The sequence below is a fragment of the Aphelocoma coerulescens genome, unplaced genomic scaffold (genome assembly GCF_041296385.1).
Source record: "Aphelocoma coerulescens isolate FSJ_1873_10779 unplaced genomic scaffold, UR_Acoe_1.0 HiC_scaffold_97, whole genome shotgun sequence".
Taxonomy (NCBI): domain Eukaryota; kingdom Metazoa; phylum Chordata; class Aves; order Passeriformes; family Corvidae; genus Aphelocoma; species Aphelocoma coerulescens.
This window is the reverse complement of record NW_027184078.1, coordinates 607,785-739,532: the sequence shown is the minus strand read 5'-3', so window position 1 is coordinate 739,532 and position 131,748 is coordinate 607,785. Positions and strand designations below refer to the sequence as shown.

Here is a 131,748-nt window from a genome sequence, read left to right as displayed (position 1 = left end):
ATCCCAGTCACTTTCACATACCTTCGGTATCCCTGAGTCCAAGCAGCTAAAGCTCACAGAGACAGAAGTGTCAGGAAGGAAAACGTTCCAAAAGCACCCCTTCTCTTATCAGCATATAAATTGTGCACAACAGGCTGCAGGCACCGAACCTTCCTTCTCAGATAGACATGCCATCACACTTTTCACTCTTTGCAGCTCGGTTGAAAAGCTCCAGCAGCTGCTCCCGCAATAGCAAAAGGTTCTAGAAGTGAAAGCCAGTTTGGGGCTGCACCTTCTCCTTGCCGCATGTAAGCCACACCAAACTCCCTGATGCACTCTGTCCTCCCCTTCTCAAAGGAGTAGACGGTGGCATCAGGACACACCTGTGTCCCAGCAGCTGGGTGCCCAGCCGGGAGCAGGAGCAGGGCTGGGGCTGCTCCCAAAGTTGCCCGCCCCAATGCCAGAGCCGGACATATGCTGAGGGGGGGCTGGATCAGGCTTTATTGTCCAGCTGCATGCCAGGAGTGAGCACAAAATCTACCTGCATTCTCTGCAGCATGCATCCTGGAGCAGAGCCATTGCCAAAGGAAGCCGTGAGCCCGTGCCAAGCCAGTGCCGGAGTGGGATCCTAGCAGCACCTGTGGAAGCCGGGAGAGAGGAGCCCACCTGGAGCAGGTTCGTGCAGGATTAATCATCCCGTGGCTTCCCACAGGGTCCTGTTGCTTCCAAAAGGCCCCACAGTGTCACTGTGGCCCCTCGGTTCCACCAGGTTCCATAGCGTCACTGTGGTGCCCAGGGTTCCGTCAGCTTCGCCAGCATCCCACGGTCTGCAGAGCTCCCCGAGCTTCTGTGGTGTCACAGTGGAGGCAGGGTTGCATCAGGTTCCATAGCATCAGCACGGTCTCCAGGGCTCCAGAGGTTCTGTGGTGTCACAGTGGAGGCAGGGTTGCATCAGGTTCCATAGCATCACCACAGTCTCCAGGGCTCCCTGAGCTTCTGTGGTGTCACAGTGGAGGCAGGGTTTGCATCAGGTTCCATAGCATCAGCACGGTCTCCAGGGCTCCCAGAGGTTCTGTGGTGTCACAGAGGAGGCAGGGTTGCATCAGGTTCCATAGCATCAGCACGGTCTCCAGGGCTCCAAGAGCTTCTGTGGTGTCACAGAGGAGGCAGGGTTGCATCAGGTTCAATAGCATCAGCACGGTCTCCAGGGCTCCCCTGAGCTTCTGTGGTGGTGTCACAGAGGAGCCAGGCTTCCTTGTAGTTTCCCCAGCATCACAAAGGCTCTCCTGGGAGCCACGGGTCACAAAGCAACCGTGGGCTCTGTGCAGCCCCGCTGTGTCACAATGGCCGCTGGCTTCCAACGAGCCCCGCAGTGTCCAGTGGGCCCCCGTGGCTTTAGGAGTGGGTGGCTGGGAGTTGGTGCCAGCGGCTGGGGGAGCAGCAGCAGGGACTGTGTGTGGACAGTGCCATGGCCACTTGTGTGGCCACTGGTGTCTCTGTGCCAGGCACAGCCGTGGTGTGTAACACGGCTCTGGGTCCTTTGCTTGTGCAGGGTGGCAGTCACGGCCTGGAGCAGGGCTGCTCCGGGGGACAGCCTGGGGCAGGAGGCCTGCTGGAGATTCATTCCCCACACTCCTTGTCATGAGGTGCTCAAGAGTGATTGGAAAGGCTGTTGGCAGCAGGCAGTTCTCTGGGTTCAAGCTGTGGAGCTGTCAGCGGGGAATGCAACGGCCAAGCTGGTGAGCCTTTTGTCCTGGTGCCTTTAGTGTGTGAGCAGTCCCTGGTGCCGTTGTCTTTGGATCCTGAGTGTGGGAGAGGCAAGGCTTAGGATGGTGCGTAGAGCTGAGAAGGAAAGTGCTGAGAGCAGCGTGTGTGCTGCTGCTTTGAGGGGTGCAAGTTGAAGTTGTAGGCAGCAAGAGCTTTCTCAGCTGGCCCTTTTGTGAGCTCTGCTTTTGCCAGATGACTTCCATCTTACCCTCTTACCATCTTAGCCTCTCATTTTTGCATATCCCAAACCCCCTTCCAAACATCCAGCAGCTGCTTGTAAAGAAGAAGTCCTAGAACAAAAAGCCAGGTGCTGCCTTTCATAGCCCCTTTGCTGTCTATGAAGTAGAGGAAAAGAAGCTAGTGAGACGCACTTTCTTTCTCAACTCCCATAGAGCGCATCCTTCTCTCAAGGTGCAGAGTCCCTTGGCGGAAGTGAAGCATCTGCAGCTGCAGTTCAGACTGAGAGATGTGCCAGGACAGGAAACATTTGCTGACCTTCCCTGTTCCTGTGCAACATGATTCTCGCATCCCAGTCACTTTCACATACCTTCGGTATCCCTGAGTCCAAGCAGCTAAAGCTCACAGAGACAGAGTGTCAGAAGGAAAACGTTCCAAAAGCACCCCCTTCTCTTATCAGCATATAAATTGTGGCACAACAGGCTGCGGCACCGAACCTTCCTTCTCAGATAGACATGCCATCACACTTTTCACTCTTGCAGCTCGGTTGAAAAGCTCCAGCAGCTGCTCCCGCAATAGCAAAAGGTTCTAGAAGTGAAAGCCAGTTTGGGGCTGCACCTTCTCCTTGCCGCATGTAAGCCACACCAAACTCCCTGATGCACTCTGTCCTCCCCTTCTCAAAGGGAGTAGGACGGTGGCATCAGGACACACCTGTGTCCCAGCAGCTGGGTGCCCAGCCGGGAGCAGGAGCAGGGCTGGGGCTGCTCCCAAAGTTGCCCCGCCCCAATGCCAGAGCCGGACATATGCTGAGGGGGGGCTGGATCAGGCTTTATGTCCAGCTGCATGCCAGGAGTGAGCACAAAATCTACCTGCATTCTCTGCAGCATGCCATCCCTGGAGCAGAGCCATTGCCAAAGGAAGCCGTGAGCCCGTGCCAAGCCAGTGCCCGGAGTGGGATCCTAGCAGCACCTGTGGAAGCCGGGAGAGAGGAGCCCACCTGGAGCAGGTTCGTGCAGGATTAATCATCCCGTGGCTTCCCACCAGGGTCCTGTTGCTTCCAAAAGGCCCCACAGTGTCCCTGTGGCCCCTCGGTTCCACCAGGTTCCATAGCGTCACTGTGGTGCCCAGGGTTCCGTCAGCTTCGCCAGCATCCCCACGGTCTGCAGAGCTCCCCGAGCTTCTGTGGTGTCACAGTGTGGAGGCAGGGTTGCATCAGGTTCCATAGCATCAGCACGGTCCTCCAGGGCTCCCAGAGGTTCTGTGGTGTCACAGTGGAGGCAGGGTTGCATCAGGTTCCATAGCATCACCACAGTCTCCAGGGCTCCCTGAGCTTCTGTGGTGTCACAGTGGAGGCAGGGTTGCATCAGGTTCCATAGCATCAGCACGGTCTCCAGGGCTCCCAGAGGTTCTGTGGTGTCACAGAGGAGGCAGGGTTGCATCAGGTTCCATAGCATCACCACGGTCTCCAGGGCTCCAAGAGCTTCTGTGGTGTCACAGAGGAGGCAGGGTTGCATCAGGTTCAATAGCATCAGCACGGTCTCCAGGGCTCCCCCTGAGCTTCTGTGGTGGTGTCACAGAGGAGCCAGGCTTCCTTGTAGTTCCCCAGCATCACAAAGGCTCTCCTGGGAGCCACGGGTCACAAAGCACCGTGGGCTCTGTGCAGCCCCGCTGTGTCACAATGGCCGCTGGCTTCCACGAGCCCCCGCAGTGTCCCAGTGGGCCCCGTGGCTTTAGGAGTGGGTGGCTGGGAGTTGGTGCCAGCGGCTGGGGGGAGCAGCAGCAGGGACTGTGTGTGGACAGTGCCATGGCCACTTGTGTGGCCACTGGTGTCTCTGTGCCAGGCACAGCCGTGGTGTGTAACACCGGCTCTGGGTCCTTTGGCTGTGCAGGTGGCAGTCACGGCCTGGAGCAGGGCCTGCTCCCGGGGGACAGCCTGGGGGCAGGAGGCTGCTGGAGATTCATTCCCCACACTCCTTGTCATGAGGTGCTCAGAGTGATTGGAAAGGCTGTTGGCAGCAGGCAGTTCTCTGGGTTCAAGCTGTGGAGCTGTCAGCGGAATGCAAAGGCCAAGCTGGTGAGCCTTTTGTCCTGGTGCCTTAGTGTGTGAGCAGTCCCTGGTGCCGTTGTCTTTGGATCCTGAGTGTGGGAGAGGCAAGGCTTAGGATGGTGCGTAGAGCTGAGAAGGAAAGTGCCGAGAGCAGCGTGTGTGCTGCTGCTTTGAGGGGCTGCAGTTGAAGTTGTAGGCAGCAAGAGCTTTCTCAGCTGGCCCTTTTGTGAGCTCTGCTTTTGCCAGATGACTCCATCTTACCCTCTACCATCTTAGCCTCTCATTTTGCATATCCCAAACCCCCTTCCAAACATCCAGCAGCTGCTTGTAAAGAAGAAGTCCCTAGAACAAAAAGCACAGTGCTGCCTTTCATACGCCCTTTGCTGTCTATGAAGTAGAGGAAAGAAGCTAGTGAGACGCACTTTCTTTCTCAACTCCATAGAGCGCATCCTTCTCTCAAGGTGGCAGAGTCCTTGGCGGAAGTGAAGCATCTGCAGCTGCAGTTCAGACTGAGAGATGTGCCAGGACAGGAAACATTTGCTGACCTTCCCTGTTCCCTGTGCAACATGATTCTCGCATCCAAGTCACTTTCACATACCTTCGGTATCCCTGAGTCCAAGCAGCTAAAGCTCACAGAGACAGAAGTGTCAGGAAGGAAAACGTTCCAAAAGCACCCCCTTCTCTTATCAGCATATAAATTGTGCACAACAGGCTGCGGCACCGAACCTTCCTTCTCAGATAGACATGCCATCACACTTTTCACTCTTGCAGCTCGGTTGAAAAGCTCCAGCAGCTGCTCCCGCAATAGCAAAAGGTTCTAGAAGTGAAAGCCAGTTTGGGGCTGCACCTTCTCCTTGCCGCATGTAAGCCACACCAAACTCCCTGATGCACTCTGTCCTCCCCTTCTCAAAGGAGTAGACGGTGGCATCAGGACACACCTGTGTCCCAGCAGCTGGGTGCCCAGCCGGGAGCAGGAGCAGGGCTGGGGCTGCTCCCAAAGTTTGCCCCGCCCCAATGCCAGAGCCGGACATATGCTGAGGGGGGGCTGGATCAGCTTTATTGTCCAGCTGCATGCCAGGAGTGAGCACAAAATCTACCTGCATTCTCTGCAGCATGCCATCCTGGAGCAGAGCCATTGCCAAAGGAAGCCGTGAGCCCGTGCCAAGCCAGTGCCGGAGTGGGATCCTAGCAGCACCTGTGGAAGCCGGGAGAGAGGAGCCCACCTGGAGCAGGTTCGTGCAGGATTAATCATCCGTGGCTTCCCACCAGGGTCCTGTTGCTTCCAAAAGGCCCCACAGTGTCACTGTGGCCCCTCGGTTCCACCAGGTTCCATAGCGTCACTGTGGTGCCCAGGGTTCCGTCAGCTTCGCCAGCATCCCCACGGTCTGCAGAGCTCCCCGAGCTTCTGTGGTGTCACAGTGGAGGCAGGGTTGCATCAGGTTCCATAGCTCAGCACGGTCCTCCAGGGCTCCAGAGGTTCTGTGGTGTCACAGTGGAGGCAGGGTTGCCATCAGGTTCCATAGCATCACCACAGTCTCCAGGGCTCCCTGAGCTTCTGTGGTGTCACAGTGGAGGCAGGGGTTGCATCAGGTTCCATAGCATCAGCACGGTCTCCAGGGCTCCAGAGGTTCTGTGGTGTCACAGAGGAGGCAGGGTTGCATCAGGTTCCATAGCATCACCACGGTCTCCAGGGCTCCAAGAGCTTCTGTGGTGTCACAGAGGAGCAGGGTTGCATCAGGTTCAATAGCATCAGCACGGTCTCCAGGGCTCCCCTGAGCTTCTGTGGTGGTGTCACAGAGGAGCCAGGCTTCCTTGTAGTTCCCCAGCATCACAAAGGCTCTCCTGGGAGCCACGGGTCACAAAGCACCGTGGGCTCTGTGCAGCCCCGCTGTGTCACAATGGCCGCTGGCTTCCACGAGCCCCCGCAGTGTCCCAGTGGGCCCCGTGGCTTTAGGAGTGGGTGGCTGGGAGTTGGTGCCAGCGGCTGGGGGAGCAGCAGCAGGGACTGTGTGTGGACAGTGCCATGGCCACTTGTGTGGCCACTGGTGTCTCTGTGCCAGGCACAGCCGTGGTGTGTAACACCGGCTCTGGGTCCTTTGGCTGTGCAGGTGGCAGTCACGGCCTGGAGCAGGGCTGCTCCCGGGGGACAGCCTGGGGCAGGAGGCTGCTGGAGATTCATTCCCCACACTCCTTGTCATGAGGTGCTCAGAGTGATTGGAAAGGCTGTTGGCAGCAGGCAGTTCTCTGGGTTCAAGCTGTGGAGCTGTCAGCGGGAATGCAAAGGCCAAGCTGGTGAGCCTTTTGTCCTGGTGCCTTTAGTGTGTGAGCAGTCCCTGGTGCCGTTGTCTTTGGATCCTGAGTGTGGGAGAGGCAAGGCTTAGGATGGTGCGTAGAGCTGAGAAGGAAAGTGCCGAGAGCAGCGTGTGTGCTGCTGCTTTGAGGGGTGCAGTTGAAGTTGTAGGCAGCAAGAGCTTTCTCAGCTGGCCCTTTTGTGAGCTCTGCTTTTGCCAGATGACTTCCATCTTACCCTCTTACCATCTTAGCCTCTCATTTTTGCATATCCCAAACCCCCTTCCAAACATCCAGCAGCTGCTTGTAAAGAAGAAGTCCTAGAACAAAAAGCCAGTGCTGCCTTTCATAGCCCCTTTGCTGTCTATGAAGTAGAGGAAAGAAGCTAGTGAGACGCACTTTCTTTCTCAACTCCATAGAGCGCATCCTTCTCTCAAGGTGGCAGAGTCCTTGGCGGAAGTGAAGCATCTGCAGCTGCAGTTCAGACTGAGAGATGTGCCAGGACAGGAAACATTTGCTGACCTTCCCTGTTCCCTGTGCAACATGATTCTCGCATCCCAGTCACTTTCACATACCTTCGGTATCCCTGAGTCCAAGCAGCTAAAGCTCACAGAGACAGAAGTGTCAGGAAGGAAAACGTTCCAAAAGCACCCCCTTCTCTTATCAGCATATAAATTGTGCACAACAGGCTGCGGCACCGAACCTTCCTTCTCAGATAGACATGCCATCACACTTTTCACTCTTGCAGCTCGGTTGAAAAGCTCCAGCAGCTGCTCCCGCAATAGCAAAAGGTTCTAGAAGTGAAAGCCAGTTTGGGGCTGCACCTTCTCCTTGCCGCATGTAAGCCACACCAAACTCCCTGATGCACTCTGTCCTCCCCTTCTCAAAGGAGTAGACGGTGGCATCAGGACACACCTGTGTCCCAGCAGCTGGGTGCCCAGCCGGGAGCAGGAGCAGGGCTGGGGCTGCTCCCAAAGTTGCCCCGCCCCAATGCCAGAGCCGGACATATGCTGAGGGGGGGCTGGATCAGGCTTTATTGTCCAGCTGCATGCCAGGAGTGAGCACAAAATCTACCTGCATTCTCTGCAGCATGCCATCCTGGAGCAGAGCCATTGCCAAAGGAAGCCGTGAGCCCGTGCCAAGCCAGTGCCGGAGTGGGATCCTAGCAGCACCTGTGGAAGCCGGGAGAGAGGAGCCCACCTGGAGCAGGTTCGTGCAGGATTAATCATCCCGTGGCTTCCCACCAGGGTCCTGTTGCTTCCAAAAGGCCCCACAGTGTCACTGTGGCCCCTCGGTTCCACCAGGTTCCATAGCGTCACTGTGGTGCCCAGGGTTCCGTCAGCTCCGCCAGCATCCCCACGGTCTGCAGAGCTCCCCGAGCTTCTGTGGTGTCACAGTGGAGGCAGGGTTGCATCAGGTTCCATAGCATCAGCACGGTCTCCAGGGCTCCCAGAGGTTCTGTGGTGTCACAGTGGAGGCAGGGTTGCATCAGGTTCCATAGCATCACCACAGTCTCCAGGGCTCCCTGAGCTTCTGTGGTGTCACAGTGGAGGCAGGGTTGCATCAGGTTCCATAGCATCAGCACGGTCTCCAGGGCTCCCAGAGGTTCTGTGGTGTCACAGAGGAGGCAGGGTTGCATCAGGTTCCATAGCATCAGCACGGTCTCCAGGGCTCCAAGAGCTTCTGTGGTGTCCCAGAGGAGGCAGGGTTGCATCAGGTTCCATAGCATCAGCACGGTCTCCAGGGCTCCCCTGAGCTTCTGTGGTGGTGTCACAGAGGAGCCAGGCTTCCTTGTAGTTCCCCAGCATCACAAAGGCTCTCCTGGGAGCCACGGGTCACAAAGCACCGTGGGCTCTGTGCAGCCCCGCTGTGTCACAATGGCCGCTGGCTTCCACGAGCCCCCGCAGTGTCCCAGTGGGCCCCGTGGCTTTAGGAGTGGGTGGCTGGGAGTTGGTGCCAGCGGCTGGGGGAGCAGCAGCAGGGACTGTGTGTGGACAGTGCCATGGCCACTTGTGTGGCCACTGGTGTCTCTGTGCCAGGCACAGCCGTGGTGTGTAACACCGGCTCTGGGTCCTTTGGCTGTGCAGGTGGCAGTCACGGCCTGGAGCAGGGCTGCTCCCGGGGGACAGCCTGGGGCAGGAGGCTGCTGGAGATTCATTCCCCACACTCCTTGTCATGAGGTGCTCAGAGTGATTGGAAAGGCTGTTGGCAGCAGGCAGTTCTCTGGGTTCAAGCTGTGGAGCTGTCAGCGGGAATGCAAAGGCCAAGCTGGTGAGCCTTTTGTCCTGGTGCCTTTAGTGTGTGAGCAGTCCCTGGTGCCGTTGTCTTTGGATCCTGAGTGTGGGAGAGGCAAGGCTTAGGATGGTGCGTAGAGCTGAGAAGGAAAGTGCCGAGAGCAGCGTGTGTGCTGCTGCTTTGAGGGGTGCAGTTGAAGTTGTAGGCAGCAAGAGCTTTCTCAGCTGGCCCTTTTGTGAGCTCTGCTTTTGCCAGATGACTTCCATCTTACCCTCTTACCATCTTAGCCTCTCATTTTTGCATATCCCAAACCCCCTTCCAAACATCCAGCAGCTGCTTGTAAAGAAGAAGTCCTAGAACAAAAAGCCAGTGCTGCCTTTCATAGCCCCTTTGCTGTCTATGAAGTAGAGGAAAGAAGCTAGTGAGACGCACTTTCTTTCTCAACTCCATAGAGCGCATCCTTCTCTCAAGGTGGCAGAGTCCTTGGCGGAAGTGAAGCATCTGCAGCTGCAGTTCAGACTGAGAGATGTGCCAGGACAGGAAACATTTGCTGACCTTCCCTGTTCCCTGTGCAACATGATTCTCGCATCCCAGTCACTTTCACATACCTTCGGTATCCCTGAGTCCAAGCAGCTAAAGCTCACAGAGACAGAAGTGTCAGGAAGGAAAACGTTGCAAAAGCACCCCCTTCTCTTATCAGCATATAAATTGTGCACAACAGGCTGCGGCACCGAACCTTCCTTCTCAGATAGACATGCCATCACACTTTTCACTCTTGCAGCTCGGTTGAAAAGCTCCAGCAGCTGCTCCCGCAAGAGCAAAAGGTTCTAGAAGTGAAAGCCAGTTTGGGGCTGCACCTTCTCCTTGCCGCATGTAAGCCACACCAAACTCCCTGATGCACTCTGTCCTCCCCTTCTCAAAGGAGTAGACGGTGGCATCAGGACACACCTGTGTCCCAGCAGCTGGGTGCCCAGCCGGGAGCAGGAGCAGGGCTGGGGCTGCTCCCAAAGTTGCCCCGCCCCAATGCCAGAGCCGGACATATGCTGAGGGGGGGCTGGATCAGGCTTTATTGTCCAGCTGCATGCCAGGAGTGAGCACAAAATCTACCTGCATTCTCTGCAGCATGCCATCCTGGAGCAGAGCCATTGCCAAAGGAAGCCGTGAGCCCGTGCCAAGCCAGTGCCGGAGTGGGATCCTAGCAGCACCTGTGGAAGCCGGGAGAGAGGAGCCCACCTGGAGCAGGTTCGTGCAGGATTAATCATCCCGTGGCTTCCCACCAGGGTCCTGTTGCTTCCAAAAGGCCCCACAGTGTCACTGTGGCCCCTCGGTTCCACCAGGTTCCATAGCGTCACTGTGGTGCCCAGGGTTCCGTCAGCTCCGCCAGCATCCCCACGGTCTGCAGAGCTCCCCGAGCTTCTGTGGTGTCACAGTGGAGGCAGGGTTGCATCAGGTTCCATAGCATCAGCACGGTCTCCAGGGCTCCCAGAGGTTCTGTGGTGTCACAGTGGAGGCAGGGTTGCATCAGGTTCCATAGCATCACCACAGTCTCCAGGGCTCCCTGAGCTTCTGTGGTGTCACAGTGGAGGCAGGGTTGCATCAGGTTCCATAGCATCAGCACGGTCTCCAGGGCTCCCAGAGGTTCTGTGGTGTCACAGAGGAGGCAGGGTTGCATCAGGTTCAATAGCATCAGCACGGTCTCCAGGGCTCCCCTGAGCTTCTGTGGTGGTGTCACAGAGGAGCCAGGCTTCCTTGTAGTTCCCCAGCATCACAAAGGCTCTCCTGGGAGCCACGGGTCACAAAGCACCGTGGGCTCTGTGCAGCCCCGCTGTGTCACAATGGCCGCTGGCTTCCACGAGCCCCCGCAGTGTCCCAGTGGGCCCCGTGGCTTTAGGAGTGGGTGGCTGGGAGTTGGTGCCAGCGGCTGGGGGAGCAGCAGCAGGGACTGTGTGTGGACAGTGCCATGGCCACTTGTGTGGCCACTGGTGTCTCTGTGCCAGGCACAGCCGTGGTGTGTAACACCGGCTCTGGGTCCTTTGGCTGTGCAGGTGGCAGTCACGGCCTGGAGCAGGGCTGCTCCCGGGGGACAGCCTGGGGCAGGAGGCTGCTGGAGATTCATTCCCCACACTCCTTGTCATGAGGTGCTCAGAGTGATTGGAAAGGCTGTTGGCAGCAGGCAGTTCTCTGGGTTCAAGCTGTGGAGCTGTCAGCGGGAATGCAAAGGCCAAGCTGGTGAGCCTTTTGTCCTGGTGCCTTTAGTGTGTGAGCAGTCCCTGGTGCCGTTGTCTTTGGATCCTGAGTGTGGGAGAGGCAAGGCTTAGGATGGTGCGTAGAGCTGAGAAGGAAAGTGCCGAGAGCAGCGTGTGTGCTGCTGCTTTGAGGGGTGCAGTTGAAGTTGTAGGCAGCAAGAGCTTTCTCAGCTGGCCCTTTTGTGAGCTCTGCTTTTGCCAGATGACTTCCATCTTACCCTCTTACCATCTTAGCCTCTCATTTTTGCATATCCCAAACCCCCTTCCAAACATCCAGCAGCTGCTTGTAAAGAAGAAGTCCTAGAACAAAAAGCCAGTGCTGCCTTTCATAGCCCCTTTGCTGTCTATGAAGTAGAGGAAAGAAGCTAGTGAGACGCACTTTCTTTCTCAACTCCATAGAGCGCATCCTTCTCTCAAGGTGGCAGAGTCCTTGGCGGAAGTGAAGCATCTGCAGCTGCAGTTCAGACTGAGAGATGTGCCAGGACAGGAAACATTTGCTGACCTTCCCTGTTCCCTGTGCAACATGATTCTCGCATCCCAGTCACTTTCACATACCTTCGGTATCCCTGAGTCCAAGCAGCTAAAGCTCACAGAGACAGAAGTGTCAGGAAGGAAAACGTTCCAAAAGCACCCCCTTCTCTTATCAGCATATAAATTGTGCACAACAGGCTGCGGCACCGAACCTTCCTTCTCAGATAGACATGCCATCACACTTTTCACTCTTGCAGCTCGGTTGAAAAGCTCCAGCAGCTGCTCCCGCAATAGCAAAAGGTTCTAGAAGTGAAAGCCAGTTTGGGGCTGCACCTTCTCCTTGCCGCATGTAAGCCACACCAAACTCCCTGATGCACTCTGTCCTCCCCTTCTCAAAGGAGTAGACGGTGGCATCAGGACACACCTGTGTCCCAGCAGCTGGGTGCCCAGCCGGGAGCAGGAGCAGGGCTGGGGCTGCTCCCAAAGTTGCCCCGCCCCAATGCCAGAGCCGGACATATGCTGAGGGGGGGCTGGATCAGGCTTTATTGTCCAGCTGCATGCCAGGAGTGAGCACAAAATCTACCTGCATTCTCTGCAGCATGCCATCCTGGAGCAGAGCCATTGCCAAAGGAAGCCGTGAGCCCGTGCCAAGCCAGTGCCGGAGTGGGATCCTAGCAGCACCTGTGGAAGCCGGGAGAGAGGAGCCCACCTGGAGCAGGTTCGTGCAGGATTAATCATCCCGTGGCTTCCCACCAGGGTCCTGTTGCTTCCAAAAGGCCCCACAGTGTCACTGTGGCCCCTCGGTTCCACCAGGTTCCAGAGCGTCACTGTGGTGCCCAGGGTTCCGTCAGCTTCGCCAGCATCCCCACGGTCTGCAGAGCTCCCCGAGCTTCTGTGGTGTCACAGTGGAGGCAGGGTTGCATCAGGTTCCATAGCATCACCACAGTCTCCAGGGCTCCCTGAGCTTCTGTGGTGTCACAGTGGAGGCAGGGTTGCATCAGGTTCCATAGCATCAGCACGGTCTCCAGGGCTCCCAGAGGTTCTGTGGTGTCACAGAGGAGGCAGGGTTGCATCAGGTTCCATAGCATCACCACGGTCTCCAGGGCTCCCAGAGGTTCTGTGGTGTCACAGAGGAGGCAGGGTTGCATCAGGTTCCATAGCATCAGCACGGTCTCCAGGGCTCCCCTGAGCTTCTGTGGTGGTGTCACAGAGGAGCCAGGCTTCCTTGTAGTTCCCCAGCATCACAAAGGCTCTCCTGGGAGCCACGGGTCACAAAGCACCGTGGGCTCTGTGCAGCCCCGCTGTGTCACAATGGCCGCTGGCTTCCACGAGCCCCCGCAGTGTCCCAGTGGGCCCCGTGGCTTTAGGAGTGGGTGGCTGGGAGTTGGTGCCAGCGGCTGGGGGAGCAGCAGCAGGGACTGTGTGTGGACAGTGCCATGGCCACTTGTGTGGCCACTGGTGTCTCTGTGCCAGGCACAGCCGTGGTGTGTAACACCGGCTCTGGGTCCTTTGGCTGTGCAGGTGGCAGTCACGGCCTGGAGCAGGGCTGCTCCCGGGGGACAGCCTGGGGCAGGAGGCTGCTGGAGATTCATTCCCCACACTCCTTGTCATGAGGTGCTCAGAGTGATTGGAAAGGCTGTTGGCAGCAGGCAGTTCTCTGGGTTCAAGCTGTGGAGCTGTCAGCGGGAATGCAACGGCCAAGCTGGTGAGCCTTTTGTCCTGGTGCCTTTAGTGTGTGAGCAGTCCCTGGTGCCGTTGTCTTTGGATCCTGAGTGTGGGAGAGGCAAGGCTTAGGATGGTGCGTAGAGCTGAGAAGGAAAGTGCCGAGAGCAGCGTGTGTGCTGCTGCTTTGAGGGGTGCAGTTGAAGTTGTAGGCAGCAAGAGCTTTCTCAGCTGGCCCTTTTGTGAGCTCTGCTTTTGCCAGATGACTTCCATCTTACCCTCTTACCATCTTAGCCTCTCATTTTTGCATATCCCAAACCCCCTTCCAAACATCCAGCAGCTGCTTGTAAAGAAGAAGTCCTAGAACAAAAAGCCAGTGCTGCCTTTCATAGCCCCTTTGCTGTCTATGAAGTAGAGGAAAGAAGCTAGTGAGACGCACTTTCTTTCTCAACTCCATAGAGCGCATCCTTCTCTCAAGGTGGCAGAGTCCTTGGCGGAAGTGAAGCATCTGCAGCTGCAGTTCAGACTGAGAGATGTGCCAGGACAGGAAACATTTGCTGACCTTCCCTGTTCCCTGTGCAACATGATTCTCGCATCCCAGTCACTTTCACATACCTTCGGTATCCCTGAGTCCAAGCAGCTAAAGCTCACAGAGACAGAAGTGTCAGGAAGGAAAACGTTCCAAAAGCACCCCCTTCTCTTATCAGCATATAAATTGTGCACAACAGGCTGCGGCACCGAACCTTCCTTCTCAGATAGACATGCCATCACACTTTTCACTCTTGCAGCTCGGTTGAAAAGCTCCAGCAGCTGCTCCCGCAATAGCAAAAGGTTCTAGAAGTGAAAGCCAGTTTGGGGCTGCACCTTCTCCTTGCCGCATGTAAGCCACACCAAACTCCCTGATGCACTCTGTCCTCCCCTTCTCAAAGGAGTAGACGGTGGCATCAGGACACACCTGTGTCCCAGCAGCTGGGTGCCCAGCCGGGAGCAGGAGCAGGGCTGGGGCTGCTCCCAAAGTTGCCCCGCCCCAATGCCAGAGCCGGACATATGCTGAGGGGGGGCTGGATCAGGCTTTATTGTCCAGCTGCATGCCAGGAGTGAGCACAAAATCTACCTGCATTCTCTGCAGCATGCCATCCTGGAGCAGAGCCATTGCCAAAGGAAGCCGTGAGCCCGTGCCAAGCCAGTGCCGGAGTGGGATCCTAGCAGCACCTGTGGAAGCCGGGAGAGAGGAGCCCACCTGGAGCAGGTTCGTGCAGGATTAATCATCCCGTGGCTTCCCACCAGGGTCCTGTTGCTTCCAAAAGGCCCCACAGTGTCACTGTGGCCCCTCGGTTCCACCAGGTTCCATAGCGTCACTGTGGTGCCCAGGGTTCCGTCAGCTCCGCCAGCATCCCCACGGTCTGCAGAGCTCCCCGAGCTTCTGTGGTGTCACAGTGGAGGCAGGGTTGCATCAGGTTCCATAGCATCAGCACGGTCTCCAGGGCTCCCAGAGGTTCTGTGGTGTCACAGTGGAGGCAGGGTTGCATCAGGTTCCATAGCATCACCACAGTCTCCAGGGCTCCCTGAGCTTCTGTGGTGTCACAGTGGAGGCAGGGTTGCATCAGGTTCCATAGCATCAGCACGGTCTCCAGGGCTCCCAGAGGTTCTGTGGTGTCACAGAGGAGGCAGGGTTGCATCAGGTTCCATAGCATCAGCACGGTCTCCAGGGCTCCAAGAGCTTCTGTGGTGTCCCAGAGGAGGCAGGGTTGCATCAGGTTCCATAGCATCAGCACGGTCTCCAGGGCTCCCCTGAGCTTCTGTGGTGGTGTCACAGAGGAGCCAGGCTTCCTTGTAGTTCCCCAGCATCACAAAGGCTCTCCTGGGAGCCACGGGTCACAAAGCACCGTGGGCTCTGTGCAGCCCCGCTGTGTCACAATGGCCGCTGGCTTCCACGAGCCCCCGCAGTGTCCCAGTGGGCCCCGTGGCTTTAGGAGTGGGTGGCTGGGAGTTGGTGCCAGCGGCTGGGGGAGCAGCAGCAGGGACTGTGTGTGGACAGTGCCATGGCCACTTGTGTGGCCACTGGTGTCTCTGTGCCAGGCACAGCCGTGGTGTGTAACACCGGCTCTGGGTCCTTTGGCTGTGCAGGTGGCAGTCACGGCCTGGAGCAGGGCTGCTCCCGGGGGACAGCCTGGGGCAGGAGGCTGCTGGAGATTCATTCCCCACACTCCTTGTCATGAGGTGCTCAGAGTGATTGGAAAGGCTGTTGGCAGCAGGCAGTTCTCTGGGTTCAAGCTGTGGAGCTGTCAGCGGGAATGCAAAGGCCAAGCTGGTGAGCCTTTTGTCCTGGTGCCTTTAGTGTGTGAGCAGTCCCTGGTGCCGTTGTCTTTGGATCCTGAGTGTGGGAGAGGCAAGGCTTAGGATGGTGCGTAGAGCTGAGAAGGAAAGTGCCGAGAGCAGCGTGTGTGCTGCTGCTTTGAGGGGTGCAGTTGAAGTTGTAGGCAGCAAGAGCTTTCTCAGCTGGCCCTTTTGTGAGCTCTGCTTTTGCCAGATGACTTCCATCTTACCCTCTTACCATCTTAGCCTCTCATTTTTGCATATCCCAAACCCCCTTCCAAACATCCAGCAGCTGCTTGTAAAGAAGAAGTCCTAGAACAAAAAGCCAGTGCTGCCTTTCATAGCCCCTTTGCTGTCTATGAAGTAGAGGAAAGAAGCTAGTGAGACGCACTTTCTTTCTCAACTCCATAGAGCGCATCCTTCTCTCAAGGTGGCAGAGTCCTTGGCGGAAGTGAAGCATCTGCAGCTGCAGTTCAGACTGAGAGATGTGCCAGGACAGGAAACATTTGCTGACCTTCCCTGTTCCCTGTGCAACATGATTCTCGCATCCCAGTCACTTTCACATACCTTCGGTATCCCTGAGTCCAAGCAGCTAAAGCTCACAGAGACAGAAGTGTCAGGAAGGAAAACGTTGCAAAAGCACCCCCTTCTCTTATCAGCATATAAATTGTGCACAACAGGCTGCGGCACCGAACCTTCCTTCTCAGATAGACATGCCATCACACTTTTCACTCTTGCAGCTCGGTTGAAAAGCTCCAGCAGCTGCTCCCGCAAGAGCAAAAGGTTCTAGAAGTGAAAGCCAGTTTGGGGCTGCACCTTCTCCTTGCCGCATGTAAGCCACACCAAACTCCCTGATGCACTCTGTCCTCCCCTTCTCAAAGGAGTAGACGGTGGCATCAGGACACACCTGTGTCCCAGCAGCTGGGTGCCCAGCCGGGAGCAGGAGCAGGGCTGGGGCTGCTCCCAAAGTTGCCCCGCCCCAATGCCAGAGCCGGACATATGCTGAGGGGGGGCTGGATCAGGCTTTATTGTCCAGCTGCATGCCAGGAGTGAGCACAAAATCTACCTGCATTCTCTGCAGCATGCCATCCTGGAGCAGAGCCATTGCCAAAGGAAGCCGTGAGCCCGTGCCAAGCCAGTGCCGGAGTGGGATCCTAGCAGCACCTGTGGAAGCCGGGAGAGAGGAGCCCACCTGGAGCAGGTTCGTGCAGGATTAATCATCCCGTGGCTTCCCACCAGGGTCCTGTTGCTTCCAAAAGGCCCCACAGTGTCACTGTGGCCCCTCGGTTCCACCAGGTTCCATAGCGTCACTGTGGTGCCCAGGGTTCCGTCAGCTTCGCCAGCATCCCCACGGTCTGCAGAGCTCCCCGAGCTTCTGTGGTGTCACAGTGGAGGCAGGGTTGCATCAGGTTCCATAGCATCAGCACGGTCTCCAGGGCTCCCAGAGGTTCTGTGGTGTCACAGTGGAGGCAGGGTTGCATCAGGTTCCATAGCATCACCACAGTCTCCAGGGCTCCCTGAGCTTCTGTGGTGTCACAGTGGAGGCAGGGTTGCATCAGGTTCCATAGCATCAGCACGGTCTCCAGGGCTCCCAGAGGTTCTGTGGTGTCACAGAGGAGGCAGGGTTGCATCAGGTTCCATAGCATCACCACGGTCTCCAGGGCTCCCAGAGGTTCTGTGGTGTCACAGAGGAGGCAGGGTTGCATCAGGTTCAATAGCATCAGCACGGTCTCCAGGGCTCCCCTGAGCTTCTGTGGTGGTGTCACAGAGGAGCCAGGCTTCCTTGTAGTTCCCCAGCATCACAAAGGCTCTCCTGGGAGCCACGGGTCACAAAGCACCGTGGGCTCTGTGCAGCCCCACTGTGTCACAATGGCCGCTGGCTTCCACGAGCCCCCGCAGTGTCCCAGTGGGCCCCGTGGCTTTAGGAGTGGGTGGCTGGGAGTTGGTGCCAGCGGCTGGGGGAGCAGCAGCAGGGACTGTGTGTGGACAGTGCCATGGCCACTTGTGTGGCCACTGGTGTCTCTGTGCCAGGCACAGCCGTGGTGTGTAACACCGGCTCTGGGTCCTTTGGCTGTGCAGGTGGCAGTCACGGCCTGGAGCAGGGCTGCTCCCGGGGGACAGCCTGGGGCAGGAGGCTGCTGGAGATTCATTCCCCACACTCCTTGTCATGAGGTGCTCGGAGTGATTGGAAAGGCTGTTGGCAGCAGGCAGTTCTCTGGGTTCAAGCTGTGGAGCTGTCAGCGGGAATGCAAAGGCCAAGCTGGTGAGCCTTTTGTCCTGGTGCCTTTAGTGTGTGAGCAGTCCCTGGTGCCGTTGTCTTTGGATCCTGAGTGTGGGAGAGGCAAGGCTTAGGATGGTGCGTAGAGCTGAGAAGGAAAGTGCTGAGAGCAGCGTGTGTGCTGCTGCTTTGAGGGGTGCAGTTGAAGTTGTAGGCAGCAAGAGCTTTCTCAGCTGGCCCTTTTGTGAGCTCTGCTTTTGCCAGATGACTTCCATCTTACCCTCTTACCATCTTAGCCTCTCATTTTTGCATATCCCAAACCCCCTTCCAAACATCCAGCAGCTGCTTGTAAAGAAGAAGTCCTAGAACAAAAAGCCAGTGCTGCCTTTCATAGCCCCTTTGCTGTCTATGAAGTAGAGGAAAGAAGCTAGTGAGACGCACTTTCTTTCTCAACTCCATAGAGCGCATCCTTCTCTCAAGGTGGCAGAGTCCTTGGCGGAAGTGAAGCATCTGCAGCTGCAGTTCAGACTGAGAGATGTGCCAGGACAGGAAACATTTGCTGACCTTCCCTGTTCCCTGTGCAACATGATTCTCGCATCCCAGTCACTTTCACATACCTTCGGTATCCCTGAGTCCAAGCAGCTAAAGCTCACAGAGACAGAAGTGTCAGGAAGGAAAACGTTGCAAAAGCACCCCCTTCTCTTATCAGCATATAAATTGTGCACAACAGGCTGCGGCACCGAACCTTCCTTCTCAGATAGACATGCCATCACACTTTTCACTCTTGCAGCTCGGTTGAAAAGCTCCAGCAGCTGCTCCCGCAATAGCAAAAGGTTCTAGAAGTGAAAGCCAGTTTGGGGCTGCACCTTCTCCTTGCCGCATGTAAGCCACACCAAACTCCCTGATGCACTCTGTCCTCCCCTTCTCAAAGGAGTAGACGGTGGCATCAGGACACACCTGTGTCCCAGCAGCTGGGTGCCCAGCCGGGAGCAGGAGCAGGGCTGGGGCTGCTCCCAAAGTTGCCCCGCCCCAATGCCAGAGCCGGACATATGCTGAGGGGGGGCTGGATCAGGCTTTATTGTCCAGCTGCATGCCAGGAGTGAGCACAAAATCTACCTGCATTCTCTGCAGCATGCCATCCTGGAGCAGAGCCATTGCCAAAGGAAGCCGTGAGCCCGTGCCAAGCCAGTGCCGGAGTGGGATCCTAGCAGCACCTGTGGAAGCCGGGAGAGAGGAGCCCACCTGGAGCAGGTTCGTGCAGGATTAATCATCCCGTGGCTTCCCACCAGGGTCCTGTTGCTTCCAAAAGGCCCCACAGTGTCACTGTGGCCCCTCGGTTCCACCAGGTTCCATAGCGTCACTGTGGTGCCCAGGGTTCCGTCAGCTTCGCCAGCATCCCCACGGTCTGCAGAGCTCCCCGAGCTTCTGTGGTGTCACAGTGGAGGCAGGGTTGCATCAGGTTCCATAGCATCAGCACGGTCTCCAGGGCTCCCAGAGGTTCTGTGGTGTCACAGTGGAGGCAGGGTTGCATCAGGTTCCATAGCATCACCACAGTCTCCAGGGCTCCCTGAGCTTCTGTGGTGTCACAGTGGAGGCAGGGTTGCATCAGGTTCCATAGCATCAGCACGGTCTCCAGGGCTCCCAGAGGTTCTGTGGTGTCACAGAGGAGGCAGGGTTGCATCAGGTTCCATAGCATCAGCACGGTCTCCAGGGCTCCAAGAGCTTCTGTGGTGTCACAGAGGAGGCAGGGTTGCATCAGGTTCAATAGCATCAGCACGGTCTCCAGGGCTCCCCTGAGCTTCTGTGGTGGTGTCACAGAGGAGCCAGGCTTCCTTGTAGTTCCCCAGCATCACAAAGGCTCTCCTGGGAGCCACGGGTCACAAAGCACCGTGGGCTCTGTGCAGCCCCGCTGTGTCACAATGGCCGCTGGCTTCCACGAGCCCCCGCAGTGTCCCAGTGGGCCCCGTGGCTTTAGGAGTGGGTGGCTGGGAGTTGGTGCCAGCGGCTGGGGGAGCAGCAGCAGGGACTGTGTGTGGACAGTGCCATGGCCACTTGTGTGGCCACTGGTGTCTCTGTGCCAGGCACAGCCGTGGTGTGTAACACCGGCTCTGGGTCCTTTGGCTGTGCAGGTGGCAGTCACGGCCTGGAGCAGGGCTGCTCCCGGGGGACAGCCTGGGGCAGGAGGCTGCTGGAGATTCATTCCCCACACTCCTTGTCATGAGGTGCTCAGAGTGATTGGAAAGGCTGTTGGCAGCAGGCAGTTCTCTGGGTTCAAGCTGTGGAGCTGTCAGCGGGAATGCAAAGGCCAAGCTGGTGAGCCTTTTGTCCTGGTGCCTTTAGTGTGTGAGCAGTCCCTGGTGCCGTTGTCTTTGGATCCTGAGTGTGGGAGAGGCAAGGCTTAGGATGGTGCGTAGAGCTGAGAAGGAAAGTGCCGAGAGCAGCGTGTGTGCTGCTGCTTTGAGGGGTGCAGTTGAAGTTGTAGGCAGCAAGAGCTTTCTCAGCTGGCCCTTTTGTGAGCTCTGCTTTTGCCAGATGACTTCCATCTTACCCTCTTACCATCTTAGCCTCTCATTTTTGCATATCCCAAACCCCCTTCCAAACATCCAGCAGCTGCTTGTAAAGAAGAAGTCCTAGAACAAAAAGCCAGTGCTGCCTTTCATAGCCCCTTTGCTGTCTATGAAGTAGAGGAAAGAAGCTAGTGAGACGCACTTTCTTTCTCAACTCCATAGAGCGCATCCTTCTCTCAAGGTGGCAGAGTCCTTGGCGGAAGTGAAGCATCTGCAGCTGCAGTTCAGACTGAGAGATGTGCCAGGACAGGAAACATTTGCTGACCTTCCCTGTTCCCTGTGCAACATGATTCTCGCATCCCAGTCACTTTCACATACCTTCGGTATCCCTGAGTCCAAGCAGCTAAAGCTCACAGAGACAGAAGTGTCAGGAAGGAAAACGTTGCAAAAGCACCCCCTTCTCTTATCAGCATATAAATTGTGCACAACAGGCTGCGGCACCGAACCTTCCTTCTCAGATAGACATGCCATCACACTTTTCACTCTTGCAGCTCGGTTGAAAAGCTCCAGCAGCTGCTCCCGCAATAGCAAAAGGTTCTAGAAGTGAAAGCCAGTTTGGGGCTGCACCTTCTCCTTGCCGCATGTAAGCCACACCAAACTCCCTGATGCACTCTGTCCTCCCCTTCTCAAAGGAGTAGACGGTGGCATCAGGACACACCTGTGTCCCAGCAGCTGGGTGCCCAGCCGGGAGCAGGAGCAGGGCTGGGGCTGCTCCCAAAGTTGCCCCGCCCCAATGCCAGAGCCGGACATATGCTGAGGGGGGGCTGGATCAGGCTTTATTGTCCAGCTGCATGCCAGGAGTGAGCACAAAATCTACCTGCATTCTCTGCAGCATGCCATCCTGGAGCAGAGCCATTGCCAAAGGAAGCCGTGAGCCCGTGCCAAGCCAGTGCCGGAGTGGGATCCTAGCAGCACCTGTGGAAGCCGGGAGAGAGGAGCCCACCTGGAGCAGGTTCGTGCAGGATTAATCATCCCGTGGCTTCCCACCAGGGTCCTGTTGCTTCCAAAAGGCCCCACAGTGTCACTGTGGCCCCTCGGTTCCACCAGGTTCCATAGCGTCACTGTGGTGCCCAGGGTTCCGTCAGCTTCGCCAGCATCCCCACGGTCTGCAGAGCTCCCCGAGCTTCTGTGGTGTCACAGTGGAGGCAGGGTTGCATCAGGTTCCATAGCATCAGCACGGTCTCCAGGGCTCCCAGAGGTTCTGTGGTGTCACAGTGGAGGCAGGGTTGCATCAGGTTCCATAGCATCACCACAGTCTCCAGGGCTCCCTGAGCTTCTGTGGTGTCACAGTGGAGGCAGGGTTGCATCAGGTTCCATAGCATCAGCACGGTCTCCAGGGCTCCCAGAGGTTCTGTGGTGTCACAGAGGAGGCAGGGTTGCATCAGGTTCCATAGCATCACCACGGTCTCCAGGGCTCCAAGAGCTTCTGTGGTGTCACAGAGGAGGCAGGGTTGCATCAGGTTCAATAGCATCAGCACGGTCTCCAGGGCTCCCCTGAGCTTCTGTGGTGGTGTCACAGAGGAGCCAGGCTTCCTTGTAGTTCCCCAGCATCACAAAGGCTCTCCTGGGAGCCACGGGTCACAAAGCACCGTGGGCTCTGTGCAGCCCCGCTGTGTCACAATGGCCGCTGGCTTCCACGAGCCCCCGCAGTGTCCCAGTGGGCCCCGTGGCTTTAGGAGTGGGTGGCTGGGAGTTGGTGCCAGCGGCTGGGGGAGCAGCAGCAGGGACTGTGTGTGGACAGTGCCATGGCCACTTGTGTGGCCACTGGTGTCTCTGTGCCAGGCACAGCCGTGGTGTGTAACACCGGCTCTGGGTCCTTTGGCTGTGCAGGTGGCAGTCACGGCCTGGAGCAGGGCTGCTCCCGGGGGACAGCCTGGGGCAGGAGGCTGCTGGAGATTCATTCCCCACACTCCTTGTCATGAGGTGCTCAGAGTGATTGGAAAGGCTGTTGGCAGCAGGCAGTTCTCTGGGTTCAAGCTGTGGAGCTGTCAGCGGGAATGCAAAGGCCAAGCTGGTGAGCCTTTTGTCCTGGTGCCTTTAGTGTGTGAGCAGTCCCTGGTGCCGTTGTCTTTGGATCCTGAGTGTGGGAGAGGCAAGGCTTAGGATGGTGCGTAGAGCTGAGAAGGAAAGTGCCGAGAGCAGCGTGTGTGCTGCTGCTTTGAGGGGTGCAGTTGAAGTTGTAGGCAGCAAGAGCTTTCTCAGCTGGCCCTTTTGTGAGCTCTGCTTTTGCCAGATGACTTCCATCTTACCCTCTTACCATCTTAGCCTCTCATTTTTGCATATCCCAAACCCCCTTCCAAACATCCAGCAGCTGCTTGTAAAGAAGAAGTCCTAGAACAAAAAGCCAGTGCTGCCTTTCATAGCCCCTTTGCTGTCTATGAAGTAGAGGAAAGAAGCTAGTGAGACGCACTTTCTTTCTCAACTCCATAGAGCGCATCCTTCTCTCAAGGTGGCAGAGTCCTTGGCGGAAGTGAAGCATCTGCAGCTGCAGTTCAGACTGAGAGATGTGCCAGGACAGGAAACATTTGCTGACCTTCCCTGTTCCCTGTGCAACATGATTCTCGCATCCCAGTCACTTTCACATACCTTCGGTATCCCTGAGTCCAAGCAGCTAAAGCTCACAGAGACAGAAGTGTCAGGAAGGAAAACGTTCCAAAAGCACCCCCTTCTCTTATCAGCATATAAATTGTGCACAACAGGCTGCGGCACCGAACCTTCCTTCTCAGATAGACATGCCATCACACTTTTCACTCTTGCAGCTCGGTTGAAAAGCTCCAGCAGCTGCTCCCGCAATAGCAAAAGGTTCTAGAAGTGAAAGCCAGTTTGGGGCTGCACCTTCTCCTTGCCGCATGTAAGCCACACCAAACTCCCTGATGCACTCTGTCCTCCCCTTCTCAAAGGAGTAGACGGTGGCATCAGGACACACCTGTGTCCCAGCAGCTGGGTGCCCAGCCGGGAGCAGGAGCAGGGCTGGGGCTGCTCCCAAAGTTGCCCCGCCCCAATGCCAGAGCCGGACATATGCTGAGGGGGGGCTGGATCAGGCTTTATTGTCCAGCTGCATGCCAGGAGTGAGCACAAAATCTACCTGCATTCTCTGCAGCATGCCATCCTGGAGCAGAGCCATTGCCAAAGGAAGCCGTGAGCCCGTGCCAAGCCAGTGCCGGAGTGGGATCCTAGCAGCACCTGTGGAAGCCGGGAGAGAGGAGCCCACCTGGAGCAGGTTCGTGCAGGATTAATCATCCCGTGGCTTCCCACCAGGGTCCTGTTGCTTCCAAAAGGCCCCACAGTGTCACTGTGGCCCCTCGGTTCCACCAGGTTCCATAGCGTCACTGTGGTGCCCAGGGTTCCGTCAGCTTCGCCAGCATCCCCACGGTCTGCAGAGCTCCCCGAGCTTCTGTGGTGTCACAGTGGAGGCAGGGTTGCATCAGGTTCCATAGCATCAGCACGGTCTCCAGGGCTCCCAGAGGTTCTGTGGTGTCACAGTGGAGGCAGGGTTGCATCAGGTTCCATAGCATCACCACAGTCTCCAGGGCTCCCAGAGGTTCTGTGGTGTCACAGTGGAGGCAGGGTTGCATCAGGTTCCATAGCATCAGCACGGTCTCCAGGGCTCCCAGAGGTTCTGTGGTGTCACAGAGGAGGCAGGGTTGCATCAGGTTCCATAGCATCACCACGGTCTCCAGGGCTCCAAGAGCTTCTGTGGTGTCACAGAGGAGGCAGGGTTGCATCAGGTTCAATAGCATCAGCACGGTCTCCAGGGCTCCCCTGAGCTTCTGTGGTGGTGTCACAGAGGAGCCAGGCTTCCTTGTAGTTCCCCAGCATCACAAAGGCTCTCCTGGGAGCCACGGGTCACAAAGCACCGTGGGCTCTGTGCAGCCCCGCTGTGTCACAATGGCCGCTGGCTTCCACGAGCCCCCGCAGTGTCCCAGTGGGCCCCGTGGCTTTAGGAGTGGGTGGCTGGGAGTTGGTGCCAGCGGCTGGGGGAGCAGCAGCAGGGACTGTGTGTGGACAGTGCCATGGCCACTTGTGTGGCCACTGGTGTCTCTGTGCCAGGCACAGCCGTGGTGTGTAACACCGGCTCTGGGTCCTTTGGCTGTGCAGGTGGCAGTCACGGCCTGGAGCAGGGCTGCTCCCGGGGGACAGCCTGGGGCAGGAGGCTGCTGGAGATTCATTCCCCACACTCCTTGTCATGAGGTGCTCAGAGTGATTGGAAAGGCTGTTGGCAGCAGGCAGTTCTCTGGGTTCAAGCTGTGGAGCTGTCAGCGGGAATGCAAAGGCCAAGCTGGTGAGCCTTTTGTCCTGGTGCCTTTAGTGTGTGAGCAGTCCCTGGTGCCGTTGTCTTTGGATCCTGAGTGTGGGAGAGGCAAGGCTTAGGATGGTGCGTAGAGCTGAGAAGGAAAGTGCCGAGAGCAGCGTGTGTGCTGCTGCTTTGAGGGGTGCAGTTGAAGTTGTAGGCAGCAAGAGCTTTCTCAGCTGGCCCTTTTGTGAGCTCTGCTTTTGCCAGATGACTTCCATCTTACCCTCTTACCATCTTAGCCTCTCATTTTTGCATATCCCAAACCCCCTTCCAAACATCCAGCAGCTGCTTGTAAAGAAGAAGTCCTAGAACAAAAAGCCAGTGCTGCCTTTCATAGCCCCTTTGCTGTCTATGAAGTAGAGGAAAGAAGCTAGTGAGACGCACTTTCTTTCTCAACTCCATAGAGCGCATCCTTCTCTCAAGGTGGCAGAGTCCTTGGCGGAAGTGAAGCATCTGCAGCTGCAGTTCAGACTGAGAGATGTGCCAGGACAGGAAACATTTGCTGACCTTCCCTGTTCCCTGTGCAACATGATTCTCGCATCCCAGTCACTTTCACATACCTTCGGTATCCCTGAGTCCAAGCAGCTAAAGCTCACAGAGACAGAAGTGTCAGGAAGGAAAACGTTCCAAAAGCACCCCCTTCTCTTATCAGCATATAAATTGTGCACAACAGGCTGCGGCACCGAACCTTCCTTCTCAGATAGACATGCCATCACACTTTTCACTCTTGCAGCTCGGTTGAAAAGCTCCAGCAGCTGCTCCCGCAATAGCAAAAGGTTCTAGAAGTGAAAGCCAGTTTGGGGCTGCACCTTCTCCTTGCCGCATGTAAGCCACACCAAACTCCCTGATGCACTCTGTCCTCCCCTTCTCAAAGGAGTAGACGGTGGCATCAGGACACACCTGTGTCCCAGCAGCTGGGTGCCCAGCCGGGAGCAGGAGCAGGGCTGGGGCTGCTCCCAAAGTTGCCCCGCCCCAATGCCAGAGCCGGACATATGCTGAGGGGGGGCTGGATCAGGCTTTATTGTCCAGCTGCATGCCAGGAGTGAGCACAAAATCTACCTGCATTCTCTGCAGCATGCCATCCTGGAGCAGAGCCATTGCCAAAGGAAGCCGTGAGCCCGTGCCAAGCCAGTGCCGGAGTGGGATCCTAGCAGCACCTGTGGAAGCCGGGAGAGAGGAGCCCACCTGGAGCAGGTTCGTGCAGGATTAATCATCCCGTGGCTTCCCACCAGGGTCCTGTTGCTTCCAAAAGGCCCCACAGTGTCACTGTGGCCCCTCGGTTCCACCAGGTTCCATAGCGTCACTGTGGTGCCCAGGGTTCCGTCAGCTTCGCCAGCATCCCCACGGTCTGCAGAGCTCCCCGAGCTTCTGTGGTGTCACAGTGGAGGCAGGGTTGCATCAGGTTCCATAGCATCAGCACGGTCTCCAGGGCTCCCTGAGCTTCTGTGGTGTCACAGTGGAGGCAGGGTTGCATCAGGTTCCATAGCATCACCACAGTCTCCAGGGCTCCCTGAGCTTCTGTGGTGTCACAGTGGAGGCAGGGTTGCATCAGGTTCCATAGCATCAGCACGGTCTCCAGGGCTCCCAGAGGTTCTGTGGTGTCACAGAGGAGGCAGGGTTGCATCAGGTTCCATAGCATCACCACGGTCTCCAGGGCTCCAAGAGCTTCTGTGGTGTCACAGAGGAGGCAGGGTTGCATCAGGTTCCATAGCATCAGCACGGTCTCCAGGGCTCCCCTGAGCTTCTGTGGTGGTGTCACAGAGGAGCCAGGCTTCCTTGTAGTTCCCCAGCATCACAAAGGCTCTCCTGGGAGCCACGGGTCACAAAGCACCGTGGGCTCTGTGCAGCCCCGCTGTGTCACAATGGCCGCTGGCTTCCACGAGCCCCCGCAGTGTCCCAGTGGGCCCCGTGGCTTTAGGAGTGGGTGGCTGGGAGTTGGTGCCAGCGGCTGGGGGAGCAGCAGCAGGGACTGTGTGTGGACAGTGCCATGGCCACTTGTGTGGCCACTGGTGTCTCTGTGCCAGGCACAGCCGTGGTGTGTAACACCGGCTCTGGGTCCTTTGGCTGTGCAGGTGGCAGTCACGGCCTGGAGCAGGGCTGCTCCCGGGGGACAGCCTGGGGCAGGAGGCTGCTGGAGATTCATTCCCCACACTCCTTGTCATGAGGTGCTCAGAGTGATTGGAAAGGCTGTTGGCAGCAGGCAGTTCTCTGGGTTCAAGCTGTGGAGCTGTCAGCGGGAATGCAAAGGCCAAGCTGGTGAGCCTTTTGTCCTGGTGCCTTTAGTGTGTGAGCAGTCCCTGGTGCCGTTGTCTTTGGATCCTGAGTGTGGGAGAGGCAAGGCTTAGGATGGTGCGTAGAGCTGAGAAGGAAAGTGCCGAGAGCAGCGTGTGTGCTGCTGCTTTGAGGGGTGCAGTTGAAGTTGTAGGCAGCAAGAGCTTTCTCAGCTGGCCCTTTTGTGAGCTCTGCTTTTGCCAGATGACTTCCATCTTACCCTCTTACCATCTTAGCCTCTCATTTTTGCATATCCCAAACCCCCTTCCAAACATCCAGCAGCTGCTTGTAAAGAAGAAGTCCTAGAACAAAAAGCCAGTGCTGCCTTTCATAGCCCCTTTGCTGTCTATGAAGTAGAGGAAAGAAGCTAGTGAGACGCACTTTCTTTCTCAACTCCATAGAGCGCATCCTTCTCTCAAGGTGGCAGAGTCCTTGGCGGAAGTGAAGCATCTGCAGCTGCAGTTCAGACTGAGAGATGTGCCAGGACAGGAAACATTTGCTGACCTTCCCTGTTCCCTGTGCAACATGATTCTCGCATCCCAGTCACTTTCACATACCTTCGGTATCCCTGAGTCCAAGCAGCTAAAGCTCACAGAGACAGAAGTGTCAGGAAGGAAAACGTTCCAAAAGCACCCCCTTCTCTTATCAGCATATAAATTGTGCACAACAGGCTGCGGCACCGAACCTTCCTTCTCAGATAGACATGCCATCACACTTTTCACTCTTGCAGCTCGGTTGAAAAGCTCCAGCAGCTGCTCCCGCAATAGCAAAAGGTTCTAGAAGTGAAAGCCAGTTTGGGGCTGCACCTTCTCCTTGCCGCATGTAAGCCACACCAAACTCCCTGATGCACTCTGTCCTCCCCTTCTCAAAGGAGTAGACGGTGGCATCAGGACACACCTGTGTCCCAGCAGCTGGGTGCCCAGCCGGGAGCAGGAGCAGGGCTGGGGCTGCTCCCAAAGTTGCCCCGCCCCAATGCCAGAGCCGGACATATGCTGAGGGGGGGCTGGATCAGGCTTTATTGTCCAGCTGCATGCCAGGAGTGAGCACAAAATCTACCTGCATTCTCTGCAGCATGCCATCCTGGAGCAGAGCCATTGCCAAAGGAAGCCGTGAGCCCGTGCCAAGCCAGTGCCGGAGTGGGATCCTAGCAGCACCTGTGGAAGCCGGGAGAGAGGAGCCCACCTGGAGCAGGTTCGTGCAGGATTAATCATCCCGTGGCTTCCCACCAGGGTCCTGTTGCTTCCAAAAGGCCCCACAGTGTCACTGTGGCCCCTCGGTTCCACCAGGTTCCATAGCGTCACTGTGGTGCCCAGGGTTCCGTCAGCTCCGCCAGCATCCCCACGGTCTGCAGAGCTCCCCGAGCTTCTGTGGTGTCACTGTGGAGGCAGGGTTGCATCAGGTTCCATAGCATCAGCACGGTCTCCAGGGCTCCCAGAGGTTCTGTGGTGTCACAGTGGAGGCAGGGTTGCATCAGGTTCCATAGCATCACCACAGTCTCCAGGGCTCCCAGAGGTTCTGTGGTGTCACAGTGGAGGCAGGGTTGCATCAGGTTCCATAGCATCAGCACGGTCTCCAGGGCTCCCAGAGGTTCTGTGGTGTCACAGAGGAGGCAGGGTTGCATCAGGTTCCATAGCATCACCACGGTCTCCAGGGCTCCAAGAGCTTCTGTGGTGTCACAGAGGAGGCAGGGTTGCATCAGGTTCCATAGCATCAGCACGGTCTCCAGGGCTCCCCTGAGCTTCTGTGGTGGTGTCACAGAGGAGCCAGGCTTCCTTGTAGTTCCCCAGCATCACAAAGGCTCTCCTGGGAGCCACGGGTCACAAAGCACCGTGGGCTCTGTGCAGCCCCGCTGTGTCACAATGGCCACTGGCTTCCACGAGCCCCCGCAGTGTCCCAGTGGGCCCCGTGGCTTTAGGAGTGGGTGGCTGGGAGTTGGTGCCAGCGGCTGGGGGAGCAGCAGCAGGGACTGTGTGTGGACAGTGCCATGGCCACTTGTGTGGCCACTGGTGTCTCTGTGCCAGGCACAGCCGTGGTGTGTAACACCGGCTCTGGGTCCTTTGGCTGTGCAGGTGGCAGTCACGGCCTGGAGCAGGGCTGCTCCCGGGGGACAGCCTGGGGCAGGAGGCTGCTGGAGATTCATTCCCCACACTCCTTGTCATGAGGTGCTCACAGTGATTGGAAAGGCTGTTGGCAGCAGGCAGTTCTCTGGGTTCAAGCTGTGGAGCTGTCAGCGGGAATGCAAAGGCCAAGCTGGTGAGCCTTTTGTCCTGGTGCCTTTAGTGTGTGAGCAGTCCCTGGTGCCGTTGTCTTTGGATCCTGAGTGTGGGAGAGGCAAGGCTTAGGATGGTGCGTAGAGCTGAGAAGGAAAGTGCCGAGAGCAGCGTGTGTGCTGCTGCTTTGAGGGGTGCAGTTGAAGTTGTAGGCAGCAAGAGCTTTCTCAGCTGGCCCTTTTGTGAGCTCTGCTTTTGCCAGATGACTTCCATCTTACCCTCTTACCATCTTAGCCTCTCATTTTTGCATATCCCAAACCCCCTTCCAAACATCCAGCAGCTGCTTGTAAAGAAGAAGTCCTAGAACAAAAAGCCAGTGCTGCCTTTCATAGCCCCTTTGCTGTCTATGAAGTAGAGGAAAGAAGCTAGTGAGACGCACTTTCTTTCTCAACTCCATAGAGCGCATCCTTCTCTCAAGGTGGCAGAGTCCTTGGCGGAAGTGAAGCATCTGCAGCTGCAGTTCAGACTGAGAGATGTGCCAGGACAGGAAACATTTGCTGACCTTCCCTGTTCCCTGTGCAACATGATTCTCGCATCCCAGTCACTTTCACATACCTTCGGTATCCCTGAGTCCAAGCAGCTAAAGCTCACAGAGACAGAAGTGTCAGGAAGGAAAACGTTCCAAAAGCACCCCCTTCTCTTATCAGCATATAAATTGTGCACAACAGGCTGCGGCACCGAACCTTCCTTCTCAGATAGACATGCCATCACACTTTTCACTCTTGCAGCTCGGTTGAAAAGCTCCAGCAGCTGCTCCCGCAATAGCAAAAGGTTCTAGAAGTGAAAGCCAGTTTGGGGCTGCACCTTCTCCTTGCCGCATGTAAGCCACACCAAACTCCCTGATGCACTCTGTCCTCCCCTTCTCAAAGGAGTAGACGGTGGCATCAGGACACACCTGTGTCCCAGCAGCTGGGTGCCCAGCCGGGAGCAGGAGCAGGGCTGGGGCTGCTCCCAAAGTTGCCCCGCCCCAATGCCAGAGCCGGACATATGCTGAGGGGGGGCTGGATCAGGCTTTATTGTCCAGCTGCATGCCAGGAGTGAGCACAAAATCTACCTGCATTCTCTGCAGCATGCCATCCTGGAGCAGAGCCATTGCCAAAGGAAGCCGTGAGCCCGTGCCAAGCCAGTGCCGGAGTGGGATCCTAGCAGCACCTGTGGAAGCCGGGAGAGAGGAGCCCACCTGGAGCAGGTTCGTGCAGGATTAATCATCCCGTGGCTTCCCACCAGGGTCCTGTTGCTTCCAAAAGGCCCCACAGTGTCACTGTGGCCCCTCGGTTCCACCAGGTTCCATAGCGTCACTGTGGTGCCCAGGGTTCCGTCAGCTTCGCCAGCATCCCCACGGTCTGCAGAGCTCCCCGAGCTTCTGTGGTGTCACAGTGGAGGCAGGGTTGCATCAGGTTCCATAGCATCAGCACGGTCTCCAGGGCTCCCTGAGCTTCTGTGGTGTCACAGTGGAGGCAGGGTTGCATCAGGTTCCATAGCATCACCACAGTCTCCAGGGCTCCCTGAGCTTCTGTGGTGTCACAGTGGAGGCAGGGTTGCATCAGGTTCCATAGCATCAGCACGGTCTCCAGGGCTCCCAGAGGTTCTGTGGTGTCACAGAGGAGGCAGGGTTGCATCAGGTTCCATAGCATCAGCACGGTCTCCAGGGCTCCAAGAGCTTCTGTGGTGTCACAGAGGAGGCAGGGTTGCATCAGGTTCCATAGCATCAGCACGGTCTCCAGGGCTCCCCTGAGCTTCTGTGGTGGTGTCACAGAGGAGCCAGGCTTCCTTGTAGTTCCCCAGCATCACAAAGGCTCTCCTGGGAGCCACGGGTCACAAAGCACCGTGGGCTCTGTGCAGCCCCGCTGTGTCACAATGGCCGCTGGCTTCCACGAGCCCCCGCAGTGTCCCAGTGGGCCCCGTGGCTTTAGGAGTGGGTGGCTGGGAGTTGGTGCCAGCGGCTGGGGGAGCAGCAGCAGGGACTGTGTGTGGACAGTGCCATGGCCACTTGTGTGGCCACTGGTGTCTCTGTGCCAGGCACAGCCGTGGTGTGTAACACCGGCTCTGGGTCCTTTGGCTGTGCAGGTGGCAGTCACGGCCTGGAGCAGGGCTGCTCCCGGGGGACAGCCTGGGGCAGGAGGCTGCTGGAGATTCATTCCCCACACTCCTTGTCATGAGGTGCTCAGAGTGATTGGAAAGGCTGTTGGCAGCAGGCAGTTCTCTGGGTTCGAGCTGTGGAGCTGTCAGCGGGAATGCAAAGGCCAAGCTGGTGAGCCTTTTGTCCTGGTGCCTTTAGTGTGTGAGCAGTCCCTGGTGCCGTTGTCTTTGGATCCTGAGTGTGGGAGAGGCAAGGCTTAGGATGGTGCGTAGAGCTGAGAAGGAAAGTGCCGAGAGCAGCGTGTGTGCTGCTGCTTTGAGGGGTGCAGTTGAAGTTGTAGGCAGCAAGAGCTTTCTCAGCTGGCCCTTTTGTGAGCTCTGCTTTTGCCAGATGACTTCCATCTTACCCTCTTACCATCTTAGCCTCTCATTTTTGCATATCCCAAACCCCCTTCCAAACATCCAGCAGCTGCTTGTAAAGAAGAAGTCCTAGAACAAAAAGCCAGTGCTGCCTTTCATAGCCCCTTTGCTGTCTATGAAGTAGAGGAAAGAAGCTAGTGAGACGCACTTTCTTTCTCAACTCCATAGAGCGCATCCTTCTCTCAAGGTGGCAGAGTCCTTGGCGGAAGTGAAGCATCTGCAGCTGCAGTTCAGACTGAGAGATGTGCCAGGACAGGAAACATTTGCTGACCTTCCCTGTTCCCTGTGCAACATGATTCTCGCATCCCAGTCACTTTCACACACCTTCGGTACCCCTGAGTCCAAGCAGCTAAAGCTCACAGAGACAGAAGTGTCAGGAAGGAAAACGTTCCAAAAGCACCCCCTTCTCTTATCAGCATATAAATTGTGCACAACAGGCTGCGGCACCGAACCTTCCTTCTCAGATAGACATGCCATCACACTTTTCACTCTTGCAGCTCGGTTGAAAAGCTCCAGCAGCTGCTCCCGCAATAGCAAAAGGTTCTAGAAGTGAAAGCCAGTTCGGGGCTGCACCTTCTCCTTGCCGCATGTAAGCCACACCAAACTCCCTGATGCACTCTGTCCTCCCCTTCTCAAAGGAGTAGACGGTGGCATCAGGACACACCTGTGTCCCAGCAGCTGGGTGCCCAGCCGGGAGCAGGAGCAGGGCTGGGGCTGCTCCCAAAGTTGCCCCGCCCCAATGCCAGAGCCGGACATATGCTGAGGGGGGGCTGGATCAGGCTTTATTGTCCAGCTGCATGCCAGGAGTGAGCACAAAATCTACCTGCATTCTCTGCAGCATGCCATCCTGGAGCAGAGCCATTCCCAAATGAGGCTGCTGGGATGTGGGGGAATGCTGAGGGCAGGACAGGGTGCTGACAGTGCCCAGACTTTCTGGGGCTATTCCCAGGAGGCCCCAGGGCCTGAGGACAAGGTGTGTCCTCTAAGCCCTTGGTGGAAGAGACGCTGCCATGACCCTGGGCACCAAGTCTTGGCTTCTCCTGGACACTGCCAGCCCTGCCAGGGCCCTTGGCCATGTCCAGCACAGCTTGTCCTGCGCTGTCCCACCGCTGCTGCTGTGTCCCTGCAGGCTGCACACTCCCATCTCACTGCCCCACCACCAGCTCTGCCCTGCCACCTCCAGCCCTGGCCTGAGCTGTGCCCAGCCTCACCCTCTGTGCCTTGGGCACACACACATGCCCTGAGCTCATCCTCCCTCTGGGTGCTTCTGCCCCCACGCTGCCCTGGGAGGGACATTTCCTCCTCCTCATGCCCAGTGTCCCCCTGCCCAGCTGCTCTGTGGGGAAGTGCGTGTCTCTCCTGCTGTTCCCTGCCTCCCAGGAAAGCTGTACCATGTGGGGCACGGCCCTTCCAGCAGCCTCCCAGCCCCTCAGCCTTGTTGGACCCTTTCCCCTGAGCAGACAGCAGCAGCATCTCCGTGCTCTGCCCAGCGTGCTCCTTTCGTCACCAAACTGCGGGAAAATAGAAACTGTCCTACACCATCTCTGAAGTGTTAGAGAATCAGGCCCTGTGGAACCAACGAGCCCTTGGGACACAGGAGGATCTCGTGTAACCAAGGGTCAGTTCTGACACTGTAGATCCAAGGAGATCCTTGTGACACTCTGGGACCTTGTGGAACCCTTCTGCCCTGGTCTCTGCACCAAGGAGACCCTTGTGCCACTACGGGACCTTGTGCAGCCAAGGAGAGCATTGTGAGAGTGCGGGGCCATGGAACCAAGGGACCATTGTGACCTTGTGGGGCCTCATGGACTCAAGGGACCATTGCCACACTGTGGGGCCTCATGGAATGAAGGGTCCATTGTGACACTGCAGAACCAAGGACACCATGGTTACACTGTGGGGCCCATGGAACCAAGGCACCATTGGGACACCCCGTGGCCTCATCCTCTTGAATTTCAACAGATCTGAGGGATGGCAGGACCTGCAGGCAGCACTGAAGGATTCTGGGAAGAACCCTTGATCCCTGCTCCAAAGGAAATCAGAGAAAGACCCCTGGTAAGATAAAGGCACCTTTTCCTTTCCCAGTGTAAACTGTTGACCTGCCTGTAAGGTGCAGCAAAAGCTTTGCAGGGTTTGGTTCAAGGTACCCAAGGTTGGAACAGGGAAGTGTTCGAGTCCCTTCTAAGAGAAGGGTTGGAATCTTTGTGCTATGGCTGCCTGGGATCCATGGAACAAGTGTGTTCTGGCAGACTCTGGGACCTCGAGAGCAATCCCATCCAGGAGCCAGCACTGGACCTGCACCCTGGTGGGAGCAGCATGGTACAGATGGAAAACGGGCAGCTGGGTGTGCAGTGGGAACCTCAACCCAGGTCATAGAAGCCCAGGCTTTAGCTTTGAACACATCAGCACAAAAAGCAGAATGAATGACCTTTCCTAGAAATCACTGAAGGAAAAAAGGTGAACATATGGACTGATTTGAACTCTGGGTTTGGAATAATAGACGCCCAGGGAGCCACATGGAAGGAAAGGGCACAGAGGTCTCCAGTGAGTACAAAAAGAAATCAGTCACCTACTGCAGAGTGTGCCAAAACCAAAAGAAGTGGCCCTGATGCCCTTGTAAAGCCCATGGGTTTGGAGACTCCCCAGTTAATCCAGGGACTCCATTGGCTGACCAAACAGCTCAAGAGGGTGCTGAAAAAGCTCTCCTTGCACTAATACCTAGCAAAAACTTGAATGTTCTGCAACAAAAGCCAGATTCCAGTGATCAGGACAGGCAGTCAGCCCCATCAGCAGCAGCTACGGAAAATCCCAGCAGGTGATTGGTAACCCCGTGTGGGCAGGTAATTGGAGCTCCACAATTAATGTATAATGGAACTAAAACATCAGGAAACACATTAGGAAATGGAGAATATGGTGGCCAGTTTACAAAGGCATCTAGTAAGCACAAAAATGGCAAAAAATAATAGATCAGTTGTTGAGAAAGATGGGATTGGTTTTGAAGGAAGAAGGCTGCCTCCAGGGCTCGTTACATGGGAATCACCAGGTGATTTTGGCCAACTGATTTTGCAGAACTGCCCAGACAGAAGGGGGACTGGCACATTTTGGTATTGGTGGATCCTTTTTCTGGATGGCCAGAAGCTTTCCCATGTGGCACCAACAAGACAAGGGAAGTCTCAGAAGTTTTGCTGCAATGAATATTTAATAGCACTGGGACTAACTCTTGTAAGCCTTAAAAGGTGCATGGTTCTCAACAGATCATTGGGGCTGGACTCGCCTGTACATCCTTTCCAACCAGGAGATGCGGTGTACATCAGAACCTGGAATTTTGGAACAATCCAGCCAAAGTGGAAGGGACCATCTCAAGTCCTCCTGGTAACCTACCCTGCACTCAAGGTAGAAGGAATCAAACTCAGGGTTCATCACATGCGGGTAAAACCAGCAAGCACACATCAAACACAGCAGAAACAAGACTGTCTGACACCATGGAGTTTGGGGTTTTACATCAATCCTATTGTTTTAGGTATTGAATAGGATTTTCTAAGGGGATACTCTTTATTGGATCTAGATGATCAATTATTGTGTAACTATAATAAAAATAGAAACGATGTTCCTGACTTCTGGGAAGGGAAATGCGGTTTTCAAAGTCAGTGCAAGATGTTGGCAGATGACAGAATGTGACCCCTGTAACAGCTTGTTTGCCAACACCAACCTGTGCAGAAAATCCAGTTCCGTGGGGAGCTTCAGTCAGCAATTTGACAAAAATCTGGGAACACTTGTGGAAGGAAATAGCACCCAGGGCACCTGGACAGGGATGGAAGGAGAATATTCCTTACCATGGACACATAAGAACGATACTGCTGAGAATTGTAACATTTCCAAACTGGATCTGGAAATTACCTCAGGAAATATTGATCAGCTGACAGATTGCACTGATAGCCCCTGGAGCTGCCAAATTCCAGCAGTATGGAATCACCCTCAGACAGGACAATGGGAATGTTTCCAGCCAGTTCAGGGGTGTCTGGGCTGGGAAGGGAGCCCAGGCCTTCCACGGGACCCCTTACAGGTGGGTATAAAATATCCTGATTTAACAAGGTCAAGGCCAAAGGATCCCAGGACAAAGGAAAAGTGGGATTGCCCTGGGACAGACACTTGAGCTGTTTGGAATCCTGAGGTGCAGCAGCTCCTGGCTGTGGCCCAGGCTCTGAGGCTAGGCTGTGTTTGTAGAAATGATTCTGCCTTTCTCAGTGACACCTGGGCTCAGCCAACAAACAGCAAGCCTTGGAGAGGCACAGAGTGTCAGCAGGATGCGGTCAGATCCTTAGGAGCCCCAGGATGGGTGGGAAGTGATGGAATTTGGAGCACACGTTTGGCCCTGGGAGAATCAGGAGCACCATGGACACTGGGGGTATTAACGTTCCGTCCCTCGTGCAAGGAGTCACCACCGGGAACCCAACTGTGGGGAAAGGTTAAAGGGGATGGAACTTGGAAACATCCCAGTGCGGGAACTACAGCGGGATGGATTTTAGAATTCATCTCTGCTCCGCAAAGATCTGCCTTTAGGAACAGAGCAGCCACACACCATTGGGCTCTGCAGATGGAAACCTGAGTGAATGCAGCTCCTTTGGGGCTTGCTGAAATAAAGGAACAATTGCCAGCCACAGCTAAAATGACTTTACAGAGCAGATTGGCTTTAGCCCTATTGCTGTTACATGGACAGGGAGTATGTGGATTCTTGAACTGAAACAGCAACACTTGTTGTGTGCACATTCCAAATGTGATGCTGGATTGGATGATCGGGTAGAGAGGATAAAATCAGTTGCTGCATCCAGCAGGGAATTAAGGGGAGGATTAGACAGTAACTGGATAAAATATTTCAAGGACTTGGATTTTCTCTGACTGATGGTTGGCCTGACTTTTGCAAAGTCTAACTGGGATCCCAGCAATACTTGTGCTTGTGACACTTGCTTTGAGCTGTGTAAAGAACATGGTTGTGAAAGCAGCTGAGGAACTCGTGGGATGTGAGTAAAGGAGCAGAGTGAGGCTTACGAAGGCTTGAAGGGAAGAGAAGCTTCCCAACCCTCCAAGGGGGGAAATTTACCAGATGAAAAACCGTTTGCACCTGGTGGGTTCATACAATGCTTCTTCTCCAAAAGCCACTGGCCATGGAACCGCACAAGGCTGATTCTGTAGGCAGCAACCAGCCCAGGTGTGCCAACTTTCACCAGTTCACTGGGCAGTCAGGGCTGGCTTTGGGGTCACCGACCACCAGGGACCCCCAAAGAGAGCCCCAGGGCAGAAGAACGGATGTGCAAAGGGGTGGGGGAAATATGCAATGATTTTGGGGAAATGATTGTCGTGTGTGTGTTTATTGTGGGACAGTCTGGGAATGAGTCTGTGAAACACAGTCTGCAAACAGGAACATTCCTGACCTCGGCACACATGACTTTGGGAGGGGCTCTCCCCTCGTGCATCCGGCCCAATAAAGAATGCTGCTGCTTCGTGCTGCGCTGATGCTGAGGAGGTTTTGTTTCCCTGAAGTTTTGGTAACACCTCTGTGCCTGTGTCACAGAGCCACAGAGCAGCTGTGATGTCAGAAAGGGGCTGTGTGACATCACAGGGTGGCTGTATGACATCATAGAGTCTACGACGACATCATGGAGCAGCTCTGTGACATCAGAGAGTGGTGCTGTGACATCATAGAGTTGGCTGTGACATCACAGATTGGGCTCTGACATCACAGGGCAGACTATGACATCACAGAGATGGCTGTGACATCACAGGGTGCTGGTGTGACACCACAGTGCAGAGTTGTGACATCACAGATAGGACTGTGACATCACAGGGTGCTTGTGTGACATCACAGAGTGGTTGTGTGACATCACAGGGGAGCTGTATGACATCATAGAGTCTGCTGTGACATCACAGAGCTATCACAGTGATATCACAGAGAGGACTGTGACATCACAGATGGGTGGCATGACATCACAGAGTGTCTATGACATCACAGGGTGTCTATGACATCACAGGGTGGCTATGTGACATCACAGAATGAGTTTTGACATCACAGGTTGGCTGTGGGACATCCCAGGGTGGCTGTGTGACATCCCAGGGGGTTGGATGCCATGGCAACCCTCATCAGTTCCAGTTCCCTTGGAAACCCCCCCAGGACCCATTGCTGCACTCAGGGTCCGTGGCCACTTGCCCGCAGACCTGTGGCTGCCCTCGGCTGCCATGGCAGCCCTCAGGACAGAGCGGTGCCGGGGCTGGTGCCAGCTACAATTGCACTGACACTCGCTGATGCCACGGCAGCGGCCACAGGGACCCGTTCCTCACTTTGGTGCCATGGACACCAACGCTTGGCCCCGCTGCCATGGGGATTGGCACGGTCACCTGCACTCAGGGCCCGTGGCCGGGCACTGCTGCCATGGACACGGGCACTGAGCCCTGGGCCACAGTTGGCTGCCATGGCCACCAGCCCAAGGTCCCGTGGCCAGGGCCGGGGCCATGGAAAGGAACCCGTGGAGCCGTGGTGATGGTGGATGGCCATGGGGTGCTGCTGTGGGCTGGGGCAGAGGGAATTTCCTTGCCAGGCCTTTCTCTGGGGCTGTGTTTGGCTCTGTGCTGAGCACAGCGTTGCTCACACGGAGATGGTTTTGTTCTTGCTGAGCTTGCACAGAGCCAAGGCCTTTCCTGCCCCTCGTCCGGCCACGCTGGGGAGGGGCTGGGGGTGAGGGGGAGCTTGGCAGGGGTCACAGCCAGGACAGGTGACCCCAACTGACCCCAGGGATATCCCAGACCACAGGACATCATGGCCAGTGTATAAAGTGGGGGGAACAAGGAGGAAGGAGGGGACATTTGGAGTGAGGGTTTTTGTCTTCCCAGGTAACACTCAGGCAGGATGGGGCCCTGTTTTGCCGGTGGGCAGGGTCAGCACCAAAGACACAGACCCTACTGAAGGGATTGTGCAATTTATAAAATGCAAATCTGCAAAGAATTACAAAAGCATAAGCTCAGCAAAGCACATAATCATTAGCAAAGAATCACAGCAGGAACAGCTCAGCAATGCCCCCAGTCATCAGTGCCAAAGATTGCCTGCAGTGATTAACCAAGATCCAGCCCCAGTGACCCTCAGACTTTACCATCACCCAGAGCCACCCATCAGCTGGGGGAAGCTGTCCCAGCCAAGGACTGGAGAGCCACTCCCGGACACTGGGAATTCCTGCAGCTGCCTCCAGCCACAGCTGAGGCTCCAACCCCGCTGCGAGAAGGCCCAGCTTTGACAGTGCTGGAGAAACAAACTGACAGCACTTCTAGTGCAGGAACATCTGCTTTCATCCTCCTCTTGGCTTCCTCCTAAGCCTGGCCAGGGCTCAAGGAGGAGCCAAGGGAGCTGACTTTGACCATACAGCCCCAAACAAGGCCAGATGTTGGATTTCACGGCCTTGTCCCAGCCGCCCGCAGTGCCCAGGCCGTGCTGGCTGTGCTCAGAGCAGGGCCCAAAGCTGCCCAGAATTGCTGCCTTTGGGAGCAGAGCAGGAGGGCAGGACATGTGCCCAGCCTGCAGCCAGCCATGGCACAGCCACCTCCTCAGCAGCTGCCCAGAGCCCAAAAGCAGTTTGGCAGCCACTGAAGAATTCCCTGCAGCCGCCCCAGCAAAGGGGGAACCTTTGGTGCCCGGCCAGGCCGTGCCATGCCCAGCTCTGGGAGCATCCCCCTGGCTCTGGACTCACCTGCACACTGGCCGTGGAGCGTGTCTTTGGAGAAGGTGCCAGAATCAAAGTCCATCATCTTCAGCTGCCACTGGCCAGCTCCAGGAAGAGGTTGTCGTCCTTGAGCTCGTCCTTGGTGGCTCCAGCAGCAGCAGCCCCACCTGCTACAGCTTCTCCAGGGGCTCCTTCTCCTTCCCTGGGGCCACACCAGGCTCTCAGGGTTCTGCCCAGGGCCCCAGCCATCAATGAACCAGACAAGCAAAACCAGGGGGGATGGTGGCCACCAGTGCTTGCCAGAGCAGGCCTCCAGCTCAGCTGCAGCCCAAGAGCTGCGTGTTCCCTTCTGATGCTCCCTGCTCAGAGCTACAGACAGGACAAAATAGTCTGCTTTGCTTTGCCACTGATTGCCAAGAGCTGTGTGGGGCTGTTACCTGCCAGGCCCCTGGATCACACTGTGCCCGTGGGTCCCTGCCATCCTCTAGGGCACATGAACACCCTGCAGCCAAGGGGCACTGAAGAGCTCTTCCAAGGACGGCCTGTCCAAGGGCTGCATGGACAAGCACCTCTTAAGAACATCCTGGCACTCTGGGCACAGAAACCAGAAACCACCAGGCAGCTGCAGAAGGATCCCGCCCGCTTTGGCCCCCGTTCCCGTGCCCAGGCCATGCTGGCTGTGCCCAGAGCTGGGCCTAAACTTGCCCATGGATTCTGTGCTTTGGAGGGCAGCAGGAGAGCAGGACATGTGCCACCTGCTCAGAGCTGACAGAGCGGGATGCTCCTGAGCCCGCTGCTGGCTCCCAGCACTGCTATTCCCCCCGTGCCACAGAGATGAGGGATCCACACAAAAGCAACCAGACCAGGAGCCGACACTTTCATTGCCTGCCAGAAATGGGTCTCATTTTGCTCTGCATTCCTTTCCTAGCAGGTCTTATCTATTAAAAACAAGAGAAAAAAGAAAAGAACCAGAAAAAGTATGAGAGATAAAAACAAAACCCAAATGTGGAAAGAAAAGTCTTCTGCAACTTTGGATTCAGAGGGAATTGATATTTTTTAAAAGAGAACTCAGTTATTTATCTTTTTTTTGTTTCATTCAGTACTTGCATTGTTTTCCTTCCTTCCGAATTCCTTCCTTCCTTCCTTCCTTCCTTCCTTCCGAATTCCTTCCTTCCTTCCTTCCTTCCTTCCTTCCTTCCTTCCTTCCTTCCTTCCTTCCTTCCTTCCTTCCGAATTCCTTCCGTCCCTAACAAGCCACTTCTCACCCCATTGAAGGGGTGCAAAGCAGCAGGATCCCCTCCCAATTAGGGTCCTCTCACCCTCCCAAAATGTGGGGATTTCACCTCAGCCCCCCAAATTGCGGGGGGTTTACAGCACTTTCCCCAAATTCACTGCAACCTCCCAGAAGCCACTTAGAGGCCCCAAAATTGTCAAAAAGCAGCAGGTACCTCCCCAAAAGCAGCTCCTGGTTTTCCTCCCTGGAGTGCCCCACTCCAAGTGTTCAAACCACCCCATCAATCCCAAACTTCATCCCACCGCCATGATGCCACCCCTATCCCATCCCATCCCATCCCATCCCATCCCATCCCATCCCATCCCATCCCATCCCATCCCATCCCATCCCTCCTGGACACCAATTCCCCTTCTGTGGCTCCTGACTCCCCACAGCCAGGCCTTGGGGGTGACGGATCGAGCCATTTGGGGCTGCCATCGACACATTGGGGCTGGGATTGAGTTTATTGGAGGCACCCGCTCAATCCCTCCATCCCAAATGGGAGCTTGGAACCTCTCCTCAGCCCTTGCTGTGCCCATGGGCTCACCTCAGGTCCCAAAATGAGAGCCAGGGCCCCACAGCCCATTCAGAACCTCTCAACATTGCCAGAAACAGCAGCATCCTTCCCAAAATGGGCTCCCCGGCTCCCTGACAATAGGTCCCCCTTCCAAGCACCAGAGCCCCCCTCTCAGAACCCCTCCCTAAGCATTGGGGGGACCCCAAAACTGCCTCAGGAATGGGACATACCCTAAAATCCCTTCAGGAATGTGGGATACCCCAGAACCCACTCAGCAATGGGGTCCCCCCGGCCTCATCATGCGCAGCCTTCAGCTGGCTCAGCCAGAGCCCATCCCGCCCTCAGCAGCCCCAGCCCAGCCCAGCCCAGCCCTCCTGGGCAGGAAGCCCCAATGGCCGAGCCGGCCTGGGACACTTGCAGGGATGCGGGGGCAGCCGCAGCTTCTCGGGCCAGCCTGTGCCAGGCCCTGAGCGCCCTGCCAGGGAACCATTGCTGCCCCACATCCCATCTCAGCCTGCCCTCGGGCAGCGGGAAGCCGTTCCCTGGGGCCCGGCCCCGCAGGCCCTTGGCAAGAGTCTCTCTCCCCCAGCAATTGCTGCTCCTCCCTGCTGCGGGGCCCAAGCTGCAAGTTGATTTTCTGCCGCTGGCCCCGGCCCAGCCCCGAGCCAGGGCCAGCACCTTGCCCTGGAGCTCTGCGGGCGCTGCGTTTGTGCGGCCGCAGCGCAGCGGCCGCAGCTCGGAGCTGCCCTTTGTGTCCCCGCCGGCAGCTGGCAGAGCTGGCAGCCACAAAAGCCCCTCCCAGTCCCCCAAGGAGCCCCCAGACCTCCTCCCACCCCCCATGGCACCGACCGGGACAGGCTGGGGGACAGGAACATCCACAGCCCAGAGCAGCTCAGGCACTTCAGCAGCGATTTGGGCACTTTGGAGGTCACACCCCAAAGGGGGAGATGCAGGGCAGGGACTGGGACAGACAACTGGAATTCCTGGAGAACAGACGGGCTCAGGTGGACACGTTCTGCCAGCACACTTGTGAGATGGTGGCCCCAATCTGCCTGGCTTTGTGGCCCCACAACACTCAGATCCTCCCAAATATTCCCCTGAACCCCAAATTCACCCCCAAATTCTGGTAAAATGGTGCTGCTTTAGATTTCTTTGTTTAATTTCTTTATTTTTACTCCAATTTTGATTTTTTCAGTAGGATTAACACAGAAATTACTTACGCTGCAGAAGATCTCCAAGATTATCCAGGGGTGCTTGATACCACCAGAAGAAACAATTGGACAGAAGAGATGAAAATTTTTAGGTTGTAAAGGTAAAAAATCAGCTCTTCCCAATGAATCTCCAATGTTGATCTGAGTCCTGATGGATGTTCCTGCCCCTGCGTTCACCCAGGTGCCAACGGGGATCCAGGAGAACGTGGAGAGCACCAGCCAGGGGTATTCCCAACCTGGATCACAGGGAATGTGGGTCACCAAGGCTCTTCCCAACGTGGGTCCTCTGATGGGAGATGAAGTTGGAGCAGAGGACAAAGCTCTTCCCGCAATTGGGGCACTTGCAGGGCTTCCCTTAGCGGTGCCTCTGTTGGTGTCTGGTCAAGTTAGAGCTGTCTGAGAAGCTCTTCCCACACTTGGGACACTCGTAGGGCCTCTCCCCGGTGTGGATGCGTTGGTGGGTGACGAGGTGGGAGCTGCGGTTGAAGCCCTTCCTGCAGTCGGGGCAGCGGAAGGGCCTCTCATCCGTGTGAATCCGCTGGTGCCGGAGGAGACTGGAGCTGGTCTGAAACCTCTTCCCACACTGGGGACACTCATAGAGCCTCTCCCCTGTGTGGATGTGCTGGTGGCGGATCAAGTTAGAGCTGTCTGAGAAGCTCTTCCCACACTGAGGACACTCGTAGGGCCTCTCCCTCGTGTGGATGCGCCGGTGGGTGATGAGGTGGGAGTTTTGCTTGAAGCCCTTCCTGCAGTCGGGGCAGCGGAAGGGCCTCTCATCCGTGTGAATGTGCTGGTGCAGGAGGAGATTGGAGCTGCTCTGAAACCTCTTCCCACACTCGGAACACTCATAGGGCTTCTCCCCAGTGTGGATGCGCTGGTGGCGGATCAGGTTGGAGCTGTGGCTGAAGCTCTTCCCACATTCCCCACACTCGTAGGGTCTCTCCCCGGTGTGGATTCTCTGGTGGTCGATCAGGTGGGAGCTCCAGCTGAAGCTCTTCCCACATTCCCCACACTTGTGGGGCTTCTCCCCATTGTGAAGCTGCTCATGAACCACCAGCTCTGACCTCTGGCTGGATCTCCGGCTGCCTTCCCGGCACAGGGTGGGTCTTTCCTCCTCAGAGCACCCTGGGCTGCATTTGCAGCCCCTCCTCCTGCGGGATCTCTGGGGCTTTTCCTCCCTGTTGGATTCCTGAGCCGTGGAGCCGCTCAAAACAGCCTCTTCCACCAGGTTCTGCTGCAGGGATTTGTCCTCCCTGGGCTCCGTGCTCAGCTCCCTGTCTGGGGAGGTGCTGTCTGGGGGAGGAAGGACAAGGAGAGGATGGGATGTGCCTCCGTGCCACAGGGAAGGGGAAGGAGATCCCCCCAGTCCATCCCCGGACGGCGTCGGCAGCGGGGTTGTCCTGCAGCCGGGGGCGATGCTGGGCTGGGAGATGGAGCAGGAGAGAGGGGGAAAGGGGCACTGACTTCCTCCTCACCTGCCTGGGACTCCCGGGGCATCTTCCTCTTCCTCGCAGCCTCCTCCTCCATCTGGCCAAGGCTTGGGAATGGGAAATCCTGGTTTGGGGAGAAACAAGGGATGAGTGTGTTGGGTTGGGGCTTCCTCCTGCCCAAGTCCACCTCTAGAAGTCACCGGGTACCTGATGTCCATAAAACCAACAAAAAATCAAGGGTGACTCCAAAAAAAGCCTCCAGGAGTTCCCCCTTTCCAGTCTCCTCACTTTGGGGTCCTGGGGGTCCCCCTTGTCAGGGCTGCTGGGGGTCCCGTGGGTCCTGGGGATCCCCCTCTCTGGGGTCCTGCTTAGGGATGCTGGGGGGTTTTGGGGGTCCCACAGGTCCCTTTTTTTCCTGATTCTGCTTTGGCTCCCAGAGGTCCCAGGGTCCCCTCTTCAGCCTCACTCCACTCCAGGCACTTGGGGCTCCCCCCTCTCCTCACCACCCCTTTTAGGGCTGGGAGGTCCCAGCCCTGCCTCATCTCCAGGCCCCCCCACCCCTCCAGGCTCTTGGGGGTCCCCCAGCTCTGGTATCGTCCCTCTCTGCTCTCCCCACTCCAGGGGTCCTGTGTTCCAGCCCCCAGCTCTCCTGGGGATCCCCAAAGCCAATGTCCAACCCCGCCAGGACCGGGCAATCCTCACATGGACCCCCCAAGACCCCCAAGGGGCAATTATGGCTCAGCTTTGGAGTCCTGCAAGATCCACATATCCCCTCTGGCCCAAAAATCCCTCCCAGGGACATGCAAGGACATCTGGGGCTCGATTCCAGAATCTGCAAGCTCCAAACACCCCTCCAATAAAACCCCTCCTGCTGACCCACCGATAGATTTGGGGTGAGCTCCCCCTCCCCGCTCACCTGCAGGATGGGGGGAAGATGCTACCGGGGCTGGAGGTGCTGCGGACACAGTGGGCGGGCGGTGGAACCTCTTGGTTCTCCAGCTCCTCCTCCTCCTCTCTCCCTCCTCTTCCTCCCGCTCCTCCTCCACTCCCACGCTGCCCCCCCTTTCCCACCCCCTCTGCCCCACGGCTGCTGCAGCACCGGCTGCTGTGTGGGGGGAGCCCCCGATCAGCCCCAGGGATGGACAGGGGGGTTGGGGACCCCCCAGTGTGGATCCCTCCCTTCCCCAGAGCCCCAGGGAATCGCTCCAGAGCTCAGGTGCTGGGGGACAGGGCTGCACCCCCATGGAACCGCTCTTCTGCTGTCCCAACCCCACCTTTCCCTCCCCTCTCCTCCCCTTTCTCAGCGTTCCCCCAATCCACAGCCCCATTCCAGCTCAATTTGGGTGTCCCATCCCCCATCCCGCTTAGTTTGGGGGTCCCAGCCCCCTCTCGCCCCCCCCCCTTCTGCACCTTCCCCATCCCCAATCCCCACCTCCCCTCCCCCGGCCTTGGTTTTGGGGGTTCCAGGCCCCTCCTGGTCACTTTGAGGGTTTCATTCCCCATTTCGCTCAATTTGGGGTCCCAGACCCGCCCCCCTTCTCACCGCTCACCCCGCGCCCGGGGGGGCTCCCAGCACCACCAGTGCCACCAGTGCGGCCCCAGCTGCCCCCACACGCCCCATGCCCAGCGCCGGGCGCTGCCGACAGCCCCAAAGCAGCCGCGCTGTGCCCTGGGGGGTCCCCAGAGCGGCCCCGCCCCGCACGGCACTGGGAGCACCAGTCCGGACCAGTGCGGAGCGCGGGCGGGCGGCATCAGCCGTGCCCGGGCAGGGCCGGGCCCCGCGGGGCTCCCGCCCGCACTCGGCCCCCGCCGGGACAGCGCGGGGGGGCCCGGCCTGGCCGCCCCCACCTCCCCCTCCCCAAATTCCGCTCCGGGGGGCGCTGGGGGCGGGGGGGGCTCAGGTGGGGCCAGAGGTGCCGGAGCCACGTGTCCCCCGCTGCCAGCACCGCCCCCTCAGGATTAGGGGTGCCCCAAAACTCCCTCGGAGCTGGCGGATACCCTGCAGGCCCCTGAGGAGTGGGGTCCCCTCGGCCTCATCATCCCCATCCTTCGGCTGCCTCATCCCAGGCCCCATCCCGCCCATTCCCCCCCGCCACACTTCATCCCACACCCCAATCCACATCCCACCCTTCTCGGGCCCCATCCCGCCCCATCCCATTTCTCCCGGCAGCCGCCACCGGGACCCCCAAAACCCCGCGTGCCGGGGGCTCCCCAATATCCCCCAAGGGGCATTTGCGACTCACATTCGGAGCTCTGCAAGATCCAAACATCCGCCTGCCCCCCTGCCCCACCAAACCCCCCTTCCCCCAGGAACCAACAAAGATATTTGGGGCTCGGTGCTGGAGTCCTCCAAGCTCCAAAAATCCCCTCTCCCAAAACAACCCCAGGCACCGCCCAAGATATTTGGGGCGCGCTGCCCCTCCCCGGTCACCTGCGGGATGGGGGAAGTGCTGCTCCCGGATCCGAGAGCTGCGGACACAGAGAGCGATGGATGCACATGGAGGCTCCTCTTCCCGCCTCCTCTGGCCCTCCTCTTCCTCCCGCCCCTCCCCCTTTATCCCTCCTCTTCCTCCCGCTCCTGCTCCTCCAGCCGTCCTTCGTCCAGCAGCTTCGCTGCCGCCCCCAAACCTCGGGCTGGACCGTGGGGTCTGGGACACAGCCCCGTGCTGGGGGGCAGAGCCGCTGCTGGGGCCATCGCTGTGTCCAGGGCATCCTTTGTGCCCCTCGGGCAGCTCCACGCTCCCGAGGGCTCCCTGAGGGTTTCTGTGGCTGTCCCTGCTCCCCAAATCTGTCGCGTTTAATGCCCAAGCGCGGCCGCCCCGTGCCCTGTGGCAGCAGCCGGTGCCGGGACACAGCCCCCGGGAGCTGCGCTAATGCCCGGCCGTGCCAGGAGGGACTGAAGGGAGGGGACTTCATAAGGATCCCCCCTCTGCGCCCCTGGCTGCGCACGGAAAGGTTCCTTAGTGCATGGGAGCGATTTTCCGGGATTCCTGGGCTCGGCGGCGCCGAGGCGGCGGCAGCGGGAGCCGCGGGGCCCGGCCCGTGGGGGCGGCCGGGCTGGAAAAGTGTGCGGGGCCCCAGCGCGGTGCCCGAGGGCTGAGCGGAGCTGATGGGAACAAGCCCCGGAACCCCCCGGTGCCCGAGGGCTGAGCGGAGCTGACGGGAACAAGCCCCGGAACCCCCCGGTGCCCGAGGGCTGAGCGGAGCTGACGGGAACAAGCCCCGGAACCCCCCGGTGCCCGAGGGCTGAGCGGAGCTGACGGGAACACCCCGCTCGTCTCCGCCGCTCCAAGCCGCTTCCCCGGCTCCGGCTGCCGCCGCCGCCCGGCCCCGGCGCGGTCCCGCGGGGTCGCCGCTCTTGGCGCAGCTGGAGGGCTCGATCCGAGCCGCGCCCCGCCCGTCCCTCGCTGCGGCTCTTTCGGTCACACGGAGCGGCCGAGACCCCGCGCTGCTGCCCCGACGCTCCCTCGCTGCAGCTCTTTCAGTCGCTGCGCAGCCGCCACTCCCCGTGCACTTCTTCTAGAATTTATTATTCCATTCTCCTTATTTTACTCCATTCGCACCTCCCATCCCACACCCTCCGCTGCGGCTCTTTCAGCGCCGGGCTCCTCGCCGGTCTCTCGGTGCAGCTCCTTCAGTGCCACGGGCCGGCGGAGACGCCCCTCGGTGCGGCTCTTTGATCGGATTTTCTTCTTTTCTCGGGGTTTTCTCTCGTTCCCAGCTCGCCCGTCCCGCCGAGCGGCTCCTTCAGGGGCCCGGGGCGGTACCGAGCCCTCGGGGCGGCTCCAAAGGGCCCCGCCCGCAGCCGCTCCCCGAGGCCTCCCCGCTGCTGCCGGGAATCGGACACCGCAGGCGGCCCCGGCCCCTTCCTCTTCTTCCTGTGAAAAACGAGGTTTACTCTCCTGTGAGAATTTAAAGGGTTTAATATAAAGACAATAAGAGACACACAAAATAAAGCAAAGGGGTAACGGCCGGGTGCCTTGGCGCTCTGCCAAGAGCACACCTGATGCTAGAGGTGAGTCCTTTTTATACCATTTTTACTGTCTGTTCTATATTCATATTAAAACTTTTCCCGGAGCTGTTCTGCATGGCCAATCCTTGGTTCCGCCTTTTTAGAGCATGCGTATTCTTCTGCCTTGTGGTTTTATTTCTCTTGATTCTTGGGGTTGGGCCCGCTAGGTAAGAGTCGATGGTAGGGTGGATCTCTTAATTCTCCAGACAGTGAGGGCTGATTGCAGCTTTGGGCCTCTTCGTCTCTCCGGGCAGAGCGGCGATAGCGGCTCTCGGACTCTCCTGGCCGGACTCTCCTGGCCGCCCGTTCTCCGGGTGGAGTAGCCTTTGGGCCCTTTTGTTCCCTGGACAAAGTGTTGATTAGCAGCTTCTCAGGCCTCATCCTCTGTTCGCTTGGAGGTTATCTTACTTGTTCACACTTGCTAACATTCTTGCTAAAAAGAGAGAAAACTACATCCACACAGCAAAAAGCATTTCTAACATATAATATCTACCTTTATACTTTGCGAGAAGCCAATATAATAGATGTTTATAACAGTGAGAAGGTCAGGAGCTGGAGCTGTGTGCTTGGTTATGATTTGGAGGACAGCTTGTAACCTAATGATGCATTGAAATGAACAATGGGTTCTCTGGCACCTGGTATGAATTTGTTTGGGTTCCCAGGGGCTGCTCCATGGTGTTGTAGGATTTGTTCTGGTGGCCGTTCATCTTTTCCCCATTTTTGGGTGCTCCCAAAAATGCCAGGGATGCATCAATTGACCTCTTTTCTCTGATTAAATCATCACATCCTTGGATTCCCAAGTGATTTCGCTGAACTTGTGGCAGCAAAAGTAGCCCAGTGGTCAAACCCACCCTGTAAAACACAGAGAGTGCCAGGAGATGTTGGAGTGGGGAGAGGGATGATTCTCCCCCGCTTTTTTGAGGGAAGTTCTCCCAACATTCTCGGTTTGCTGTTTTCCTTTGCAGCTTCAGGGATTTCTGTTGCAGAGTCAGAGATGCTCAGTGTGGGCTCTGCCTTTAGCGATGTGAATTCCGTCTGTGCAGGGAGGCAGAGCTTGGGGTGAGGGGCAGAGGGAATCAGCCCAATTCCTCTGGCATGCAAGGAGAGCCTGGGACATTGTGCACACTTTCCCCCATCAGAGTTCGTTTGCATTTCTAAAGCTCCTCTGCTAGCTGCCTGGAAGGAAGTTTCTCATCCAGGGCAGCCATCAGGTGACTCACATGTGGCCCCCCCAAAACCGGCTTTTTTCCCCCTTTTTTTTTTTTAATATTTTATTAACTGTTTATGAGGAAAAGGGTCAGTTTTAAAGCTCTTCCAGTTTTGCAGAATGCAACCTACAGGTGAACATTGAAAAACCCATTCCGAAATTCTGCCATCACTAACAGCCACGCACACGCATACACAAAAAAGCCCCTAAGCAATAAAGATTTTTTGCTACTTCTCCTCGGCCTAAAAATTGACTCTCACACTTTTGGCCCAAACCCAACTGACAATACCAAAGTAGGATCATTAAGAAAAAACATTCTAATGGTGTCATCTTGTCACTGAAACTGTGGGAAGAACAAAAACTCTCCAACAAACTTTTTAGTGTTAGCGGTTCAAGGCATTACTTTAATCTGGCCAGGATGTGCAACAGAAATAATTTCATGCACACATAGCCCGGGTATGCAGAGAAAATCATTTCATGGCACACAAGTTTTACTCAATTTTTCCTCAACTTGATGCAGTCTAAACCCATAGAAATCCGTTGGTTTAATGTTCATTGGTTCCAAGTTGGGCAGTTCTTAGCATTTGGTTTCCTATTGGCCCCGGATTGCTTGGCCTCTGATGTTCATTAGGTCCACACTCCTTGATTTCCTTCTCAGCCTTTTCCAGAGCAGGGGTCTCCAGCTGTGCCGGGGGCAGTGTCTGGGGTAGCTGCTCCTTGATGTTTGCTGACAAATGTTTTGTTGATGGTTGTTATCTTTCTGGGTATCTTTTGGGCTATTCCCAGTCTGTTGAGATGTTAAGCTCATCTCTGTTGAGTGGTGTAACATCCCTTAACAAACACTTTGGAATTCCTTTCCCCAAGGCAGAGGCAAACCAAGCCTGAGTAGAGACATAAAATTTTAAAACAATTTTGAACTTGGTATGTTTTCCAGCAATCGAATCCCGCCCAGCCCAGAGTGTAACTGAGAGCCAGAGTGGAATTCTCCCGCTGTCTCCCGCAGCAGCTGTGGCGAGTGCAGGCACAGAAAGCTCTGCAGCTCGCCCGGTGCCAGCGAGGATTGGCCCCCAGTGCCTGGAGATGCCAGAGGAGGTGCCCAGCCAGACAATTTCAGCAGAGGATCTGTGGGCAGCCCCCGGGGCTTGCCCCGCTGTGGAGCCCTGGCTGCTGCTGCGGCCCCTTCTGTGCAGGGGCAGTGGCGGCCTCGCCTGCTCCTCCTGCAGCCGGGGAGTGCAAATCCGCGGGGATTCAGAAAGCTTGAGGCGAAGGTGAGGGGTCCCCCCGTGTTCAGCTGTGCTGGCGGCTGTTTCTGTGCTCGGGGACACTTGGAATGGGCCACGCCCTTGGCCACCAGTGGGGCTTCTTTGCACTCCTCAGGCAGCACCCGATGTCCTGGCTGGATGTTGTGGGCAGCAAAGTCCCAAGGCAGGGTCTGTGCCAGCCGAGCTTCCTGTGGAAGAGATTTCACAAGAGACAGGATTCTGGCCACTGACTGCTTGAAGCAGACATCCCTGATCTCCACCTCCCACTAGGTCGGGAATTCCCAGGATGAGGAATTGAAAACATGGATTCCGGGGGAGATAATTGAATGTCTGCCCTGGGTCTGGCTCTTCTTCTTGCCAAAGCCAATGGCAGCAGCCGTACCCGTGGCATCTTGGTTTCCCTCAGCAGCTTCAGAAGGTGTTTCTTTATTTCCCCATTCATTCTTTCTACCCGACCCGAACTCTGGGGGTGCCAGGGCGTTTGGAGGTCCCACTGAGTTCCTAAAGCAGCCAGAACGGCCTGAAGGATCTTTCCTGTAAAATGAGTTCCCCTGTCTGAGTCCATTGCTTCCACAATCCCATCTCTTGGAATTGTTTATTCCAAACATGCCTTAAGAACCAATGCAGGGATTGCTGAAGCAGTTGGAAATGCTTCTGCCCCGCTGTGAGCTGCCATGCTGTTAGCAGAAGATATTGAAGCCTTCCTGCTCAGGGCATTTCAGTGCCAGGCTCTTCCAGGCACCCCCAGCTCGGCCCTTTGAGCTGAGCATGCGGGCGCTGAGCTGCGCTTTGTCTCCTTCCCTTTCCTTAAGAGCAGCGTGTCTTGTCACTCTTTTCCCTTCTGCTGCCCTTGCAGACCCATCCCTAAACACCTTTTCTCCCTCAGGCCAGGGAATGTCTGGTAAATCTCTCCTAGGCCGGCTCTGGAGCTCTGTCACTTGACTGCAGCCATGGGTTTCTTGCCAGCCCCGTGTCCAGGGCCGTTCAAACAGGAGGCTGGGTTCAACCCTTCCCCTGTCCTCAACTCTGAATCCTCCTGTTCCATCCAACAAGTTTCATTCTGTAAGAACCGAGCGCTGCTCATCCATTTAGAGGCTCCTTTGGTTAACAAAGCTTTACCTTGATGCCAGGCTGGAACAATCAGAGACTCTGCTGCTGTCAGTTTTCAGGCCTCAGTTCCCATTAAAGCCGGGGCTGCACAATTCTGCAGTAAGACAATGAGGCCACTCTCTGGCCACTGGGTTAAACATTTTAGCCCAGGAATTCCTTTGGCATGGCCCTGTTTAACATCCAGGTGCAATTCAAATTTTTTCCCTCTCTGGGAGGGCCAGGGCAGGAGGCTCAGTTAATCTGCTTTTGAAGCCTTGACAATTCTGCTTTCCTTCTGGTGTCCATGATGGGGTTTCTTGCCTGGCAGGAGAGGAGAGTTGTAGGGAGAGATGCCTGGCTCCAGAAGCGCTGCCTTCAGCAGGGACTCAGTAAGAGGCTGTAACCCCTTCCTTGCCTCCTCCCTTGGAACAGGGTATTGCTTTTAGACACCACTTGTCCTGGTTGCTTCAGAGGAATTTGGAGAGGCTCCATATCTGATTTTCCCTATTTCCCTGGGGCTGCCCACACTTCTGGGTTCCCTTCAGCAGAGGCCTTCGAAGACATTTGACACCAAGGTCCAGCAGCATTAGCCTCTGAATCTCCTTTGACAATATGAATTTGCATTCCCACTTCACCCACCAAATGCCTTCCCAGTAAATTACAATCACAATTAGGAACAAACAGAAATTGATGCATTTCAAACCCATCCCCTACATCTACTAATAGTGCTTGAATAAAACACACCTGCTCCTCTTTCCCACTTATTGCCTGAATAATCAAAAAACTTCTTGACAATTTCCCCCCTTAGGTCTCAGATTCAGAGTGGATCGAGAGGCTCCTGTGTCCATCAGGAGCGGCCTCGTCTCGATCCAGACGCCCCCTGAATGTTCTCAAGGGCTCTGGTGTGGTGGGTCCCTGGTCTGCTGGGAGCTCTGCCAGCCCTGACAATCCATGTCCATGTGGGGTGGACTTGCTGGTGCTGAGGGTGCTGCTGTCTGTGCTTGCAGTGTCCTTCTGGCCTGCAGATGGACCCCTGATTCCTTGCCAGGGGCTGTTTGGGTGGGCTCTGCCGTGCCGAGGAGGGCAATGCCTGTGCCAGGTGCTTGTGGCCGCCGCCGTCCCCTGGGTGCTGGGGCCCCCTTGGGCCCTGCGGTTCATCCCTGGGGGCTGTAGAAACTCTGCCATGGCCTTTGCCTTCACCTTGGCCTTTTGCTCATCCCTTCCTGCATTCCCCTGCTGAGCCTTTCTGGCCAAGTGCTCCAGGGGCTTCTTGTGCCTCTCCTGCAGCCCCCTCAGTGCCTGTGGGTGCTCATCCTCTGACAGCTGCTGAGCTTTCTGCAAAATAATTCGTTTCTCCAGTGACCCAAACAAGATCGATAAAAGAAAATCCTGATCCTTCCACATCCCGCAGCCTCCTGGGGGCCAGGGGCCACTGCCGGCCCTGCCCGGGGGGTGTTGGGGTCAGGCAGTGCCCGGCACTGAGCCCCGGCTGCCCCACAGCCCCGGCCCGGCCCCACAGCTCCCCACAGGCCCCCAGCCCGTGCTGCCCTGTCCTGCTGCTCCCCACCACAGAGAAACACCCTGAGATTCTGAACTTCTTTGTTTCCCTGTCCTGGAACGTGGGAAGAAAAGAGATCTGGATCAGCTGTCAAATTGTGAGGATAAGATGCTGCTGAAAAATATCCCATTCCTCACTTTTTTCTCTTCCTCCTCTTTTCCATCTTCCTTTTCCTTTCTTCCCACATAGATTCCTCCTGCTGCTGTTTGCCTTAACCATATTCCTGCACACTCCCTTCAACCAATCCCTTCCCAGCACACCAACACCATCGGTCCCCTGTTGCTGAGACCCCTTCTCGACTTCCCTTTTTACCCCTGCTGGGTGTCCATGTCCTTAATTACCTCTGGGAGAATGTGCAAACTGCCTCAACATTGTCCCCTTTTGATTAGGAAACGATGTCCATGGTTCTGTTCAGGCTTTGTTGTTGTTCTGGAAGTCGAGGAATTGAGCAGGAGCTTGGCTGAGCAGCAGTGTGTGTCAGTCAGTGCCATTTTGTGGAGCTGCTGGTTTGTGCTGTCACTTGCTTGTGTGCAAGTGCGTGTGGCTGTGTCCGAGCAGATTCAGAGCATGTGTTTGTAAGGAGGCGTTGGTGTTGTTGGTTCGCTGGGGGTGCCCGGTTTTCGGGACATCCCCCCCGGAGCAGGGTGTCCCCCCTTGGTGCAGGCGCGGCCCTCAGGCAGCGCTCAGCCAATCAGAAGGCGCGGCGCTGGTGACTCAGCAGTTGCCAGGCAGAGCCGCAGCGCCCGGCGCTCCCCAGCTGGAGCCCACGTGTGGCCCGGCCTTGGCGCCCCCCGCCAGGGGAATTTGGGGAGGTGGGAGGGGGGGAGCGCCAAGGCCGGGCCGGGCCGTGCTGTGCTGGCAGAAGTGGCTGCGGCGGGGGCCGAGTGCGGGCAGGAGCGGCAAGAGCCCAGCGCTGCCCCAGCCCGAGTTGCCGCAGCTGCATCGCTGCTCGTGCTGTGCGATCCGAGAGCTCTGGGGGGCAGAGCGAGCCAGGGCTGGGTGCTGGGCCTGGGGGGAGCAGGAGAAAGGCTGGAGGAGCAGGGCTGGAGACCAGAATGGTGAAACGATGGAGGTGGGAGCAGCAGGTGGGATTCTGCAGGAGAAGGAGGAGTGTGAGGAAGAGGAGTGTGAGGAAGAGTAGGGATAGAGGAGGAGGAGGAGGAGCAGGAAGAGGAGGCACCGCAAGGTTCCAGCACTCGCTGTATCTGCAGCCTCCCCCTAGCCCCAGGAGCGTTGCCCCCGCATCCAGCAGGTGATCAGGGAGGGGGATCCACGATTTTCCCGGGGGTGAATCTTGGTGTTTCTGAGGTTTCTTGGGCTCTATGCTGGTGCTTTGGCTTCTTTTCAGGGACTGAATGTTTATATTTTGGAGGAGATTTCGTCTGAATCTTGATGTTTTGGGAGTTTTGGGTCTGTGTCTTGATGTTTGTGGGACTTTTGTGCTGAATCTTGGTGTTTTGGAGGTTTTTATAGAGACAGGATGCCTGGTGATGCAGTTGGAGAGGAGGAACCACCATTCCAAGGTGCTCACCCCTTGTTTCTCCCCCCAAACCAGGATTTGTCATTCCCAAGGCGTGGGTGGATGGAGGAGGAGGGAAAGCCCCGGAGATGCCGCACGAGGAGGGGCTGCAAACGCAGCCCAGAGAGATCCAAGGAGGAAAGAGCCCCCCTGTGCCGGGAAGGCAACCGGAGATCCAGGGGGAGCTCAGAGCTGGGGGAGAAGCCTCAGGGCGAGGAGAAGCCGCACAAGTGCTTGGAATGTGGGAAGAGCTTCAGGTGGAACTTCAGGCTGAGGGAACACCAGAGGATCCACACTGGGGAGAGGCCCTACGAGTGTGGGAAATGTGGGAAGGGCTTCAGCAGCAGCTCCAACCTGATCCAGCACCAGGTGATCCACACAGGGGAACGGCCCTATGAGTGCTTGCAGTGTGGCAAGAGCTTTGGGCACAGCTCTGACCTGAGGGTACACCAGCGCACCCACACCGGGGAGAGGCCCTATGAGTGTGGGGAGTGTGGGAAGAGGTTTCAGACCAGCTCCCACCTCCTCGTACATCAGCGCATTCACACGGATGAGAGGCCCTTCCGCTGCCCCAGCTGTGGGAAGGGCTTCAAACACAACTCCACCCTCATCACCCACTGGCGCATCCACACCGGGGAGAGGCCCTACGAGTGTCCCCAGTGTGGGAAGAGCTTCTCAGACAGCTCTAACTTGACCAAACACCAACGGAGGCACCACTAAGGGAAGCCCTGCGAGTGCCCCGAGTGCGGGAAGAGCTTCGTGCGCTGCTCCAGCTCCATCCCCCGTGGGAGGATCGGCGTTGGATGATCCCCAGTGACCCCCGTGGGGCAGAGCCCTGGTGACCCCCGTTCCGGGTGATCCCCGCTGGGTGGGGGGAAGGTGTTGGAGAGATTTCTTTGCCTTCTCCTTGTGCTGCTGGGATTTGGTTGGTGATAAATTCCCTCCCTGTGCCCAGGCTGGCTCTGTTGTGCCCGTGCCGGTGCTCGGGGCGGGATCTCTCCCGCTCCTTCTCTCAGCTCCTGGGCTTTTCCTTGTATTTCCTGTTCCTGTGCAGTAGCAGAGGGCAGGGACAGAGCGTTTTTGGTGTCTCCTGGCATCCAGTAAAGGCCAGCCCAGCCCCGGGGGTTGTGAGGGGCTTGTGGTGGTCCCCATTTTTGGGACATCCCCGCTGGAGGAGGGTATCCACCCTTGCTGCAGCCCCAGCCCTCAGGCAGCGCTCAGCCAAGCCGGGAACACCCTCAGCTGGGGCCTCGTTTTTGGGCATACCTGAGCCCCTGGACATCTCCATCCCCATTTTGGGGTGCAGCTGAGCTCCTGCATTCCCTGGGTTCCCACACTCAGTTTTGGGGCTCTATTTGGCTTACACAGCCTGGTTTTTGGTAGTGGGGTTGGTTCAGAGGTGGCTTCTGAGAGAAGGATCTTGAAGCCTCCTCCATATCTGGCAGAGCCAATCCCTGGCGGCTCCAAAGATGGAGGTGCCGGATGCAGAGATGCCCCCACAGCCCCTGGGAAGGAGGGAGGGGTTGGGGGAGGGTGTTTTTAAGGGTCTTCTTTTCCTTCTCATTCTCCTGCTGTTATTTTTTCAGTGTCATCAATATAATTAATATCTCTAATTAGATCTTCTTGTGCCTGTTCCGGTGTTTGCTGAGGGATCTCTCCTGGTCCTTATCCCCACCCGGGAACCCTCGGTTCCATTTTCTCTCCCCTGTGTGGCTGCGGGGGGCAGGGACAGAGTGGCTTTGGTGGGTGCCTGGCACCGGGCCAGCGTCACCCCAGGCCATGGGCACCCCTGAGATCCCGCGTCCCTGAGGACACATTTCTGGGCACAACTGAGCTCCCACCTGCCCCGCACCCCGAGGTTCCCCCTCCCAAAAAACCCTACTGCAGGGCCCTCAGCCAATCAAAATCGTGGCCAGTGCTGGCCATGGGGTGAGTGGTGGCAGCTGGGGCTGTACTGGTGGCACTGGTGGTGCTGGGAGCCCCCCCGGCTGCAGGCGTGGAGCTCTCGGGTGAGCGGGGGGGGGGGGACGCGATGGGAAAGGGGGGGAGAAGGGGAAAAAGGGGTGATGGGACCCCTAAAATGAGTGAGAGGTGGAGGGGACCCTCAAAGGAAGAGCAGGAGGGGGCTGAAGAGTGGGGGAGAAACGGGTGGGAGGGGGTGGGAAAGTGGGGAAAAGTGGAGGATGGGACCCAAAAACTGAGCGGGAGAGGGCTGGGGATTGGGCGATTGTGGGGAAAAAGCGTGGAAAGGGTGAAAAGGGGGGAATGGGACTCCAAAACTCCTCTGGGGAGCGGCTGGAAATGGTGGGAGAGGGGATGTGAAATAGGGAGAAGGGTGGAAAAGAGGAAGTCAGAGCATGGGCAGGAGGGTCCCGTGGCGGCCGTGGGGCACAGGGGGTGCGGAGTGGGGATCCGGGGTGGCTCCCGGAGCTCTGGGCGTGCTGGGGGCTGCAGGGGGGCACCCCCTGAGCTGTGTCCCGCACACACAGGGGTGTTCCAGGGGATGATGAAGTCCGAGTGTCACTTCATTAAGGGCACCGAGCGGGTGAGGTTGGTGCAGAGGAGCATCTGACAGCGGGAGCAGCAACTGCACTCGCCAGCGATGTGGGGCTGTTTGTGGGGGACAGCCCGTGTGGGGAGAAACAGGCGCAGTGCTGGAACAGCCATCCAGCCAGACTGGGGTACAAACGGGCTCTGGCGGACAGGCTCTGCCGGCACCACCGCGACATCGTTGCCCCGTTGCTCGCGGCCCGCAGAGGTGCAGAACGTCGGGCAGAGCGAGTCCCCTCGGGCCCTGCCCTGGGGATGAGCCTGGAGCCCCTCAGCCCCCTTGGTGCCCATCCCCGGGGCCTCTTGTCCTTCCAGGTTCCCCTGAGCCCTCCCAGTCCCTCCCAGTCTTTCCCAGTCTCTCCCAGTCCATCCCAGTCTCTCCCAGTGCCCCCGCGCGTGTCCATCCCAGCCCTGCGTGGCGCTGACGCCCCTCAGCCAATCAGAGCGCGTCTCTCTGATGACTCATCAGTTGCCAGGCAGACCCGCAGCGCCGAGTGCCCCGTGCTGGACTCGGCCTCCCAGTGCCGCGCGCTCCATTCCCAGTCGCTCCCAGTGCCCTCCCAGTGCCTCCCCAGTGCTCTCAATCCACTCCCCTCTCACGAGGGCAGCTCACTTCTCTCAGAACACTCCCAACCCAAAGCTTTCTATGCTTCTAGGCCGATCTCTTGTCCTGTTTTTCGGCGTTGAGCATTCCATGAAGAGCCACCCTTATTTTTAGCCTTGGCAAAGGGGCTGGGAGACGGTTTGGGGGATCCTTGGAAGGCAGGGAGCAACTGGGATGGGGCTTGTGGAGTCCTGGAGGGGATGAGAGTGGGTTTGGCATGTGCTGGAAGTTTTAACGGTGTTCTGGAGAGATCTGGGACCAAAAAAAGAGGGGTTTGGGGGGTCTTGATGGCTCTCTGGGGTTTTTTTTGAGAGGTCCTGACCCCTGTGGACCCCCCAGAGATGCCAGTGGACACCGCCCGCAGCAAGATTCTGACGAGGATCGGGGACTTCACGTTGGGCTTCATCTTCCTGGCGCGGGGGCTCAGCTTTCATTTGCTTGAGAAGGTGCCGGGGGGTCCCGGGGATCGCATCCCCACTCCCCCAGAGCGTGTGTGCCCCCCCGGGACCCCCCGCCCGGTGTCACCCCCTTTGCTCTGCCCACAGAGCTCCTGAGCCGCCGGCAGCCGCAGCCCCTCCCCGTGGCCTCGGGCCCGGCCGGGACCCCCCGCTCCATCCCCGCGCTGATTTTGGGGGGGTCGTGTGTCCCCCCCAGCCCCGCTGTCACTCTGCCCCCGCCCGGCTGCTCCCAGTGTTCCCAGTAAGGCTTCCCAGTTCACCCCAGTCCCGCTTATTAGGAGGCACTGGGGAGGGACTCTGGGGAACCCCGCAGGGGAGCCGAGATCAGGGGAGCAAAACCGGCCCTGGGATGGATCTGCAATGGGGAATCCCGTGTCCCCCCCCTGTGTCACCCCGCTCTGGGTGCTGGGAGCCCCCGGCTGCGGGCGAGGCGCTCTCAGGTGAGTGGGGAGGGCCGTGGGGACGATGGGAAAGGTGTCTGAGAGGGGGATAAGGGCTGGGGGGACAGCGGGAAAGGACTTCCCATGAGAGTCCCTTCCTGTCCCCATCACTTGATCTCTTCAGCTGCTCCCTGGGGCTCTCGGGGGGGGGGGCAGAACCTCGCGGGGGGAGGTCCCCAAACCCCTGTCCCTCCCTGGGGGTCTCATGGCAGGTTCCTTCCCACCCAGCAGCTGGTGCTGAGGTGGCCGTGGGGCAGAGAGGGGTGGGAAAGGGGTGTCCAGGGGGATCCCTTGAGCTCCCAACCTGCTGTGGGGTGCTGGGGGCTGCTGGAGGGGGGCACCCCCTGACCTGTCTCCCACACAGGTGTGTTCCATTCCTGGGGAAAAGCCCACTGGCACTTCCTTGATGACAACTGGGTGAAGTTCATGGACAGGAATATCTACAACTGGGAGCAATTTGGGCACAGGGGATACCCCAATATTTGGAGGTGGGATGGAGCTGTTTTGAAGTGGAATTGAGCCGTTTGCAATGGGATGGAGTCGCTGTGAGGCTTTTGGGGTGCAGAGCTGTGAGGGACTGAAATGTTCCGGGTTAGTGGCTCAAACCATTGGCCACCGGCAGCAGCAGCGGGGCCTTTGCTGGCCGTGGGCACAGGGAGCGCCCGGGGGCACAGGGGGGGAACACCCAGCCCGGAGGGTATGAGCCGGGCCTGGAGCCAGGGAAGGGCAGAGGCCGATGGGAAGCAGATCCGGCCAGGTGGGACAGGGCTTTGGAGCAGGGCAGCGCCCTCCCTTACACAACTGGCCCAGCTCTGGGAACCCGCCCGGGGCAGGCCCGGGACATGCACACAGAGGCCTGGAGGTTGCCATCCCTTCGCATGGGCCATGCCTGGCTCAGCTGCGCTGCCGGGAGGGGCAGGGCCGTGTCTTAGAAGGGGCCATAAACCATCAGAGCCCCCAAAGTGCCCCGGGATCCCCAGTGTGACATCGGACACTGCAAAACTCCCCCGGGGGAGGTACCTGGGTGTTCACCCAAACCTGAACCTGTATTAACCCACGGAACTGGGAGTTTCCGGGGCTTCCCCAGCCCCCACGGGATCCAGCCTGGGACCATCACTTACACCAAGGACAGCGACATTGGAACAACCAAAACCAAAAGTTTTGTTGCTGATCCAGGGCTGCTGACTGTGTATCCTTCTACTCTCATACTTTCTTTGCCCTTATACGTTTCCTAAGTGTTACTTTTATGCTTTTAATATTACTGGAGATGGTAACCAAAAAGGCTCCAAACCCCCTTCACACAGCAACCAAACTGTTCTGAAATAAACCCTACAGAGATATATTTATAAACACAGATCTTTCACTGTTGTTTCACTCTAATCTGCCCCAGGGGAGCCATGAACCAGACCCTGGGTTACCCTCGCCTTCAGGGGCAGGGCGGAACAGGAGCCAGACACGGGGGAAGCTTCTGGAAGCTGCTCAAGGAAGCCACCCCTGGAGGCCCCCTATTTCCCAAGCCTGGCCATGCAAACCCAGGACACTGGATCCAAACATGGATCACTCGGACGGGGGGCACCAGGGCTCTGCCTGTCGTGGTTTGACGCAGCTGAGCGTCAAGCACATGAAATCTGTTATTTTTCATAAGGGGAAAATAAAATATTGAGGAAAACTAGAGAGCTGCGAGGCAGAACAGGTTCAAACCTAAACAGTTGCTGTACAAAGAAAAAGTTTATTACCAACAGAATTAAAAGAAAAAAGAAATAACAAGAAATTAAAGCAAACCTCCCCTCTCTTCCAGCACTTCCCTCCTTTTACCCAACTCGCACAAAGGAAAACAGAACTTGGGATTTTGGTCATTGTTGCAGTTCTTGAAAAGTCTCTTTGTTATGCTTAAGGAAAAAAAGGGTTTTCTTCTGCATCACGTGGTTCCCAAAGTACCACCAACAGCAGACCCGCCCGGAAAGAAAAAAATCTTCTGTGGTGTAAAACATCTCTGCCCTGAAAAATCTCACAATTCCTTCACACTGCCAGACAGGGGCCTTCACATGGGGTTATTAATCTTTGTAAGGATGAATTACTTTGGCCTGAACACAAAGGGTTGGGGGTTTTTTTTGTGACAGGAAGTCTCTAAAAGCCTCTCAATACTTCTATATAGCCTGGCATAGGCACTTTTCATAATTTTCATGGGCCACGGGTGAATTTTTCATCCCTCCATGTACTCCAAATGGATCAAAGAGACAAACAGTTTGTGATATTACAGTTTCTTACCACGGCCTGCGGGAAGTTTTTTTAAGCTGTGCGCGAGAATCGCGGCACCGCCCTCTTTTCTCCTGTCGCCATTTCCAGCTCCGTCCCACAGGACTCACTTTCTCTTCTCTCTGACTCTGAACCCGCCACGTTGAAGAGTGTTCTTGTTCGGGCTCTACGGTGGAGAAAGCCTGGCTCCCTTTGTGCTGCTGGCTGCGTGGTGTCCTCTTCAGTTCAGCGCGGAGTGTGCTGGCTGCAGACAGGAGGCTCCGCCGGCCCCGCGTGGAGAGGAGAGGGACCCGCCGGTGCCAGGGAGCCGCGCCGGATGGGTTTAGCTGTGTGGCACTCCATGGCTGGCTTTAGCTGCCTGTGGCTCTGGGACAGTTCCCCCCCAGCAGTGACACAGGGTCTGTGCTGCGGCGTTGGGAAAGGAGGGGGTGCAGGGGCCCTGACCCGGCGGGGCCCGGAGGCTCGGAGTCCCCCTCCACCTTCCGGCAGGCGAGCTGGAAAGAACGGAATTCCTGCGTTTCCGTGTGGTTTAAATAAGAAAACGGAGGACCCCGACAAGCCCCTCACAACCCCCAGGGCTGGGCTGGCCTTTACTGGATGCCAGGAGACACCAAAACCGCTCTGTCCTTGCCCTCTGCTACTGCACAGGAACAGGAAATACAAGGAAAGGCCCAGGAGCTGAGAGAAGGAGCGGGAGAGATCCCGCCCTGAGCACCGGCACGGGCACAACAGACCCAGCCTGGGCACAGGGAGGGAATTTATCACCAACCAAATCCCAGCAGCACAAGGAGAAGGCAAAGAAATCTCTCCAACACCTTCCCCCCACCCAGCGGGGATCACCCGGAACGGGGGTCACCAGGGCTCTGCCCCACGGGGGTCACTGGGGATCATCCAACGCCGATCCTCCCACGGGGGATGGAGCTGGAGCAGCGCACGAAGCTCTTCCCGCACTCGGGGCACTCGCAGGGCTTCCCTTAGTGGTGCCTCCGTTGGTGTTTGGTCAAGTTAGAGCTGTCTGAGAAGCTCTTCCCACACTGGGGACACTCATAGGGCCTCTCCCCTGTGTGGATGCGCCAGTGGGTGATGAGGGTGGAGTTGTGTTTGAAGCCCTTCCCACAGCTGGGGCAGCGGAAGGGCCTCTCATCCGTGTGAATGCGCTGATGTACGAGGAGCTGGGAGCTGGCATGAAACCTCTTCCCACACTCAGAACACTCGTAGGGCCTCTCCCCAGTGTGGATGCGCTGGTGTACCCTCAGGTCAGAGCTGTGCCCAAAGCTCTTGCCACACTGCAAGCACTCATAGGGCCGTTCCCCTGTGTGGATCACCTGGTGCTGGATCAGGCTGGAGCTGCTGCTGAAGCCCTTCCCACATTTCCCACACTTGTAGGGCCTCTCCCCGGTGTGGGTGCGCTGGTGTACCCTCAGGTCAGAGCTGTGCCCAAAGCTCTTGCCACACTGCAAGCACTCATAGGGCCGTTCCCCTGTGTGGATCACCTGGTGCTGGATCAGGTTGGAGCTGCTGCTGAAGCCCTTCCCACATTTCCCACACTCGTAGGGCCTCTCCCCAGTGTGGATCCTCTGGTGTTCCCTCAGCCTGAAGTTCCACCTGAAGCTCTTCCCACATTCCAAGCACTTGTGCGGCTTCTCCTCGCCCTGAGGCTTCTCCCCCAGCTCTGAGCTCCCCCTGGATCTCCGGTTGCCTTCCCGGCACAGGGGGGCTCTTTCCGCCTTGGATCTCTCTGGGCTGCGTTTGCAGCCCCTCCTCGTGCGGCATCTCCGGGGCTTTCCCTCCTCCTCCATCCACCCACGCCTTGGGAATGACAAATCCTGGTTTGGGGGGAGAAACAAGGGGTGAGCACCTTGGAATGGTGGTTCCTCCTCTCCAATTGCATCACCAGGCATCCTGTCTCTATAAAAACCTCCAAAACACCAAGATTCAGCACAAAAGTCCCACAAACATCAAGACACAGACCCAAAACTCCCAAAACATCAAGATTCAGATGAAATCTCCTCCAAAATATAAACATTCAGTCCCTGAAAAGAAGCCAAAGCACCAGCATAGAGCCCAAGAAACCTCAGAAACACCAAGATTCACCCCCGGGAAAATCGTGGATCCCCCTCCCTGATCACCTGCTGGATGGGGGGAGGAGGGGGGGAGCAACGCTCCTGGGGCTGGGGGGAGGCTGCAGATACAGCGAGTGCTGGAACCTTGCGGTGCCTCCTCTTCCTGCTCCTCCTCCTCCTCCTCTATCCCTACTCTTCCTCACACTCCTCTTCCTCACACTCCTCCTTCTCCTGCAGAATCCCACCTGCTGCTCCCACCTCCATCGTTTCACCATTCTGGTCTCCAGCCCTGCTCCTCCAGCCTTTCTCCTGCTCCCCCCAGGCCCAGCACCCAGCCCTGGCTCGCTCTGCCCCCCGGAGCTCTCGGATCGCACAGCACGAGCAGCGATGCAGCTGCGGCAGCTCGGGCTGGGGCAGCGCTGGGCTCTCGGCCGCTCCTGCCCGCACTCGGCCCCCGCCGCAGCCACTTCTGCCAGCACAGCACGGCCCGGCCCGGCCTTGGCGCTCCCCCCCTCCCACCTCCCCAAATTCCCCTGGCGGGGGGCGCCAAGGCCGGGCCACACGTGGGCTCCAGCTGGGGAGCGCCGGGCGCTGCGGCTCTGCCTGGCAACTGCTGAGTCACCAGCGCCGCGCCTTCTGATTGGCTGAGCGCTGCCTGAGGGCCGCGCCTGCACCAAGGGGGGACACCCTGCTCCAGGGGGGATGTCCCGAAAACCGGGCACCCCCAGCGAACCAACAACACCAACGCCTCCTTACAAACACATGCTCTGAATCTGCTCGGACACAGCCACACGCACTTGCACACAAGCAAGTGACAGCACAAACCAGCAGCTCCTCAAAATGGCACTGACTGACACACACTGCTGCTCAGCCAAGCTCCTGCTCAATTCCTCAACTTCCAGAACAACAACAAAGCCTGAACAGAACCATGGACATCGTTTCCTAATCAAAAGGGGACAATGTTGAGGCAGTTTGCACATTCTCCCAGAGGTAATTAAGGACATGGACACCCAGCAGGGGTAAAAAGGGAAGTCGAGAAGGGGTCTCAGCAACAGGGGACCGATGGTGTTGGTGTGCTGGGAAGGGATTGGTTGAAGGGAGTGTGCAGGAATATGGTTAAGGCAAACAGCAGCAGGAGGAATCTATGTGGGAAGAAAGGAAAAGGAAGATGGAAAAGAGGAGTGTGAAAGATTGTATTGTTTATTAAAGAAGATGCCTTTAAAACAATATATGTAATCAAATATACTTATGATATGTATTGCCAAGTATCACTTCTTTTAAAACAATATATATATATATATATATATATATAATCAAATATACTCAGGATATGTATTGCTAAGTATCGCTTCTGCAACTACTGTATTGCCGTACAGATGCTTGCATAACAGGAGAGTGTGGCATGCCAAACACTGCGTGTTCAGCTCTTTTTTCCATATAAGAACAAAAAAAAGATGATATGCCAGATACTGTGTCTTCTTCTTCTAAAAATGGACAAGGAACAAAAGGTCGAACAGAGGACAGAAGAGGAAGACTACTTCCTTCATCCCCAACGACCACCAGAAGGCAGAAGACGACCCCCTAGCAACAAGTGGCACATGCGCAGAGTGGTTCAAGCAATCCACGAAGACGGAAGTAAAATCATATAAATAGGGGGGACAGCTAGAATACTTACGTGACAGAGGTGGAGCGCAGACTCCCCGGTCACCCAGCGCTGTAATTTGCTCACTTTCTACTTGCTACAATTAATAAACCATAAATTGTTGCTAATTGGCGTAGTCTTAATTTATAACAATTTATGGTGCCGTGACTCGGATAAGGAACGGTGGGCTGCGGTCTCCCAGGGAGGCGCCCCGAGTTTCTCCTCGGCCTTGAGAACAGCTGCCCACCTTCACCTTTACCGACGAACATAAATTCTAGAAAGTGGAGCAAATGAAAACCGGTATAATCCCATAAAAATTTAGTGCACTGAAGTCCGGACGAAGACGCGGGACGCGTAAGTATATTGTGAAGATAATTCACAGGGATACCGTTCGGGCGCGATTGGGTTTCCTGGAATATAGCAATTGAGAGGCTCGACATACTGAGCCAAGCGAGTGTGGACCCTTAAGTACTACGTTTCCCATCTCCCGCGAGGGACTGGGCTAGGAACAAGGGGAAGCGAGTGTGTGTGTGTGTGAAGGTATTCCAGAAGATGGGGGCGAAGGGCAGCAAGCCTTCGACTCCCATGAGGGAGGTACCCATAGTGCCTCAGAATACCCCTCTCTCATTCATGTTAAATAATTGGAAACACTTTCCCGGATCAATAGGGAAAAGTCAGAAGAAAATGATTCATTACTGCACTAAAATATGGGGAGGGAAGAAAATACAGAAAAATGTTATTTGGCCCATTTTTGGGTCAGATGAAGAATGGGTGAGGCAACAGCTAAACTTCTGGGTTAATGATGAAAGACCTTTTAACCCAGAGGAGAGCTTATATGCTGAGATGTGGCTGGAGAAACCCCAGACAACTCTATTCCCATTGAACGAATTAAATGAAAAGAAAAGAGATAAAGAAAGGGAACAGGATGATACCTTGTTAATTCCCCCTCCATATGTCCCTCCACCTCCAGCACCGGTGATTCCACCAGCTGCTCCCATAACACCGGGAGACACTAGTTCCGAACAGGGGTCACCTGCATTTGTTAGGAGACGAACTAGGAGTAAAAAGGAACAACCCCAAATGTATCCCCTAAGAGAAGTACCCATGGGAGGACCCCAGCCTGGGGTCGGGTACGTTTCTGTCCCCCTGAACTCCGGAGATTTGCGGGAGTTTAAGAGGACAGAAATGGGAAGATTACTAGACGACCCGTTGGGGGTAGCAGAAAGAGTAGACCAATTTTTAGGACCAAGTCTTTATACTTGGGACGAAATGCAGTCAATTTTGGGGCAGTTATTTACAACAGAAGAAAAAGATATGATTAGGCGGGCAGGCATGAGAGTCTGGGATGCCCAACATGCACAAGGTCCCCAAGCAGATACAAAATGGCCACTTCAGAAACCAAACTGGGACAATCAAAATTCATTACATAGAGCTCATATGGAGGACTTAAGGAATATAGTGATTCAGGGAATTAGAGAATCAGTACCTCGTGGCCAGAATATTAGTAAAGCCTTTAACGAAAGGCAAAAGAAAGATGAGAGCCCCACAGAATGGTTGGAGCGACTGAGGAAAGCCCTCCAGCTATACTCAGGGGCTAACCCCGATAGTCCTCTGGGGCAAGCAGTCTTAAAAACACATTTTGTGGCAAAATCTTGGGATGACATCAGACGTAAGCTTGAGAAACTAGAGGACTGGCAAGATAGAGGATTAGATGAGCTGTTGAGGGAAGCACAGAAAGTGTATGTAAGACGAGAAGAAGAAGATAGTAAGAAACAAGTAAGAATGATGGTGGCTGCGCTTAGAGAAGATAGAAAGGGGCAACTTAGAGGTCCTAGAACCCCCAGAAAGTCGCCGAGAACAATAGTGGAAAGAAGGGAACAAGGAGGTTGTTTCTATTGTGGGAAAAAGGGACATGTGAGAAAGAATTGCAGAGAAAGAATCAGGGACGAAGAGATGTTAAAGGTAGAATAGGGAAGTCAGGGGCTCTATATAATAGGGGACCGGAGTCATCAAGAGCCCTTGATAAAATTAAAACTGGGTCCCCACCGACAAGAGTTCACCTTTTTAGTAGACACAGGGGCTGAAAAATCTACTATTACACAAATACCTGAAGGATGCCATATGTCCCATGAAAAGGTTCAGGTAATTGGAGCAAAAGGAGAACCCTTCAAAGTGAACAAAATAAAAAATGTTATATTTGAAACAGAGAACAAATTTGGGATAGGTGAACTCTTGCTTGTCCCTGAGGCTGAATTTAATCTCTTGGGACGGGATCTAATTGTTGAATTACAATTAGAAATTAAGGTAGAAGATCAGAAATTAACTGTACACACATACCCCCTGACAACTGAAGATCAAAAACAGATCAATTCCGATGTCTGGTACTCTCCTGATACAATAAGTAAGCTAAATATCTCACCAATAAAGATTCAAATTTCTGAGCCCCATATACCAATAAGAATAAAACAAGAACCATATCTCTTTGGAGGGGCGAAAGGGACTGAAGCCAGAAATTGACCGATTACTGTCACAAGGGATTTTAAAACCTTGTATGTCACCTTTTAATACCCCAATTTTACCAGTTAAAAAGCCAAATGGGAAATATAGACTTGTACATGATCTGAGGGAAATTAATAAAAGAACAGTCACTCGGTTTCCTGTAGTTGCAAATCCATATACACTAATGAGTAAATTGGGACCACATAATTCTTGGTATAGTGTAATTGATTTGAAAGATGCCTTTTGGGCTTGTCCGCTTGCAGAAGAGAGTCGAGACTTTTTTGCTTTCGAGTGGGAAGATCCGGAAACAGGTCGTAGACAACAATTAAGATGGGCAGTACTCCCCCAAGGGTTTACAGAGTCTCCTAACCTGTTCGGGCAAGCCCTAGAAGAACTGTTAAAAGAATACCAAGTCCAAGCAGGGAATACATTGCTGCAATATGTAGATGATTTGCTGATAGCAGGAACCAACAAAGAGGAAGTAAGAAATGAAAGTATCAGACTCCTGAACTTTTTAGCTCAGAAAGGACTACGTGTATCTGTAGAGAAATTACAATTTGTGGAAGAAAAAGTAAAGTATTTGGGCCATTACTTATTTAGAGGAAAGAAAATCTTAGATCCAGAACGCATTAAAGGAGTTTTAGAATTACCAATGCCAACCACTAAGAGACAAATTAGACAAGCTTTAGGATTATTTGGGTATTGCAGACAATGGATAGAAAATTATAGTTTTAAGGTCAAATTTTTATACGAGCAATTAATTAAGGATAAATTGCCCAAATGGACCCCCCAAGACCATGAGAAATTTGCTAATCTAAAAAGAGATTTAATCCAAGCTCCAGTTCTAAGTCTCCCCGACTTAAAGCGGCCTTTTCATCTGTTTGTAAATATATATGAAGGAACAGCGTTTGGGGTGTTAACCCAAGAATGGGCAGGACAGAAGAAACCAATAGCCTATTTATCTAAGCTGTTAGATCCAGTTAGTAAAGGATGGCCTACATGTTTACAAATTATAGCTGCTGCTGCTCTGCTACTAGAAGAAACAAACCGAATCACTTTTAACGGGGAAGTAATTTTGTATGCCCCTCATAATATAAGGGGAGTACTTCAGCAGAAAGCTGAAAAATGGCTTACAGACAGCCGATTACTAAAGTATGAAGGAATACTAATTGAGTCTTCAAGATTAACGCTGAAGACCATTGGGGCAGTTAACCCTGCAGAATTTCTATATTCAGGAGAGGAAGATAACCTACTACATGACTGTTTTCAAACTATTGAACTACAGACAAGAATTCGACCAGACTTAGAAGAAGAGGAATTAGACGAGGGAGAAGTTCTATTTATAGACGGATCATCAAGAGTAGTAGAAGGGAAGCGAATTTCAGGATATGCAATAGTTAGAAAAGAAAATAGAGAGTTTCGAGTAGTAGAGTCTGGGCCTCTGAGTGCTAGCTGGTCAGCACAGGCCTGTGAATTATATGCTTTATGGAGAGCTTTATTGCTATTAGGAGAAAAAGAAGGAACTATCTATACTGATTCAAAATATGCATATGGAATAGTGCATACATTTGGAAAAATTTGGGAAGAACGAGGGTTTATGAATTCACAAGGAAAAAATTAATACATCCTGAATTAATTCGACGAGTGTTAAAGGCATTAAAAAACCCCCGAAAGATAGCTATAGTACACATTAAAGGACACCAACGGGGCCTAAATTACCAAATTAGGGGAAATAATGCAGCAGATGAGGAAGCAAAACGGGTAGCTGGCAATTATAACACCATTCTTACAGTTTGTGAAATAAGCAAGAACAAAAGTTTTAGCTTTAACCAAAAAGAAAAAGAGAAGTTACAGCTCATGGGGGCTAAAGAACAAAATGGGAAGTACATATTACCTGATGGTAGAGAAGTAGTACCTAAGGGATTGACATATGATATACTCTCTAAATTACATAGTAAAACCCATTGGGGAACACAGGCATTAGTCGACCATTTCGAGCGACTATTTGCCTGTATAGGTATATATAATGTGGCAAAAGCTGTAACACAATCCTGCGAAACTTGCCAAAAAGTAAATCGATGCAAAGTAAGACAGAAACCACTTGGAGGACGTTCTATAGCATATAGACCTTTCTCACATGTGCAAATAGATTTTACTGAATTACCAAAAATAGGGAGATATAAGTACCTTTTAGTTATGGTAGATCACCTGACACATTATGTAGAAGCCTTCCCTACCTGTAAGGCAACTGCTAATCAAGTTATAAAAGTGTTACTAGAACAAATAATACCTCGATACGGTGTGATTGAAGTAATTGATTCAGACCGGGGAACACATTTTGTCTCAAAAGTTATTAAAGGCTTAATTGAAAGCTTGGGGATTAAATGGGAATACCATACACCATGGCATCCTCAGAGCTCTGGAAAAGTGGAACGAATGAATGATGAAATTAAAAGTGTCTTGACAAAATTAATGATTGAAACCAAATTATCATGGATTAAATGCCTTCCGATGGCATTATTGATACTGAGAACACGACCACGAGCCGATCTAGGAATATCAGCCTTTGAAATGGTGTATGGAATGCCATATCAAATAGAAAGACCCCAAACGAATATTTTGATACGTGACCAAGTTATTGATGAGTATATTTCTCAAATAGCAAAACACCGTAATGACTTGTGGAAGCGTGGAATAATAATGCAAAGACCTCCACTGGACTTGAAGATCCATAACATTGAACCTGGGGACTGGGTATTAGTCCGAGTCTGGAAAGAAGAAACCCTAAAACCTAAATGGGAAGGACCTTATCTTGTTTTACTTACTACAGAAACAGCAGTTAGGACCACAGAACGTGGCTGGACTCACGCAAGCCGGATCAAGGGACCTGTATCACCTCCTCAGTGGAAGATCACCAGCTCCCCCGGGGACACTAAGCTTGTGCTAAAACGACAAGTATTTTAGCAAATGGTGGAGACCCTATTTCAACAATTTCTAAAATTACCCTTTGGTATTCAGTGTGTAAGAGGATTTGCTGTTGCTATAGGGCTGTCGTTAATTGTATATTATTTGTGGAAAATTGTTAAGTGCGGACGGGGTATTTGTAATTGAAAGGAAATTTAAGATACATGATTGGAAATAATCAGCCTGATATATGGGATCTTCCAATAGATCTTCGTAGGCTAGATAAGAAGATTTCATTAATCTTCACACCATTGATAAATCAATTACCAAGAGAAGTGCGCTCGCAATTACCAAAACCACCATATAACCATTCCAAATTACTTTTGGTATTAAGAAATTTGAGAGACTCACAAGGACAAGGGCCTGCGTATGAGCCTTGCCCTCATTGCAACCAAATTAAGTGTAGGGCACCTATAATTTTTTATTGCGGAGGATGCTCTCAAGTGGTCCATACCCAGAGACCAATCCTTCATAATTGGTGGTGTAGTGAATGTGAATGGACAGCTCAAAGATATAGATACACTAGGTTTAGGGAGTTAGAAGAAAAAGAGGGGTTGTTCGAGTCATCCGAACAATCTCAGTTAGCAGTATTGCACGGGGAATTTCATTGCTGGGTCACAGCTTTAAAAGCTCAATTAGAGTCCCATATTATAAAAATACATTGTAAAAAAATCTTTTTGGATGCCTGGGATATCAGGAAAAAGAGTGAAAAATAGACTAAGCGGCCGAGTTACAGCTCCCAAAAGGGTGTAATAGGCTTAAAGTGACCCCTGCTGCCGAGAAGATGAACACCCCCGTGGCTGGCTGCAACCCAGTCGACGGGCGAGGCAGAGGAGGACCCACAAAAGGCCTGAGAGACCCACTACTGGAGCTGAGTCGCCATGAGAGTAATTCAAAAAGAATGCTCTTTTTCCTGTACACCCTATGCTTGCTTAGTTTGCCAATATGGGCAGGAAATCCACACGAGCCAATGCAATGGAAATTAATCAATTTGCAAGAAAGTACTGTGGTACAAACACGACACAGCCCTGGGCGATGGAATTTCTCAGTACATTTATCTTCTTTAATACCCATAGACGCCGGAGGCTGTCATGGGAAAAGCTGTAATCAAGTTGCCAAGCGACAAGCACAATGTAAGGCCTTTTACCTATGTCCAGCGTCAAATCCAGGAAGGCCTTATTGCAATTACCCGGGGCATTTTTATTGCGGATACTGGGGCTGTGAAACTGTCGCTTCAGACTGGAACCCGCCAACCAGAGATACAAATATAAAGGTAACTTGGGGACCACCAGGGTGCAAGCAACCAAAACATGGATATGATGGGACTGTTCAGAGTTCATGTGGACCCCCCAGCCATTGTTGGAGGATAGAAATATCCATTCAAAACCCTGAAGATGATACATGGTTACTAGGAAAAATTTGGGGTATTAGGTTCTGGGAGCCAGGAGCGGACAGAGGGAGCATATTTAAGATAATTAAAGAAAAGGTGCCACATGATCCACTTCCTGTTGGGCCAAATACAGCTTTGAATCCACCTCGAGACCTTAAACCCACAAAGACCCCAATAGTGAAACCACCAGAAACTATCACAGTTAGGCAGTCAAACTCTACAATAAGTACTAAAGATGATACAAAAAGGGTCAATGTGGAAGGCAAACTCAATGATCCATTTGAAGTAAGTCCTAAAGATCCTCTTTGAAACTTAATGCAGGCTTCGTACTTAGTCCTAAACCATTCTAAACCGAACTTAACAAAAGAATGCTGGTTGTGCTACAATATTAGGCCACCGTACTATGAGGCAATTGGAAGGCCAAATAACGTCCGATGGTCTAATGGTTCAAATCCACAGGAATGCCCGTGGAACGATCAACAAAATTATACACAAGGAATAACAGTTCAGTCAGTAACAGGAAGAGGAAAATGTATTGGCACCGTACCTGAGGGTTATAAATCATTATGCGATAAAACTATTCCTTCTTCCAGGATTAGTGAGTATAAAAATAAAACAAATAAATAGATCATACCAACGCAAGGGGCTAAGTGGGTCTGTTCGGACATTGGGATAACTCCGTGTTTATCCTTAAATGTTTTCAATCAATCCCAATTTTGTGTACAAGTGATCATTGTTCCACGACTAATGTATCATACTTCTAAAGAGATACTACATCATTTTGAAAAAAGTCTAAGCAGACAAAAGAGGGAACCATTTACGGCCATCACTTTAGCTACATTATTAATAACAGGTGGAGTAGGAGCAGGCACAGGCATAGCCTCAATAATAAAAAGTAAAGAAATACAAACTTTGCAGACAGCTGTGGATGAAGATCTAGGGCGAATAGAGCAATCCATCCAAAATTTAGCTGCTTCTGTAAAATCCCTATCTGAGGTCGTATTACAGAACAGAAGGGGATTAGATTTGTTGTTCTTAAAAGAAGGAGGACTATGTGTCGCTTTAAATGAAGAATGTTGCTCTTTCGCTGATCACACAGGAGTAGTACAAGATTCTATGGCCGAACTTAGGAAAAGACTAGATCAAAGAAAAAAGGATCGCGAAACAGGAAAATCTTGGTATGAAGGATGGTTCGATGTTTCACCATGGCTGACCACCTTGTTGTCTGCTCTGGCCGGACCTTTAATTTTGTTAATTTTGGGCCTGATATTTGGACCTTGTATCATAAAATATGTTTTACACTTTATTAGAGAGCGATTTGATGTAGCAAAATTGCTTATTTTAACTACTAATGCTAGGTATGAAGCTGCGCTTAATGAAAGAAATAAAAGCGAAAATGACTACTGTGAATGTGATATAGAACGAGAAAATTACGAGTGTTTTTGCAACAAGGGTATAATGCATTGTGATTGTTACAACAGATGTAAAAATTGCTGGAAGAAAATTAAGATTTTTGAAGATGAGATTGTTTAATAAACAATAGAGTATAAAGAGAAAAAGGGGGGATTGTGAAAGATTGTATTGTTTATTAAAGAAGATGCCTTTAAAACAATATATGTAATCAAATATACTTATGATATGTATTGCCAAGTATCACTTCTTTTAAAACAATATATATATATATATATATATATATATATAATCAAATATACTCAGGATATGTATTGCTAAGTATCGCTTCTGCAACTACTGTATTGCCGTACAGATGCTTGCATAACAGGAGAGTGTGGCATGCCAAACACTGCATGTTCAGCTCTTTTTTCCATATAAGAACAAAAAAAAGATGATATGCCAGATACTGTGTCTTCTTCTTCTAAAAATGGACAAGGAACAAAAGGTCGAACAGAGGACAGAAGAGGAAGACTACTTCCTTCATCCCCAACGACCACCAGAAGGCAGAAGACGACCCCCTAGCAACAAGTGGCACATGCGCAGAGTGGTTCAAGCAATCCACGAAGACGGAAGTAAAATCATATAAATAGGGGGGACAGCTAGAATACTTACGTGACAGAGGTGGAGCGCAGACTCCCCGGTCACCCAGCGCTGTAATTTGCTCACTTTCTACTTGCTACAATTAATAAACCATAAATTGTTGCTAATTGGCGTAGTCTTAATTTATAACAGGAGGAAGAGAAAAAAGTGAGGAATGGGATATTTTTCAGCAGCATCTTATCCTCACAATTTGACAGCTGATCCAGATCTCTTTTCTTCCCACGTTCCAGGACAGGGAAACAAAGAAGTTCAGAATCTCAGGGTGTTTCTCTGTGGTGGGGAGCAGCAGGACAGGGCAGCACGGGCTGGGGGCCTGTGGGGAGCTGTGGGGCCGGGCCGGGGCTGTGGGGCAGCCGGGGCCCAGTGCCGGGCACTGCCTGACCCCAACACCCCCCGGGCAGGGCCGGCAGTGGCCCCCGGCCCCCAGGAGGCTGCGGGATGTGGAAGGATCAGGATTTTCTTTTATCGATCTTGTTTGGGTCACTGGAGAAACGAATGATTTTGCAGAAAGCTCAGCAGCTGTTGGAGGATGAGCACCCACAGGCACTGAGGGGGCTGCAGGAGAGGCACAAGAAGCCCCTGGAGCACTTGGCCAGAAAGGCTCAGCAGGGGAATGCAGGAAGGGATGAGCAAAAGGCCAAGGCGAAGGCAAAGGCCATGGCAGAGTTTCTACAGCCCCCCAGGGATGAACCGCAGGGCCCAAGGGGGCCCCAGCACCCAGGGGACGGCGGCGGCCACAAGCACCTGGCACAGGCATTGCCCTCCTCGGCACGGCAGAGCCCACCCAAACAGCCCCTGGCAAGGAATCAGGGGTCCATCTGCAGGCCAGAAGGACACTGCAAGCACAGACAGCAGCACCCTCAGCACCAGCAAGTCCACCCCACATGGACATGGATTGTCAGGGCTGGCAGAGCTCCCAGCAGACCAGGGACCCACCACACCAGAGCCCTTGAGAACATTCAGGGCGCGTCTGGATCGAGACGAGGCCGCTCCTGATGGACACAGGAGCCTCTCGATCCACTCTGAATCTGAGACCTAAGGGGGGAAATTGTCAAGAAGTTTTTTGATTATTCAAGCAATAAGTGGGAAAGAGGAGCAGGTGTGTTTTATTCAAGCACTATTAGTAGATGTAGGGGATGGGTTTGAAATGCATCAATTTCTGTTTGTTCCTAATTGTGATTGTAATTTACTGGGAAGGCATTTGGTGGCTGAAGTGGGAATGCAAATTCATATTGTCAAAGGAGATTCAGAGGCTAATGCTGCTGGACCTTGGTGTCAAATGTCTGCGAAGGCCTCTGCTGAAGGGAACCCAGAAGTGTGGGCAGCCCCAGGGAAATAGGGAAAATCAGATATGGAGCCTCTCCAAATTCCTCTGAAGCAACCAGGACAAGTGGTGTCTAAAAGCAATACCCTGTTCCAAGGGAGGAGGCAAGGAAGGGGTTACAGCCTCTTACTGAGTCCCTGCTGAAGGCAGCGCTTCTGGAGCCAGGCATCTCTCCCTACAACTCTCCTCTCCTGCCAGGCAAGAAACCCCATCATGGACACCAGAAGGAAAGCACAATTGTCAAGGCTTCAAAAGCAGATTAACTGAGCCTCCTGCCCTGGCCCTCCCAGAGAGGGAAAAACAATTTGAATTGCACGTGGATGTTAAACAGGGCCATGCCAAAGGAATTCCTGGGCTAAAATGTTTAACCCAGTGGCCAGAGAGTGGCCTCATTGTCTTACTGCAGAATTGTGCAGCCCCGGCTTTAATGGGAACTGAGGCCTGAAAACTGACAGCAGCAGAGTCTCTGATTGTTCCAGCCTGGCATCAAGGTAAAGCTTTGTTAACCAAAGGAGCCTCTAAATGGATGAGCAGCGCTCGGTTCTTACAGAATGAAACTCGTTGGATGGAACAGGAGGATTCAGAGTTGAGGACAGGGCAAGGGTTGAACCCAGCCTCCTGTTTGAACGGCCCTGGACACGGGGCTGGCAAGAAACCCATGGCTGCAGCCAAGTGACAGAGCTCCAGAGCCGGCCTAGGAGAGATTTACCAGACATTCCCTGGCCTGAGGGAGAAAAGGTGTTTAGGGATGGGTCTGCAAGGGCAGCAGAAGGGAAAAGAGTGACAAGACACGCTGCTCTTAAGGAAAGGGAAGGAGACAAAGCGCAGCTCAGCGCCCGCATGCTCAGCTCAAAGGGCCGAGCTGGGGGTGCCTGGAAGAGCCTGGCACTGAAATGCCCTGAGCAGGAAGGCTTCAATATCTTCTGCTAACAGCATGGCAGCTCACAGCGGGGCAGAAGCATTTCCAACTGCTTCAGCAATCCCTGCATTGGTTCTTAAGGCATGTTTGGAATAAACAATTCCAAGAGATGGGATTGTGGAAGCAATGGACTCAGACAGGGGAACTCATTTTACAGGAAAGATCCTTCAGGCCGTTCTGGCTGCTTTAGGAACTCAGTGGGACCTCCAAACGCCCTGGCACCCCCAGAGTTCGGGTCGGGTAGAAAGAATGAATGGGGAAATAAAGAAACACCTTCTGAAGCTGCTGAGGGAAACCAAGATGCCACGGGTACGGCTGCTGCCATTGGCTTTGGCAAGAAGAAGAGCCAGACCCAGGGCAGACATTCAATTATCTCCCCCGGAATCCATGTTTTCAATTCCTCATCCTGGGAATTCCCGACCTAGTGGGAGGTGGAGATCAGGGATGTTTCAAGCAGTCAGTGGCCAGAATCCTGTCTCTTGTGAAATCTCTTCCACAGGAAGCTCGGCTGGCACAGACCCTGCCTTGGGACTTTGCTGCCCACAACATCCAGCCAGGACATCGGGTGCTGCCTGAGGAGTGCAAAGAAGCCCCACTGGTGGCCAAGGGCGTGGCCCATTCCAAGTGTCCCCGAGCACAGAAACAGCCGCCAGCACAGCTGAACACGGGGGGACCCCTCACCTTCGCCTCAAGCTTTCTGAAGCCCCGCGGATTTGCACTCCCCGGCTGCAGGAGGAGCAGGCGAGGCCGCCACTGCCCCTGCACAGAAGGGGCCGCAGCAGCAGCCAGGGCTCCACAGCGGGGCAAGCCCCGGGGGCTGCCCACAGATCCTCTGCTGAAATTGTCTGGCTGGGCACCTCCTCTGGCATCTCCGGGCACTGGGGGCCAATCCTCGCTGGCACCGGGCGAGCTGCAGAGCTTTCTGTGCCTGCACTCGCCACAGCTGCTGCGGGAGACAGCGGGAGAATTCCACTCTGGCTCTCAGTTACACTCACACTCTGGGCTGGGCGGGATTCGATTGCTGGAAAATATACCAAGTTCAGAAGTGTTTTAAAATTTTATTTCTCTACTCAGGCTTGGTTTGCCTCTGCCTTGGGGAAAGGAATTCCAAAGTGTTTGTTAAGGGATGTTACACCACTCAACAGAGATGAGCTTAACATCTCAACAGACTGGGAATAGCCCAAAAGATACCCAGAAAGATAACGACCATCAACAAAACATTTGTCAGCAAACATCAAGGAGCAGCTACCTCAGACACTGCCCCCGGCACAGCTGGAGACCCCTGCTCTGGAAAAGGCTGAGGAGGAAATCAAGGAGTGTGGACCTAAGGAACATCAGAGGCCAAGCAATCCGGGGCCAATAGGAAACCAAATACTAAGAACTGCCCAACTTGGAACCAATGAACATTAAACCAACGGATTTCTATGGGTTTAGACTGCATCAAGTTGAGGAAAAATTGAGTAAAACTTGTGTGCCATGAAATGATTTTCTCTGCATACCCGGGCTATGTGTGCATGAAATTATTTCTGTTGCACATCCTGGCCAGATTAAAGTAATGCCTTGAACCGCTAACACTAAACGTTTGTTGGAGAGTTTTTGTTCTTCCCACAGTTTCAGTGACAAGATGACACCATTAGAATGTTTTTTCTTAATGATCCTACTTTGGTATTGTCAGTTGGGTTTGGGCCAAAAGTGTGAGAGTCAATTTTTAGGCCGAGGAGAAGGAGCAAAAAATCTTTATTGCTTAGGGACTTTTTTGTGTGTGTGCGTGGCTGTTAGTGATGGCAGAATTTCGGAATGGGTTTTTCAATGTTCACCTGTAGGTTGCATTCTGCAAAACTGGAAGAGCTTTAAAACTGACCCTTTTCCTCATAAACAGTTAATAAAATATTTAAAAAATAAAAGGGGGAAAAAAGCCGGTTTTGGGGGGGCCACATGTGAGTCACCTGATGGCTGCCCTGGATGAGAAGCTTCCTTCCAGGCAGCCAGCAGTGGAGCTTTAGAAATGCAAACGAACTCTGATGGGGGAAAGTGTGCACAATGTCCCAGGCTCTCCTTGCATGCCAGAGGAATTGGGCTGATTCCCTCTGCCCCTCACCCCAAGCTCTGCCTCCCTGCACAGACGGAATTCGCATCGCTAAAGGCAGAGCCCACACTGAGCATCTCTGACTCTGCAACAGAAATCCCTGAAGCTGCAAAGGAAAACAGCAAACCGAGAATGTTGGGAGAACTTCCCTCAAAAAAGCGGGGGAGAATCATCCCTCTCCCCACTCCAACATCTCCTGGCACTCTCTGTGTTTTACAGGGTGGGTTTGACCACTGGGCTGCTTTTGCTGCCACAAGTTCAGCGAAATCACTTGGGAATCCAAGGATGTGATGATTTAATCAGAGAAAAGAGGTCAATTGATGCATCCCTGGCATTTTTGGGAGCACCCAAAAATGGGGAAAAGATGAACGGCCACCAGAACAAATCCTACAACACCATGGAGCAGCCCCTGGGAACTCAAACAAATTCATACCAGGTGCCAGAGAACCCACTGATCATTTCAATGCATCATTAGGTTACAAGCTGTCCTCCAAATCATGACCAAGCACACAGCTCCAGCTCCTGACCTTCTCACCCACCAATCCACTCCCATGAGCAACGCCACATTTCACCCTGGGATAGCATCAGATTCTCTTTTAGCAGAAGGACCAGGAGGATGTGGAAAATTAAATGACTCAAACTGCTCTTGGCAAAGAGATGGCCAAGGAAAAGTGGTGAAACAGAGAACAAAGGAAAGAAGGAAGCAGTTCATGTACCGCTCCAAACGTGGAAAGGATGGGAATGGGACACGTTTTCGTGGTTCCCTGGCAGACCATGGGTTAAACGAATGCTATTTCTCCTCTCAGGTGCTACAGCAACTCTCATCTTTTTACCACGCACCACACCTTGCTCAGTGCAGCTCATTCAGCAGGGGATCAAGGGCATGCAGGTGGCAGCCAGGCCTCCTGACCCAGAAATGGCTACAAAAGGACACAGAATGAGGTCACTGAGAATAATCCCAAAACCAAAGAAGGCTCAGGAAGAACAGATTAAGGCAATTATAAACTTTGTAAAGAGAAGTACTGAGAAAATAAGAAGAGGGGGGATTTAAAGGAAAAAAATTAACGTGTCTTTACAAACAGATGGTGTGAATCCCATTGGAGATAGGGTCAGGGAATTGGAGATAAGGAAGTAACGTGAGAAACCATAAATTTTAGAAGATGTTACTAATTGACACGAACTGCTGCTCAGCCAAGGTCCTGCGAAATTCCTGAACTTCCAGAAGAAGAACAAAGACTCCACAGAGCCATGAATATCGGACGTTATACAAAGTGGGGGTGCACATTAAGGGGCACATGCAGCAGGCAGATCGGGAAGTCTGTACCTTCCAAGGACCTCAGCCACGGGGGAAAGGGACACGGAGATGCGGCCGGGGAAATCGGCATAAAAAGGAGGCTGCGTCCTCCAACACTTGGACAGACCCCACGGGAAATGCCCCGTGGCCTCTCCCTTGGTCCAGGAATAAAGTTCCTTTTACAGGACTCCTCCGGCTCCTCTGGGCACACAAACCTCTGGCCACAGGAACTTTCCCGCACACTCCCGCCCACGGGGCAGCCACCTCTGTCCTACCCACAGCAGCCGGGACGAGCCAGCGCTGCTCCGGCACCGGCTCCTGCCGAGGCATCAGCGGCAAGGAGAGCGCGGGCAGCCGCTCCCGCAGCGCCCTCACGCCAGGGCGAACACGGCGCCCACACGGCACAACGAACCCGCCCCAGCCCCCTGCCGCCCTCTCCGCCCGCAGCCAGCCCCGAGCCCCGCCAGAACCGAGCGCGGCTCCCACCTGCGCTGGGGCCGCCTCCGAGCTCCGCCGCCGCCTCACCGGGCTCCGGCCGCCGCCGCCGCTCCCGGGCCCGCACAGACGCTCCGCCAATGGCGCCTCTGCTGCGCCACGGCCGCCCTGCCGGCGGCTCCGGGCCCGGGCTGCTCCCCGCTCCGACCAATCAGCGCGCCAGAACCACGACTGACGGCAGCACCGCCCAATCGCAGCGAGGGGCGGGCTCTGCACACGGCCCAGCCTCGCCCCGCGCTCCCGGCGCCCCCCGGGCTGCGTGAGGGGAAAGCCGCAGCTGAGGAACAGCCCTGGAACGGGCCCGGCCCGAGCCGCCATTCAGCTGAGAAGGGAAACAAAGCTCTCCGCTGCTCCCGGCCCGACTTGCCCAGCCCTGCGTGTTGGCTGCCTCCGGCTCCTTGGGAAGCCCTGCAGCCTCGCTACTCCCGCCCCTAATTCGGAGCATCAGTGCATGGCTTTGATTTCCCCGAAAAAGGAAAAATCGCCCCAAACCCCTTTGGCTGAGTGCACGAGGGGAGAGATTTGTGGCAGAAAACTCCCAAAGTCCTTTATGCCCAGCTTGGGAAGAACAACCCAAACCAAGCGGATGTCCCGCAAACGAGGGACCCCCACAAGCCCCTCACAACCCCCAGGGCTGGGCTGGCCCTGCCTGGATGCCGGGAGACACCAAAACCGCTCTGTCCCTGCCCTCTGCTACTGCACAGGGACAGGAAATACAAGGAAAGGCCCAGGAGCTGAGAGAAGGAGCGGGAGAGATCCCGCCTCGAGCACCGGCACGGGCACAACAGACCCAGCCTGGGCACAGGGAGGGAATTTATCACCAACCAAATCCCAGCAGCACAAGGAGAAGGCAAAGAAATCTCTCCAACACTTTCCCCCCACCCAGCGGGGATCACCCGGAACGGGGGTCACCAGGGCTCTGCCCCACGGGGGTCACTGGGGATCATCCAACGCCGATCCTCCCACGGGGGATGGAGCTGGAGCAGCGCACGAAGCTCTTCCCGCACTCGGGGCACTCGCAGGGCTTCCCTTAGCGGTGCCTCCCTTGGTGTTGAGCTGTGGATGAAACCCTTCCCACAGTGAGGGCAGAGGAAGGGCCTCTCCTCTCTGTGTATTGGCTGATGTAAGGGGAGATGATCCCCCCAAGGGGCTCAGATTTGGGGTCCTGAAAGATCCAAACATACACACACACAAAAACCTCTCCCAGAACACTAAAAGATATTTGGGGCTCGGTTCTGGAATCTGCTAGCTCCAAACACTCCCCAATAAAAAACCCTCTCAGGAACCCCCTGATAGATTCAGGACGAGCTCCCCTTCCCCAGCCACCTGCAGGATGCCGGGGGGGGGATGCTCCCGGGGCCGGGAGTGCTGCGGACACAGCGGGCACTGGAACCTCCTGCTTCTCCTTCTATTCCTGATCCTGCTCCTCCTCCTCCTGCTCCTCCTTTTTCTCTCTCCTCCACCTCCTGCTGTTCTCCTCCTTCCTCATCCCGCCTCCTCCTCAGTTCCTGCTCTCTGTATATTTAGAGTGGAGAACTTTGCTTGTTTCTAGAACTAGAACAGAAATCCCAGACGGAACAATCCTTGCTGGTTTTAGTCAGCAGCATCAGTGACTAAAGGTCGTGATTCCTTTGGTTTGGTCCTGTCCTCGTTCCTCCTCAGTGTTCAGGCTTGGCTATGGGCTGTCCTGGTCTGCTGCATTTTCTGGGTTCCTCTTGGATGCTTTGAGCAACAGGCTGTGCCCCGGGAGGATCCTTTGTGCTCCTTTGTGACAGAGGAGAACCTTCCAGGCGGTTCTTGCGTGAGCTGCTGCTGTGATGTCACGGGAACGCTGCCGCGTCCTCGCCGTGTTCCCGTTGCTGTGGGCACGGAGCCCTCAGTGTCCAGAGCGGCTCTGGGCGCCCGCTGGTTGCCGGAGGATCCTCCTGCCCGAGGCATTCTCAGCAGCCAGCCCTGCCCCTGCCGGGTGTCCTTCTGTGCTTGCAGGGGTACAGTCTGCGACGTGTGCAGCACGGCCAAAATGATCCAGCAAGCGGTTGCTGCAGTTTGCACTCTGTACTCTGTGGCTTATTCGGGGTATTTTTTAGCCCACTTGGCACGTAAGTCGAGGTTTTCCCTGGGTGCAGCATCGGTGCCTTCGGGCTTGCTGTGTGCTTTCTGTTCTCCCACTGGAACTGAGCTGCCTTTGTAACCAAATTGCCATTAAGACACCGTTGGTTTGGGAGAGCTCCTGCCAGCAGCTGCAGCTGAAAAAGGGGGTGTCTGCAGCCAGCGGGGCGTGCACAGCATTTGCAATGGAGCCGGGGGGGTTCTGTTCCCTCAAGCGCAGAGTCTGTGCCAGCGGAGCCTGGAACTCCCTGCGTTGGCTGCTCCAGCCAAGGGCTGACACAGCCCAGGATTCTGTGCTGTTCACTTGCTTGCTGTGCGAAGGGACTGTGGCTCCTGGAGGGATGTTGTGGAAGCAAAATGCTCTCTCGGGGTTGCCTTGCTCCGTGGGAGTTCCCACCACGGGCAGGTTTTCCTAACAGCATCTGGTTCGTGTTCCCTGTCCCGTTGCAGGGCATCTCACGCGTGGATCCCGAGCAGCTCCTCCTTCGGTGAGTGGGAAAGGAACCTTTGGTGGTTGGAATTGTGCAGAGAGTTGTGAGCTTGGCGTGTGGCAGTCGAGCGCCAGCCTGGGAGGCTGAAGGAAAGTTCCTGCCAGTGTCTTTGCAGCAGCAGCAGCAGCAGCAAAGGGATCCCTGGCACTTTTCTCCTTCTCTGCTGAAGAGCTTTTGAAGAGCTGCAGGTCTGGTTTTGCAGGCAGAAGATTGCTTGCTGGCTTTAGCCACAGTGGAATATGGAATACCCAGCAATAAGTGGCAATGTCGACTTTAGCCCATTCCTAGTTTGAACAGCTCCGAGTCCCATTTCTGCTTAGTGCAGCTGGATGTGTAGCTGAGGATAAATAAGGTGATAACTGAGATAGAACTTCCCGTCCCTCATGCTACGATCTGTCCACAGGGCACAAAAGCAGCATCAGCTCCTCCTCTGGCTCCCTCTGCTTCCAAAGAGGAGGCCAAAGAGGAAGAAGACAGCAGTGAACTTTCCCCCGTTTTGGGGGATGATGGTGAACTTCCCTCTGTCCCAGGAGATGAGGACAAACATCCCACGGTTTGGGAATACAACAGTGAAGCTCCTGTAGTGTGGGGCGAGGATGGTGGACATCACCCGGTGTGGGACGAGGACAGCGAGGCTCCAGTGCCATGGGACAAGGATGATGGACATCTCCCAGCGTGGGACGAGGACAGAGGACATCGTGGGACTTGGGAAGAGGACGGTGCAATTCTCCCGGCATGGGAAGAGGACGGCAAACGTCCCATGGCTTGGAAAGAAGACCAGGAACCCGCTGAATTTTGGGAAGAGGATGGGGAACCTCCCTCTGGTTGGGAAGAGGACACTGAACCTCCCTCTGCTGCGGGATCCTGGGCTGAACATTCTGACAGCAGCACAGCCCTGCAGCCAGAGGGCAGAGAGGAGTGGTGCCTGATGCAGCTGAGTACGTCTGCTGTGCTGCTGTGTGCCAGAGCAGGGTGCTGCGTGTGTGTCTCAGCATCAGCTGCACCCAGGCTTGCTCTGCAGCTGAATGTCATTTATTGTCCTTGCCCAGCTGAGACCAAGGGGCTCCCGGCCCCAGGGAGTGGGGCTGCATTTTGGTCCTGCTGCAAGGTGGGGTCTCCATCTGGGAGGGAACGTCTTCCATATGGTTTCTTTCAGGGAGCACCGTGAGCGTGGGGGAGCCTGCCGAGAAATACCTGGAACTGGAGCAGGTTGGCCAAGGGTAAGTGCATGGCTGTTACTTCTGCACAAGCAGGGGCCAGGTATTTGCTGCTGCAGGATCAAGTGAGAAGCCAGGCAAGCTGCAAACAGCTTCAGACACTGGGCCACGATCCTGCTGTCTCTCAGTCCTGATCAGAATTGGTAACTGTGGTCAGAAGGCACCGTCAAAATCCCCTGAGGCCGGCAGTGTCCTGCCTACAGCAAGGAGCAGGACCTGGAAGATCTTATATCCCTGGAATTTGATTGCCTGAAAGAGCAGCTCACCATCTGGTGACTGTCAGAAAACAGTTCTCAAGAAGATTCCTTTCAAATATTTTGCTTCCACAAATACCCACCGGTCAGGATTATCAACATAACGGTTTAGAAACAGAAACCAGAGATGAACTAATAGGCGCTCTTTTCAGCACAGGTAGTAAGCCCCGTACATTCAGTAACAGACACAGAGCTGCTGCACTCGAGGGGAAAATGCATCAGCTGCCTGATGGCAGGGCCCTTGTGGATCCTGCAGCTCGTAGGCAGGAAATGGAAAAGGATGAAATACATTCTTTTCCAGTTCTTTAGACACCCGCTCCCACCCTAGGTTTTGGACGAAAGTAATTCAGCATGGACATTTGGGATTTGCTCCAGCCCTTTTCCTTCGTGTTGGGCCCCAGTTTTCTCTTGCACACCTTGTGTGGCACAGGGCTGGTGGCTGCTGTGCTGCTGTTTGAAGGGTCGATGCACCCAGGTGTTTTGTAAACGCTGCAGGCAGCAGAGATCTCCTGTCTGGGCTGGCTTTCACTCCCAGGGCCTAAAGCGCTGCTTCTTTCTTCTCTGCTGTTCTGTCTCCAGGGCTTTCGGAACCGTTTATAAAGGACTCGACAGGGCCACTGGAGGAGAGGTCAGTGTCACCACGCCCAGCACGTCGGGCAGCTCTCGAGGGTTTTCCCCTCTGCTGGGAGCTGTGGCTGCAGCTTTGGAGGGCCAGCAGAGCTTTCCTGCACAGGCTGTTCCACTGAAGGCACAGCAGTGTCAGCCTGCAGAGCACAGCTGGGACAGACTTGAGCCTTCTGAAGTGCCCAAAGGAATGCAAGGAGGGCAGCGGTGTCTGTCAGAGCAGGACACACTGGCTTGGTCTTCATATCTGAAAACATCAGTGCATCAGCTGGTGGAGGCTGAGGCCTAATTTATCTTCATCCCAGCCTTGGACAGGAACACTGTTTAGCAGTTTTTCCATCCTGCGTTTCATCTTCAAAGGATACCTCAAGACCTAATTAAGGAGAGATCCTTCTTGGGATCAGTTTGGGGTTTTAGTCCTACTGCAGCTGTTCCCAGAGAAAGGGAGAGGAATGAGAAGATGGATGTGTATAGCAAAGCTCTCTCCTAAACCCTGCAGCTGTGTTTGGGTCTGGTGTCAGTGACAGCCCGTGACAGGGATCATCTGAGCAATGTTTGTGCGTGTTTGCTCTGTTGTGCAATCCCAAACAGAGCACTTGCGTTTGAAATCATGACCAAATCCCACAGGATTGCCAAAGGGTTCCTGGCTATTTTGCTCTGTTTTCACAGAACCAGAATTACTTCCTGCTTGCAAAATGTGTTTGAATGATAATGAGAGTGGTGGTAAACTAAGGCCATTTGAGAAGACAGCAGGTGCAGAGAATGTTGTGAGAGCTTTGAGGCTGAGAGCTGAGGGACCATTTCTGCAGGGCTTCCAAGGCCAAATGTCTCTGGCCCTGTGTCCTGTAAGCGGCCCCGCAGCGAGCAGAGAAATGGGCTGTGGGAATGTCACTTGCTGAGCCTGGGTGTCCCATCCCAAGGCAGTTTGGCACAGCCCGGCTCCGTCGCTCCACAAAGACTCGCTCCGTGTTTGCTGCGGCCTCCTGCCCCAGACTCCTGCAGTTCAAGGGCTGCAATGTCCTTTCAGGTGGCCATAAAGAAAATGAGTCTCAGAGGGCAGAACAGGGAACGAGCTGTGAATGAGATCCTGGTCCTGAAGGACAAGAAGAACCCCAACATTGTCAGCTCTTTGGACAGGTGAGTGCTTCAGCTCTTATCCCTTGCACAGGCCCTGTGTTAATCTTTCCTGGCATCCGTAGTCTGTAGCCTGTTTTGAAAAAGCCTCACCCGGCCGTAGCTTCCCAAAGCAAGAGCCTGTCAGTTCACTCCCTCCATGTGCTTTTGTTGCTTTGGTTTGGTTTTTCCTTCAAGCTGACCCCATTTTCTGGGTCTTACAACAAGTGCTGATAAACCCTGTCAGAAATTATTTCCCTTGGTTTCTCCTTCCCAACTCTTTTCCATTGCTGCAGATGCCAGGAAGACCAGGTTCTTGTTTCCAGAAACGCCTCATGTGCCCATTTTGCAATGGCCTTGCCTGTTTCTGAAGGGACTTTCTGCAAGGTTTTCCAAACACTTGACCACTTTTGTCCTAAGTGCGGCACGGCCTCCTGCCCTGGATAACTCTGGAAGTTGTGTTGCCTTGTTCTGAAGGGAACGGTGGAACTGCTGAGTTCAGATGCTGAACTAGCTGGGGGCAAGTGTTGTGGTTCCACTTTGATCTGGGCTGCTGCTAAACTGCACTTTTCACTTGCTTGCCATCTAAGGCCTCTCCTTTCCCACAGGCGTCTCCTTCTCCTTTAGACTGTGCAGATCCCAAGGACTGTGCAGCCTGGCAGGAATGTCTCTGCATCGGATTCTGTCCTCATTTACAAGTGACCTGGAAACAAAACTCCACTCAAGGCTTTTCCATCGGGGAATTGAGCAGTGCACGTTCATCTCCATGCCATTGTTTGCCTCTTCCAGCTTCCTTGTTGATGAAGATCTCTGGCTGGTGATGGAATACATGGATGGAGGAACTTTGCAGGACGTTGTCAGACAGACACGCATGGCTGAAGGAGAGATGGCAGCTGTCAGTCGGGAGGTGAGGGATCCTGCTCTTGCTTCCCATGGCTTGGACACAATGCTCCTTCCAAGCAGGAGAACAGGAGTGGCTCCATGCTCAGAGCTTTCTTTCTGTGTTGTTTTTATGAGCTGGAGAAGAAAGAGCCTCTGAAGTGAACAGCCTGCCAGTGTCACTGCACTTCCACTCTGTTCTTGTCCTCTTTCCTGCTGTTGTGGGACTCTCTGCCTTTTTTTATTTGATTTGCTGTTCTCAGCTTTGCCTTGAACCATTTGCCTGGAGCTTGTCTGCACTGCACTCCTGGCCTGGCACAGCAAAGCTGCTGCTGGCAGAATTCTAAACCGTCCTTTCTTGTGTGATTGTGTATTCTGGCCATTGATTTCCACCCTCGTGTTTCTTGCTCTCTCTCAGTGTCTGCAGGGCCTGGATTTCCTCCACTCAAACCGGGTGATCCACAGAGATCTGAAGAGCTCCAACATCCTTCTGGCAACGGACGGCTCTGTCAAGCTGGGTGGGTGTTCCTGGTCAGGCACGGCGCTCCCGGGCTGCGGGTGTGGGGCTGCTTCCCAGTGACGGCCAGAGCCCCACAAGTGCTGCTGGTGGCGGTGCCTGGCCGCTGCTGCCAGCTGAGAGCGGCTGCCCCATGCAGAGAGCTCAGGAGAGGAGCAGGGTGTCAGCAGTGGCTTTGCTCTGGGTGTGGCCCTTCCAGAGGGGCGGGAGTTGGAATCTGAAGCTTCAAGGGAATCACTAAAAGCCACTGCATGAAAGCTGAGGGTTCCTTTAAGGGTCCACTTCCATCTTGCCTTGGCTACAGCCCTGAGGACTTTTCCAGCTGGATTCAGCACTGCATTCTCAGACTGAGAGTGGGCAACCTTTGTGCTTGGTTTCCTCATTCCAGCTGCCTTTGACAGTGTTTGTTTCTGTCCTCAGCTGATTTTGGCCTCTGCGCTCAGCTGAGCCCTGAGCAGGAGCAGTGCAGCTCCATGGTGGGGACTGCTCACTGGATGGCCCCAGAGGTTGTGACCAGTTCTCCTTATGGCCCCAAGGTGGACATCTGGTCCTTGGGCATTGTGACCATCGAGATGGTGGAAGGAGAACCTCCTTACTTCGAGCACACAGCGGCCATGGTAAGAGGCAAATTTCCCAGAGTTTGCAGAGGCCTGTGAGCACAGAGGGACCCCGCCCTGGGAGGAGCAGCCGGAGGGCTCTGCCCATCGGGAAGGGAATTCCCAGAGGATTCAAGCCTGAGCACAGACAAATATTCTGCAGTCTCCAGAATTTGCTTTGGGTTTTAAGTTGTTGCAGCTCTTCTGTCTGTGAGGATGACCTGAAAACATGAAGCCAGAGCATCAGCTCTAATCTTATCTTGCAGAAAACCCCGGACCAACCCCAAAACCCACACCGAAACCCAACAAGTTTTCTGAAGGAGTTTCTGAAAGAGGTTCTGCGAGATGAACTCCCCCTGACTCTTCTCACTGGGAAACTTGTCTAAAACATGAAGATGATTGTTTAACATCCCCATAGTCTAACATATTTCTTTCCTAGCCCAAGCTACTTTCTCCATGTCACCAAGCCTGAGCTTTCAGCAACCCAAACCTCGGGTTCCTTGCCTGGCAGTTTCTGGGATGGAACATCATGAATGCATTTACTTGAGTGTCAGTGGCACTGCAGGGATGCATTTGATGTAAGAATCCTTGGAAATACCACAGGCAGACCACAGTGACTCTTGCAAATGGCCTGTAAAGCTGGTGTCCGTATTTGGAGAAGCAAAATGGGTTATTTCTGATGGAGGTTCCAACTAACAAAGTCAGCCAATGACATTGGCTCTCAAGGCAAGATCATCTGGATGTTGGAATGGCTGCGGCTGCAGCAGCGTTTGGCTTTTTTGGTTGGCATAGAAAAATGAGCTCTGAGCAGCATCTCTGCCAGGGAGGAAACTGCCCCTGGAGACTGGGGCTGAGAAACCGGGGTCGCTGTGAGCACTCGTGGGTGTGAAGGAAGCTGGCAGAGCTTTTTCAGAAGTGTTTGCTTTTCGCGCAGGCTCGCTGTCTGATCCGGCAGAACGGGACCCCGCAGCTGCAGGAGCCCAGGCGCCTGTCGGCTCTGCTGCGGGACTTCCTGGAGTGCAGCCTGGAGCCGGACGAGGAGCGGCGCTGGTCTGCCCAGGAGCTGCTGCAGGTGGATGCGAAGCGGCTGCAGGGGAAACAGCAGCTCGAGGGAGGGGTTTTCTCGTGGGGCCCCCCTCCAATAGTGTCCAGTCTTGCTGCTTTTCACATGCAAAGCCAGCAGAATCCTCGCCTGGTTTGGCTTGGCAGGGTCCTTTGCAGGTCATCTGGACCAGGTGCCCCGCACGGAGCAGGGACATCTTCAAGCAGATCAGGCGGCTCAGAGCCCTGCCTGACCTGAGCCTGGATGTTTCCAGGGAGGAGGCACCTCCCACATCTCTGGGCACCCTCTGCCAGTGTTTCCCCACTCTTCTGATAAAAAACTTCTGCCTCAGATCTAATCTGAGCCTGCTTCCCTCTCTTGAGTTTCAAACCATTCCCCTTTGTCCTGATGCAACAGAGCCTGTGAGGAACTTGACTTGGGAAAGTAACAGTTCATTTGTTTCTTTTTCATCCTTTCGGCAGCACCCATTTTTATCATCAGCCAAGCCTCTCTCCAGCCTGAGCCCTCTGATCGCTGCAGCAAAGCAATTGAGGGAGCAGCGGAGGACGTGAAGCACCTGGGGACAGCTTTTTGTTATAGTAGTTAGGACAAGTGGATAGTTACGGTAGTTAGCACTGCTAGTTAGTTATGGTGGTTAGGACAGCCTGGTAGTTATGGCAGTTTTTTGAATAAAAACTCTGTTAAACCTCAAGTCCCTTGACGTGTCCCTTCCTTGTTCTCCAGTGACTCAGCTGCCCGGAACAATGTGAGGGGAGAGCGGGCCCAGCCTTGCCCAGAGCTGAGCCCCAGCAGAGCCCTGGCAGAGCCCAGAGCAGCCTCAGCATCGGCAGAGTCAGCCTGGAAGGAGGCACCTGGAGCCTTCTCGACTGCAGCCGACTCTTGTTTACAAACTGCGTGGGGTGGGAAATGCCACTGGTTCGGCAAGAGGGCAGAGGGGGCCCGGAGAAGGTCCAAGTGCTCCATGAGAGGCAAAAACCCGCCCAGTGCTGGAGAAAAACCACGCCTTTTTCCCCTCCCACGTCGGCCAAAACATTGAATCCTAAACCAAGTCAAACGGGGCACGGGAGGAGCCCAGGCCCTTCTGCCCCTGCAAACCAAAGCGTCCCTTGCACGGCTCTCAGCCCCGGTGGCCCCGCGGGCATTGGTTTCTGTCGGGCTCGCTGCCGCCAGCCCAGGGCCAGCCCAGGACAGGGCGGGCGCTGGAGGCTGCGGGCGGGGAGATGCGATCCCGGGACACGCATTCGGTGGCACCTGCGAGCGCAAGCAGGGGAGGGGCTCCGGCAGTTACAGGGGGGAAGGAATAAGGTGAATGTGACTTAAACAAACAAAGCCCGTGAATCTGCTTTAGATAGGGCCAGGGAGCTGTAGGTAGGAAGGAGTGAAAGAAACTATCACTTCCAGAAAATGTTACTGATTGCCATGGACTGCTGCTCAGCCAAGGCCATGTTAAATTCCTGAACTTAGAGAAGAAGAACAAAGACTCAATGGAGTTACTAATATATTTTGTTTTACTAAAACAAACAAAACGGGTATGTGCATATTGGAGGGCAGATCGGGAAGTCTGAACCTTCCAAGGAACAGTCCCAGGGACAGAGCAGCCACCTCTGTCCTACCCACAGCAGCCGGGACGAGCCAGCGCTGCTCCGGCACCGGCTCCTGCCGAGGCAGCAGCGGCAAGGAGAGCGCGGGCAGCCGCTCCCGCAGCGCCCTCACGCCAGGGCGAACACGGCGCCCACACGGCACAACGAACCCGCCCCAGCCCCCTGCCGCCCCCTCCGCCCGCAGCCAGCGCCGAGCCCCGCCAGAACCGAGCGCGGCTCCCACCTGTGCTGGGGCTGCCTCCGAGCTCCGCCGCTGCCTCAGCGGTGGTTCCCAGTCACCCCCAGTATGATCCCGGTCACTCCCAGCATCATCCTGGTCGCTTACAGGCACTCCCACTGTGTTTTCAGTATGGTCCTAGTTGCTCCCAATAAGATGCCAGTTGCCCACAGCGTGGTCCCAGTGGCTCCCAGTCACACCCAGCATGGCTGCTTTCACTCTCAGTAAGAGTCCAGTGTGGCTCCAGTCACTTCCAGTATGAACCCAGTCATTCCCTGTATGATTGTATTTGCCCCCACTGTGGTCCCAGTTGCTCCCAGTGTCTTGGTTTGAAAGACAGGTGTCTGCCAAGGAAGGTAGGAGTCTCTCCTGAAATGGAAGAAAAAAAAAATGCAACCCCCTTCCCTCTGAATTATTATAATTTTGAAATTAAGGAGCTTTATAGGCAAAGATATGAGGAACAGGAATAACAGTTCTTTACTAATATATATCTATATGTGTATAACCAGTCAAACAAACAGCAATAGCTATGGCAGTAACAGCAAACAATCACAAACCGAGTCCCAGCCTTCTCAGCTGTCAGGCCGTTTCCCCTTGGGTGCAGTTCCGCTCGCAGCCAGCTGGGGCGCTGGCGGCTCCTGGTGAGCAGGGCAGGTGCGATGGTTCCCCCACGGCTGCAGGGGGCGCTCCGGAGCGAGCTCGGGGAGCACGCGGCACTGACGGCCTGGGATCCCGGGAAGGGATGGAACAAAGGCTTCAAAAACCCCCTGGGCAGCCGATCCTGGTGTCCAGCCGGACCCTCGGGAACAGCAGGCTGGAATGGCAGGCTGGAACGGCAGGCTGGAGTGGCAGGGACGAGCACAAATCCCGCATGGCAGACAAGATGTATCAAAGTTCCGGAGCTGCGGTGGGAACCCCTGGAGGTCTTGGCAGGCAGGGAGAGCCGGGCTACAGAGCAGCGAAGGCTTGAAGCAATGGCAGCGGCAGGGCGGCCGCAGCCTGGCTCCCAGCGGGGCAGGGAAGGCGGGCTTGGGAATCCCTGGGTCTCTCCGGTAGAAGGAAAGCAGCCGAAGAAGCAGCCTCTCTCTCCGTCATCCAAAACGCCAGGGACTGACTGCCCACACAGCCAGGTGAAAAAAAGAGTAGCAAGATGCCCCCCTCCATTTATGGCCAGGTCTTTTGTTTTTCTTAAGCACCCAGTAATTTGTCCCTGTGGCAACATGTATGGGGAAAATTCCTTTAACAGAAGAAAACCCCAGGAGAACTCCCAAAACCCCAACATTCTGTTACAAGCTTCCTGCAGATTGTTCCATCTCTGCTCTCCATATGGAAAGATACAAAGATCCCTTTTGGTTCACACAGTTAAATGTCTGATGGGTCACACGGTGATACCTGTACAGATACACATCTGGAGAGAAAGCCAAACATCCATCGAACTCTCTCAACACCCACAGAGCCTGAACCAAACTCTACAAGGCCACGCAGCTTTACACAGAAATTCATACATCGATAAAACTGTACAACGGGATGCAGGTTTACACAGAAATTGATACACAGGAAAACACAACAATCTGTGCTGTGTGAATACACTGACTTCTGTATAAAAATGGCTCCACATGGCGGGAACCGATCCAGAACTGTGCGATTACCAAAGGACCCATCGACACTTCCATACCCTTGGAACTAAAGACACAGGACTGTAGAGCTCTCCAACTCTGTACATTCCTGTCTGGGGGTGAGTTTATGATGTGTATCCCCTATCGCTGCTCTCTGCCCAGAAATCAATCCTGTGCCTTTCTGTGCCTTTAAACTGAGCCCGACGGGGGAGAGAGAAAAAACCGAGCGAACTTTTCAAAGCGATTGTTCAAGGACACAGACACACACGCCTCTGTGTTCTGCTGCAGCAGCGAGAAGAGCGGAGGGAGCGCCCTGCTTGCTTTCCAGCGCGCTTTCGGCTCCTTTTCTCCAGAGGGAGATGGAGAGTTGAAGTTTGTTTTCCTGGGACTTGGGCTTTTTACCTTCTTCTCTTCTGGACTGTTTCAACATCAGAACACACCGGGAGAATTTTCCACCAAGGCCCTGGAGGACACCAACCCAGCTCCAAGGAGGAGGAGAGAGAGCACACCTACAGAAGGACTCTGAAATCTTCCCAGGTTTCTCTCCACAGCGAGAGGAGTATTCAGCATTATTATCCTTTTCCTGTGTGTTTGTTAAATAAATAGGTTCTTTTTCTCTTTCACTTTCCTCAGAGGAAAATATTTTTTTCCCAGACCTGGTGGGAGAGGGCTGGTTGTAACCTGCCTTCTGTCAGAGGATATTTTCCTGCAAATTTGTCCAAAGCAGCACACTAAAATAAGTCAGTATTTATTTTGAGGGAAAATGATTTCTAATGGCATTTTGAGGGTCAACAAATACAAAGATAAGAATAAGGATAAATACAAAGAAATAAATACAAAGAAATACAAAAAACATACAAAGAGGTGAAAGAGGACAGGAGCTCACTGGACTGGTCCTTGGCAGCGCCCGGGCAGACCCTGCATGAATTTGGCTGCCTGAATGCAGCTCTTGCCTGGGCACCAGGGGTGGCCCCCTCTGCGTGTCTCTCCCAGCACCACAGGGATGCTCCTACCCCTTCCCTGGTGCCCCAGGGTTCTGCAAGTGCCTTCTGGGGCCACCCAGACACCTCCCTGGGCCTCTGGAGGCCCCATGGCATGGTGCAGACAGGGACTGAATCAAAGTTTCCTTGGAAGATGGAGGCAGGAGAATATTGCCCACGATCTTCTTTCCAGCTGCCCCACACTCCTGCAAATCCTGCTGGGACACTCAGGCTCTCCATTCTGGGGCTCTGGAGCTCCCATGCAAACCCATCCATCACTGTGTCCCCTCTCACGTGGATATCGAGAAAATGACACAGCAATATCTAGAAAATGTGAACTTGATTAATTTGACTGCTCTAAAATTCTACAACTCGAGGGTGACTGGAAGACTATGAGGTGACAATCTTACGCCTCCAAAAAGGGTCAACAGTTTGGAACTGGAACCCTCAGGGAAACTTCAGCTTCTGGGGGAAAAGGTGCCCTTCCTCCTCTCTCCCTTTGCTTTATACATCTGAGCTGGAGTCATATGGTTGGAACATCCCCTTGGCTGATTTGGGTCCACTGGCCTGGCTGTGTCCCCTGCCAGGATCCTGCCCACTCCCATCCCCTCTGATGGGGGAAGGAATGGCAGAGGGACAGCGCTGCTGGGCAGTAGCCAGAACACCGCTCTATTATCAGCACCCGTCCAGCTACCAATGCAAAGCACAGCCCTGGAAGGCCCATGAACTTTCCCTCAGGCAGACCCAACACACGGGACTTGAGCTGCCAGCGGCCCAGGTCACCCTCTGCCAGCCCCGCTCCTTGGACCTTGTGTCCCCACAAGCAGACACAAAGTGTTTCTGCTGCTCCTCCTCCTGCGCAAATCCACAGAGAGCTGGGATTTTTCCAAGTCTCGTGTCTCCGTTGTGCCGTATTCCCAAAGAAGCAGCAGCCCCTCCTGATGAACACGGCGAGTTGCACGGATGCTTGTCAGCTCCACTGCCTGCCTAGAAATCTGGAAACTGCTTCTAAATGCTGCTCCCTTCAGCTCTTGGGCACCGACTGACACAGAGCTGGGAAACAAATGCCCTGGCTGCTGGCTGACAAGGTGAGTTCCGCCAGAGTCAGAGCTCTGTGGGAAATCTCTATCCATGCCTCTCCTTTGAATAGATCCGCACACGGGGTGCCCAGGGACGTGTCCTGTATGGAAAGGAAGGAGTGTGCCAGCACCGTGACTGACACTTTCCCTCTCCATGTGTGTTCCACAGCCATGGGTACACAGACGTGATGGAAAGCCTGGTACAGCCAGAGCATTCTGTCCCTGCAGAAGGGAGCGCGGCGGGTGGGGGCGGTTGGTGGGCAGCGAGTCCCGGACAGCGGGCGAGATCCGGCTCCACAGGTGCCAGGCCCTGCTAAGGCTCCATGCCGCCTCCTCGGCAACAGCAAAGACCTTCAGCCGTGTCACTGCCCAGAGGGGCGGTGCTGGCCCGGCCGCACAGCTCGTTTTCCCCACAGGTTGCAGGAGATGAGAACACAACGCTTGCAAACACCGACTGTGAGCCACAGCTCTGGGTGCTCAGCGTTAAGCTCAGCTCTGGGAGCGCTGCACCAAGCTTCAGGGGATGCACTGGGAGCCCGGCTGGGCTCTGCCCTGGGGCCATCCTCCAGGGACAGCTGCAAACAGGGAGCATTTGGTTGCCACAAAGAGCCAAGCCACGGCTGCAGGGGAGCTGCTCCGGCTGCGGCCTGCACTGTTGTGTGCTGTGCTCTGGGGCTGCTGCTCCCCGCAGAGGGGACTGCACTGGCGTGCCAGAGGAGACAGAGAAGCTCCAGCTTAAGCCTAACTGGGCTGGGTGGCTGGGCTGGGAAGGGTGGCGAGGGTCAAGGGCATTCACAGAGCTCATCCTGCTCTGTGAAGAACGAGGAAAAGGGAGTGGCAAGCCAGCAGTGAGCAGAGCTGAGGCCTGGAGAGCAGCTCTGAATGACCCCCAAATCTCACCAGACCTCTGAGACATTGCTGTTCTTCAGCCAGTGACAGCATGAGTCCCTAAACCTGGGGCTCACTCTTCCTCGTGGCCAGGGCCATCAAGGAAGGCTACAGTGCAATGGGGACTGCGGTGAGCTGGGAACTCACTGGGGGAAAGAGGGAGCACTTGTGGAGCAAAAGGCAGGTGGGGGAGAGAACTGCTCAGAGAAGAGCTGAGCTTCAGCTTGAGCAAGCTGAAAAATGGCATTGGGGGTCATCCCAGACTGATTTCATTTCAGAAGTTACTGAACAAGTTTGTTATTGGGGGGGTGTCATATTTTCCCCTGGAGGTGCACGCTCTGCAAACTTGAGCTGCACTGCCGAGCTACTCAAGCACGTCTCTGCTGCAGGTCACGGCGTTTCTTCTTTGGCTTCTCGTGGCCCCGGGGCTGAGCCGCAACAGAGCCTTGGTGGAGCCCAGAGCAGCCTCAGCATCCACAGAGCCCGGCTGCAAGGAGAGAAAACAGAAAGCACCCGTCAGCTGAAGGCTCCCGTCCCCCTTGTCCCAGCCGCCCGCAGTGCCCAGGCCGTGCTGGCCGCGCTCAGAGCGCTGCCCAAAGCTGCCCAGCATTGCTGCCTCTGGCAGGAGAGCAGGAGGGCAGGACACGTGCCCAGCCTGCAGCCGGCCGTGGCACAGCCACCTCCTCAGCAGCTGCCCAGAGCAGGATGCTGCTGCGCTCGCTGCCGTCTCCCAAAAGCCCTTATCCCAGCCGTGCCAAGAGGACGGGCACCCACCTCACGCCTCCCGCCGCCAGAAGAAAAGCTGCTCCCAAACGGTGTCCTCAGCCCTTCTCCAAGGGCACGTCCCATCCACGCCACAGCTGCTCCCAAGCACTTTGCCATCCGGACCAGACAGCACCTAGAATGCTTCCTTTGGAAAAACAAACCATAAATCAATGAAAAGAGATTACAGACAAAAAGGGAAAACAAGGAAAAAGGTAGAAAATCTTCTCTCTGCTGGGGCCTTGAGGAAGGCCCAAGCCCGCCATGCGAGGGAAAAACCCACCCACAGGCCAGGGCAGCCCACGCTTTCTGCCTTCCCCCTGCACTGCCCCCAAAAGTCATGCTGAGCCCAAAGCCAACAAGGGCAGTGGAGCAGCCCAAGCCCTTTCTTGCCTGCAGAGCAAAGCAGCCCATGCACAGCTTCTGGTGTCCAACCTCTGCTCCCACCATGGGGCTTTGTTTGTGTCGGGCTGGCTGCCCCAGCCCCAGCCCCAGCGCGGGCCACGGTGGGTGCTGGGGGCTGTTGGCAGGGCCAGGAGCAGACTCCCAGTTCAAAACCAGCCCAGCCCATCCCCCCAGCCCTGCCAAAAAGCAGCTTGGCAGCCGACTGAAGAATTGGTTGCATCCGCCCCAGCAAAGGGGGAAACCTTTGCTTCCCGGCCAGGCTGTGCAATGCACAAATCTGGGAGCATCCCCCTGCATGTGGACTCATCTGCAAATTCGCTGTGGAGCCTGGCTTTGGAGAAGGTGCCACAATTGAAGTCCATCATCTTCAGCTTGCCAAGCGGAGGAAGAGCTTGTCATCCTTGATGTCACCCTCCATGTCTCCAGCAGCAGCCGCACCTGGCACAGCTTCTCCAGGGGCTCCTTCTTCCCTGGGGCTGGAGCAGGCTGTCAGTGCTCTGCCCAGGGCCCCGGCTGTCGCTGAAGCAGAACAAGCAAAAGCAGCTGGCATGGGGGCCACCAGTGCTGGGAAGAGCAGCTCAGCTCCAGCAGCAGGGCTGCGCGTGCCCAGCTGAGGAGCCCTGCGCAGCGATTCAGGCAGGACAAAATCTCTGCCTTTCTTTGCTGCTTCCTGCCAAGGCGCATGTGCAGCTGGAACTTACCGGCTCCCTGGGTCAAAGCGTGCGTGTGGCTCTCTCCCTTCTCCTATGGCACATGGATATCCTGCATCCAAGGATCACAGGACAGGTCTTCTAATGAGGGCCTTTCCGAGGAGAGCACGGATAAACACCGTCGGATGAGATCCTGGCACTCTGCGGAGAGAAAGCAGAAAGCGCCAGTCAGTTGCAAAAGGCTCCTGTCCACTTTGCCCCACTCTTGCCATGGCCAGGCCGTGCTGCGTGTGCTCAGGACTGTGCCTAAACTTTGCCATCAATTCTTTCTTTTGGAGGAGAGCAGGAGAGCAGGACATTGCCACCTCCTCAGCAGCTGCCAGTGCAGGATGCTCCTGAGCCCGCTGCTGTCTCCCAGCACTGCTATTCCCCCCGTGCTGCAGAGACGAGGATCCACCTGGAGAGAGCCGTCGTGGGAGCGAGAGCCGGCCCCAGGTGCTGTGCCAGCCCCTCCTGAAAGGGTGCTCCCCGCAGACCATCTGGTGCAGCACGATGCCCAGGGACCAGACGGTCGCTGCCTCGCCGTGGTACCAGCCTAACAGGGTCCATTCCGGGGGGCTGTAGGACGGTGTTCCTATGGAATAGAGGTGGAGTTCTTCAGGGGGACGCTGCCTGCTCCCAGAGCCTCGCCCCAGCATCCCTGGGCATGCAGGGGCCGCAGCAGCGGCACGCGGCGTGACCCGCTGCCCTCTTGCCAGCACCTAGGACTTGCGTACAAACTGGGGGTTGGAAAAGAAGCCACTGGTGTCGCAAGAGGGCAGCGGAAGCCCTGGCAAGGCCCGAGCATTCCATGCAAAGGAAAAACCCACTTGGTGCTGGGGAAAAACCACGCTTTCATCCTCCCTGCCTGCACTGCCCCAGAAACCATTCTTAAGCCAAGGCAAGCACGGGCAGCAGAGCAGTCCGAGCCCTGTCTCGCCTGCACATCAAACGGGCTGGAGCACAGGTTCTGGGCCCCCCTCTCTGCTACCCCCACCCACGGGTGTTTCTGTGACGCTGGCTGCCCCAGCCCCAGCGCCAGTCCTGGGCAGAGTGGCTGGCGAAGGCTGCCAGCAAGGCTGGAAAATAGCCCTTCAGCCAGCGCCGCTCAAAAGCAACTCAGCTGAAGACTCCGGCTGCCATGACTGGCAGCAAAAGGGAGAATCCCCCCTGCCACAGCTGGCTTTGGGCTGTGAGATGTTGGGCTGTGAGATGCTGCTACCAGGAGCCTCCCCCTGCGTGGGCTCACCTGCAAAGCTGGTGTAGGCTGTGGCTTGCAGGTAGGTGCCACAGCCAAAGTCAATGAGCTTGGCCTGCCCGGTGGCCAGGTCAACCAGGATGTTCTCCGGTTTGATGTCCCGGTGCAGGACCCCGCAGCTGGTGCAGTGCCGCACGGCCTCCAGCACCTGGCGGAACAGGTGCCGCGCCACCTCCTCGCACAGGAAGCCCCGTGCCCAAATGAAGTGAAGGAGGTCCTGAGACCGCTCCGGGCGCTCCAGCACCATCACCACGTTGTTGGGGAGCTCCAGCCACTCGTGGAGCTGGACGATGCCAGGGAAGCCAGCGGACACCTTGTCCAGCAGCACGATCTCCAGTGGTGCTCGGGTGCCGTCGGGCTGTGGGAGGAGCACGGTGCTGTCAGCGGAGCTGATGCCGTGCCGGGGCTCGGGAAGCCCTCAGCCAGCCGGGGACGGTCTGCGCGCTCCGCTGGCCCCACGGCCGCTCTCCCTCGAAGTGTTCTGGCGGCTTCCACCCTGCCGGGCCTCGGCTCATCCCCGCCCGTCGCGCCCCGGCTTCTCCCGCTGCCCCTCGCTCACTCACCAGCTCGCCCCAATGGCCGATGCGGTTCCGCGGCACCCGTTTGATGGCCACCTGCAAGGCAAGGGGAGCAGCGGGCTGAGCTCGCCGCCCGCCGTGCCCAGCCCCATGCTCCTTCTCCTCCTCCTTTGCCCCCCGCCTCCTGCGCCCGCCGCCGGCCCCGCCACTCACCGGGGCGCCGTCCGAGAGCCGCGTGGCCGCGAAGACGCTGCCGAAGCCGCCGCGCCCCAGCAGCGAACCCAGCCGGTAGCGCTCCTTCAGGCCCTGCTGCGCCTTCCGTGCCCGCGAGACGCGGCCGTCAGCGCTCGGCCCGGGGCCAGGAACGGCCCCCGAGCGCCGCTCAACCGCCCCGGGCCGGCCATCCCCACATGGGGGCTCTTTTGGAGGGGCCACCGGCGGCTCGGGGCCGGCGGCCGCGCTCAAGAGCGGCGGAGCTCGGAGCGGGGAAGACGCTGCGGAGGCGGCGGGAGCGGCCGCGCCGCCTGTGTCCCCGGCGGGCCCCGGGAGGAGCCGAGGCCGGGGCCGGGGTCGGGGTCGGGGTAGGGGTCGGGCCAGCCGGAGCCAGGGGCTGGCGATGGTGCCCAGGAGCCAGGCACTGATGCCCGCCCAGCAGCGCCACAGCCAGGACGGCGAGAGCCGGGCGGAGGCGGGACCGCGGCGGGACGCCCGGGGGCGGGGAGGGGGCAGCCCCGCCCGGGGCCGGGGGCGGGCCGGGGGCATGGCCCGGCCGGGCCTGGGGAGAGGGAGGCCGCGGGCGGGGGGGTTGGGGAACGAAAGGGAGAGCGGGAGAGGGTGCGAGACACTGGGAGAGGGAGAGGAGGAGCAGGAGAAGGGACGCAGAGGGTTCGTGGACTCGCTGCTGCCGCTGCTGCCGCTGCTGCTGCTGCCGCTGCTGCCGCTGAAGCGCTGGGAGCGTTTGTCCGCGTGTCCGTGTGTCCGGTGCCCGTGTGTCCGTTCCCCCCCGCGCGCCCCACGGCCGAGCCCCGCGCGCCCCGGGGCAGCACGGGCCGCTCCGCTCCGGGGCCGAGGCGGAGTCCCGGAGCATCTCTTCCTCCCGCAGCCACACCAAACCCGCTCGGCCATTGGGAGCAGTTTTGCACACGTTTCCCTTTGAAGGGCTCCTCTCTACCCCCATTTCCAAGGAGTCTCCCTGGGGTTTTGGCACCTGCAGCGACAGGGCAGCGATTGGGCTTCAAACTGCAAGAAAGACATGGAGGGGCTGGAGCACGTCCAGAGATGGGAATGGAGCTGGGGAAGGCTCTGGAGGACTTCTGAGGGGCAGCTGAGGGATCTGAGGGGGCTGAGCCTGGAGGAAAGGAGGCTCAGGGGGGACCTGGCTCTCTCCAAGTCCCTGACAGGAGGGGGCAGCCAGGAGGGGTGGGGCTCTGCTGCCAAGGGAAAGCACGAGAGGAAATGGGCTCGGGGGAACTCTTGGGGTGGATGGTGGGGAAATTCTCATCCTCCGTGTCTCGACAAAGGGGGAGGGGGACAGGGGTGGGGCACGACCTGGGGACACGGGGGTGGTGACGCTGGGCTGGGGATACGGGAAAGGGCACGGGAAGCCAAAGCCCCGCTGAGCGCTGGCGCTGGGCTGGCACGGGGTGAGCCGGCAGCAGGGCCCCGCAGCCCTGAGGGACTCGCCCTGACGGCCGGGGAGTATTGATCCTGCTCTCTAAAAAATGAGACTCAATAAAATATCATTAAAAGGTGCCTCCTTCTCCTTCTCCTCCTCCCCCATCCTTTCTCCTGCTCCCCCCGGGCCCAGCGCCCACCCTTGGCCCCCCGTTTTCCCAGCGCGGTCGCATCCCGCGGGAGGAGCCGGGATGGAGCCGGGATGGAGCCGGGAGAGGTCGGGCTGGGGCAGCGCTGGGCTCTGGGCCCGGCCTGGGCGCCCCCCACGCGCCCCCTCCTCAAATTCCCCTGGCGGGGGGCGCTGGGAGCGAGGGGGGGGCGCAGGCGGGGTCCGGGTGGGGAGCGCTGAGCGCTGCGGGTCTGCCTGGCAACTGGTGAGTCACCAGCGCCGCGCGCTCTGATTGGCTGAAGGTTGTTCAACGCCTTCTCTGATTATCTGATACTCGCGGGGGATTTTGGTTGGTCGTTGGGGGCTGTGGGGCGGCTTAGGGGGGGGTCTCTGCGCCTTTGGGGTTCGCTGGGTGCCGATTTTGGGTTCAGGTGCCTCCCAAGGGCCCCCCGGGGGGGGTGACACACGGGGGTCCCCATTCTCGATCCATCCTGGGGCCGGTTCTGCCCCCTCCACTCTCGGTCCCGCCGCGGGATCCCCCAAAGTCCCTTCCCACTGTTCCCCAATAAACGAGACCGGGGCGAAGTGGGAAGCCTTCCTGGGAACACTGGGAGCAGCCGGGCAGGGGCAGAGTGACAGCGGGGCTGGGGGGGACACACGACCCCCCAAAATCATCGCCGGGGATGGGGCGAGGGGTCCCGGCCGGGCCCGAGGCCACGGGGAGGGGCTGCGGCCGCCGGAGGCTCTGGAGCTCTGTGGGCAGAGCAAAGGGGGTGACACCGGGCGGGGGGGCCCCGGGGGACCTCAGAGCTCCGGGGGAGGGGGGACGCGACCCCCGGGCCCCTCCCGTCACCTGCTTGCGCAGGTAGAAGCCGAGCCCCAGCGCCAGGAAGACAAAGCCCAACACGAAGCCCCCGATCCCCGTCATCATCTTGGGGGGCGGAGGGGCAGCTTTGGGGGGGGTGGACGGCAGAAGGATCCGGGAAACGGCGGCGGCTGCCGGGAAGGGACCGGAAAGGACTGGGAGAGAATGGGATGAACTGGGACAGAATGGGATGGACTAGGACAGAATGGGACAGGAGGATACACTGGGACCAGGATCTGGACTGGGCAGGGCCAGATTTGGAGCACCAGGGATTATACTGGGATATATTGGGACCACACTGAGGGCTACTGGGAACATACTGAGGCCCAATGGGTGCTGCTGGGATATACTGGGAGTGATTTGCATAATACTGGGAATGACTGGGATTGTACTGGGAGTGACTGGAACCCCAGTGGTGGTGAAAGGGCACAATTGGAAAGATGCAGGGGGCAACTGGGATCATCCTGGGAGCAGCGGGTCCATACTGGGGTCATACTAGGATCATACTGGGAGTGACAGGATCATGTTGCAGTGACTGGCATAGTGCTGGGAGTATCTGGGATCATACTGGGGGTGACAGGAATCTAACCAGACTCATACTGGGAAGTTACCTGGAATCATACTGGGGGTGACTGGACTCATACTGGGATCATGCTTAGAGCAACTGGGACCATGATGGGACAAAAGGCAACATAGAGGGACTGACTGGGAGTGGCTGGGTTCATACTGGAAGTGACTGGGGCTGTACCTTACTCCTACTGGGAGGGACTGAGAGTGAAAGGAACCATACAGGACATGTCTGGGAACAACTGGGACCATGTTGGGGACAAGTGGGATCTTATTGGGAATGACTGGGAACATAAAAGCTTGAGTGGAGTTTTTATCCCGTGGCATTCCTGGGGAGCAGCGGCAGCTCCGCGCCCCCAGCCCGGGGGGTGGGAGCAGGGGAACCGCTGGCAGCATCTTCGGGGCACAGCCGAGGGCTGGGGGGCTCCTCCCCCAATTCATTTTCTCTGCCCAATTCAAATCATCCCCTCCCATTCAAATCCCCTCCGTTCACATTTTCTCCCCACCATTAAAGTTTCCTTGCCCCAGTTCAACTTTTCTCCCCAATTAAGCCCTGAGGCCCCACCCCATCCCCGGCTCCTCCCAGCAGGACCCGGCCGGGACCTTCTGGAAACAGCAGCGGAAAGAGTTCAAAAATTCCTCATTACTTCCATCGATTTCCTTGGTTTCCGGGGCATTTTCCTGTGGCTGCTCCAGGCCAAGGCTGAGGGGTCCCCTCGGGCTCCAGCCCCTTTCCAGACCCTTTTTCCAGCTCCTTTCCTCAGCTGACCCAAAGCTGCGGATTTTGGGGAGCAGGAAGAGTCGCTCTGCTCGGGAGTCCCCGCAGTGCCCCAGGGAGGCCCCGAGGCTGCAGCGCGGTTCCCTCCGGCCCCTTGGAGTGTTTGGAATCTCCAACTCTCAGCAATCGCTGTCCGTGGCATTCAATTCCCCCTGCAGGGTTTTCCCCCAGTCCGGCTTTCTTTCCAGAGGGTTTTGTGGTTTTGCTTCGAGCCGGGGCCTGAGGGCACCGGAGCGGCCGCGGGTGCCGGGGCAGGAAGGGCCAAGGGAGTCCGAGGGCCTACACTTGGCTTTCCCTGCTAAGGCCTCATTCTTCCTTCTGTAAGCTCTACAACTGGCTGGTTGATGTGAGCTGTCTAGGAGATGGGGAAAACGAGATGCTTTCAAATTGGGGGAATTACCCTGGTAAATCACTGTGTTGCCCACCGACCACAAACACAAACCAATAGAGAGTCAGTTTATGCGGTGCTTTATTCAGGGCCCGGGGACCTGGGGACTAGTGTCCCAAATCAGGCTTCCCAAAGGCCTATCGTTTCACTCAGCTCTTTATACAGTTTCAAACATTGGCACACATACAAGATTTAATCTTCAAAGTAAAACATACATCACAAGGATTAACAATTGATAATCATACCCTAAGCCATATATCTTCATGGTTGTCTAGTCTTAGATAATGCTCAACGAGCTCCTACCGCTGAAATCCCCCTTGCATGCAACATATATCAACCCAGAACAATTTACTTTTAGACAGGTTCACCATGCCCAGCTAATTCACTATTCCTAACCTCCCCACCCAGTACATTCCATTCCTGTTTCCCCAGAGAACTATTTCTACACCTGAGGCCTTACAGCCTAGCAGAGCCTTAGCCTTACTACTTCTAAAATCCAATATCCTATCCTTTTTGTAACAAGTCCCCCCTTTTGAGCATCCTTCGAGCTTCTTCTGGGTTCGCAAGGATGCTCAACAATTCATGTCGCTGTTTCGCGATAAGCAGGAGGTGGAACGGCTGGTTCTGCCAGGACTTCTCTTCGCATTATCGCCTTCATTATTCGCCGAGTATGTTGACCTTCCTTGACAATCATTCCTAAAAGACACTTATATACTATTAAGGCAACTAAAATGATTATAACAATCATGATTCCATATTGTACAATTGAGGATATCCATCCGGACATCCGAATTCCCAGGGAGCTGAACAGTTCTCCAACCCAATTGTGCTCTGCCTCTTTCTGAATATCATTCACCTTTCCTTCAATCTGTTCTAATTGACTTATATCCTTTTCTACTTCTTGTGTAACATTCGGGATGTGAATGCAGCAATGGTCGTCTCTACCATGCAGATATCCACATACGCCATGCTCCTTCAACAATATCATATCTAGAGCCATCCGATTTTGAATTGTCATTCTAGACGTAGCTTGTAACTGCAGATTTAAGTCCTTGAATCCCTTCTTGGTCACAGCCGCTAACCTTTCTGTTTGTCCCAACAATTTGTACAACATTTCCCTGTTTCGATATGATGATATTTGTGCAAAGAGAGATTCTAATACCCACCCAAATTTAATTCCTGAAGAAGGTTCATGCCAATCTTCCCCTTCTTCTAACCCTATGTCCCCAATTTCCTGACTTATATCTCGCTTATGTCTTATTTGTATTTCTGAGGCCGTTGATTTTGTCGATTTCCAGAAAGGACAAAGAGTTGGAACTCCTAAAGTAATTTGTGTAGTTGGACCATCTACCGGCATATGAGTGGTCCAATGTCCATGACCCATTACCCAAACTAAATTTCCTGGAGCTCGGATTGATGTAGTTTTACAGTTTAACTCTCCTTCTGTATTTTTGTCTTTTATCGTGTGGTTATATCCCCTACATTCACAGCCAAATCTCAAAAGTACCTTTACCGGCAGTAGACTCACAGACTCACTTGGGCTGTCACAAGTGAAGACCTCAGTGCAATTCCAATCGGTCATCCTAGGTGCATCTTTCCTCCAACTATCCTGTCCTTGATAGGTCTTTGAGTAAGTTTGATTTTTCCGTCCCTTCCAATGAATACGCCATTGAACTGTTCCTATATAACTATAAGTTTCCAACAAACTAGGTCCCCAGATTGTCTGCCATTGTTCCATGGTAGTTGTGTTTGTAACATTCTGGCATATTATTTCAAAATATTGTTCAGTTGCGGGGACTTCTCGCGTTTGTCTCTCATCGTATTCACACCATCCTATTCCACGGAATCTTCCGATTTTGGTAAATACAGCATTCGGAAGTTTGTAACAATCTACTTGGTTCCCCGGGGTTTTCCAGTGTTTCCTTATCACATTTGTCCGATTAACCAATTTAGTTCGGATCCTAATCTCCTGGGTACAACTTAAGGTAACTGTTCGATTAGATGCAGGCATGTCTGGAGCTGGTATAATTCCCCATGGTGGTATAGGATCTCCCGCCGCATGGGGCAAAGGCAGACATGCAGTGATTGCTGATACATTTTGTGTTTGCCCAAAATCCCTAATTAAACCCACAATCAGATTCTCTGGTTTGGTTTGGATTTCATCCTCTGGTACCTGCCGAGTCACCCTTATTTTTTCAACATAAACACTAATCATCCCGGTTGCCCACCAATCATCTCGAGCAACCCAACACCAGTATTGTCCATTATCTTGCTGTTCTAGGACCTCTTTAATTACTAACACTATTTCTTGGGGTTTTCTTCTAATTTGATATTTCCCTTGAGCCACCAAGCTTTGTCCTCCAAACCACCATTCATACTCAGTGTAGCTTTCGGTTGGTATCCTACATCTTAAAACCAAATCCTGCCCTTCCTTTGCGTTATATATTTCCTGTTCAGGCTTGATTCCTCGCTCCTGTTGTAATACCACTTCTACCTTCCTGACCCCATAACCTCCACTATCACCACAAACGATAACACAAAGGTATTTACCCTCCGATCTACCAATCTCTGAGTTCGTTATATTCAACCATCCTCTGCTCTCATTTCCCTGCGTCCACCAACTTGTCCCTTGTACCTGTGGATTCCACATTTCCTGTGTCGTGTTCCATTTCCACCATTTCATTCTAATCTGTTTCTGACACCCTGTCTCAAATTTATGAGTACATTTTATTCTGAGAGGCGGTCCGTCCCACATATCTACTTTCCCATTTGGGAGATTCACCTGGACCTTGTTTTCCGGTTCTGTTTGGGAGATATTTAAAATGTCAAGATTTACGAATCCATAATCATAACTCCCTTTTATCCAAACTACACAAGCGTATTTTCCTGTTCTGGCCTTTGTTATATTGGATATCTGCAGGGTAATCCTACCTTTTTGCTGCTTCTCATCCCAGACCGTTTCTACTCCTTTATCTGGAATTTGATTCTTGGTGATCCATTTCCATTGTGCCCTGACTCTGTCCCATCCAGCTCCCTGATCATCGACAAACAAACATGTAAGATTTACATTTGAATTCTCTGGTACCCACACCCTTGATTCAGGTATTGTGATTTTAACAAAGGTTTCAACAATTATTATTTTACTCAAGAGTAACAATGACAGCATTAATTTTTGGCTTTGAACACCATTCTGGTGGGAGATAGGGGTTCCACCGACCATCGGGAGGGGACCTTTTTGACCCGTGTGTAATGGATCCAGCTGTTGATCCCGTCGACCTTGACGGCGGTGTAAGTTGTCATTATCACTTGATGGGGGCCGTCCCATGTTTCCTTCAGAGGCTCCACCGACCAGTTCTTCACGTAAACTTGATCTCCTGGGTGAATATCGTGAGCAGGAGTGTCCAGAGGTAACGGTCGATTCCACTCCAGCGTGGATCTCAGTGCTGCAAGGGTCTTATTTAAAGACAGAACATAATTTACAATCATCTGATCCCCGATTACATGTGGGTCCCCTTGATAGGTTACAGCATGATATGGTTTGCCGTACAAAATTTCATACGGACTTACCCCTATCCTTTCTCGTGGTTTAATCCTAATCCTCAGAAGGGCTAGAGGCAATGCTTGGGGCCACTGTATTTTAGCTTCTTGACAAATCTTTTTAATTTGATTTTTCAGAGTTTGATTCATTCGTTCCACCTGACCACTAGATTGAGGTCTCCAGGGGGTGTGTAAGTGCCACTGAATTCCCAGAATAGTAGAAACTTCCTGCACGATCCCTGCAGTAAAATGTGGTCCTCTATCTGATGATATTCCTAAAGGAACCCCAAACCTTGGAATAATTTCCTTGAGAAGGGTTTTCACTACCTCCTTGGCCTGGTTCGTCCTGCAAGGGAAAGCTTCGGGCCATCCCAAAAAGGTGCACACATAAACTAGTAAGTACTTGTATGCCTGAGATTTTGGTAACTCGGAAAAATCTATTTGCCAATAATCCCCTGGTTGTGGCCCTACACGTATTTTCCCCATTTGGACCTGTCTTCTAACCAGCGGGTTATTTTTAATGCAAATCGGGCAGGTGGCATTTATTCTTTTGGCCATTGTTATCATCGAATTAGAGAGTACTATTTTCTTTAGATATTCTACGAATGCTTCTGCACCACAGTGGAGTTTGTTATGTTCAGTTTCCATGACTACTTTCATCAATCCTACTGGCAGTATAACTTGTCCGACCGGTGTTACATACCATCCTACAACATTCCTTCTTGCTCCAGTGAATTGTGCCAACCGTTCATCCTCCGGAGAGTAGCACGGTTTCTCTTCTAAATAAGGTGCAGCGGGATTTTCTCTTGTCGGTATCAGAGCCATTTGAGTCCAGACCAATCTGGCTGCCCTTTTCGCAGCTTCATCTGCCATCCGATTCCCCTGAAATTCTTTCCCGGAGTCTGCTTGATGACCTCGGACATGCATGATCGCTACTGCTGTAGGTAAGTGTACAGCTTCCAACAACTGGATTATTACTTCCTTATGTTTGATCTGTGAGCCTTGAGAGGTCAAAAGTCCTCTTTCTTTCCACAAAGCCCCATGGATGTGAACCACACCAAATGCATACTTTGAATCAGTCCAAATGTTTACTTTCCTGTCTCTACTAAGGACCAATGCCCTTACCAACGCCCATACTTCTGCTTTTTGCGCTGAAGTTTCCGGAGGCAGTGCTTTAGCTTCCACTATTTCTTGGAGTGTCACCACAGCATACCCTGCATACCTGGTTCCATGCTCCATAAAACTGGATCCGTCCGTGAACAGCTCCACATCAGGATCTGCCATCGGGACATCTTTCAGATCTTCACGGCTGGCATACATTCGATCACCTCCACGCAGTCATGCTCCAGTTCTCCTTCCTCTTGGGTAGACCTAAGGAATTCTGCTGGATTGAGATGGTTGGTTATTTTTAATTCAACATCATCTTGTTCCCGCAACTGAGCCTGGTACTGCATCATTCTGCTGGAGGAGAGCCAATGCCCCCCTTTTTGTTCCAAGACGGCTATGACCATGTGAGGTACATATACCGTGATGTGTTTTCCCAGTGTCAGCTTCCGTGCCTCCTGAATTAGGATTACCGTAGCAGCCACTGCTCGCAAGCACCCTGGCCACCCTCCGCTCACCATGTCCAGCTGTTTCGAGAAGTACCCCACGGGCCTCTTCCATGACCCCAATCGCTGTGTGAGTACTCCTAAAGCTAATCTCTGCCTTTCATGCACATACAATTGAAAGTCTTTTGTCAGGTCAGGCAGACCCAGGGCGGGGGCCTCTTTGAGTGCTTGCTTTAATTCCTGAAAGGCCTTGTGCTGTGTCTTACCCCACTTGAATTCGGGTTCCTTGATTGTTTCGTACAGTGGTTTGGCCATGAGTCCGAAATTCGGAATCCACAGGCGACACCAGCCGACCATTCCTAGAAAAGATCTTAATTCCTGATTATTTCGTGGTACAGGGATTGCACAGATGGCTTGAATGCGATTCACCCCTATTCTCCTGACTCCTTGTGATATTTCACATCCCAGATAAATTACCTTCTGTCGCACCAGCTGCGCTTTTTCCTTGGATACTCGGTATCCTGCCTGACCCAACATGTTTAATAGTTCAATTGTTAACTTTGAGCACAGTCCCCGCTCCTCTGTTCCCAGGAGTATGTCATCCACATATTGTAAAACAACATAAGAAAAAGGAGACTCTTTTACCTTGGTAGTTTTCCATTCCTCTAACTCCTTTGCTAGCTGGTTTCCAAAAATGGTGGGTGAACACTTAAATCCTTGTGGCAACCTGGTCCATGTTAACTGTCGCTTGCGGTGAGTGTCTGGGCTTTCCCATTCAAAGGCGAAAATGTATCGACTCTCGGGGGCCAGTGGGATGCAGAAGAAGGCGTCTTTTAGATCAATCACTGTGAACCACTGAAAATTCTCAGAAATCGATGTTAACAATGTATATGGATTGGCCACCACCGGGTGTATATCTTTGGCAATTGCATTTACTGCTCTCAGGTCCTGCACCAACCTGTATTTCCCATTTGGTTTCCTTACCAGAAAAATTGGAGTATTAAATTCCGATTCGCATTCTTGTAAAATCCCTAATGCTATAAATTGCGTGATCATTGGGGCAATTCCTTTCCTGGCTTCCAAACTAATAGGGTACTGTCGAACTCTTACCGGATGTGCCCCTTCCTTTAATTCAATTTTTACAGGAACGGCTACCCTGGATCTGCCCGGGGTCCCTGTTTCCCATACCCACGGGACTACTGCCTGCTCTATTTCCTGGGGTATCTCCTCTGTCTTTGTCTCTTTAATCACAAAAAGTTTTGCCAGATTCCCCTCCGGGATTTCTAGTTTAGCACGCCCTTTCTCGAATATGATTTTTGCATCCAGTGCCGATAATAAATCTCGCCCCAACAAGCATTCCGGGCTGCTTGGCATATATAAAAACTGGTGATCCAATTCTTTGTTTCCAAATTTGATTTCCAGTGGCCGCAAGAATGACCTCTCCACCACCTCCCCCGACACCCCTACTACTTTCACAACTGAATCACTTAACGGTCCTATTTGTTCATTGATTGCAGAGAAAGTGGCTCCTGTATCTACCCTAAATTCCCTGGGCCCCCCGTCAACTTCCAGGACCACTTTTAGATCTTTATCTAGTCAGCTCTGATTTTGATAGTTCCCCATCATAAAGGCTTGAGTGACACCTTGTGGTCCTGGCGCGAAAGGGTTTAACCCATCATTCGCGTTCATTCCCTGATTTATGGGATTCCTTCCTGGAAAGTTACTCATCGGTGTCCCCATCCCCAAATTGAGGGGGCACTCATTCTTCCAATGACCTTCGGCGAAGCATCGGGCGCACTGATTGGGCCCCAATTTACCTCTACCCCTACGCATCATCTGGTTCCCTACATTCTGATTCACAAAACCTCCGAAACCACCTCTTCCCATGCCCCCGTTTCCTCTGCCTCGTCCCCTCCCCTGGCCTCTCACATTCATCTGACTTGCCTGTTGTAACACTGCCAACATGCTTGCTTGTTGCTTCTTCACTGCCTCTTTCTCTCTAATATTATACACTTTCCACGCTACTTCAAGCATTTTCTCCAAGTCCCGAGTGTCATTCCCTTCTAGCTTTTGTAGCTTCCTCCTAATATCCTCCTGTGACTGTCCCATAAATATCAAGGCCATTTGTAGTTTTCCTGCCTCCGATTCCACGTCTAAGTCTGTATACCTCCGTGCTATTTCTTTCAGCCTCTCCAAGAACGCAGATGGTGACTCTGCCTTATCTTGTCTTACCGCATACAACTTAGACCAATTTAAAGTCTTTGGGATTCCCCTCTGAATTCCTTCCACCAACAGCTCCTGATAAACCTGCAACCTATGATACTCTTCTGCCAAATTAGGGTTCCATTCTGGATCTTCTCTTGGTACTATTTCATTCACATTCCCTATTCCTTGTAGTGCTGGTGCTTGCAACTGAATCATGTCCCTTGCCCGATTAGACATAGCTTTAAATACCATCTCCTTTTCCGTAGAATCCATTATCGAGTCTAGCAACACCTGTAGGTCATTCCAGTCCGGATTCTGTGTCTTTATTACCATTTTCACCACCTGAGCCACCTTTTCAGGATTTTCTCTATAAGCTCCTGCAGATTGCTTCCAAATTATTAAATCATTGGGGGAAAACGGAACTTTCACTCTGACCCGATCCCCTGTTGGTCCAACTGCTTCTCGCAATGGGGCCATTAGATGTGCTCGAGAAGCGCTTTTTCCCCTGTCCAGATGCCCTCTGCGAGTACGCTGGGAGAGCGGAGTTCGGGATTGTTCCCTCCCTCTCTCCCTGGGCTCGGGAGTTCGGGATCGTTCCCTCTCTCCTTCCTCGGAGTCAGATTCCTCTTCCGAAGAATCTGAGTCCGGGAGGGGGAGGTTGATTGGGTCGGATGGTGATACCAACAAAGACACATCCTCCTCAGGCTCAGAGAACCGTACCCTTCGCTCTTTACAACCCGCACATTCTTCTGGTTCCGTTTCTAACACCATCATTCCACATTTCCTCTGCCAATCCTTTTTTCCTATTAGCTGATAGAACAAATCCAAATAGGGTATCTCATCCCACTTCTCATTTTCCCGTAGGTACCGCATCATGGGGGTTATAATTTCAGAATTAATAGTGCCATTCCACGGCCACTGCATCCCCCCAGTTTCATATTCAGGCCATACCTTATTACAATAATCAATCAATTCTCTTTTCCGCAACTCCCGTCCCAATTTACCCTCCTTCCAATGACTTAGCAAACACCCGAGGGGAGATTCCTCCGGAATATCCTTATCTGAACTTGACAAAGCCCGAAACACCCGCAACGGCATCATTCCAGAGGTATGCAACCACACAATAACACACACACACCTAGTAACACACAGACTAATACCAATACTAATTACCACAATATCCAATTCCCTCCTTGCTTATCTCGTCGCCGCGAGAAGCAAGGGCTGGCTCTGCAAAGCTTTCGCTCTGTCTGACGGCCAGCGCCTAGGCTTTATAATCCAAACCAATGCCCCAACCCTGCGAGTAGAGACTCGTCTTACCGGGCAGGCTACCACCACCGGTTTAAAAGGAATAAAGCACCTTGTGGGCTTACCTCACGGTTGTCCGTCGGACGCGGGGTCGGGCACGGGCTGATGTCTCCCCAGAAATCACCTGGTGCCGGCACGGAGCAGATCACCCCGCGAACCGCCCCTACGACCCCCGGAGTCCCATCTGGGTCGCCAGAAAACTGTTGCCCACCGACCACAAACACAAACCAATAGAGAGTCAGTTTATGCGGTGCTTTATTCAGGGCCCGGGGACCTGGGGACTAGTGTCCCAAATCAGGCTTCCCAAAGGCCTATCGTTTCACTCAGCTCTTTATACAGTTTCAAACATTGGCACACATACAAGATTTAATCTTCAAAGTAAAACATACATCACAAGGATTAACAATTGATAATCATACCCTAAGCCATATATCTTCATGGTTGTCTAGTCTTAGATAATGCTCAACGAGCTCCTACCGCTGAAATCCCCCTTGCATGCAACATATATCAACCCAGAACAATTTACTTTTAGACAGGTTCACCATGCCCAGCTAATTCACTATTCCTAACCTCCCCACCCAGTACATTCCATTCCTGTTTCCCCAGAGAACTATTTCTACACCTGAGGCCTTATAGCCTAGCAGAGCCTTAGCCTTACTACTTCTAAAATCCAATATCCTATCCTTTTTGTAACAACTGCAGTTCTTCAGCAACAGAATTTCAAGGTGCAGCTGGGCCTTTCAGCCATTGCATCGATTTTCAAATGGCACCCGCAGCATCCGACGTGTGAAGAGCCCAGTGTGAAGCTCCTCAAAGACACTGCAGCAGTTGTCCCCCAGCAGACAGGACGTGTCTGTGCTGAGTCACCAGAAAAGCGAGCTAAGCCCGGAGTCATTCGTGCACGGGCAAGCAGAGTTGGTTTCCAGAGGAGTTGCATGCACTCATTTCCCTCTTCCACTCAGTACTTGCTCTCCTCTTTCAAGCTGGCTCCTGCCTTTAACTGGAGCTTTTGACAGAGAAGGGAATGACTGCATCTCATTTTCTTTGGGATGTGTCTATCCAAATGTCTGCAAGGAATCTTACAGGGAGCATGGAGCCTGGGCAAACATCTGTGAGGCTGCAGCTTTTGACTGCTTGAAACGGGCCTTCTTTGGGCTCGGCACCTGCAGGCCACCGCAGAGCGGTAGCCGCAGGCTGCTGCCAGAGCTGCAACACAACAAAACTGTGGCAGCCCGAGAATCAGCGCGCAGCTCTTCTGCATGTTGTCCGACGTTAAGGTGCCAAAGAAAGAGCAAGCAGGAAGAGAGGAGCTTTGTGTCAGGAGACAAGCCAACACCTCCCTGCCAGAAAGGGAGGTCAGGCTCCAAAGTGAGTCCGAGCAAAGGTCAGCATGCACCTACGTGCTCAAGAGGCAACTGCGCACTGCAGTACTCCTGGAAACTGATTTCCTTGGCTTCTTTTGTCCCCTAAATGTCATCAAAGCAGTTAGGGCTTTCAGAAGCAACAAAGATGCCAGCAGGAACAAGCACACTTGCTTTTAGTCAAAGCCTTGGGGAGGAAAAGCCACTTTTGCTTGGATTTCTTGGGGGCCTGCTGGATCGGTGCATTTTCGAAGTTACCCCGGGATGCCTTGAGCACTGGCTTATGGACGGTAAGGATTTTTTCTCCTGCTTTATGACTGAGGAGATCTTCCCAGGCTTTTCTTTTGCGTCAGCTGTACAGAAGATTTCGGTTGCCGGGCGTAACTACGCCAACAGAGCCAGAGCGGCTGCTATTGTGACGTCAAGGGAGCCGGGCCGCATCACAGTGCTGTCAGCGCGACGTTGTCCCGGCGCGCGCGAGGCCTCCTTGTCCAGAGCAGCTCTTTGGCTCGCTCGCTGCAGGAGGACCCTCGTGACTGAGGCGTTCTCAGCAGACGGCCTGCACCCCGAGAGGAGTCTTGGTTTTTCCCCCGGGTGGCATTCAGTGTGCAAACCCGCACAGCACTGCTAGAATGATCGGGCAAGTCTGTGCCGCGGTTTGCACGGTTTTTTCTGTGGCGTATTCCGGCTACTTCCTGACCCACCTGACTCGTAAGTAAAGGTTTATCCTGGGGGTAGCCATCACACGGCTTTTGCTTCACTTTGCTCTTGATGCTCGTTTGTAGTGATGAAGCGGATTTGGGAGCAAAAGTGCCATTAAGATGCCGCTCCTTTGCTAAAGCTCCTGCCAACAGCATCAGCTAAAAAGGGGGTGTCTGCACTCGCTGGCGGCTGGAGAGTATTTGCAACGTAACCTGCAGGGGTTGCGTTCCCTCCACGGGAGAGCGCGTGGCATTGGACACTGTCATTTCCTCAGCTTGCTGCTTCAGCCGAGACAACCTGCAAATTGCAGGCTGGCAGGGAGCCTCACAAGTACTTCTAAAACTTGCCCAGGAGTGAGGGAAAGCACTTTCTTGCTCCAAATCCTGCCATTAGAGGCCTTGGCTCTCTGCTGTGACCCTTGACGGTGTGCCAAGAGAGCAATTCCCTTGGCAATGAAGTGCAAGCTCCTAACCGCTTAGGCTTTGCTCCTGAACCCAGGAGCTGTTCCTGGGCTGCTTTAGAAGAGAACCGCCACAGCTATGGGGTCCTTTGTGGAAGCTTTCCTGGGGGATCATTTGCAGCAAATTGATGGGAATTAGTGCATGCAATTTATTTAAAAAAAATAAAACAAATAAAACAACAGCAGCAACAACAACAACAACAAAAAAAAACAGAAAAGAAAGGTTGCAGAAAAGAGAAGAGGAAAAAGCTGCTTGAGCTGTTGGGCAGAACAGAAGCTCTGACTTAAAGGCCACTTGGCATTTCTGTGATCGTGTTTCTATTTCTTCAGCGACAAAAGTAGAGAGAGCCTAGTATAGTGTCCTTGTTGTTCTCTTGCTTGCTGTGGGAAAATTTTGTGTTGCTCCTGGAGGGATGTTGGGAAAGGAAAATGCTCTCTGTTGGGACTGACTTGTCCTGTGGGACTCCCCAGCACAGGCACTTTTCTAACGGCATCTGGTTCCTTTTGCCTTGCTCGCTGCAGGTCACCTCACACGCGGATGGAGACAAGCCCGTCCTTTGGTGAGTGGCAAAGGAACCTCTGACCTTGCTGGCATGTAAGAATTGTGCGGCAAGCTGTGAGCTTGGCCTGTTGTGGTAGAGTGTAGAGTGCCAGCCTGGGAGGCGGAAAGAAAGGCCAAGTCGGTGTTGGCATCAGCAGCAGCAAAGGGAGCAGTGGCTCTTTCCTAGTTTTCCATTGAAGAGCCTTTCAAGAGATGAAAGGCAAGTATGGCAGGCCAAAGGTGTCTTGCTGATTCTAGCCAGGGTGGAGGATCAAATGCACAGCAAGACGGAGCACCACCTAATTTGCCCACCTTAAGAGGTTAAGAATTTCACGACTCAGAATCCCACTTTGATCAAAGTTTCTGATTTCCCCTTAGTCTGGGTGAAAAGAAAGCAGCTTACGGAGCTGACAAGAAAGCAGCTCCTAAAGGACTGGCTGCTCCCTGTCCCTCTCACTGCTGTCTGTCTGCAGGGCTCACCAGCAGGGTCAGCAGCTCCTCTGGCTCCCTCTCTTGCTGAGGAAGATGCGGAAGAGGAGCCAAATGACAAGAAGCCTCCAGCTGGTGTCCATCCACGGCCTGAACGTGCAGAGCCAGTAAGTGGCGCCTGTGGTTGGCACTGCCTTTGGTGCAGGGCCGAGCTTCAAGTTTCTGACGAGCCAGCCCTTGCCGCTCGTGCCTGAAGATGCTGGGGGTTGTGTGCCTGCCATGACGTAGTGCTGCTTCAGCCAGGCCAGGCACCCCTGGCAAATGGCTTCTGAACTTGCCCATTTGAGCGCCATTTTGCTGGGACGCTGAGAGGGCCTGAGAATGTCTCTTGGGATCAGACGAGAGGCAGCATTGTGCCTTTCAATTGTTGCCAGCATAGAAGTGAGCCCCTCGGTGCACGGTGTCCGTGCAGGCTCCCCGTGGTCAGTGGACAGAGACGGTCCAAAGACTCAGTTGAGAGCCTTGCAGGATACTTAGGAGACACTGGCCCCTGGGAGGGACCAATTAGCTTCAGGCACAACGTAGAGCAGACTGGCCTTCTGGTCAGATGCTACCATGCCCACTCGAGGGTGACTTCATTGCCCAGGGGAACACAGCAGGAGGAAAGCAACAAGGCTCTGGGGCCCTGCTCCCACCTCTTGCTGGATCTTTGCAAGCTCGTCAATACCTTGTTGCAGTGGTCTTGCAGAAAATCGATAAAATGTAGCATGAACCTGGCCATGTGCTGCTGTATCACAGCAGCCTTTGGGCTTTGCCCGTTGCCTTTGAGAAGGGGACAGGCAAAACCCCCCCAGCCAAAGAGGCCTGGCGGTGGCTGACAGCCTTCCTTTTGCCGTGTGCTCTGCAGGGCATCTGTGCCAGCCGCCTTTCTGACGGGCAATCCTTTCTTGTCCCAGCTCTCTCTTGACGCGCGCTCTGCCGTCCAACGTGCCGCTTCACCGGCGCGCTCTGCAGCAGCCAGCACTCCCCCACGTGCCAGCACTTCGTCCAGCAGCCCAGCCCAGCAGCCGGAGATGAGAGAGGAGCAGAGCCTGAAGAGACTGAGTACGTCTGGTGTATTTCTGGTCTGCCAGAGCGGTGTGTTTTCTGCGGGTCTCTGTATTGGCTGCGCCAGCAGTTCCTCCTTGCTTTAGTGTCCCAGAGGCATTTAGGCCTCCCTCCAAGAACCTGTTGCTGTGCTTTGAGGCAGCAAGAGAGCGCTCGGCGTGTTCCCGCTGCCTCTGAGGGCAGCTGGCACTGGCTTGACTTTTCCTGGGCTGCCCTCTGTGCCAAAGACAAAAGCAGAGATTGTTTCTGTTGAGCAGAAGGCTGGCACCTAGCGGGTGACTGGGCCCCAGGGAGCTCTCGGGCCCCAGCTCTTCTCTGGCTGCCCTTTTTACGACTGTTCTCGCTCCTCCTCTCACTGCTGCACACTGTTCTCCTAAGTGGCCCTGCCGGTGACAGCAGGTGCCACTGCAGAGGCCGCGGAGGCCCTTCCTTAACTCGGAGGGCCCAGTTCCTAAAGGCCCTTCGTTCTGGCTTATCACATGAGCTGCTGTGCTTGAGAGCCGTGAAGTCCTTCTTGGAAAGGCCAGCTGCTGAAAGGCGGAGAAGATGGCCCTCCCGCTCGCTGTTCTCAGCGGCTGGAAGCCAAGTGACTGCAATGGGCACAGAGCTCCCGACAGTGGGGCTGCATCTTGGATCGTCTGGGGAGCGGCATCTCCCTTTGAAAGTGAGCACCTTGCACTGCTTTTGTCTTTCAGGGAGCATTGTGAGTCTGGGCGAGCCGAGGAGGAAATACTCGGCGTTTGAAGAACTCGGACGAGGGTAAGTCTGACGCCTGCTCCTTATGCAAAACCGTGGGCCCGGTCATTTGGCCGGTGCAGCGTCAAGCGTGAAGTCAGGCAAGCTGCGAACACGGTCAGACTCTGGCTTTACCTTCCTGCCACCTCTCAGGACTGCTCAGTCAGAGCAGTCAGAAGGCATCATCAAAGACAACCTGGTGCTGGCAAGGTCTGCCTTGCTTGCAGCAAGGAGCAGGGCCTGGAAGATGTCCTGCCCCTGCCGGCCTACCAGAGCACCTTGTCACCCGAGAGCTGGCAGATAACACTTCTCAAAGGCAGAGTTTTCCAAGTTCTTCTTCTCCAGTTTTTCCAAAGGGTCCCCCTTAGGCTGGGAACGGAAGCAATCGGGCGTGTGCCTTGGAGATTTGTAGCAGCCCTTGGTGTTCACACTGGGCCTCAGTTTTCTCCTGGACACCCTGCGTGGCAGAGGGCTGCTGGGCTCTTGTGCTATTGGCGGGGGAGGCGCTGCAGCCAGGCGTTTTCCAAATGCTCCAGGCAGCCTGGGGAGATCTCCCGCCTAGGCTGGCTTTCACCGCCAGGGACTAAAGGGCTTTTTCTGCTGCCGTTTTCTTTCTAGGGGTTTTGGAGCTGTTTATAAAGCCCTCGACGCCAGCACAGGACAACAGGTAAAGTGTCAATGCCCCCAGCAGATTTTGCAGCTCTGGAGCGCTTTCGCCGCGGCTGCGAGCCTTGGCTGGAGCTTTGGGTGGCCGCTCCATCTCTGCGGCAGAGGCTGCTCCTCTGAAGCACAGCCTAGGCTCAGCAGCCTGCAGACGGCATTTGGGACGGGCTTCGGTCCTTCTCCTAAGCTCTGCCCTTTGGCACAGCTGGGCTGCGTCATTGCACAAGCACTCGCTGCGTGTTCCTGGGGATCTCGTGCGACGAGCGGCTTCTCAAGTCAACGGTCTCTCAATGTCCTTTTAGGTGGCCATCAAGAAAATGGCGCTTCAAGAGGAGATGTCCGAGGAGCTGGCTGTCAATGAAATCGTGGCCATGAGGGACAGTAGGAACCCCAATATTGTGTCCTACTTAGACAGGTGGGGCTATTCTCATGTCAGTGTTCCTTTAGGATACTGCAAGCCCAAAGTGGCAAACCCCTTTGGTCACTGGCAGAAAATGGAGCTGTTTAGGATTTCTCTCCTCCAGTGCGTGGGAGGAGGTTGCACTTGGTCTGCAAGAATCTCCTCTGGCAAATGCAGCTTGGAGAGCACTTCCAGAAAGCTGGGTCAGCCCCTCGGGTGACTGGGCTGTGCCCAGGTCCTCTCTCTCCATGCCGGGCTTTTCTTCTTTCAGCTACCTGGTCGATGGAGAGCTCTGGCTGGCGATGGAGTTCATGGACGGCGGCACGTTGTATGATGTAGTCGGGGCAGTGTACCTCGAGGAAGGACAGATAGGCGCTGTCTGTCGGGAGGTGAGGGATGCCGCTTGTGCTTCCCCTGGCCTGTTGGCCCTTGTCAACTGGTGGTTAAGAACAGCAGAGATTTCTTGCTCACGGCCTTGCTTTGCTGTTGCTGTCACGACACGCAGAAGAAAGAACATCTGAAGCCAACTGCCTGCCAGTGTCCCCGCACTTCCTAGGCTCCGTTCTCGCACTCTTACGTGCTGCCATTGTGCTGGGGCGCTCGCGCTCGCTGGCTCGCTGGCTCGCTCGCTGTGTCGCACTTGTTTCCTTTTGCCAGCTTTGCCTCTCAACGTTTGCCTGGAGCCTGTCTGTGTGTCCTGCATTCCTTGCCGCTCCAAGCCTGAACGCTGGTGGCAGAATTTCAAGCTAAGGGCAAAGGAGATGTCCTCAGCTTCAAAGGATAGCATTGCAGCCCAGATGGCGTTGGATTCTGGAACAGGTCTAACGTGCTGCTTCCTCCTCTGCTGCCACAAGGCTACCAAGAAAATCTTTGCCATGCCACCCCCCAGCCAAAGGGCACGCGCTACGTACCGAAGGGAGGAGGGGCTTTTGGAAGCTCAGATGTGCCTTTGCTTGGAAAGATAGAACACTCGTAAGAGTGTTGAAGCAGCAAGCTCTTCCTCTTGACAGCACTAGGATGCTGCGCCCTGGCTCCCAATTCCCTGAGAAAGCTGTCACTCTCGTCCAGCCCGTTCCTTTCTTGCGGGATGAAATCAGGTCCTGAACCTTCACCCTTCCCTTTCTCCTCTCTCTCTCAGTGCCTGCAAGGACTGCATTTCCTTCATTCCCGCCGAGTCATCCACAGAGACGTCAAAAGCTGCAACATTCTTGTGAGCACGGACGGATCTGTCAAACTGGGTGGGTATCCTTGGTCCGGCGCAGCGTTCCCGGGATGCGCTCTGGGGCTGCTCTGGGGTAACTGCCAGTTCTCCAGAAGCACTGCTTGGCCAGTGCGCCAAACCTGAGGGCGTTTTTGAAGAGGCCAATGCCTTGTTTCCCTGGCTACAGCCCCGCGGAAGCAGAGCACTGCTGCTTTTCCAGCTAGATTCCCCGTGGCCTTGTCAGGCTTTGAGCGGGCAATTCTTTGGCTGGGTTTGCCAGTTGTAGCTGGCTTTGACAGGGTTTGTTTTTCTCCGCAGCTGACTTTGGCCTCTGTGCTCAGCTCACCCCTGAGCACGACAAGTGCAGCTCCAGCGTCGGCACTCCCAGCTGGATGGCGCCAGAAGTCGTGAGAGGAGAAGCCTACGGCCCCAAAGTGGACATCTGGTCACTGGGGATCGTGGGGCTGGAAATGGTGGAAGGGGAAGCTCCTTACCAGAGGGAACCCCGTCTCAGGGTAAGGTGCAGCTTCAAAGTGCGGCTCTGTGCGAAGAGAGCTGTTGTGGCTAGGAAAGGAGCAGGTAGAGTGTCCGCTTCCCTTTTTGGTAGGTTTTTGAACTGATAGAAAGGAACGGGGCCCCAAAACTGCAAAACCCCAGGCACCACTCGGCTCTCCTGCGCGACTTTCTCCGCTGCTGCCTGCAGACAGACGAGGACAGGCGCTGGTCTGCCCAGGAACTCCTGAAGGTAAGAAAAAGCAAAGCGGCAAAAAGCCCTGCGAGCTGTGGACGCCTGCATGAAGGGCCGAAGAGGACTGTGGGCCACGTGGGCCTGGGCGAGACAGGTCCGGGAGCGGAAGGCGGAGGGGCAGATGGTGCCCTCGGTCCTCTTTGCGCGTCTTCCTGGTAGCAGAGGAGCCCTGCTTGAGCCTGTTGGACGTGATCTTGGGAAGTCATGGTTCCTTTTGGTTGTGTTTTTCCTTTGGGCAGCATCCGTTTGTGACCTCAGGCGATCCTGCCTCCAGCCTGGCTGCTCTGATCATCTCAGCCAAGCAAGTGCAGGAAGACTGGAGAGGAGACGCTTGCGCCTGAGGAGGCCTTGGTGCCCCGCCAGCTCAGAGGAGTGAAGAGGGGATGTACTGTATTTAAGAGAAGATTCGGTCATCCCCTGAGTTTTATAATTTAGCTGTTCCATAGTTAGGAAGTTTATGGTTTTGAGATTTTCTTAGCTTAGCTGGTTTTCGTTAGGACTCCAGTCCCCAGAAAGTTTCATTAAAGGAGCATTGTTTAGCTAAGAGTAGAGTATTGCTGATGTAGGGAAGCTAAGAACTATCCTTGAGCTAGAAATGGACAAATCGTCATCCTGATGATTAAGCTATGAAAGAAAAAGCTGGACCTGTCGTGGTTTGACACTTTCAAATACCAGGTAGCCATGAAAATCATCACAAAGGGCTCATGAGTTGAGATAAGGATTGGGAGAAAAACATTCTGAGTTCAAAACAGGCTCAAACTTAAAAGTATAAAGTGATAAAAACGAAATGGCCAATCAAAATTTATAAAGAAAGGACATTTATTATGCGACCGAAATATCGGTTTCAAAAGCCACGATCGAGAAAAGCAGCTCCGAGCCCGGCGTCGGAGCTGGGTGAACACGCATAGATCTGATCTCTATCGCACCAGACATCCCAAGTTCACGCCTGCTGCTTTGGCTGGTCCCTTCTTATACAGTTTTTGGGTGAAGTCCGAATTAATTCTATTCTTCTCATATTCATGAAGTTTTCCTGTCCTGGAGTTGGGCTGCACAAAGCCTTTCCTGGGTCTGATGAATCGTCCATCCTGGGTGATGAGTGGGTCATTTCTGCTGATGGATGGGCCATCTCTGGTTCCTGGAACTTATTTTTAGTTCCCGGAATGTCCGATTCCTTATCAGATGAGATGTAGATACCAGAAGGTGTTGATCAAATCGTCATAGTGCAAATGTCCCGGTGATAAGATCCAACCCCACCTAGGTCGAATCCTCACTTATTGTGAGAGAACTTCTTTTGGTGTTGTGAAATTTTTCTCTCAGCCAAGCTGGTGGGGGGGGGGTTTGAAACTTTGTCTCTACATGGTCTGATTACATTCTAGTTTTATATATAATAGCACGAATTACATACTTTATTTATAACATAAAGTAAATTTATTATTAACAGAGTAGGATAATGAGGAAGAAAATAAGCCTTTCAAACACATTTTTCCCCTCCATCCCCTCCCTCTTTCCCTCCAACAGCACAGGGAGACAGGGCCTGGGAGTATTTAAGCCAGTTCATCACTCGAGATCTTTCTTCAGTTCCCTCAGGGAGGGGAGTCTCTTTCTTCTGCTCTGCCATGGGCTCCTTCCCACAGGAGACAGTTCTCTGTGCACTTCTCCAGCGCGTTTCTAATTTCACGAGTATCAGTCCCGCCCAGCCCGCTGTAACGTGAGTCCCTCCCACGGGCAAAACGGTCTTCCCAAAACTGCAGGTGTGGTCATTAGTCCATGGGGTGTAGTCTTTTAAGGATCAGCTGCTTCAGTTTGGAAGCAAGGGCCCACTTTCTCTATCTCTGGAAGCAGGAGCCCTCTCTCCCTGTTCAGGTCTCCCCCTGGATTACAGCTTTTGTAGCACCCAGCCGCTCCGCTGTGAGCACCTTTTCCCACGGGCTGGGAGTGGATCTCTGCATCCCCCCGTGGACTTCATGGATTCCAGGGAGATAGTTTGTTTTATCCCAGTCCTCAGCACGGCTTGCAGAGAAAATCTCGACTCCGACTCTGGGAGCATCTCCTGCCCCTCTTTCTTTCCACTGACCTTGGTGCCGTCAAGTTGTCTTTCTCTACATGTCCTCACTTCCTCCTCTTTCTACGACTAGGAGGAAAGAACTGCTGCTCGTAAGTACCATTCCCAACAAATGCCAGCAGTTGCAGGATTTCTGCAGGGTTTCGCAGCACGGAGAAGTTGATTTGGTCTCGGTGCTGCCCCGGGCAATCGTTTGCCGTGTTTGCCCTGCCGGCCCCGTGGCCCCGCTGCCCCTGCGCGGGCGGTCGCAGCCGCCGTTCAGCGCCTCTCTTCATGCGGGCGCTGAGAAGGAGAAGCCGCCGCCGCCGCCCCGGCCTTTCTGCTCGCAGCGCGGCTGGCTAACAGCGGCCAGGCAGGCCAAGCTCGCCGCTTCATCTGTCCTCGATCACTCACTGGGCTTGGGGAGATCCTTGGTAAGTCCTGCCCGGGAAGCCTGTGAAAACAGGAGTCAATCTGATTTGACCACTCGTGTGCTGTAATGCAGCCTCCAAAAGGAGCGATGCTTTTCTGCACCTGTGCGCACACGTGTCTCAAGCACGTGAATCCTCCATTAGCTCCACATTCATTCTGAGGCTTTGCACCCAACTGTTGATTTGGTCCTGATGTTGCTCATTTTAGCTTCCATGGTTTCAAAACAAAGCAGATCAGAGGAAACAAGAAATTTGAGTTTAAAACCCAAGAACAACATCTGATGAAAATGCAGAAGAAAGATTTTATTACTGCATAGCTTTTCTTTTATTAAATCTTCTGTCAGTAGATATGTTCCTCCTAATTCCTTTATGCCTTTTGAACCACAGCTATTTATCATTATTCCTTTTTAGTATTTATTATGCTTTTCAAACCCCATGTATAACAGGCGTATGCAATCAGAAGTAGTTTTCTATCCCAAACAGACTGAAAAACTCACTTCTTCATCCCAAAGAGACTAAAGCCGGTGTGTTTGGCGTCCCATCTCCCACAGCCGGTCCCGGTATCTCCGCAGGGGATTTCTGCCCTGGGGCAGCCCCGTGGCCATGGTGACACCCTGAAACATAGATTTAAAAGAAACATAAAGATTTTAGTTATAGGCTAGCTGCGTTGAAATTAGTTAGAATAAGAAAGAATTTGAGCTGGACTAGAGTTAATTAAACTAATTAAGAGAAAATAATAAGAGATTTGAAATGGTTTTTAAGATGTTAGTAATTGATTACGGAATAATTGATGATCTGTCAATTGTATGTTTGTTTAGCTGTGCTTAGAACGAGGAACAGAAATATTGATCAGCTGGGTAGGGAACAAGGACAATTCCCAATTTCCTCCCTCTGTGGGAACCTATTCAAAAGTCAGGCAAGAGGAAATTGGGAGGTCACTAAAGTAATTAAGATTGTTAAAGTTCAGAAAGGCAAAAAAGGTCCAAGTGAGGGAGATGAGCTTACTTCATGTGTCTGGGACCCCCGACCCAATTCGAGAGCAGCGACTCAATTCAGAGCACGCACTGCGCGTGCTTAATGCCATTAAAGCTCATTTCCATATGAAGCGGAGAATGGGAGGGGTCACTGTTATAAATATGTATTTGTAGTTTGGATATTCATCACTTTTGTGGCTAAATGAACTCTGTAACCGTTCATACCTGGGCACTGCGCATTAGGAAGCTGTTCCACGCCGCTGTCCGGCGCCAATAAAACATTCACTTTCTAACTCTAAACTGTTAGAGAGCTTTTGTCTGTCTCAGCTGGGTATCGATATGAGATCGATATTCACATCTTGGTAAATCAAGCCCCGAGCACGGACACTGGGGCCGGTGTGCGAAGGCGTTTGGGACTGCACGGACGTTCTTTAGCAGCAATGTTTGTCTTTATTCTCTCTGTCTTTACTCTCTCTCTCTTTATTCTCTCTTTTCTCTCTCTTTTCTCTCTCTTTATTCGCTCTCTGAAGAAAATGAATGCAAAAGCTAAATTTTTTAGCAATATAATATTGAACATTTATTAGTCGTACAAAGGCAAATCACAGCGCTGGGGCACTTGGCACTATTGCCAGCGGCGCCCTCCATTCATTTTACTGTGGACTTAAGGACTCTCTTAAACTGTTCCATATTCATTAAGCCCAGAAAGTCATTTACACTTCACTCAGCTTTCCCCCCTCTCCGGTCTCTGCCCCTTCCCCCAGCACGCCGCCGCCTCGGTGCTCGGGATCGCTTCAGAACTGAAGGCAGGCACCTCCCTCCGGTGCGTCCCCAGTCTCCAGCCTCATTTGCAGCTGCCCGTTCCCTTGGGAGGGGTGAGTTCTGAGGAGAGAACAGTCTTCCTGGGATGCACGCGGTTTATCTTCTTTGTTCCTCTAAGATATCTCGGTTCCTGGCTCTGTAGTTTCTCAGCGCAAAAGACATTTATTACCATCTGTTTATTAATACATTTCTGAGCGTATTGCAACTATTTCGAAGTTACAATTTACCTGAATCTCGTTTCTACTTAATTGCATTTTACCTTAACGCTATTTCTACATAGTACATCATCACTTCTAAATGTTAAAATCATAGATGCGAAAGACAACATTTATCATTCACTCATTTCTCACAATTGGAATCTGGATTGCAAAAGCTGACAGACAGACCCCGAGCGCCGACGGACACCCGTCAGCGGCGTCACGGCCCAAGGGATCGGAGCTGCGGCTGGCGGGGCTGGAAGCTCCGTCCAGCAGCTCCGCTGCCGCCCCCAAACCTCGGGCTGGAGCGTGGGGTCTGGGACACAGCCCCGTGCTGGGGGGCAGAGCCGCTGCTGGGGCCATCGCTGTGTCCAGGGCATCCTTTGTGCCCCTCGGGCAGCTCCAGGCTCCCGAGGGCTCCCCGAGGGTTTCTGTGGCTGTCCCTGCTCCCCAAATCTGTCGCGTTTAATGCCCAAGCGCGGCAGCCCCGTGCCCTGTGGCAGCAGCCGGTGCCGGGACACAGTCCCGGGAGCTGCGCTAATGCCCGGCCGTGCCCAGGAGGGACTGAAGGGAGGGGACTCCATAAGGATCCCCCCTCTGCGCCCCTGGCTGCGCACGGAAAGGTTCTTTAGTGCATGGGAGCGATTTTCCGGGGTTTCTGGGTGCCACGGGCCGGCGGAGACGCCCCTCGGTGCAGCTCTTTGATCGGATTTTCTTTTTTTCTCGGGGTTTTCTCTCGTTCCCAGCTCGCCCGTCCTGCGGAGCGGCTCCTTCAGGGGCCCGGGGCGGTACCGAGCCCTCGGGGCGGCTCCAAAGGGCCCCGCCCGCCGCCGCTGCCCGAGGCCTCCCCGCTGCTGCCGGGAATCGGACACCGCAGGCGGCCCCGGCCCCTTCCTCTTCTTCCTCTTCTTCCTCTTCTTCCTCTTCTTCCTCTTCTTCCTCTTCTTCCTCTTCTTCCTCTTCTTCCTCTTCTTCCTCTTCTTCCTCTTCTTCCTCTTCTTCCTCCTCGCTGCTGCCGGGATTCAGCCCCCGCCGCCGCCCGGCTCCTTCTGCCGCTCCTGCCCGGCACGAAGCGGCGCTGCTGCTGACGGGGCCGGAGCGCGGCTGCCCCGCGACTGCCCCGCGACTGCCCCGCGCCTCAGGGCCGGGCCGGGGAGTGACCGCACGGGCGGGGAGGGACCCCCCGCTGGCCAGGGCACGGACTGACCCCATGGGAGGGACCCCCCGCTGGCCAGGCCAAGGACTGACCCCATGGCAGGGACCCCCCGCTGGCCAGGGCACGGACTGACCCCATGGGAGGGACCCCCCGCTGGCCAGGGCACGGACTGACCCCATGGGAGGGACCCCCCGCTGGCCAGGGCACGGACTGACCCCATGGCAGGGACCCCGCGCCGGAGCAGGGAAGGATTCCTGTCCCCGAGGGGGAAGCAGCGGCACGAACTGACCGCGACTCCCATCCCTTCTCCCTGCCCCGCTGGGCACAGCAGGGAGGAGCCGGGGATAAAGTGAACTCCGGCAAGGAGAAAGAGGTCGGGGGAAGGTTCTGTACCAGGGTTTATTTTCCTCCTCGCTCTCCTGTTCTGATTCGCTCCGTCCCAAATCCAGTTCATTCCCCACGTCGGGGCTCTTGTGGCCGCGATGGCGATCCCTGAGTGACCTCTCCCTGCCCTTAGGCCGAGCCACGAGGACTCGGATCTGTTCCAGTTCCGTGCAATTCACGGGCATTTGGGGCAGCTGGAGCGAAGCAGCTGGAAAGCACAGCGGGCTCGAGAGGGACTCAAGCAGGGCAGGAGCCGGGGCTGCCCCGAGGGAGCTCTCCCGACACGAACCTTGCCGGGCTCTTTCGACGGGAATTGCGGGGAATGTTTCCATTCATCGCTACAAAGCAGAGTCACAAGTGGAGCTGAGCTTTCAGCTTGAAATGAGGGAATCGAACGTGTGCGCGGGGACTGCTGTAACTTCAAGGTGCCACTTGATCCTTTAGTTTCGGAAATATTCAGCCCCTCAGCAGCGATGTCTCTCCCAGCCCATCGGCTCCTGGCTCAGACCCAGCTCAGAGCTCGGAGAAGAGACCCAAAGTCGCAACGGAATAAGCTCTGCCGTTATTTTCTTCTTTCATAATTATTTTATGCTATTTTATTTTATAATCTATAATACTTTTTTTTTTTTGCTTTTATTCATAGTTTCTATATTTTTTCAATTTTTTTTCTTCGTCTATTACATCGGGTTTTTTCTCTACTTCACCCAACACAGCCTTTGTTTCCTTCCCGGAGGTTTGTGGTGAGATGCTGTCCTACCGGTTCTCCCCCTGAAACCAACGAAATCAATCGAAATAATGATGGATTTTTGAAGTCTTCCCGCTGCTGTTTCCAAAAGGTCGCGGCCGGGTCCTGCCAGGAAGAGCCGGGGGCGGGGAGGGGCCTCAGGGCTTAACTGGGGAGAACAGTTTAATTGGGGCGAGAAACACTTCAGTTCTGGGGAGAAAATGTGAATGGAGGGCAGAGAAAATGAACTGCGGGGAGGAGCCCCCCAGCCCTCGGCTGTGCCCCGAAGGTGCTGCCCGCGGCTCCCCTGCTCCCACCCCCGGGCTGGGGGCGCGGAGCTGCCGCTGCTCCCCAGGAACGTCACGGGATAAAAACTCCATTCAAGCTTTTCCAGCTGCGGCAGCGACGCTCAGCGTTCCTTGGACCTTCCACGGTCCGTGGACATCCCGTGTCCCTCGGCTGTTCCGCGTCCCTCGGGTGTTCCATGTTCTTCCAGTTTGTTCCCGCACGCTCCCAGCCACTCCCAGCTGCTGCCAGCTGCACTCAGCACGCTCCCAGTTTCTCCCAGTCGCCCTCAGAATGGTCCCTGTTGCTCGCAGTGTGACCTCTGTTACCCCAGTTCTGGTCCCAGTGGGTTCCGGTCCTGGTTCTGGTCCTGGTGTATCCCGGTGTCCCAGTCTGTCCCAGTCCATCCCAGTCTGTCCCAGTCTATCCCAGCCTGTCCCAGTCCGTCCCTTCCCAGCAGCCGCCACCGTTTCCCGGATCCTGCCCCTCCCGCTCCCGGAGCTGCCGCCGGACGCTCCCCAAGATGCTGACGGGGGCCGGGGGCTTCGTGTTTGACTTCGTCCTCCAGGGCTGGGGCTCGGCCTCCACCTGTAGGAAGAGGTGAGGGGGGGCCCCCGGGGGTCGTGTCCCCCCCTCGGAGCGCGTGTGACTCCCCCATGTCCCCCCATGCCGGGGTCATCCCCTTTTCTCTCCCACAGCGCTCCTGACCCAGCTCCTGCTCCCCCCTGGGAGGGGCTTTGGGAGCCCTTGAATCCCCCCCCATTCCTGGGCACTGGGAACCCCCTGCCTTTCCTTCCCCAGCTCCGGGACCCCCCTGCACCCTTCATCCTGCACCAACACCCCCCTGCATTCCCTGTCCCGGGTATCCTTCTCTCCCAGCCCCTGCATCCCCTTTTTCCCTGACCCCGGGGACCCCCGGACCCCCATTCCCGGCCATCCCGGGGCACCTCAGCCCCAGGCCTCCCTTTCCTGGGAAACCCGAACTGGGCACGGGGCGCTGCAGCCGCTCTGGTATTTATGATCACCCAAAGGAAAGGGAGAGGAGAGAGAGAGAAGGAGATTGGGAGTCAGGGATCGGGGTCACAGAGCCCAGTCCTGCTCCGCCGGGGCTGGGGCCCCGCAGCCGCAGGACAAAATGGATCCGCGGGTCCCGGTGCTTGCCCCGCTTCGGGCCGAACCCAGCGGGTTCCCGGCAGAGTTTGGCCGCGGGGCCCGGGAGCTCAGCCCAGCCCGGCCCGGGGGTCCCGCAGGGCGCGGCCGAGGAGGGTCCGGGGGATGGCAGGAGGGGATCCAGGGGAATTCCCTGGAATTGCCCCGTCCCCTCCCCCCGCGCTCCCTCGGTCCCTTTGGCTTCTCCGTCTCCCGCCCTGCGCCGCCGGGATCTGCCCGGCGCCCGGTGACGTCACGAGCAGCCCGAGCTGCCATTGGCGGGCAGGAAAGAGCGGCGCCAATGGCGGGGCCGGAGGCGGCTCTGGGGGCGGGGCCGGAGGCGGCTCTGGGGGCGGGGCCGGGATGGGGGCGGGGCCCAGCGGAGCAGCGCGATGGCTCCAGCGCTGGGGCCGGGGGCGCTCCTGGGGGGGCGAGGGGCGAGTGGGACCCCCGGCACGGGAATCCCCGAACCGCAATTCCCGGGCACGGGAACCCCCTGAGCTCCCATTTCCGGGTACTAGAACACCCTCCACCGCCATTTCCGGACACTGTGACCCCCCTGCCTCCCCTTCCCCAGCACCGGGGAAGGGGTTCACCCTTGTCTGGCCCCGGGGTCTTCCCGAACCCCCCTGAACCACCATTCCCGGATACTGTGACCCCCGTGCATCCCCTGCCCAGCACCGGGACCCCCTGTTCCCCGTAGCTGGCAGGAGGACGTCCCTGAAGCCCCATTCCCGGCAAGGGGACTTCCCTGAACCCACAGTCCCCGTCTTAGGAAAACCCCCTGAGCCACCGTTTCTGGGCCCCGGGACCTCCCTGAAACTCTATCTCCGGGCCGGGTACTCCCCCGTCCCCCCCGTCCACCCCGGTCCCGGCAGAGGGACCATCTGACCCCCATTCTCGGCACCGGGATCTCCTTGCACCCCCATATCCAGGTCTGAACCCCCACTCCTGTGCACGGGGATTGCCCGGCACCTCCATCCCCGGCGCTGAGACCCCCCCCGAGCCCCCTTATCCCGCACCGATACCCCCTCGCACCCCCTCTTCCCCCGCCCCCGCGCTCCCTCGGGCACTTCCTCGGCTCCCAAGCTGCGCCACCGGGATCCGCCCGGCGAGCGGTGACTGCCCCCGGCACCGGGACCCCCCTCCCGCCCCCGGCTCCTCCCGGGGCCTTCTGGAAACAGCAGCGGGAAGAGTTGAACAATTCATCATTATTTCAATTGATTTCGTTGGTTTCCGGGGAGAGCCGGTGGGACAGCACCTCACCACAAACCTCAGGGAGGGGAAGGCTGCGTTAGATGAAAATAGCGAAAAAGCCGATGAAATGGAAGAAAAAATAAAAAGCCAAAAAGAAAAAAAAAGACAAACGAAAAGTAAAATGGATTATAAAATAAAATAGCATAAAATAACTGGGAAAAAAAAAAAAAGAAAAAAGAAAACAACAGCAGAGCTTGTTCTGTTGGGACTTTGTGTCTCTTCTTCAAGATCCGAGCACCGAGGCGGCGGCATGCTGGCGGAAGGGGCAGAGACCGCAGAGGGGGGAAAGTTGAGTGAAGTGTAAATGACTTTCTGGGCTTAATGAATATGGAACAGTTTAAGAGAGTCCTTAAGTCCACAGTGAAATGAATGGAGGGCGCCTCTGGCAATATTGCCAAGCGCCCCAGCGCCGTGATTTGCCTTTGTTCTACTAATAAATGTTCAATATTATATTGCTAAAAAATTCAGCTTTTGTATTCATTTTCTTCAGAGAGTGAATAAAGAGAGTAAAGAGAGACAGTAAAGAGAGAGAAAAGAGAGAATAAAGAGAGAGAGAGTAAAAAGAGAGAAAGACAGAGAGAGTAAAGAGAGAGGGAATAAAGACAGAGAGAATAAAGACAAACATTGCTGCTAAAGAACGTCCGTGCAGTCCCAAACGCCTTCGCACACCGGCCCCAGTGTCCGTGCTCGGGGCTTGATTTACCAAGATGTGAATATCGATCTCATATCGATATCCAGCTGAGACAGACAAAAGCTCTCTAACAGTTTAGAGTTAGAAAGTGAATGTTTTATTGGCGCCGGACAGCGGCGTGGAACAGCTTCCTAATGCGCAGTGCCCAGGTATGAACGGTTACAGAGTTCATTTAGCCACAAAAGTGATGAATATCCAAACTACAAATACATATTTATAACAGTGACCCCTCCCATTCTCCGCTTCATATGGAAATGAGCTTTAATGGCATTAAGCACGCGCAGTGCGTGCTCTGAATTGAGTCGCTGCTCTCGAATTGGGTCGGGGGTCCCAGACACATGAAGTAAGCTCATCTCCCTCACTTGGACCTTTTTTGCCTTTCTGAACTTTAACAATCTTAATTACTTTAGTGACCTCCCAATTTCCTCTTGCCTGACTTTTGAATAGGTTCCCACAGAGGGAGGAAATTGGGAATTGTCCTTGTTCCCTACCCAGCTGATCAATATTTCTGTTCCTCGTTCTAAGCACAGCTAAACAAACATACAATTGACAGATCATCAATTATTCCGTAATCAATTACTAACATCTTAAAAACCATTTCAAATCTCTTATTATTTTCTCTTAATTAGTTTAATTAACTCTAGTCCAGCTCAAATTCTTTCTTATTCTAACTAATTTCAACGCAGCTAGCCTATAACTAAAATCTTTATGTTTCTTTTAAATCTATGTTTCAGGGTGTCACCATGGCCACGGGGCTGCCCCAGGGCAGAAATCCCCTGCGGAGATACCGGGACCGGCTGTGGGAGATGGGACGCCAAACACACCGGCTTTAGTCTCTTTGGGATGAAGAAGTGAGTTTTTCAGTCTGTTTGGGATAGAAAACTACTTCTGATTGCATACGCCTGTTATACATGGGGTTTGAAAAGCATAATAAATACTAAAAAGGAATAATGATAAATAGCTGTGGTTCAAAAGGCATAAAGGAATTAGGAGGAACATATCTACTGACAGAAGATTTAATAAAAACTATACTATAAAAAAATCTTTTGCAGAGTTGTCAGTGGGTGTTCTTGGTTTTTTTAAAAATTTTGTATTTCTTGTTTCCTCTGATCTGCTTTGTTTTGAAACCATGGAAGCTAAAATGAGCAACATCAGGACCAAATCAACAGTTGGGTGCAAAGCCTCAGAATGAATGTGGAGCTAATGGAGGATTCACGTGCTTGAGACACGTGTGCGCACAGGTGCAGAAAAGCATCGCTCCTTTTGGAGGCTGCATTACAGCACACGAGTGGTCAAATCAGATTGACTCCTGTTTTCACAGGCTTCCCGGGCAGCACTTATCAAGGATCTCCTCAAGCCCAGTGAGTGATCGAGGACAGATCAAGGGTGGTTCTGGATAATCTATTTTCACTCAAATTTTCCAACTCCTCCCACTGGTTTGAAGTGCCAGTGTCCATTGTTTGAGCCACCACAGTGGAAAGGAGCAGCACAGCTGAACAGAGAAAGTGACTTTTGCCCTCAGAGCAGAGCAAGCAGGAAGGCACACGGCTTGCACACATGAAAGTCTCTTGTCCATTCCAAGAAAAAGGCATCCACCAAAAGCAAAGATTTGTTGAATTCAGTGTAAAATACAGTGATTTCAGGGAAACAGTTGAAAGGAATGCGATGAATGTGTCTTTGCAAACAGACCCTGTGAATCTGCTACTAGGCGGGGCCAGGGACTTGTAGGTAGGGAAGTGACAGAAGAAACCATCAGCTCGAGAGTCTTCCTGATGCAGAGTAAAGTAGAATCTGCAACCAGAATCAGCATCCATCGAGCACCTCGCACCCAGCATCAGCTCTGGATCCCCCCAGCTCCCATCATCCAGCCCTGGATCCCCCCAGCTCCCATCACCCAGCGCTGGATCCCCCTCAGCTCCCAGCATCCAGCCCTGGATCCCTGCCCAGCTCCCATCATCCAGCCCTGGATCCCCCCAGCTCCCATCATCCAGCCCTGGATCCCCCCAGCTCCCATCACCCAGCGCTGGATCCCCCTCAGCTCCCAGCATCCAGCCCTGGATCCCTGCCCAGCTCCCATCAGCCCTGGATGCCCCCAGCTCCCAGCATCCAGCCCTGGATCCCCAGCTCCCACCAGCCCTGGATCCCAGCCCAGCTCCCATCAGCCAGCCCTGGTCCCTGCCCGGTCCTGTCACCCAGCTCTGCACCCTCCAAGCCCCCAGCAGCCAGCTCTGGGCTCCCAGGCACTCCAGTTCCCCCTGCACCCTCACCCCACGGCAGCCTCACTCTTGTGCGGTTTGGGGAGCGGTGCCCT

The 131,748-nt window shown here is 54.7% G+C and overlaps 3 protein-coding genes and 1 pseudogene across 3 annotated transcripts; 2 read left to right on the top strand and 2 right to left on the bottom strand.

The window, feature by feature from the left end:
- Positions 1 to 41,948: 41,948 nt before the first annotated feature.
- Positions 41,949 to 79,241, bottom strand: LOC138102652 (zinc finger protein 271-like; annotated as a pseudogene).
- A 3,622-nt stretch (positions 79,242 to 82,863) lies between these two features.
- On the top strand, positions 82,864 to 88,543 carry LOC138102639 (serine/threonine-protein kinase PAK 3-like). The gene is made up of 8 exons (XM_069000364.1): positions 82,864 to 82,945; positions 83,776 to 83,824; positions 84,848 to 84,957; positions 85,723 to 85,840; positions 86,231 to 86,330; positions 86,750 to 86,946; positions 87,860 to 87,997; positions 88,450 to 88,543. The coding sequence occupies exons 3-8, from the start codon at positions 84,863 to 84,865 to the stop codon at positions 88,537 to 88,539; spliced, it is 738 nt and encodes a 245-aa protein (XP_068856465.1). The 5' UTR covers positions 82,864 to 82,945; positions 83,776 to 83,824; positions 84,848 to 84,862; the 3' UTR covers positions 88,540 to 88,543.
- Positions 88,544 to 96,707: 8,164 nt separating this feature from the next.
- LOC138102651 (serine/threonine-protein kinase pim-1-like) lies at positions 96,708 to 107,784 on the bottom strand (the record flags this gene model as incomplete). The annotated part of the gene is made up of 6 exons (XM_069000372.1): positions 107,736 to 107,784; positions 100,638 to 100,780; positions 98,215 to 98,289; positions 98,047 to 98,097; positions 97,475 to 97,841; positions 96,708 to 96,820 (listed from the first exon to the last, which is right to left on the bottom strand). Coding segments are annotated over exons 1-6 (798 nt in total), but the record flags the coding sequence as incomplete, so codon positions are not given.
- Positions 107,785 to 112,975: 5,191 nt separating this feature from the next.
- On the top strand, positions 112,976 to 119,670 carry LOC138102634 (serine/threonine-protein kinase PAK 3-like). Its single transcript, XM_069000358.1, has 12 exons — positions 112,976 to 113,054; positions 114,028 to 114,065; positions 114,520 to 114,642; positions 115,432 to 115,579; positions 116,278 to 116,341; positions 116,936 to 116,984; positions 117,283 to 117,395; positions 117,652 to 117,769; positions 118,519 to 118,618; positions 118,900 to 119,096; positions 119,189 to 119,326; positions 119,569 to 119,670. Exons 1-12 carry the CDS (start codon positions 112,976 to 112,978, stop codon positions 119,668 to 119,670), a joined length of 1,269 nt encoding a protein of 422 aa, XP_068856459.1.
- The last annotated feature ends 12,078 nt before the right edge of the window (positions 119,671 to 131,748 follow it).

Bases quoted from the DNA above. Each gene is read 5' to 3' on its own strand.
- LOC138102639 (XM_069000364.1), top strand. From the start codon at position 84,863: ATGAGTCTCAGAGGGCAGAACAGGGAACGAGCTGTGAATGAGATCCTG. The intron at 85,841-86,230 runs GTGAGGGATCCT...GCTCTCTCTCAG, and splicing joins TGGCAGCTGTCAGTCGGGAG to TGTCTGCAGGGCCTGGATTT. The intron at 86,947-87,859 runs GTAAGAGGCAAA...CTTTTCGCGCAG, and splicing joins TCGAGCACACAGCGGCCATG to GCTCGCTGTCTGATCCGGCA.
- LOC138102634 (XM_069000358.1), top strand. From the start codon at position 112,976: ATGATCGGGCAAGTCTGTGCCGCGGTTTGCACGGTTTTTTCTGTGGCG. The intron at 114,643-115,431 runs GTAAGTGGCGCC...TTCTTGTCCCAG, and splicing joins GGCCTGAACGTGCAGAGCCA to CTCTCTCTTGACGCGCGCTC. The intron at 115,580-116,277 runs GTACGTCTGGTG...TTTGTCTTTCAG, and splicing joins GCAGAGCCTGAAGAGACTGA to GGAGCATTGTGAGTCTGGGC.